This window comes from Dreissena polymorpha, chromosome 13, assembly GCF_020536995.1.
Source record: "Dreissena polymorpha isolate Duluth1 chromosome 13, UMN_Dpol_1.0, whole genome shotgun sequence".
In the NCBI taxonomy this organism is placed as follows: Eukaryota; Metazoa; Mollusca; class Bivalvia; order Myida; family Dreissenidae; genus Dreissena; species Dreissena polymorpha.
The window spans coordinates 54886938-55031116 of record NC_068367.1 but is presented as its reverse complement, the minus strand read 5'-3'; the positions used below and the strand labels follow the sequence as shown (position 1 = coordinate 55031116).

Genomic DNA, 144179 nt, shown 5'->3' with positions numbered 1-144179 from the left:
TATTTAAGCTTATTTTGAGACTGTATACATTCAAACCAATTCAGTATGTTCAGAAACTGATATAATACAAAAATAACGCACAATGAAAACAGGCTTTTCCAGTGTTGTATTGCCTTCGTTGTTTCACAGGGTCAATCCATTATAATTGATTAACAAAACGATACAACGAGAATAAAAATAAACCTGTTCCAAAAATATGCAAATGCAAAAAGGGTCTTAATTCGCCTTCAATAAACTGCCATAAAATAAATGGATAGTGTCACGTTCGTCTTTGACTGTTAGATTGGACCACGGGCAAAGTCTATTTGAAAAGCTAATCATTTACAAACTGCCTATCCGATCAGATCAACGTTATGTTCCATTAGACTTCAATAACGGACATCAAATGTAACATTTCAAACACTTACGAGACATTTTAAACACCATAAAGACCATCGCGTGACCTTGACCATGAAGCGCGTGTCATAGTTGTTGGTTATCACGATGTTCAGTAACACACTGGCAATAATAATAAGGAAACGTGTACGTATAATATTTATAAAATAACAAAGAACTTATTTCTGCCACATAAATAACACACATTTTTTTACCATGGCGTTTTCTAAATTATGCTGAATGTTTTATTTATGGTTCGAGTAAGTTCTGGAAGTTAAACAATAGCAAGTCAATTTTACCATATTGTATTTTACTTCGATCAAGAAACATGATTACACGCGGTATAAACAAATAATGAGTGTAAGATTTAATGTACAAATAACATGTTATATGTAAGATAATATAAATAAAATACATAAAAGCATGCATTTAAAATGTTTATAAAAATATATATAATAGAAAATAATTGCCGGTAGTTTATTTTGTACAAATCATAAAGTTAGTTGTGAATTAAATGTGCATTATTTGTATAAATATCAACTATTTAGAGGCGGGTCATATATGTTTGTAGAACAGAACAGATCAATACTTTATTTCTTCCAGGTATACAAATGTACAGCATGGGCAACAAATAATATAAATAAAATAAATAGTAGTTGTGAATTACATAAGCATCATTTGTAGAACAGAACAGAACAATTCTTTATTTCTCCAAGGTATGCATAATTAAAACATGGGGAACATATAATCTACATATATCAAAATACATATAATAATAGTATTGATACTACTACTACTTGTACTACTAGTTCTACTACTAGTTCTACTACAACTACTACTACAACTACTACTACTACTACTACTACTTCTACTACTACTACTACTACTACTACTACTACTACTACTACTACTACTACTACTACTACTACTACTACTACTACTACTACTACTACTACTACTACTCTTATTACTACTACTACTACTACTACTACTACAACTACTGCTACTACTACTACTTCTACTACTTCTACTACTACTACTAATAATAATAATAATATTAATAATAATAATAATTATAATATAATAATTAATCATATAGAGCTGTACGTAAGGTAAATAAAACTAATGTTTATGCTAGTTGTAACAATCATCAGCATCGTCGTCGTTTAAATCATAATCACAATCTTTACGGTGATAAGCATTCTAATAAATCATAACAATAAGAATCTTATGCATCATCGTCATCATGGTCGTAATCATAATCATATAATATAACATATGTTTTGTTATTGATAGGTATGCTTGCTGTTTACTTATGACTAAACAATTAACGTGAATATGTTAATTCAATGTCATTTCGTGCCTGATTATGCAGTGTATATCATATTAATTAATATCAATAATTAAGACACGGATCATATATGTTTATAACACATAATTTCACGATTAATAAGTTTCTTAACTGTCCACTAATTACTCAAAAAGTAATCGTAAATATATCAATGATGTGTCATTTCGTGCTTGATTAACCAAATTAATTTGAACAGTGTGAACCGTTACAAACAAATGTATTTGAGTTAATCAAACTAAATGATTTATGTCATGTTTCTGTTTATAAAAAAGCCTTCTCGGTAAGGATCTATAGCTGTTGTAGAATTCACAAGAAGACTAATAACGATTCTCGTATTATTGAAAGTTGTTTGCTTAAAGTTAATAGGTATCATGGCTGAACAATGCAATCCAAAAATGATCGCTTGCATCCAAACGTCTGCGCTTAACGACGCTGAGAGAAAGTTCAGAAAAGCATGCGTTCAGATGACCTTGCTCAACAAAAAGCTTAACGACGTTCAGAAGCGGTACCATAACGCATGCGCCGAGAATCTGCGCAGCTTCCGGTACAACTTACGACTGAAGATGTCGTGCGTCGAGAGCGTCCGAGACACGTACTACGACTACGCTTATGCGCAGGCGGAAGTGGTGGCGGATCTCCGTAGGCAGCTGTACGGGGAAGTGGTCAACATCGTAACTGACGATGATGACGAAATAGATGACGTAATTGACGTATATGACGAAAATACCGGCGCAAACAACGTTGAAACAGACCCGATCACGTCGTGAAAAAGCACGCAACGTTGCAGACGACGTCTCATCAAGAATTGATTTTTGGTGGGATTTTATGTGCCATAGACGACTCCAATGCGAGTTCATTTAACGGCGTTTGGACCGTTTACTCGGAATATGCATATGGACATTCAGGTTGTCATCCGGTTGATCCATAATGAGCCGGTCATAGTGTATTAAGTATAAGTAACCTCATACACTTCACTTATGACCAAGTAGACTTCTTATCTCAGTATGTTCAGAATCTGATATAATAAATATTAAAACACATTGAAAGCAGGCTGTTTCAGTTTTTTTATTGCCTTCGTTGTTTTACAATGTCAATCCATTATTATTGATTATAAAATAAAAATTAACCTGTTAAAAAAATATGCTAATGCAAAAGGGGTCTTAAGTCGCCTTCAATAAACTGCCATAAAATAAATGGATATTGTCACGTTCGTCTTTGACAGTTGGGTAGGACCACAGGCAAAGTCTTTTTGAAAAGCTAGTCATTTACAAACTGCCCACCTGATGAGATCAACTTTATGTTCCATTAGACTTTAATAACGCACATCAAATGTAACATTTCAAACACTTACGATACATTTTTAAACACCATACTCCAAAAAGACGGCTATATCAACCATCGTGATGCTTTTGACCTTCCAGTGGTGCACTTAAGGTTGCGTGACTGACTCGTGTCTTTTGTTTATTGCCTTAATATGATCAAGATATAAAGTACGATTCACGGACATCATTCAAGGACACAGAATATATACGATTGACACAAATAATATAGACTAATTTATTCAACTTTTAATTATGATTAACTTTCGTTGCAGTTACCGGCTTTGCTACAAGGTCTTAATGGTCAAAATTCGAGCTACATTTCTTGAAAAGCCTTCAAAAGGTTAAGAGAATATGGAGTGGAAATTGAAGTCTTTATTGACACCAACAAATTCATTTCTTATGCAACAATTTCATTAAACAATTAAAACACTATGGTGCGGAAACGAACATGGGTGCTCATACATTTGACTCTAAGCTGTGACTTTAAATTTGAGCAGGCGTATCTGATCCATGCCTCGTTCAGATTGTCGCAATGGCCTTAACACGCGAGCCCAGTTTTGTGCCAACTCTTTAAAAGCTATTGTAAATTATGAGTGGGCACGAATATGTAACAGACATACGAGCGGGCGGAGTGTAATACACGTTTTGTTAAAAATCAGGTCGCGTTTGTATATGACAAGCTATTTTAAATGTGTTTTTATTTGAACGCGATAGCGTACAAATAATGTAGCGAGTTTTGCAAGTCAGTCTGCCTTAGCTACGCTGGGCGGAGCGTGGTTGTATAAATCGATATTGGCCAATGAGAGCGCACGCTTTGCACGAGCGACAGCACTCGTACGCCTGCACTAGCTACAGTACAATTATGCAGACGACGAATGAGTGGGACTAGTGGTTTAATGGTGGAACGCTGGCTCAGAGATAGGAAGGTCCCTGGTTCGAATCTCTCCCTGCCTCTGTGATTTTTCTGAACAATATATGTATCCACTTTTGCTCCTCTCTATTGGACATTGTGCATTGTATGCAAAATACAGTTAAATACATGTAATGTATTCGACTCGTAAAGAATTTTAACAAATTAAAGTTGAATTCATTACATACCACTATTTTTTTTTGTCGAATTCTCGAATTTGCATTAATAAATTTGTAATTCGAAACACGCTTCTGAATTTTTATGTTAACGCGACATAAACAAATTCTAGCTTCAAATAAAAAGTACTTCGTGTATTTCTGCTGTTTCTTTGTCTCAGTAAAAAGCGCGCGAAAACTATGCAGACATGTTCAACGTCACATGAAAAGTGTGGGTGTATTTATTGAACAGCAAGTCAGGCGACATACGTGTGTTCAGTTGGAAAACCGCGTCTCGATTGGACATTATTTCATCACATCTTTTAATAGTAACATATGCCAAAATTCATTTCCTACTTAAGAAAAAAGGCGGATGTTAATGTTTATGAAATTCTTGAGTTTACTATTAAAAATGGCATATACGGGATAATCTGGCAATAAAAAGCGACGGGAAAAGAAGAAAGTATGCAGTAATTGATACGAGTTGGGCTGATATGGATGCATTGGGAAATAAACATATAATGAGTGTAAGGCACTTTAATGTACAATATACCTGTTTATATGTGAAATAAAATATTATAAGCATGCATTTAAAATTATGTATATAATGTATATAATAAAACTATATAATAGAAAATTATTGCTGGCAGTTCATGGTGTAACAATTATTTAGTTAGTTGTGAATTAAATGTGCATCATTTGTATAAATATTAACAATTAAGAGGCGGGTCATATATGTTTGTAGAACAGAACTGAACAATACTTTATTTCTCCTAGTATACATAGATACAACATGTAGAACATATGATATACATATGACAAAATACATATAATGTTTCCGGTTCAAGCGTGGTACATTTTGGTGTCTAGGGGGAGGTCAAACAAGCAGTGTGAATCGATTAACAGCTTTAATAGTTATATTGATATTTATAGGGTTTAATTCGCAATACTGTAAAGATATGTGTTTTGTTCTGAGAAAAAGGGGCATAATGCATGTGCGGAAAGTGTCGTCCCAGATTAGCCTGTGCAGTCCGCACAGGCTAATAAGGGACGACACTTTCCGCTTAAACTAGATTTTTGGTAAAAAGGGACTTCCTTTAAACGAAAAAATACCATTAAAGCGGAAAGTGTCGTCCCTGATTAGCCTGTGCGGACTGCACAGGCTAATCCGGGACGACACTTTACGCACATGCAGTTTGCCCAATTTTCACAGAACAAGACACATATAAATAACTAGGTTTACAAACAGAACGTAATAAATAATAAGTAACAATCATCATCATGGTGATCGTTGTTTTAATCATAATCACACTCTTTATAAGCATTCTCATAATTCATACACATAAGGGTCATATACATCATGATATGTAAACGGACGACCTAAATCCCAGTGATCGGGGGGTAATTGTCAAAGTCGATTGAATTTTAGTGAGTAATCAGACTATAAAAGCATGACTTTACCTTTTACTTTGATCATAATCATAGAAAATAACATCTATTTTGATTGATAGGTATCCTTACTGTTTACTAATGACTAAACAATTTACGTGAATATGTTAATTCTATGTCATTCCGTGCCTGATTATGCAGTGTATATCATATTAATTAATATCAATAATTAAGACACGGATCATATTTGTTTATAACACATTAATTGTTGATTAATAAGTATCTTAACTGTTCACTAATTACTCAAAAAGTAATCGTAAATATATCAATGATGTGTCATTTCGTGCTTGATTAACCAGTTAATTCGAACAGTGTGAACCGTTACAAACAAATGTATTTGAGTTAATCAAACTAAATGATTTATGTCATGTTCCTGTTTATAAAAAAGCCTTCTCGGTAAGGATCTATAGCTGTTGTAGAATTCACAAGAAGACTAATAACGATTCTCGTATTATTGAAAGTTGTTTGCTTAAAGTTTATAGTTATCATGGCTGAAAAATACAATAAAAAAATGATCGCTTGCATCCAAACGTCTGCGCTGAACGACGCTGAGAGGAAGTTCAGAAAAGCATGCGTTCAGATCACCTTGCTCAACAAAAAGCTTAACGACGTTCAGAAGCGGTACCATAACGCATGCGCCGAGAATCTGCGCAGTTTCCGGTACAACTTACGACTGAAGATGTCGTGCGTCGAGAGCGTCCGAGACACGTACTACGACTACGCTTATGCGCAGGCGGAAGTGGTGGCGGATCTCCGTAGGAAGCTGTACGGGGAAGTGGTCAACATCGTAACTGACGATGATGACGAAATAGATGACGTAATTGATGCAATCGATGACGTATATGACGAAAATACCGGCGCAAACAACGTTGAAACAGACCCGATCACGTCGTGAAAAAGTACGCAACGTTGCAGACGACGTCTCATCAAGAAGTGATTTACATGCGCATCGGCGTAGGGCCGTTTTGGTGGGATTTTATGTGCCATAGACGACTCCTATGCGAGCTCATTTAACGGCGTTTGGACCGTTTACTCGGAATATGCATATGGACATTCAGGTTGTCATCCGGTTGCATTCAGGTTGTCATCCGGTTGATCCATAATGAGCCAGTCATAGTGTATTAAGTATAAGTGACCTCATACACTATGCTTGTGACTAAATACTTGTATATTACGTGCATTTCTTTGTAGACTTTGCTTATATTAGTTTGTTCAGATTCTGATATTATAAAAAAATAAAACACATTGAAAACAGGCTTTTTCAGTTTGTTGTTACCTTCGTTTTTTACAGTGTCAATCCATTATGATAGATTAACAAAACGATACAACGAGAATAAAAAAACCTGTTCCAAAATATGCCAATGCAAAAAGGATCTTAAGTCGCCTTCAATAAACTGCCATAAAATAAATGGATATTGTCACGTTCGTCTTTCATAGTTGGGTTTAGTTTAATCCTATTTATTTAAGCTCGATTGCATAGAAAGCCCAAGGCTTATTTGAAACGCTCTAGAGTCCGTTTCCTGGGACTTAAGCCAGTACTTGGTGTCTATGGGGGAAATCTAAAGAACGCTCACACAGTGGGGATCGAACCCGTGACCTCCCGATCGATAGGGGTACACCATATCCACTACAACACTGCGACTTAAAGTTGGGTTGGACCACAGGCAAAGTCTATTTGAAAAGCTAGTCATTTACAAACTGCCTACGATTTCAAACACTTACGAGACATTTTTAAACACCATAGTCCAAAAGACGGCTATATAAACCATCGTGATGCTTTTGACCTTCCAGTTATGTCTTTTGCACATTGCCTTACTATGATTAAGGGTTATAGTAAGATTGACGAACATCATTTAAGGAAAAAGGAGATATACGATTGGCACAAACAATATAGACTAATTCATTCAACCTTTAATTATGATTTACCTTCGTTGCAGTTACTGACTTTGGTACAAGGTCTCAGTGGGCAAAATTCGATCAACATTTATTGAAAAGCCTTCAAAAGGTAAAGAGAATAAGGGGTGGAAATTGAAGTCTGTTATTGACATTTTCATTATTTTATGAAACAATGTCATAAAATAATTCAAACACTATGGATCGGAAGCGAACATGGGTGCTCATACATTTGACTCTAAGGTGTGACTTTAAATTTGAGCAGGCGTATCTGATCCATGCCTCGTTCCGATTGTCGCAATGGCCTTAACATGCGAGCCCAGTTTTGTGCAAACTCTTCAAAGGCTATTGTAAATTATGAGTTGGCACGAATATGTAACAGACATACGAGCGGGCGGAGTGTAATACAAGTTCTGTTAAAAATCAGGTCAAATCAGGTCACTTTTGTACATGACAAGCTATTTTAAGTGTGTTTTTTTCATAATGATGTGCGAAATAAGTTTCTTAAAGGTACTATAAATACTAGTACCTCTAGATGCCTATGTCTATTCACGTTCACAGAATCAAATAAACTTAACAAGAATAACTTGCGGTTCATAATGAATCCATGGCCATTAAAACCATCGCATAGTAAAAAAGCTATTCGTCTTTTGCCTCGCGGGCTACGTAACGCAACGTGACCTTAACGCACCTCAACGTGGCTAGTTATCGTTATGCATATCGACGTTGCATGTGACCTTAACCCTTTCAGTGCTGAAACCGAATTTTGAAGGCCTTTACAAACAGTTTGGATCCAGATGAGACGCCACAGAACGAACAAATTTCCCAGCATGCAAAGGGTTAATTGCAACTTGATTTGATAGGTTACCGTAGCACATGCACATATCAACAGATCGGGCGCATATTCCAATTCTAGGTCCAATTAATGCTTTATCAATCTATTGAATTCATTCCTGTGCGTGTTATCAGTAGTTAAGTGAAATAACATTGGCTTCATTCTGATAAAAAAAATTAGCGCAAGTAAAGAATCTCAAAGCTCAAACCTAATTACTGGTATTCGGCTTAAAACTCCGTCAAATTAACTGAAGATAAGTAGTTTATCTACTAGTATTTGCTTTTAGCGAAACATAAAAATAAACCCGAAACATCTATGTGGGTTGATTAACGACGTATATCGACATTGGGCGCTTTTAAAGCAACTGCCATGGTGACGGCAACGAAATTAAAATGTTTTATAAAAGAACTGAGTGATCGAGCTTAATAAGCTTTCAAACATGTTTATTTCTTTTTGTAAACAAATGTTCGAAATTGAACATAACGAAAATAAATAAAATATATATACAATGTGGGCTAAAATACAAAAAAAAGAGAAATAAATGTATAATTGACTATTCCAAACAGGCTTTATATGAGTCGCGTTCTGAGAAAACTGGGCATAATGCATGTGCGTAAAGTATCGTCCCATATTAGCCTGTGCAGTCCGCACAGGCTAATCAGGGACGACACTTTCCGCCTAAACTTGATTTTCGGTAAGGAGGGACTTCCTTGAAACTAAAAATACCATAAAAGCTGAAAGTGTCGTCCCTGATTACACATGCATTGACCCAGATTTCTCAGAACGCGGCTTATATAACGAGTACTGACATCAGTTTGGTTCCTGGCGCACACTGTCGGTGAACGGAATAAGTAGCAAAAAGGTGAACGGAATAAGTAGCAAAAAAAATCAATCCTCGAACTGCACAGCCAAGGGAACGTCAGCTTATAAGCACAATGGCATCACAATCCTAGTTTGCACGAAATCACAACTTTGACATCGCATTAGAAGCTTCAGAAACTGTAAACGGCAACGACGATCGCCATTGATGCTGGTAATTCATGTGTCCGAAACGCGTTTCAAGTTACATATCTCGACCCTGGTAGCATGCAACATCTCTTACCAAACTGTTTGACTTGTCGAAAGCCTTGTTTGTGGTCTACACAATGCATGAAGAGAATGTTTTCAAGAACGCTACCGCGGTTCTCAATTCGTCGGTAACCAGCATCACTTGAATCAACGCCGAGCTCTCAGTACATCGCGCCAGGAATAAAAAATGATAATTTCTGCGGTATCCATGTCGTCTTTGTCGGTCTCGCCATACAGCTGCCCTCGAAGATCTATGTGTGTTCCCTTACGTCTGGCGTTTAGCATGATTCTTTGAACATATCATATGTCAGTATACCGAAAACTTTCGAACCTTTCCAACGCACGATTAAAGAATGATCATTTCTTCGGTATCATCGTCGTCGTCGGTGATAATGTCGACGCTCTCGCCGTACAGCTGCCGCCGAAGCTCCGCGACGATTTCGGCCTGCGCATAGGCGTAGTCGTAGTACATGTTGCGGACGCCCTCGATGCACGCGAGCTTTAGGCGCAGGTTGTACCGGAAGCCGCGAAGATTCTCATCCCGAGCGTGGTGGTAGCGCTGCTGGACGTCTTCGAGTTGTTTGTTAAGCAGGTGAATCTGATCGCACGCTTTTCGGAACTTCCGTTCCGTCTCTTGTAAAGCGGAAGTCTGGATGCTGCAGAGAAACTCGCTCTTAATACTCATATTGATTGTTAGTCTAATCTAACAGGTCTGTCTTTGATGTTATATTATTCACTTCGACTTCGGAGGGAGAGAGTTGGAATGATGCACGGATCCGGCGATGCTCTATTTTTGTACCCTGACGTCTGGCGTTTCACATGATTCTGTGAACATATCATATGCCAGTATACAGAAAATGTTCACACCTTTCCGCCATCAGCCGTGTTTGACACTTAAGTTTGTACAACGTGTTAAAGGCCTATTGACATCCATTGTTTCCGTAATTACTCTTTCAATCAGAACAATTAGCTCAAATCTGTCGCGTTCCTTTGCAAGGTCTGATGTGTGAAAATTGCCCATTTGACTGACGGTGTTCTTTGATCGTCAAAAACATGTTGCATTATTATTTTTTAATGAATGGTTTTATCTTGTTATTGATTTATGCTTCGACGCCCAAGGATTAATATTTGAAATTCCGAAGTCATACAGCTCTTACAAAGATTTTATGACAAATATTTGCATGTCAAAATTAAAAACATTACATAAAGAAGTGAAACTCTAGCTGCTGGAGCAGTATTGCATTCTCATTATGTAACATGTGTTGGTCCTTTATTTAAGGCAAGTGACCAAATTGCCAAAACAATACGAAACAGCACAATACGAAACAATATACACACAAAGAAGAACAAAGCTGGGGTCACCGCCTTGGAACGGTCAATGCAAAGCACTTGGGGTGGGTGGGGGTGGGGAGGAGGTTAAACCGGGTTTAGAGCGCTCAACCTCACACTTGGCCCCGCAATATTCATGATACACATAAGTGTAAATAAAATTTAACCCAATAGTATTGCAACTCAAATTAAACAGTAATTAAATGGAATTAATAAAAACTCACTCAATTTAATTACCATTTAATTACTCAAATTAGAATTGTAGGAAGGAGACCAGAGCAGCAGAGATACAACTTTTTGAGGAACGATTAAATGAAATTACGAACAAGTGTCAACTACATCTCTTCTTTTTACAAAAAGATTTAAGAATAAATCATCATAATAGTTTATATTTTAGATCATCATCGTGCAAATACAATAAGAAGCAGCAATAGTACATGTAAAAGATCCATTTGAAACATTTCACATTTTTGAAATAAACATATTTCGAGACAGGGCACATGTTTTCAAACGTGTCTAATCATTAAGTAATAAACAACTTACAAACAAACACTTACGATACATTCATACATAGTGATATTTGTAGTAGTAGTTATGTACTTTTCTTTTTGCGGCCGATCTATATTAGATTTTTTTAGACATAATGTTGTCTTAATATGTTTTGTAACCCATACAATGCTGCAAAGTATTGCTATACATTAAGATTTACATTTCAGTAATTTTCCGTGCCAATTTAAAAATAACATAATTGGGCTAAACAGTGACATGTATTTTTTTTCAAAACACGACTTGACACGTAAATGATTGTAGTTTTACTTAAGCTATGGGATTTATAATATTGCTTTCATTTTGATATTGTATTTACTGTACATTCACTCTTATACTTTCTTGTTTTGACTTGTGCTAGATTAATTAATGTTGCAAAGGCTGACAATTGTGTTTTTGATCGTTGATCAAAACATTTAGCTTGGAAGTATAATACACTGCAATTAAATGTTAATCAAAAGAATCGTTTTGTATATGGCATACAATCTCTTAGCAGAACAATTAGCTTTGATTGTCGCATTAAGCAGATTAGAACACATTGCTGACTGATTGAAACTCAATTGTTGACCGATTAGACTTTTTGCAAACATTTTAACCTGCCATAACAGGTATTTTGTAAAGTGTGAAAAACTTTCTAATATCAGAATTCGCGAATTTTCATGACGGAACACGACAGGTGACACTTATCACCCCTATGCGTGGCAGCAAATAAAGTCCCTGTATTGTGTATTTAAACGTACACAATTTTATTTTAGAATCAAAGTTTGAAATCTAGCTAGCCTAGAACATCTGCATTCAATGTTAAACTTTTTTTTGCTGAAAAGCCTTCACTAACCATTACCGCGAAGCGTCAGAACGTATTAAGGCAACCAGTCTCATCAACGGATTTCAAGGTCACGGCACATATTGGACCTGGGCGCTTTGATGAAGGACGAATAATCAAAGAGCTGAGATCGCAATGTCGGTTTCTCAAGACAACGCGAAATTGAGCGTCATGGAGCTTGTTACCGCGCAAACTGAACTCCAGGCGGTAGAGCGGAAGTTACAGAAGTCGTGCATTCAGATCAACCTCCTATACAAGCAGCTCGAGTTCATCAAGGCGCGATTCCAGAAGGCCACATGCGACAGGTTTAACCGCTTCCGGTACACACTCCGCCTGAAGCTCGCGGTCGTGGAGGGCGTCCGGAACATGTACTTTGAGTACGCGCATGCTCAAGCCGAACACGTGGCTCTGCTTCGTCAGCGACTTTACGGAGAGGTTTTGAATATCGGGACGGAAAATTGAAGGCAATTACGTAATCGAATGACTTTTACACGTCATATCCGAACAAATAGAAGCAGACGACCGGTCACTAAGATGTCGTCTGCATGCAGAAAGAATGCCGCGTGATCCTTTTTAGAGTCATTGATGAAGACGAGCTACTGTGCGGCGAGCGGCAGAATGGCCTTGCTTCGCGCAAGCAAAACTAACATATTATTCGTATTCGAAAAATTGTCATTTTGTCGTTTGTACATCGTATTAAATTAATGGCAATACAAATGTGATTAACAGTGATCTGTTTTCTGTTCATTCTGTTTCCATACTTACACAACATGACGTCATTGTAGCGATGCTTTCGCAGAGGAGTATTTCTTGCAAAAATGATATTCTGTCAAAAAATACGCTCCGAAAAAACTCTACCGACGTATCAGACCGTTTACTAGAGATTTCAAGTGTATATGTTGTATATAACTATAATTACTCTCCAAATCATGTTTCAATAGTTTTGTAATTATTGAGCAAAATCATGACACGCACTTACTTGCACAAATATGACGTGACACGATATAGGATTTTAGTGTTACTTAAGCCAGTTAAGGTCTGGGATTCATACGTATTGGCAATTGCTTTAATATTGATATTGTATTAACTGTATATACATACACCCTCTTGAATTGACCTCAGCCATATAAATTGATGTTGTTAAAGCCGACAATATTATTTTTGATCGTTTTTCAATTACTTATTACGAATTTCTTTGGTGAAAATTGGATGAAGTCATAAGGCATGTATTTATTCTATTTGACCGTTAACCTTGAAGTATGAAATTGGTCTGCAACGAGTTTCGTGGACGAGTTTAATAAAATATGGTATGAAATGACAACGAGTAACAGATCTATTTTATCACATGCTTTTAAATGAGCAAATTAAATAAATATTTACGCAAACATAATGATATATCCCGAATGTTGTTTACATTTCGTGATGTCATTTGACGTTGCAACGTCATTTCAGCAAAATAACAAAAGGCGATTGGTCAATCGAACGAAAACTAGGCCAATGAAAACGCTTAAAAAGTATATTACACATGTGTAAGATAAAAAATATTCGTAATGGTTATATTTCATGGGAAACAGGTTATGGCACGTGATAAAATGATATATCCTTTAGAGCTGTAAGCAATGTAAATAATACTGATGTTTATAATAGTAGTAACAATCATCACCATCATAGTCATCGTGGCAGTTTTAATCATAATCAAAATCTTTATAGTGATAAGCATTCTCATTATTCATACACATAAGAATCCTATGCATCATCGTCATCATGATCGTAATCATAATCAAAGAAAATAACATCTTTTTTTATTGATAGTTAATCTTCCTGTTCACTTATGACAAAGCAATTAACGTGAATATTTTAATTCTATGCAATTTCGTGCTTGATTATGCAGAGTATATCATATTCATTAATATCAACAATTAAGACACGGATCATATATGTTTATAACACGTAATTTGTTGATTAATAAGTATCTAAACTGTTCACTAATTACTCAAAAAGTAATCGTGAATATATCAATGATGTGTCATTTCGTGCTTGATTAACCAATTAAATCGATCCGTTACAAACAAATGTATGTGAGTTAATCAAACTCAATGATTTATGTCATGTTCCTGTATATAAAAAAGCCTTCTCGGTAAGGATCTATATCGGTTGTAGAATTCACAAGAAGACTTGAATCGATTCCCGAATAATTAAAAGTTGTTTGCTTAAATTGAATTGTTATCATGGCTGAAAAAAGCAACCCAAAAAAGATCGCTTGCATCCAAACGTCTGCGCTTAACGACGCTGAGAGGAAGTTCAGAAAAGCATGCGTTCAGATCACCTTGCTCAACAAAAAGCTTAACGACGTTCAAAAGTGGTACCATAACGCATGCGCCGAGAATCTACGCAGCTTCTGGAACAACTTGGAAAATGTCGTGCTTCGAGAGCGTTCGAGACACGTACTACGACTACGCTTATGCGCAGGCGGAAGTGGTGGCGGATCTCCGTAGGCAGCTGTACGGGGAAGTGGTCAACATCGTAACTGACGATGATGACGAAATAGATGACGTAATCGATGACGTTTATGACGAAAATATCGGCACAAACAACGTTTAAACGGACCCGATCTCGTCGTGAAAAAGAATGCAACGTTGCAAAGACGACGGCTGCTCAAGAAGTGATTTACATGCGCAACGGCGTAAGGCCGTTTTTGGTGGGATTTTATGCGCCATAGACAAAGCGTATGCGACCTCGGAATATGCATATGGACATTCAGTTTTTCATCCGGTTGATCCATAAGGGAGCAGCCATAGTGCATTAAGTATAAGTAACCTCATACACTTTGCTTATGACTAAATACTTGTATATCACGTGTATTTCTGTGTAGACCTTGCTTATCTCAGTATGTTCAGAAACGGACATAATAAAAAATAAAACACATTGAAAACAGGCTTTTTCAATTTTGTATTGCCTTCGTTGTTTTACAGGGTCAATCCATTATGATTGATTAACAAAACGAAACAACGAGAATAAAAATAAACCTGTTCCAAAAATATGCTTATGCAAAAGGGTCTTCAGTCGCCTTCAATAAACTGCCAAAATATAAATGGATATTGTCACGTTCGTCTTTGACAGTTGGGTTGGACAACAGGCAACGTCTATTTGAAAAGCTAGTAAAATGCTAACTGCCTACCTGATCAGATCAACTTTGTGTTCATTTAGACTTCAATAACGGACATCAAATGTAATATCAACCATCGTGCTGCTTTTGACCTTCCAGTAGTGCACTTAAGGTTGTCTGACTGTCTCGTGCCTTTTGAACATTGGTTCAAAGGTTAAGATATAAAGAAAGATTCACGAAATTCCATCAAGGTCACATCAGATACACGATTGGCACAAACTTTATAGACTTATTCATTCAACCTTTAATTTTGATATAATTTCGTTGTAGTTACTGGCTTTGATTGCCATAGTCACAGTCATTTAACATGGCTTTAATTATTGTACTTGTTTTATTCCTATTTTAGTTAAGCAATGACCATGTTTTACTTTACTGCATATTGATCTTAAATCATTGTATTTTTGAATAATATGTAATTTCTTTAAAGTAGTTGGAAAAAAGTATAACTGACACATATGGGATGCAACATTAAATGTGATACTCATAAACATGTCATATATATAATGTGATCTCATTAAGCATTCCTAACTGAACTAGTATTTGTGTGCTTATATGGTAAATACCATTGATACAAGTAACATGACTTTCTGTGACAGGCTGCCAATATTCAGGGATTCACAATGGAAATAAGTGAAATTATTTTTACTTTTTTGTGTTATCCATGGTAATGGTTAGCATTTCATGGTAATATTTATTTATTTGAACTTATATTTGTTATATTATGCCGTGTATTACTTAGCTAGTCATTCATCAGTATTTGTTAGTATGTATCTATTTGTTTGTATCTTACCATGATTTGTGTATCAGTGGCAGAATAAAACTACTAACTACTACTACTACATGATACAATGTCTCAATGGGCAAAATTCGAGCTACATGTCTTGAAAAGCCTTCAAAAGTTAAAGAGAATATGGAGTGGAAATTAAAGTCTGTTATTGACATATTCATTTCTTTTGAAACAATTTCATAAAATATTTAAAACACTTCAGAGCGGAAACGAACAGGGGTGCTCATACATTTGACTCTTAGGTGTGACTAAACTTGAGCAGGCGTATCTGATCCATGTCTCGTTCAGATTGTCGCAATGACCTTAACACGCGAGCCTAGTTTTGTGCAAACTCTTCAAAGTCTGTTGTAAATTATGAGTGGGCACGAATATGTAACAGACATACGAGCGGGCGGAGTGTAATACAAGCTTTGTTAAAAATCAGGTCACTTTTGTATATGACAAGCTATTGTAAGTTATTTTCATAATGATGTGGGAAATAAGTTTCTTAGAGGTACTATAAATACTAGTACCTCTAGATGCCTATGTGTATTCGAGTTTTCATATTCAAATAAACTTAACAAGAATAACTTGCGGTTTATAATGAATCCATGGCCATTAAAACCCCAGCATAGCAAGAACAACTATTAGTCTTCGGCCTCGCGTGCTACGTAACGCAACGTGACCTTGACGCACCTCAACGTGGCTAGCAATCGCTACGCATATCGACGTTGCATGTGACCCTAACCCTTTCAGTGATGGAACCGAATTGTGAAGGCCTTTCCAAACAGTTTGGATCCTGATGAGACGCCACAGAACGTGGCGTCTCATCAGGATCCAAACTGTTTGCTATTCTGATAGTATTCTTTGAAAAAATCGCAGAAAATGCTAATTTTAGAAATTCAGCAGACGACATTTTAGCAGACGACAAATTTCTCAGCATGCAAAGGGTTAATTGCAACTCGATTTGATAGGTTACCGTGGCACATGCATATATCAACAGACTGGGCGCATATTCTATTTCAAGGTCAAATTATACAAGTACCTAAACCTTATAATTACATTTACATACTTGTCAAGTTTTAAAAGTTACATGCTTCATCAATGTTTTATCAATCTGTTTAATTAATTCCTGTGCTTGTTTATCAGTAGTTAAGTGAAATTACATTGGCTTCATTCTGATAAAAATTATTAGCGCAAGTAAAGAATCTCAAAGCTCAAACCTAATTACTGGTATTTGGCTTAAAACTCCGTCAAATTAACTGAAGATAAGTTGTTTATCTACTAGTATTTGCTTTCAGCGAAACTTAAAAATAAACACGAAACATCTAATATATGTGGATTGATTTACGACGTTTATTGACATTGGACGCTTTTAAATGCAACCGCCATGATGACGACAACGATGTTGAAATTAAAATGTTTTATAAAAGAACTGAGGGATCGAGCTTTATAAGCTTTCAAACATGTTTATTTCTTTTTGTAAACAAATGTTCGGAATTGAACATAACGAGAATAAATAAAACATATATACAATTTAGGTTCAATTACATTTTTTTTTTAGAGAAATACATGCATAATTGACTATAACAAACAGGATTAGTCCGCACAGGCCAATCAGGGACGACACTTTCCGCTTTTATGCCATGTTTCGCTTAAATGAAGTCTCTTCTTGGCAAAAATCCAACGTAGGCGGAAAGTGTCGTTCCTGATTGTCCGCACAGGCTAATCTGGGACGACACTTTACGCACATGCATTATAGTTTCCTTAGAACGGAACTCATATAACGAGTACTGGCATCAATATGGTTCCTGAAGCATCTGTCGGTGAACGGAATAAGTAGCAAATAATAAAATAATTAAAATCAATTCTCGAACTGCACCTCAAATGGAACGTCGGCTTATAAGCACAATGTCACCACAATCCTATTTTGCACGAAATCACAACTTTGACATCGAATTAGAAACTTCAGAAACTGTAAACGGCAACGACGATCGCCATTGATGCTGGTAATACATTTGTCCGAAACGCGTTTCAAGTATCAGAGCTCGACCCTGGTAGCATGCAACATCTCTAACCAAACTGTTTGACTTGTCGAAAGCCTTGTTTGTGGTCTACACAATAAATGTAGAGATTGTTTTTAAGAACGCTAGGTACCACGGTTCTCAATTCGTCGGTAACCAGCATCACTTGTATGGACGCCGAGGTCTCGGTACATCGCGCCACGATAAAACATTAAAACGATGATAATTTCTTCGGTTTCCATGTCGTCAATGTCGGTCTCGCCATACAGCTGCCGTCGAAGCTCTATGTTTGTTCCCTTACGTCTGGCGTTTAGCATGATTTTTTGAACATGTCATCATGTCAGTATACCGAAAACTTTCGAACCTTTCCACGCACGATTAAAGAATGATCATTTCTTCGGTATCATCGTTGTCAGTAATAATGTCGACGCTCTCGCCGTACAGCTGCCGCCGAAGCTCCGCGACGATTTCGGCCTGCGCATAGGCGTAGTCGTAGTACATGTTGCGGACGCCCTCAATGCACGCTAGCTTGAGGCGCAGGTTGTACCGGAAGTTGCGAAGATTCTCCTTCCGAGCGTGGTGATAGCGCTGCTGGACGTCTTCGAGTTGTTTGTTGAGCAGGTGAATCTGATCGCACGCTTTTCGGAACTTCCGCTCCGTCTCTTGTAAAGCGGAAGTCTGGATGCTGCAGAGAAACTCGCTCTTAATACTCATATTGGTTGTTAGTCCAATCTAGCAGGTCTGTCTTTGATGTTATATTATTCACTTCGACTTCGGAGGGAGAGATTAGGAATGATGCACGGATCCGGCGATGCTCTATTTTTGTACCCTGATGTCGGTCGTTTCACATGATTCTTTGAACATATCATATGTCATTATACAGAAAACTTTCACACCTTTCAACCGCCATCAGCCTTGTTTGACACTTAAGTTTGTACAACGAGTTAAAGGTCAATTGACATCCATTGTTTCCGTAATAACTCTTTCTATCACAACAATTAGCTCAAATCTGTCGCGTTCCTTTGCAAGGTCTGATGTGTGGCAAGGTGTATAATGTATGAAAATCGCCAATTTGACTGACGGTGTTCTTTGATCGTCAAAAACACGTTGCATTGTTATTTTTTAATGAATGGTTTTATCTTGTTATTAATTTATGCCTTGACGCCCATGGCTCAATCTTTCAAATTCCGTAAGTAATACAGCTAACAAAAATTTTATGAAAATATTTGCATGTCAGAATTAAAAACATTCAAACAGCGCAATACGAAACAACATACGCGGTACACAATTAGAAGAATAAAGCTGGGGTCACCGCCTTGGAACGGTCAATGCAAAGCACTGGGGGATGGGGGGTTAAACAGCAATATTCGTGATACATATACGTGTAAATAAAATTTAGCCTAATAACATAGCAGCTCTAATTAAACAATATTAAAAGGGAATTAAAACGCATTCAATTTAATTAAAAATTAATTACTCAATGGTAGAAAGATGACCAGAGCATCAGATATACACATTTTTGAGGAACGATGAAATGAAATTTCGAACGAGTGTCAACTACATCCCTTCTTTTAACGAAAAGATTTCAGAATATAGCATCATAAGATTTCAGATCATCGTGCAAAATGAGGAAGAATAAGCAACAGCAGGTGTTAAAGATCTATTTGAAACATTGAACATTTTCGAAATAAACATGTTTCGAGAAAGGGCACATGTTTTCAAGCGTGTCTAATCATTAAGTAAAGGACCATTTACAAACACATAAGATACATTCATACGTAGTGATATTCAAAGTAGTAATTATGTACTTTTATTTTTGCGGCCGATCTACTGTATTGTAAATTTGTTTAGTCATAATTTTATCATAATATATTTTTTCAACCCATAACATGCTGCAAAGTATTGCAATACATAACAATTACATTTAAGGAATTTTCTGTTCCAACTTAAAAAGAACATAATTGAGCTGAACAGGGACATGTATTTTTTTTAAATGACTTGCCACGTAAATGATCGCAGTTTACTTTAGATATGGGATTTATAACTATTGCTTTAATTGTGATATTGTATTTACTGTACATTCACTCTTATACTTTCTTGTTTTGACTTGTGCTAGATTAATTAATGTTGCAAAGGCTGACAATTGTGTTTTTGATCGTTTATCAAAACATTTAGCTTGGAAGTATAATACGCTGCAATTAAACGTTAATCAAAAGAATCGTTTTGTTTGTGGCATACAATCTCTTAGCACAACAATTAGCTTTGATTGTCGCATTAAAAAGATTAGATCACATTGCTGACTGATTGTAACTCAATTGTTGACCGATTAGACTTTGTGCAAACATTTTAACCTGCCATAACAGGTATTTTGTAAAGTGTGAAAAACTGTCTAATATCAGAATTCGCGAATTTTCATGACGGAACACGACAGGTGACACTAATCACCCCTATGCTCGGCAGCAAATAAAGTCCCTGTATTGTGTATTTAAACGTACACAATTTTATTTTAGAATCAAAGTTTGAAATCTAGCTTGCCTAGAACATCTGCATTTAATGTTGTACCTTTTTTTGCTGAAAAGCCTTCACTTACCATTACCGCGAAGCGTCAGAACGTATTAAGGCAACCAGTCTCATCAACGGATTTCAAGGTCACGGTACATATTGGACCTGGGCGCTTTGATCAAGGACGAATAATCAATGAGCTGAGATCGCAATGTCGGTTTCTCAAGACAACGCCAAATTAAGCGCCATGGAGCGTGTGACCGCGCAAACTGAACTCCAGGCGGTAGAGCGGAAGTTACAGAAGTCGTGCGTTCAGATCAACCTCCTAAACAAGCAGCTCGAGTTCATCAAGGCGCGATACCAGAAGGCCACATGCGACAGGTTTAACCGCTTCCGGTACACACTCCGCCTGAAGCTCGCGGTCGTGGAGGGCGTCCGGAACATGTACTTTGAGTACGCGCATGCGCAAGCCGAACACGTGGCTCTGCTTCGTCAGCGACTTTACGGAGAGGTTTTGATTATCGGGACGGAAAATTGAAGGCAATTACGTAATCGAATGACTTTTACTCGTCATATCCGCACAAATAGAAGCAGACGACCGGTCACTAAGATGTCGTCTGCATGCAGAAAGAACGCCGCGTGATCCTTTTTAGAGTCATTGATGAAGACGAGCTACTGTGCGGCGAGCGGCAGAATGGCCTTGCTTCGCGCAAGCAAAACTAACATATTATTCGTATTCGAAAAATTTTCATATTGTCGTTTGTACATCGTATTAAATTAATGGCAATACACATGTTATTTACAGAGATCTGTTTCCTGTTCATTCTGTTTCCCTACTTACACAACATGACGTCATTGTAGCGATGCTTTCGCAGAAGAGTATTTCTTGCAAAAATGATATTCTATCAAAAAATACGCTCCGAAAAAGTTCTACCGACGTATCAGACCGTTTATTAGAGATTTCAAGTGTATATGTTGTATATAACTATAATTACTCTCCAAATCATGTTTCAATAGTTTTTTAATTATTGAGCAAAATCATGTCACGCACTTACTTGCACAAATATGACGTGACACGATATAGGATTTTAGTTTTACTTAAGCCAGTTTAGGTCTGGGATTCATACGTATTGGCAATTGCTTTAATATTGTGTATTAACTGTATATACATACACCCTCTTGTTTTGGCCTGATCCATATAAATTGATGTTGTTAAAGCCGACAATATTATTTTTGATCGTTTTTCAAAACATTTACCTTGGACGTATAATACGATGTAATCAAACATTAATCTGAAGAATCATTGCGTACATGGAATAATCTATAAGCATCAAAATTAAGTCTGATAGTCGCATTCAGAAGATTATATCAAATTGCTGACTGATTGTAAGTCAATTGATGACCGATTAGACTTCGTGCCAAATATGTTAACGTGCCATAACAGGCATGTCGCAATGTGTGAACAGCTTTTTAATATCTAATTTCGCGAGTTTTAATGACGGAACACGACAGATGACGCTAATCACCTCTATGCGTGGCAGCAAATACAATTCCCGTATTGTGCATTTTAACGTACACATTTTTTTCATAATCAAAGTCTGTCATCTAGCTTGCCTTTAACATTTGCAATTAAAGTCGAAATAAAAATTTGCTGTTCATCATACATTAACCCTCAGCGTATAAGGTCAGAACGTATTAAGGCACCAGTCTCATCAACGGACTTCAAGGTCTCGGCACATATTGGACAAAGGCGCTTTGATCAAGGACGAATTATCAAGAAGCTGTGATCGCCATGTCTGTTTTTCACGGCATTTAGTACGAGACAGCGCAGACAAAACTCCAGGAAAGAGAGCGGAAGTTGCAGAAGTCGGGCGTTCAGATCAACCTCCTAAACAATCAGATCGAGTTCATCAAGGCGCGATTCCGGATGGCCACATGCGACAGGTTTAACCGCTTCCGGTTCACACTCCACCTGAAGCTCGCAGTCGTGGAGGGCGTTTGGAAAATGTTCTTCGAGTACGCGCAAGCGACTTTACGGAGAGGTTGTGAATATCGGGCGATAAATTGAAGGCAATGCCGTAATCGAATGGCTTTTAAACGTTATATCCGCAATAATAGAAGGAGACGACCAGTCATTAAAATGTCATATGCATGCTGACAGAAGTCTGCGTGATACTTACAGAGTCATCGATGTAGACGAGCTACTTTGCTGCGAGCTGCAGGATGGCCTTGTTTCGCGCAAGCAAAGCCAACATATAAGTCTTATTCGAAAAATTGGCAATAACTAATATAATATAATATAATATATAATATAATATAATATAATATAATATAATATAATATAATATAATCTAATATAATATAATATAATATAATATAAGATAATATAATTAATATAATATAATATGAATATAATATAATATAATATAATATAATATAATAATATAATATAATATAATATAATATAATATAATATAATTTCTGTTCATTCTTTTCTCGTACTTACACAACAGCATGGCATAGTAGCGATGCGTTCGCAGAAGAGGATTTCGTGCGAAAATGATTTATTGTAAACAAAAACGCTCCAAAAAGTTCTACCGACGTATCAGACCGTTTATTAGAGATTTCAAGTGTATATGTTGTATATAATTATAATTACTCTCCTTATTATGTTTCAATAGTTTTTTATTATTATGGAGAAAACCCATGACATGCATTTCCTTGTCAAAATATAACGCGATACGATATAGGATGTTGTTTTACTTAAGGTCTAGGACTGATACATATTGCTTTAATAGTGCTATTGTATTTACTGTATGTACACTCTTATTCATTCGTGTTTTGGCTTGAGCTAGATAAATTGATGTTTTAAAGGCCAACAATTGTCTTTTTTTCTAAACATTTAGCTTGGAAGTAGAATATGCTGCAATCAAACGTGAATAAAAAAAAAATCGTTTCGTAAATCGCACAATCTATAAGCACCAATAATTAACTCTGATAGTCGCATTCAGAAGATTAGAACACATAGCTGACTGAGTGAACCTCAATTGATGACCGAATAGACTTCGTGCCAAACATTTTAACGTGCCAAAACATGCTTATCGCAATGTATGAACCACTTTGTTATGTTTGATTTCGCGATTTTTTTTTGACGAAACACGATAGGTGACCTAGCAAATACAAATGCCCGTCTGGTGTCTTTTAAACGTACCAAGTTTCATTTGATAAGCAGAGTTTGCCGTCTACATTGACAAGAACATCTGTATTTAATATTAAAACTAATTTGCTATAAAACATTCAATAGACCTCATCGTGCAACCTCAGCACGTATTAAGGCGCCAGTTTTACCAAAGGATTTCAAAGTCACGGTATCAATCGGATCAAGGCACTTTGATCAAGGGGTCACCATGTCGGTTTCTTAAGACAACAGCAAACTGGGCGGCATTTAGTACGATACAGCGTAGACTAAACTCCAGGAAAGAGAGCGGAAGCTGCAGAAGTCGGGCGTTCAGATCAACCTCCTAAACAAGCAGCTTGAGAACATCAAGGCGCGGTACCAGAAGGCCACATGCGAAAGGTTTAACCGCTTTCGGTACACCATCCGCCTCATGCTAGCCGTCGTGGAGAGCGTCCGGAACATGTTCTTCGAGTACGCGCATGCGCAAGCCGAACAGGTGGCTCTGCTGCGTCAGCGACTCTGCGGTGAGGTGGTGACTATAGGGACAGAAAATTGAAGGCATGACGTAATCGATTGACCTTAAGACGTGTACGCGTCTCATCCGCACCAATAAGATCCAAACGACCGATCACCGAGGTGTCGTCTGCAGGGCTGACAGAAGGCCGCGCGATCCTTCTAGAGACAATGATGAAGACGAGCCACCGTCTGCGAGCTGCAGAATGGCATTGTTTTGCGCAAGCAAAGCTTTCATTTTTCGAGACATTCTCAAAGCTAACATGTTATTCGACAAATTGTTAATTGTTTCATTTTTATTTCGTATAAAATGGCTGGCAATAAACATGTTGATATTAAAGATCTGTTTGCTGCTTCATTCTTGTTTCGCATCTTGTTTCGCACTGACATAACTAGACGAATATGTTTCGCACTGACATAACTAGACGAATATGAATATCCACGGCATTTGTATTGTGAAAACAAATTTTAATACTTAGAAAAATGTACTGTACAAAACACACGCAGATTTCTAACGGCAAAAATATACTTTGTATATATTTATTTACAAGTGTATATCCGGCTTAGAACTAGACATAATAACCATATTATGTTTCTTTTGTTTCGTAATTTTATATACACAGATTAAAAAAAACATAAATATATTTCAAACACTGATTAAAATGTTTGGGAGCGATGACTTGGCCTGCGTATTTGATATCGACTAATTATTTCGAAACGAATTTGGCATCAGGCATAAAACATACCAAGTATTACACGATTTGTGAGTGCCTCTAACTGCATTAGTAAGATCTGTAGCTTGGGACTGAGTTAGGCACATTTTTACAAAAAAGGAACAGACTCAGAAAAAGATTGTATGCATTCCAATTAAACAAGCAAAATTACGCTCGAGACTAAGAAAATCTTAAAATACCGTTTCGTTTATGGATAATCATTGGTTTCTTTCCAGCTTAAGTTGTGTTATTACACATACATTAGAGAGCTAATTCAATCTATTCTTATATAATTGTTTGTTCATTTTATTTAAGAACCAGAAACTCTGATATATAAAGACAAAAATTGGATTTCAACATAGATTTCCAATTGTTGTTATTTTGAAACAATGTTGCAGTCGTTTTGAAAATCGACACGATCTACAGGGGCGGTTCCAGGAATTCTGGTTAGGGGGGGGGGGGGGGGGGGGGGGCGGGATATTGAAAGATTTGCTGGGGGTCCAGGGGGCCGCTAGGACCCCTGGTGGGTGCAGGGCAAAGCCCTGCTAGGGGGTCCAGGAGGGCGAAGTCCCCCGTAAGCTCCACGATTTTAGTGATTTTGAAGGCTTTGACAACCACTTATAAAGCATGTCACGCCTTATATTCTTTCATCAAAGTACCTTCTTATAATGCTAAAAAAAGTGCATAGTTTATCGTTTACGGGGTCCAGGGGGGGGGGGGGGCAAAGCCCCCCGGAAGCTTCACGATTTTAATGATTTTGAAGGCTTTGACAACCACCTTTTGAGCATGTCACGCCTTATATAATTTCATCAAAGTACCTTTTTATAATGCCAAAAAAGTGCACAGTGTATAGTTTTGGGGGTCCAGGGGGGCAAGGCTCCAGGAAGCTCCACGATTTTAGTGATTTTAAGATCTAGTTAAGTGTGAAACATCAAATGTATTGACTTTACTTTGGCGATTTTAGGGGGCCGCGTCCGCCCCCCCCCCACCTGGATCCGCCTATGATCTGTGCGTATTTACGTCAAATGTTATATTTCTGTGACACCTGGTCACATGCACCACACACATCCGCAACATATGGAGATCCATTCAAGAATTTTCCAAACATACGTGCGCAGATAGAAGATTTATACTTGCTATTATAATTAAATTCCAATAATGAAAGCTTCTTTTAACAAAACGGTTTATAGACAACAGCAAACTCTAAATTACTACATCTTAATACCAAAAACAAATATCAACTTTCATCGACGCAGCTGGGTACCATTCGATATGCTAATACTTTCATATGAGCCTCGTAATGGGAATACCGGGCTTAATGCATTTGTGTAAAGTGTCGTCCCAATTAGCCTGTGAAGTCTGCACAGACTAATAATTGACGACAATGGGGTTTCGTTAAGATAAGACTTCATATAAACGAAAAATAAAAAAAGTCGACAATGTCGTAACTAATGAGCCTGTGCGAACTGCACAGGCTTACTTAAGACGAGACTTAACGCACATGCAGTTTTCGCAGAATGCGAAACATATTATGACATAAAATTCTTAATCTTTATTGAAAAGACTTGCGGATTGAACGTTAAGATCGAACTCGTCAAATTATGAATAATGCATGTACGGAATTACTTTAAAGTCAATTTCGATGTGAGCCGAGACAAAAATACATATCTCTATGGAATCTCTTCATATTTTAATCCGGCTGATTGCTATTTATATTAAAATGCGCTATATTATTTCATTGAATCATGGCATTAAAATACATTGTACAATTTAAGCACCGCTTGACTTTGGTGATGATTGTTGCTCAATTGATGACAGATTAATGTATGATACAAACACGTTAACATGTCGTAAATGGAAATCAAGAGAGTGCGAAAAACATGAACAATCTTGTCAAAGTTGTCCTGTCCTAACCTGATAGCTGACAGCCATCACCATCTTAGACGCCTAAAACAAATTTAATCCCTTCGTCTAGTATTTAAACTTATGCTAGAACGGAGCATTATTTAATTGGAAAGTTATTTGATTGCCTGACTAGAAGTAGACGGGACTGCGCTATTTCATTGATTCTCAAATTACCGGGAACAATCGCAACTTCAGTTGCAGTCGAGAAAACTTGTTCATAACAAAAGTACGTTGATTTTAAGACTTCAAGTGTCGACATATCGACATAGAAGAGACGGCTTTATTTAATTGATACCCAATATACCGGGTACCATCGCAACGATAGTCCCATTCGGAAAAAATAAAAATCCATAACAATAGTACGCTGAGGGTTTTGAGCGCTTCTTCCACGCCATCGAAAGACGACCATGGACACCAAGACGTCACTAGCACCATCAGACGACATTAAACTGGCGCCCACTTCCTACAAAGAAACGCTGGAGACACTTCAGGAGAGCGAGCGAAAGTTCCGTAAAGCGTGCACACAGATCCAAATCTTAAACAACCAACTAGAGGACATCAAAACGCGCTACAAGAAGGCCAAGACTGACGGCTTCCATCGCTTTCGGTACAACCTCCGTCTCAAGCTCGCAGTCGTGGAGGGCGTCCGGAACATGTACTACGAGTACGCGCATGCGAAAGCCGAACAGGTGGCGCTACTGCGTCACCGCCTCTACGGAGAGATTGTCATAGTCGACTCCGGAAACTGATGTTGGAAACTTCGGCCATAGACGATGGACTATGACGTGTATGTGACATCGCTGGTTTCGGCGGCGTTATCGACAGAATCCGTGCTACATATGTCCAGTGTGACCGATGGTAGGCGTCTTTTTTTCATCAACGCGGTCGACGGAACACTTCCGAATGAATCCTCTTGACGTTCATTCCAATTGTTGCATTTTTTCATGATGTTATTCGGTATACTGAACGATGCACGCAAGTGTTTTAACGTGTTATAGTCATGTTTGTGATTCTTGGTTAACCCGATTAATTATTTTAAGTGCTTTTTCAGTTGGGCACAGTTTTTGATCACGTTCGTGAATTTGTGTTTTACTGTTTATATTTGTTATTTGTCGATTTGGAGGTTTATCATTTATATATGTATATACATGAACGGTTATGCACGGTTATAAAAAGATGTAAATAAAAATACCAAAATGTGATTGTCTTCGTCTGTTATAGTAGTTTTGAACGCTGAGTATGCAATTATGATGTCGTCGTCGTAAACTAGTTCTTATTTCTTGATTCAAATTCCATTAAAATAACTAGCAGTAATTCTAGTAATGATTGACGTACAACTGACCGATTAGAAACGCACTTTCAATGTTTTTTTAGCAATTTTATTTGTATCACTTCATCAAACAGAGTAGGATAAGGTTGACAGACCATTACCAGTATCAAAATAGAAAATGGTTTTAAACTACAAAATAAATATTTTAGAGCCACGGTCGGTGAAAAGGGGGTTTAATGAGTGCGTGTGCAATCGACACTTTCCACCTAAACTTGATTTTTGCTAAGAGTAGACTTTCTGCAAACGAAAAATATCATAAAAGCGGAAAGTGTCGTCCCTGATTAGACTGTGTGGACTGCAAGGCTAATCTGGGACAACACTTTACGCACATGCATTAAACCCCTCGGCTCATTTAATATGAAATTACAAAATAATAAATACTAACAGCGCTCAATCCTATTGATATAGTTATATACTAGAACACTATACTTTTGTACACTATACTTGTACTTATTTGTACTAACGCCTGAACTATCAATGGAACACGTAAGTAATATAAATGCTTAAACATATACCGACTGGCTTGTGTCACATATTTTCCAAAATATGATTTCGGGTATAAATATTTGGTATCTATTGCAGACTTTAAGAGTATGCCATTATTAAATAATATTATCTACATAGCAAGCATCAGCATGGTAATGTTCAGCGATTATGTTTAACCAATTTATGCCTAGTGGACTCTCCCATCCTTCTTAATTGGATCAATTTATTTCCAAAATTAGGGACGTCTAGTATATTTATTTCTATATTTAGAATATTTCTTACAGAAATTCCTTTGAGCAAACAGCGCAGACCCTGATGTGACGCCGCATCATGCGGCGTCTCATCTGGGTCTACGCTGTTTGCTAAGGCCGTTTTTCTAGATGTTAGGCATAAATGGTTTAATGTTCATGTAAAATGAAATAATGCAGTTGTTCCAATGTTATTATAAATAAATAGGCGGTTAATGGTAAGGTATGTAAATTAGGGTTTCATGTCAGAGTTGTTTCCCATTAATAACAATGACTGTTTACGCGTACGTTTAGCCGATTGCTTTTATTGTGTATAATCTATAAATAAACAAAGACAAAGATTCAATTGGAATAACATTTTGTCTTTCAACATTATGTTTTGATTTCTGATACGATACGTACATGTATTTGTATTGTAATAACATTTAAATAGATTAACTTGCATACCATTTATTTCTTAAAGGAACAAGAGCTGTCTCCATAGGATTACATATGCCCCCGATACACGCTTTGATGGAAGTTATGAGCATTTTTCGATACCTTAACGCAGATTTTGAAACTTAAACGTGGTCCCTAAGTTCTAGGTCAAAGGGATCAACATTTGTGTGCGTATGGAGGGCCTTGTCCATATGCACATGCATACCAAATATGAAGGTTACATCGTAAGCGACATTGAAGTTATGAGAATTTTTTCGAAACCTAAACACAAAGTGTGACGGACAGACGGACAGACGGAAGGACAGACGGACAGTGCGATCACTTTATGCCCTCCTTCGTGGGCATAAAAATTCATTCAGAAATGTACTTAAAAGAGTTACCTATATATCTGTTAACAAACTCATGTAAATTGCATAATACCGTGTTACTAAACACATAATATACTTCACACATAAATTCACATCTGTGAATTCGCAAAGATACAGATAAGCTTTCAGCTCAATGACGCTTTGTACAAAGGAAGACATGTTATATGATTGACTAATGAAATAAGCGTGTTAGTTAAAATTGCGCTTATTTTGTACATAATAGTAAATATTTTACTCGTTTTAATAATAATATAAAAATAGCACGAGGGACTTCGCTGCCAATGTAGTGCTTTCCAAGCATTATTGGATTCTTTGTATAGAGACGTCAAAATGGCAATATGACGTCATACTGCACATATTCTTGTTTGACGACGCTCTTAGGCATGTAATATCATCTCATAACACACGCAAAATGTAGTTTTGAACACCACAAAGCGTTTTTTTTTGTTCGGTTCTACAAAACTGGAATCTATTATCTACAGACGTGTTGTTCGAATCGCAATAACGTACATATTACAATTTATCTCCAATATTTTAGCCAAAGTGGATGTGGTTCGTAAGCACAGTGGGTCTTCATTGCGCATACACTTTGGCTTGTTTGGAAAAAAATGTGGCCCGTGAACGCGTTGTTTTTGTTTTCGTTATTTTGACGGTTTGCGACTGTCGTAGTTTCAATATCCGGGTTCTGCAAATGACGCATTTCAAGGGCAAACATCGCTGTGAAACTGCCACCTGAAAATCAGAACAGAAAGTGATAAGATGCCATTAAATATTTTTGTAAGTTGTCGTAATATCAATATCCGGTTGTTGCAGACGTCTTACCCCGACGAGCTAACAATATGCGACAATTCTTCTGCTTTGCTTTTTTGAAAGCCAATATTGCGCAGACGGAACTCATTAAGGCTGACATGTTTGCCCATAAACCATGTTTTGCACCGATCTTTTATGTCATCCGAGGTACAAATAAGTGACAGCCATTTTTATTTCTCTTATTTTTACCACATAGGGTCATTTGTTTGGCTTACAATCCATGACCTTCACCCATTTATGCCTAGTGGACTCTCCCATCCTTCTAAATTGGATCAATTTATTTCCAAAATGAGGAATGTGTAGTATATATTTATTTCTATATTTAAAATATTTCATACAGAAATTCCTTTAAGCAAACAACGAAGGCCCTGATGAGACGCCGCATCATGCGGCGTCTCATCTGGGTCTACGCTGTTTGCCAAGGCCTTTTTTCTAGACGATAGGCATAAATTGATTAATGCTTTTGAAGGTCATTTTTACTTCAATTATGAATATAAACTACTGATAGAAAATATAGTTTGACATTTTTAACGAGAAAATATGCTGTAAATTAATTCGCCTATGTATGGTTTATGTACATTTTTGAAAAGTTAGTTTATTGACTTTAACAAAAGCAATTACAATATTAAACAGACGGCAGACGAATATCAGCCACCTCTCCCCGAGGCTAAGAGGTATGAGAGCAATCACTCAGACAGAAAGGAAAACCAAGGTTGAGAGTCGCTTTAAAGGGACCTTTTTACAGGAAAACCAAGGTTGAGAGACGCTTTAAAGGGACCTTTTTACAGGAAAACCAAGGTTGAGAGACGCTTTAAAGGGACCTTTTTACAGGAAAACCAAGGTTGAGAGACGCTTTAAAGGGACCTTTTTACAGGAAAACCAAGGTTGAGAGACGCTTTAAAGGGACCTTTTTACAGGAAAACCAAGGTTGAGAGTCGCTTTAAAGGGACCTTTTTACAGGAAAACCAAGGTTGAGAGACGCTTTAAAGGGACCTTTTTACAGGAAAACCAAGGTTGAGAGACGCTTTAAAGGGACCTTTTTACAGGAAAACCAAGGTTGAGAGACGCTTTAAAGGGACCTTTTTACAGGAAAACCAAGGTTGAGAGACGCTTTAAAGGGACCTTTTTACAGGAAAACCAAGGTTGAGAGACGCTTTAAATGGACCTTTTTACAGGAAAACCAAGGTTGAGAGACGCTTTAAAGGGACCTTTTTACAGGAAAACCAAGGTTGAGAGACGCTTTAAAGGGACCTTTTTACAGGAAAACCAAGGTTGAGAGACGCTTTAAAGGGACCTTTTCACAGATTTTGGCATGTATTGAAGTTTGTGATAGTTTGTCATTAAATGCTTTATATTGATAAATGTAAACATTGGATCTAAAAAGCTTCAGTAAAAAAACAAGACTAAAATTAAAGAAAGAAAATAAGTAACCCTCAACTGGACTCGAACCACTGACCTCTGGAGTAAAAGTCTATCGCTTAGACCACTCGGCAATCCATGCTGATGCATGGAAAAATGTATTTTATACTTTATATAAGCAATCTTTGTAGTGTCACAACATATAACAACAAAACAACTCACCAAATTATTCAATCGTTTCGCGTTGCAACGCTTTAGAATTGTCAGGTTTTTAAATCGTCAAAAGATGCATATTATGAATATTGTAAAGTATGGTTAATATTCAGAATTACTGCTTACTAATAAATATCATAACTGCAACGAAAATTTGCGAATCTGAAACATTTTTTTAATTTGGTCAGTTTAGCAAAACTTGAACAGGCCCCTCTAAAGCCTTGGTCGGGAAGTCTCCTCCGACTAGGAAAGGTAAGAGAAATCAACCACTGCTGAAGCCGTATGCACTGGACCAAAGTTCGCACAACGACAGTGTACCGATTTCCACTGTTATGCTAGTGATCAGCAAGAATAACAACAACAAGAAGAAGATACTGAGACATTGCACTTACTTGAATAGTTTTTATGAAACATTTCCTACATATCACTTTATGGTTGCAAGGAAACGTCTGCACAGTCGCTTTGGTGTTCTTGCAAATAACGCACTGAAAAAAAAAAAACAAATAAATACAGAATCGTGAACAGCTAAACGACGTTTTTATGAGGAAAAATCCATTTAGACAAAGAATTTGTCGGAAAATTAAGTGTGTAAACAATGCAGTTAGTCTCGCGAGGATTCTCTATGCTCAAGGCATGTCTAGTAATGTTTCTGGAAAGATTGTAATTGCATTACACACTCAATTGCTACGAAGCAATTAAGCCCCATAATATTTTACCTGTATACGAAACTTACTCACTTTACTTAAATATCTGGTCATTGAGCAAATGTTTGTTTCTGTTTAAAACAAACCTATGTATGAACATAATCTCCCGATATTCGATCGTCCTGGTGTTGTACCCATTCCATAATGTGATCTCTCTTGATTTAAGTATATATTACATTTGTAATGTACCATTATCTTTTAAATATAATATGCATTCGGATATATGATCTTAAAACTATTCCCACCAAAAAGCTTTTGAAGAAATTGAAGGTTAACTGATCTCCATTACTTGTATATGACTAAAAAGTTATCAAAAAAAAACAAAAAACCACCTCATCGTCTTCCTCCTGGACTGTGGACGGGGAGAGCACTCTTTCGGAAGGAGGCGGTAACCCATAGTCACCATCTTTATCGTCTATCTTCGCTAGTAACCTGTCCTGAAACGTTATAGGAGACATTAATACGGCTGTAAAGAAGCTGCCTGAAAAAAGTGGTGTGTGCTCTAGTTCGCTAAACCCATTTTATTTCTTCTAAGAACTGTACCATACATTATTAATTTTTACAAGCATCTTGCAACTGATATTTATCATTTTATTTTTTGATTAACGTGAGTTGAACTTTGTAATTTAAGTGAATGGGAACCTAAAAAGAGTCAAATTGATAGTGCTTAAATAACAATTTAGTTTTAAGGATTTACATTATAACTACGGCGGTTTTAACGAATACCATGATGACATAAACGATATATCAGAGCAAGACATCGGACATACTGAATGTGGCTTCATTGTATCAAGTTGGCTAAAACAAGGATTTTCGGAGTATAACAATAAAAAAACGTAACATTCAGAAAAAAAACAAGTTGAAATCGTAAATTGCATGCTAAAATGTCCGGATTGAAACGTGTAAGTAACATAAATACTTAAAATCAACGAAAAGTTCTTGCAATATTTCGTCAAATAAAATTAACCCATTCAAAAATAATGTTCCTTATGGCAATAGCGAAACTTTAAACGTTCGATGTGGTATGGTAACATAGATTAAACGAGTTACAGAAAGTTTTTTTTGTGGCAAAATGTATTACATTTTAATTTCCCGCATCGATTTCTATTAATATGACAAACGAACACTAACTTGGTACATTAACATGTCTTGAATAAATAATATAAATATGAGAATTTTGGTATCTTGTTTAATCTGTTACATCTAGCGTTTAAATTTTGGCTATTGCTTAAGGAACATAGTTTTTTAATGTGTTAACTTTTTTTTGGAAATATTTTACGAAATACTCGTTGAATTTGAGGTTTCATGGGCGTTCAAACAAAATGAAATTAATGCCAGTCATAAAATGTTAAACGTTCCAGATGCAGAAAGAAGCGTTTCCATTGATTTCTTAATTAAGACTTGTTTTGAGAAAACGCGGCTTCATGTATCTGCATAAAGTGTCGTCCGAGATTAGCCTATGCAATCCGCACAGGCTAATCAGGGGCGACACTTTCCGCTTTTATGACATTTTTCGTTTGAATGAAGTCTCTTCTTAGCAAAAATCCAATTTAGTCGAAAGTGTCGTCCCTTAATAGCCTGTGCAGACTACACAGGCAAATCTGGGATGACACTTAACGCACATGCATTAAGCCCAGTTTTCTCAGAACGCGACTCAGTTGATCTTAATGAAGCATTGCGGAGACGGAAATAAAAAAATGCAGGACCAATAAAACAAATACAGGCGCCATTTTATAGAACGATAATTCAAACGCCGTTTGATGGAAGGACAACATCGGGGCTGATTAATTGCTTGAATGTATTTGCCCAGCAAACAGGCGACGTATACTGCTCGCCAATAATTTGATTAATTCGACGCTTTGGACGTTGTTTAACAGCCAGACAGGCCTGGTTTCGTAGGTCAGTGTTTGGTTAAGGATTTTTTGTGGGCCATCATTAATCAACGTCAGCGAATTCTGGAACAGATCTTCAGATTTTACATTTACAGGCTTGAGGCAATGACAGTCACTTGAGTATCATTTATTGCAGAGTGTCCTTAAATTCCTTAATTGAACTTCACAGCATATTAACTGAATTATATTACTTTAAATTGTTAACTTTGATTTCAATGTGTATGAGGCTTTAGGTTATAAAATTAATAATACTATCTGGCTTAACTATTTTTTTTAACGAAATTATTAGAGACATTTCTTCGCGAACATACTGTTCTCTACATTGCTTTAGAAACATGGTTAAAGCGTCATGCGACGTGAGATCTTCCGACGTCAACAAGGTTACTTCGATTTTAGAAAGATGGTTAAAGTGTCATACGACGTGAGATCTTCCGACGTAAACAAGGTTACTTCGATTTTAGAAAGAATTTAAGATGGTTAAAGCGTCATGCGACGTGAGATCTTCCGACGTCAACAAGGTTACTTCGATTTTAGAAAGATGGTTAAAAGCGTCATGCGACGTGAGATCTTTCGACGTCAACAAGATGACTTCTATTTCCAGAACATATTGTAGTGACGTCAAATTTATTGTTCGTGTTATACTAATTGACTTGCTCGTTGATGTTTGTATCAACAACATGTAAACTGTGTCATGTTTGGCGTTCTTAAAATATGGCGCGGAGTTGCTATCTGAAATAATTAATAAATGCAATTGATCTAATTGTTGTAATAGTCTCACAGTCGTTCAGTTTTTAATAGTTTTTATATTTATATAAACAACATTTAGATTTGCAATACATACATATCATAGTTAATATAACTAACAATGGAACAATGAAATTTCATCAAAGATTTAATCAATTTTATAAATTAAATGTTTTTTTGCCTATATGTTTGCTATATACTTTGTAACACATGTTCATCTGAAACAAACACAGATGCAATTAAAGCATACATACTATGAAAACGTTCAACAGGTCTTTGAATCGCGAAAGGTTTTGTTAATAAAACCGATGGCCTTCACCGATAACTTGCTGGTTATAAAACATTCAAAGGTTCTCTAACGAAACGGCTTTCATCACGAAACAAAGTCGTAAATTTAAGTATAGCATCCTCCCTCGTGCCATGAACATGTAAATAGTAAGTGTAAACATTGCGTCATTAGACCTTTGGTATATTGGACACTCTTTTTCTCTGAAATATAAACAATAATCTGAATTGAACTAATAATTTAGTTATCTTCGATCGATTATCAGTTTATACACGCCGTCTTACGGTTACTTATGTAATAATTTTGTAGCGTAAACGATTCCGAAAGAATGCTCCCACTACAAAGGCAGGCAATAAAATATTATGCAAAATTTACTAATTATATTAAGTTCAAGCGTACGTTTTCCCCCATTTATGTGTTTAGGCCATGTAAATGTAACGACTGAAACAAATACATAGAAGAACATTCAGGAAAACAAAAGGTACGATGATGTTTAAAATACAAGAAGCTACAGTATATACAGTTGTATGTATTCGGTATCAAAATATTAAAGAACAATGTATATAAAAGCACCAAGAACGTGCTACAAATTAATAAAACACATTTGCTTGTCATGATTTCTGCGGTTACTAGGATAACATATTTACTCAGTACGAAACGTAGTTTTAATATTCAACTAACCAATTAGTACTAGATTAACAAGTCACATGGTTTGTATTGTGTATTAACTGCTAAATACAATTACATAAACCGGAACACTTTTTGTATTTACACTTGTATGCTTGACGTTGTTTTATTAACTTGATTGCTAAAATGCTGTTGTTGTTGATGTTGCTGTTTTTTATTGCGCAAATGAGCCAAATTTTATTTTTCAAAATTAGTTTTTTATATTTAAGAAGCAAAAATGTAATTTATTAGAGCTAAATTTATTATTAAGAGATTATTTACATATATTTTTGACCAGTTTTTTGCCAGTATATAATGATTAAGTATCTTCATAAATCAAAGAAAAATATTATGGACAATTGTTTTTGGGCCATCGGTCAATTAATATTCGTTTAAGAACCTCATTACAGTATTGTGCCTTGCTGGCGCAACTTTGTCAGCACACTTCTTTTTTTAACAATTTTATGTTTCAATTAAATATTTAAAAAAACACACACTTATCATAAAGGCAAAAATAATTGCTTGACCATTTCCCACAGCGTTACAATCACGACCATCATAAAAGGTTAAAACGGTAGTTTCAAAATTAAACATTAGATTATCACTAGATGTTATATTGATATTTCATCGGCGGTAATTCCCTTTAGCAACCTGCCAGGTGCGTATTTATGGCACCACCTTTTGCGGCATGCATATCGTTAAAGTAATGTATTGTATAACTATTGCTATACTTACGATGCAAACACAAATGTACATATGAGATAATCTTCAGTTTGCATTGGCCAAACATAGTTTCTTCGACTGCAAACGAACATACGAGGGTTTTATATGGTTGCTGAAAACCATACAGTAAATATATTTGCTAATCAAATCTAACAAATACAGTAAAAATCATATAAAAATAATTTCCAAATCGTTGCTATTACGATCCACATCAAACGGAAAAACAGTAACCACATCAACATATAATTACATATTGGGTTAAATTTATATTAAATGCGGTAAAATTAATCAAATATTGCGTCTAAAACGGCCCTCCTGCGGGTGAAAATCGGATTTTTTTAGCAATTACACATTTTTATTTATCTGAAACATGATTGCTTTTGTTGCATGACCGAGACGATCGGAGAGATTTCAAATGAATTATATGTCAACAGCGCCCACCATAAAAGATATTTATGAAATCATGATCATCTGATGTCCCTGCATTGTATTCCTATACATTTTGATTTCGCAAACGTTTTTTTATTGTGTTTGCTTTGAACTATGGCATTGTTGTTAAATAAACAGTTAGGATTTGGTCTTACATCAGGAACACGTATACTGAATAACTTCATAAACGATCGGCACAATAATTTACTGCATGCCTATGATATTCCGTATCAAAACCCACGAAACAACCCATACGGTAATGGAACATCTATGCTCAATGTATTAACAGACCGTCCCATGGGGGCTGGGGATCAATTTGCAAGTCTTGAAATATTGCTTGACGGAACTGGATTAATTTGCTCGCGGTCGTCCCACGGGACACTGTGTCATTTAGGTAAATGGGTAAATGTGTAAAAGGCAAAGATTTATGGTATTACTGGAAAGACATAGGCTAAATGTTCTTGCCAAAGGCAATTCATGTGGCTGTTGTTGAGGCGGTAAAGGAAGGCGGTAGTTCGTAAGTTGTCATGAAAACGCAGTGGGATCCATGTCACATCAATTATTACAAAGTTCAGCTAAAATCTAAACAAAAGGTTGTCCAAATGAAAACTGTATCGTTTTGTTCATTGCTGTGAAGAATGGAATGTTCTGTAGTTCACATTAATTTTGCCACGTCCTCAAATATAAGCCGTGTTGAATGGCACAATTAATATTTCTCTATCCGACAATGGCTCGTGAGTTTCATTATTCCCGGACTTACAGGGATGAATACTTGCCGATACCAACGGTGTATGATACTTGTGGCGTTCATGAAAAAGAAGACATTTTCCCTGTCCCTGATGATGCAATTTTGAGAACACGTGATGATGTGCGGTCAAATAAAAATATTCTAATTGCGACATCAATTTTCAACAGGGACGAAAAGTACACAATTTTCTTTCAACACTTAAAAAGTAACCTCGCTATGGGAAAACGGGGTTTAATGCATGTGCGTGGGGTGTCGTCCCAGATAATATGCAGTCCGCATAGGCTAAAAAGGAACGACACTTCCCGTTTTTATTGCACTTTTCGCTTAAAGGAAATCTCTTCTCATCAAAAAGCGGAAAGTGTCGCCGATGATAAGACTGTGCGGACTGCACAGGCTTATAAGGGCGACGCTTTACGCACATGCAAGTTGCAACACAGTTTTTCCAGAGCGAGGCTCATGTTTAACCCTTTGCATGCTGGGAAATTTGTCGTCTGCTAAAATGTTGTCTGCTGAATTTCTAAAATAAGCATTTTCTTCGAATTTTTTCAAAGAATACTATCAAAATAACAAACAGTTTGGATCCTGATGAGACGCCACGTTCTGTGGCGTCTCATCTGGATCCAAACTGTTTGCAAAGGCCTTCAAAATTCGGTTCCAGCACTGAAAGGGTTAATAGAAAATTGCCTAAAGAAACTTTACATGAAGATGCCACTGCGTTAAAGGGACCGTCAACCACGAATGACGAAAAAATTAAAGTTTTAAAATACCGTATTTTTTACAATTATTAGTTTATATTGATTAAAATATCACTATATTACATTACTTATAGCCATTCATGATTCTTATAAATCAAACACACTCATTCCTGAGAATTCCTGCAAACTTTTCTCAAATATAAAAAATATATATAAAAAAGTACAGAAAAAAATAGATGGCAAAGTTAACAAATACAAACACTTGTTCAGTTTTTAATCCCTGAGTGTACTGAGACTTGTTCAGTGTAGCATTGGTTCAATGTCTTGTTATCTTGGTGGCATTTTACGTACATATAAACGAAGCAACAAATAATATAATGCAAATCCCAGTTGTCGATAAGGCGGATGTGCGTGCGTTTCACCAAAGATCTAATCTAATAATCCCTTCAAGAACGCCGTGGCAATAAGTTGTGACTATGTGAGGATTTGACGCAGAAAAGCAATTAAAAGAGACTCTGCAAGCTAATGGAGACATTGTATTGCCATTAATTTCAATGGACAGTGGCATAATCTCTGCAGCAATTGCAACAGAGAAATGCTTTGTCGAATCGGTTATTTGTCATAAATTAAGTACCGCCTACAAATGCTAGTGCAATTTAATTTGACTTTATATATTCTTAAACTAGTTATGCATGAATGAAATCCTAAACAATATAGTCATAATCTAAACTAGAAATGGCGCTGCAGAGGCCGACGCGTATCCCCACGCCACATGTTTGACCCAGGGGCGCCCCAGGGTTGGTCATACATAGTTGAGATTGACCGTATTGTCATAAGAGAAGTTCAGTATCAATTAGAAGTGAATCGGTGTAGAAATGAAGAAGTTAAATAAAAGGCAATTTTGGGTGGGTGTGGCCTATGTGGGCGGGGCGCCCCAAGGTTGATAATGGGGCTATGCATAGTAGAGATTGACCGTATTGTCATAAGAATAGTTCAGTATCAATTAGAAGTGAATCGGTGTAGAAATGAAGAAATTATAGTAAAAGACAATTTTGTGTGGGTGTGGCCTTTTTAGGCGGGGCGCCCCAGGGTTGGTACTTGGGGGCCATGCATAGTTGAGATTGACCATATTGTCATAAGAGAAGTTCAGTATCAATTAGAAGTGATTCGGTGTAGAAATGAAGAAATTATAGTAAAAGGCGATTTTGGGTGGGTGTGGTCTATGTGGGCGGGGCGCCCCAGGGTTGGTAATCGGGCCATGCATAGTTGAGATTGACCGTATTGTCATAAGAGAGGTTCAGTATCAATTTGAAGTAAATCGGTGCAGAAATGAAGAAGTTAATGTAAAATAACATTTAAAAAATGAGTGAAAATCTCTGACCCGGCCCCGCCCCAACCCCCATAACTTTTGACCCAGGGGTCAGATCAAAATTCCAAATAGTGCAGGGTCGCACATATGCTCATAGCTGTCATGTGTGTAAGTTTCAAGGTTCTGGTGCTTATAGTGTAGGGGAGATAGTGGCCAGGACGGACAGACAGACGGACGGACGGCGGAGATAACCACAATAACCCCACGCTTTTCAAAAAGCGTGGGGATAATGATTTCCAACCCTTTCCCAAAACCGTTGCATTACCATCGACATGGTACAACGATAACTGCAACAACGTTAAATAAAAGATTGTGTCAGCGTCGTCATAAATGCCATATAATAAATCACACTTTGCATCTAAATGCGCCTCCTATGGAAATCTTAGAATATCAGGTAAATATTTAAATGGCAAGGATTAATGGCGTCCATAGAGCTGCACACATAAAAAATTCTCTCGAAAAGTAATTTGTGGCGATAAGTAGTTGACGCAGTAAGTATTTCTGATTCGAGTGAGCGGCTGTGAAGCCGATAGTTGCTCTCCTGTTTTATATTTATGTAATGATAGGCATTGTGAGTGTATAACCGAAATGATGACAGTCGGATTAAAATCTTATCCACAGACATGTTTGAATGCATTTTTTGGCAATAAAGGACCATATGTTATAATATGGTTTCTCTCATGACTGTGTAAGTGTGTGTATATTTGTAGAAATTTATATTTAAGCACATTGGCGCTCTGCGATCTCTTAAAGGCGTGTAAAGAAAAGAAAGAAAACATTCCATGAGTCTGAAATTATTAAATGTTGTGAAAATGTATTGGTAAGTGAACCAAAAATGTCTATTCGCTGTTGTGCGACGCAGCAAATTCATCAACAGGGAGCGAAACTACTAGAGCTGTAACAATTCACCAATCATTCGATTCGATTCGATTTCGATACCTATTGGTCCGATTCGATTATTTTCGATTCGATTAAAAAAAACTAGTTGCTGTTTATTTTGCAAACTAGTTCATGTTTGGTTTGTCTAGAGCATGACTGAATATGTTTGGTATTTGTTATAAACTTATTATGTTGTACATTTGAAGTGTTTAATTTTTTAAAATAAAATTTAAAAACGCAACAGTGTTTTATAAGTATCAAATTTATTGAACAAAACGTCCTGTTGAGTTATTCTTAAATAACATAAAGTACACAATGTATCACACGTGTTTAACAGAAAAAACAATAAAAACATGCAAGCATATAAACAACTTCCAGTTTACTTCTTAACAGAATGCACACAGTTTAGTAAACAAACCATATGGGTAACTTACGTCAACAAAACACGTTTTGCAAGTTGCCTTTGCTTCAGAACCTTTGCGAAACCCGAAATGTTCCAATACTTTGGATTATAATTTTGACGGTGCGTCTTTCGGCGTGGTTGGAGAAGCCATTATACCGGCTGATGTAATGCTCAGCATGTTATTCATTCATTCATCGGATGCCATATTGGCTAGTGAACAATCACAAGACGTATTACAAATGACAAGAACGTTTAGACGACAGATTTGAAAAGTAAGGTTTACAAGAGCTTGTCACAGTGGTGCAAAATCCCCGCCGATATGTGTTTGCTTGTATGACAACATTTGTTTTAGAGAGTAGAATAAAATTTGTAAACACAAATAAAGGGAGATAATTCATTATGTTCCGGACAAAAATTTACTTTGAAATTAAATAAAGGGAGATAATTCAAACACTAAGGTAAATAGAGTTATGGTTGTTAGTCACTGCACTTCTCCTACTTGCCATCTGTTTATATTTCAAGTTTAAAGTAAATCCCTTCAATAGATTAAGAGTTATGCTCCGGACAAAAATTTACTTTAAAATTATATAAAAGGGGAGATAATTCAAAAACTAAGGTAGATAGAGTTATGGTTTTTAGTCACTGCACTTCTCCTAGATGCCATCTGTTAATATTTTAAGTTTAAAATAAATCCCTTCAGTAGATTTAGAGTTATGCTCCGGACAAAAATTTACTTTAAAGTTATATAAAGGGGGAGATAATTCAAAAACTAAGGTAGATAGAGTTTTGGTTCTTAGTCACTGCACTTTTCCTAGTTGTCATCAGGCTATGCACTTTTCCTACTTGCCATCTGTTTATATTTCAAGTTTCAAGTAAATCCCTTCAGTAGATTGAGAGTTATGCTCCGGACAAAAATTTACTTTAAAATTATATAAAAGGGGAGATAATTCAAAAACTAAGGTAGATAGAGTTATGGTTCTTAGTCACTGCACTTCTCCTAGTTGCCATCTGTTTATATTTCAAGTAAATCCCTTTAGTATATTTAGAGTTATGCTCCGGACAAAAATTTACTTTAAAGTTATATAAAAGGGGAGATAATTCAAAAACTAAGGTAGATAGAGTTATGGTTCTTGGTCACTGCACTTCTCCTAGTTGCCATCTGTTTATATTCTAAGTTTAAAGTTAATCCATTGAATAGATTTGGAGTTATGCTCCGGACAACGTTTCGGCCGGCCGGACGGACGGACAGATGGACAGACGGACAGACGTACAGGACCAATTACTATATCCCCTCCGAATTTTTTTTCGGCCGGGATAAAAAAAATGCGGATCAATCGACATTGCATTGAATCGAATCGAAATTGGCCGTATTGGTATCGGTACCGGGTACCATCGCAACGATAGTCCCATTCGGAAAAAATAAAAATCCATAACAATAGTACGCTGAGGGTTTCGAGCGCTTCTTCCACGCCATCGAGAGACGACCATGGACACCATGACGTCACTAGCACCATCAGACGACATTAAACTGGCGCCCACTTCCTACAAAGAAACGCTGGAGACACTTCAGGAGAGCGAGCGAAAGTTTCGTAAAGCGTGCACACAGATCCAAATCTTAAACAACCAACTAGAGGACATCAAAACGCGCTACAAGAAGGCCAAGACTGACGGCTTCCATCGCTTCCGGTACAACCTCCGTCTCAAGCTCGCAGTCGTGGAGGGCGTCCGGAACATGTACTACGAGTACGCGCATGCGAAAGCCGAACAGGTGGCGCTACTGCGTCACCGCCTCTACGGAGAGATTGTCATAGTCGACTCCGGAAACTGATGTTGGAAACTTCGGCCATAGACGATGGACTATGACGTGTATGTGACATCGCTGGTTTCGGCGGCGTTATCGACATAATCCGTGCTACATATGTCCAGGGTGGTCGATGGTAGGCGTCTTTTTTTCATTAACGCGGTCGACGGAACACTTCCGAATGAATCCTCTTAACGTTCATTCCAATTGATGCATTTTTTCATGATGTAATTCGGTATACTGAACGATGCACACAAGTGTTTTAACGTGTTATAGTCATGTTTGTGATTCTTGGTTAACCCGATTAATTATTTAAAGTGCTTTTTCAGTTGGGCACAGTTTTTGATCACGTTCGTGAATTTGTCTTTTACTGTTAATATTTGTTATTTGTCGATTTGAAGGTTTATCATTTATATATTTATATACATGAACGGTTATGCACGGTTATAAAAAGATGTAAATAAAATTCCAAAATGTGATTGTTTTCGTCTGTTGTAGTAGTTTTGAACGCTGAAGTATGCAATTATGATGGAGTCGTCGTAAACTATTTCTTATTTCTTGATTCAAATTCCATTAAAATAACTAGCAGCAATTCTAGTAATGATTGACGTACAACTGACCGATTACAAACGCACTTTAAATTTTGTTTAGCAATTTTATTTGTATCACTTTATCAAACAGAGTAGGTTGACAGACCATTACCAGTATCAAAATAGAAAATGGTTTTAATCTACAAAATTATTATTTTGGAGCCACGGTCTGTGAAAAGTGGGTTTAATGAATGCGTGTGCAATCCGTACAGGCTAATCAGGGACGACACTTTCTACCTAAACTTGATTTTTGCTAAGAGTAGACTTTCTGCAAACGAAAAATATCATAAAGGCGGAAAGTGTCGTCCCTGATTAGCCTGTGTGGACTGCAAGACTAATCTGGGGCGACACCTTACGCACATGCATTAAACCCCTTTTCACAGAGCACGACTCAATTAATTTGAAACTACAAAATAATTAACCCATTTATGCCTAGCGTCTAGATAAAAAGGCCTTGGCAAACAGCCTAGACCCAGATGAGACGCCGCATGATGCGGCGTCTCATCAGGGTCTGCGCTGTTTGCTTACAGGAATTTCTGTAAGAAATTTTCTAAATATAGAAATAAATATACTAGACATCCCTGATTTTGGAAATACATTGATCCAATTTAGAAGGATGGGAGAGTCCACTAGGCATAAATGGGTTAATACTAATAGCGCTCAATCCGATTGATATTGTTATATACTAAAACACTATACTTGTATACACTATACTTGTACCTACTTGTACTAACGCCTGAACTATCAATGGAACACGTAAGTACATGTAATATAAATGCTTAAACATATACCGACTGGCTTGTGTCACATATTTTCCCGAAAATGATTTCGGGTATAAATATTTTTTATTTATTGCAGTCTTAAGATTATGCCATTATAAATTAAAAATTATCTACAGACCAAGCATCAGCATGGTCAAGTCCAGCGATTGTGTTTAACCAATTTATGCCTAGTGGTGGACTCTCCCATCCTTCTAAATTGGATCAATTTATTTCTAAAATTAGGGATGTCTAGTATATTTATTTCTATATTTAGAATAGTTCTTTCAGAAATTCCTGTAAGCAAAAAGAGCAGACCCTGATGAGACGCCGCATCATTCGGCGTTTCATAAGGGTCTACGCTGTTTGCCAAGGTCCTTTTTTCTAGACGCTATGCATAAATGGGTTAATGTAAATGTACAATAAAATAATCCAGTTGTTTCTATGTAATTATAATTAAATAGGCGGTTAATGGTAAGGTATGTAAATTTCAACATGAATTTCGGTTTCATGTCAGAGTTGTTTCCCATTAATAAAAATGACTGTTTACACGTACGTTTAGCCAATTGCTTTTATTGAGTATAATCTAGATATAAACAAAAACGATGATACAACTGGAATAACCTTTTGTCTTTCAACATTAAGTTTTGATTTCTGCGACAATCCGTACATGTATTTGTATTGTAATAACATTTAAATAGATTAACTTGCATACCATTAATTTCTTAAAGGAACAATAGCTGTCTCCATAGGATGACATATGCCCCCGATAAATGTTTTGATAGAAGTTATGAGCATTTTTCGAAACCTAAACGCAGATTTCAAAACCTAAACGCGGTCCCTAAGTTCAAGGTCAAGGTCAAATGGGTCAACATTTGTTTGCGTATGGAAAGGCCTTGTTCATATACACATGCATACCAAATATGAAGGTTACATCTCAAGCGACATTTAAGTTATGAGCATTTTTTTCGAAACCTAAATGCAAAGTGTGACGGACAGACGGACGGACGGACGGACAGACGGACAGTGCGATCACTATTTGCCCTCCTTCGGGGGCATAAAAATGTATTAAACGGACGTTCATACAGAAATGTACTTGAAAGAGTTACCTATATATCTGTTAACAAACTCATGTAAATTGCATAATACCGTGTTACTAAACACATAATATACTTCACACATAAATTCACATCTGCGAATTCGCAAAGATACAGATAAGCTTTTAGCTCAATGACGCTTTGTACAAAGGAAGACATTTTATATGATTGACTTATGAAAATAAGCGTGTTTGTCAAAATTGCGCTCATTTGTTTAACATAATTGTCCACGAATTACTCGTTTTAATAATAACATAAAAATAGCACGAGGGACTTCGCTGCCAATGTAGTACTTTCCAAGCAATATTGGACATTCTGTATAGAGACGTCAAAATGGCAATATGACGTCATACTGCACATAACCTTGTTTGACGACGCTATAAGGCATGTAATAGCATCTCATAACACACGCAAAATGTAGTTTTGAACACCATAAAGCCTTTTTATTGATTTGGTTCTACACAACTGGAATCTATTATCTACAGACGTGTTGTTCAAATCGCAATTACGTGCATGTTACAATTTATCTCCAATATTTTAGCCAAAGTGTATGTGGTTCCTAAGTACATTGGGTCTTCATTTCGCATACACTTTTGCTTGTTTGGAAAAAAATGAGGCCCGTGAACGCGTTGTTTTTGTTGGCGTTATTTTGACGCTTTGCGACTGTCGTAGTTTCAATATCCGGGTTCTGCAAATGACGCATTTCAAGGGCAAACATCGCTGTGAAACTGCCACCTGAAAATCAGAACAGAAAGTGGTAAGATGCCATTAAATATGTTTGTAAGTTGTCGTAATATTAATATCCGGTTGCTTCAGACGATGTACCCCGACGAGCGAACAGAATGCGACAATTCTTCTGCTTTGCTTTTCTGAAAGCCAATATTGCGCAGACGGAACTCATTAAGGCTGACATGTTTGCCCATAAACCAGGTTTTGCACTGATCTTTTATGTCATCCGAGGTACAAATAAGTGACAGCCATTTTTATTTCTCTTATTTTTACCACATAGGATCATTTGTTTGGCTTACAATCCATGATCTGAACCCATTTATTCCTAGTGGACTATCACATCCTTCTAAATTGGATCAATTTATTTCCAAAATGAGGGATGTCTAGTATATATTTATTTCTATATTTAGAATATTTCTTCAGAAATTCCTTTAAGCAAACAGCGCAGACCCTGATGAGACGCCGCATCATGTGGCGTTTCATCTGGGTCTACGCTGTTTGCCAAGGCCCTTTTTTTCTAGACGCTAGGCATAAATGGGTTAACTAACTTGGTTCATGAACATGTCTTGAATATATAATATAAAAAAAAGAATCTTGTATCTTGTTTAATCTGTTACATCTAGCGTTTAAATGTTGGCTATATTTTAAAGTATGGTTAATGTTCAGTATTACTGCTTCCTCATAAATATCATAACTACAAAAATTTGCGAATCTTAAACAATGTTGTTTAATTTGGTCAATTTACCAAAATGTGAAAAGGCCCCTTTAAAGCCTTGGTCGGGAAGTCTCCTCCGACATCGAAAGGTTAAAGAAATAAACCACTGCTGAAGACGGATGCACCGGGTCAAAGTTCGCATTACGACTGTGAACCGATTTCCACTGTAATGCTAGTGATCAGCAAGAAGAAGAAGAAAAAGATGATGATGAAGAAGAAGAAGAAGAAGAAGAAGAAGAAGAAGAAGAAGAAGAAGAAGAAGAAGAAGAAGAAGAAGACGAAGAAGAAGAAGAAGAAGACGACGAAGAAGAAGATACTGAGACATTGCACTTACTTGAATAGTTTTTATGAAACATTTCCTACATATCACTTTATGGTTGCATGGAAAGGTCTGCACGGTCGCTTTGGTGTTCATGCAAATTACGCACTGAAAAAAAAACACAAATAAATACAGAATCGTGAAAAGCTAAACGAAGATTTTATGAGGGAAAATCCATTTAGACAAAGATTTTGTCGGCAAATTAAGTATGTAAACAATGCAGTTAGTCTCGCGAGAATTCCCTATGCTCAAGGCATGTCTAGTAATGTTTCTGGAAAAATTGTAATTGCATTACCCACTCGATTGCTACGAAGCAATTAAGTCCCATACTGTTTTTCCTGTATACGAGACTTACTCACTTAACTTAAATATCAGGTCATTGAGCGAATGTTTGTTTCTGTATAAAACAAACCTGTGCATGAACATAACCTCCGATATTCGATCGTCCTGGTGTTGCACCCATTTCATCATGTGATTTTCTTGATTTAAGTAAATTTTACATTTTTAATGTGCCATTATCTTTTAAATATCAGTCAGACTATACCTGTACATTTGGATATATGAACTTAAAACTATTTCCACCCCAAAAAGCTTTTGAAGAACTTGAAGGTTATGTTAACTGATCTCCATTACTAGTATATGACTAAAAAGTTATAAAAACAAAACAAACAAACAATAAACCACCTCATCGTCTTCCTCCTGGACTGTGGACGGGGAGAGCACTCTTTCGGAAGGAGGCGGTAACCCATAGTCACCATCTTTATCGTCTATCTTCGCTAGTAACCTGTCCTGAAATGTTATAGGTAGACATTAATACGGTTGTCAAGAAGCTACCTGAAAAAGTGTTGTGTGCACTAGTTCGCTAAATCCATTTTATTTCTTCTAAGAACTATACCATACATTGTTAATTTTTACAAACATCTTGCAACTGATATTTATTATTTCATTTTTTGATTTACGTGAGTTGAATGTTGTAATTACAGGGAATGGGAACCTAAAAAGAGTCAAATTGATAGCGCTTAAATAACAATAAAGTTTTAAGATTTACATTATAACTACGGCGGTTTTTTCTGCGAATACCATGACATAAACGATATATCAGAGCAAGACATTGGACATACTGAATATGGATTCATTGTATCAAGTGGGCTAAAACAAGGATTTTCGGTGAATACCAAGGAACAAAACGTTACATTCAGGAACAAAAAAACAAGTTGAAATCGTAAACTGCATGGTAAAATGTCCGGATTGCAACGTGTAAGTAACATCAATACTTAAAATAAACGAATAGTTCTTGCAATATTTCGTCAAATAAAGTTTACCCATAAAAAATAATGTTCCTTATGGCAAAAGCTAAAATTTAAACGCTCGATGTGGTATCGTGACATAGATTTAACGACATGCAAAAAGTGTTTTTATTTTTTTTGTGGCAAAATGTATTCCATGTTAATTTCCCGCAACGATGTCTATTCATACGACACACAAACACTAACTCGGTACATGAACAAATCTGAAATATATAATATAAAAAAGAGAATGTTGTGTCTTGTTTAATCTGTTACATCTAGCGTTTAAATTTTGGCTATTGCTCTAAGGAACGTTGATTTTTATGTGTTAACTTTTTTTTCGAAATATTGTACGAAATATTCGTTGATTTTGATGATTTATGGGTTTTTAAACAAAGTGAAATTAATGCCAGTCATAAAATGCTTAACGTGACAGATGCAAAAAGAAGCGTTTCTCTTGGTTTTTAAATTGAGACGCTTTCGGAGAAAACTGGGCTTAATGCATGTGCGTAGTGTCATCCCAGATTAACCCTTGCAGTCCGCACAGGCTAATCAGGGACGAAACTTTCCGCTTTTATGGTATTTTTCGTTTAAAGGAAGTCTCTTCTACACGAAAATCCAGTGAAGGCGGAAAGTGTAGTCCCTGATTAGCCTGTGCGGACTACACAGGCTAATCTGGGATGACACTTAACGCACATGCATTAAGCCCAGTTTTCTCAGAACGCGACTCAGTTGATCTTAATGACGCATTACGGAGACGGAAATAAAAAAATGCAAGACAAATAAAACAAATACAGGCGCCATTTTATAGAACGATAATTCAAACGCCGTTTGATGGAAGGACAACATCGGGGCTGATTAATTACTTGTACGTATTTGCCCAGCAAACAGGCGACGTATACTGCTCGCGAATAATTTGATTAATTCGACGCTTTGGACGTTGTTTAACAGCCAGACAGGCCTGGTTTCGTAGGTCAGTGTTTGGTTAAGGATTTTTTTGTGGGCCATCATTAATCAACGTCAGCGAATTTTGGAACAGATCTTCAGATCTTACATTTACATGCTTGAGGCAATGACAGTCACTTGAGTATCGTTTATTGCAGAGTGTCCTTTAATTCCTTAATTGAACTTCACAGTATATTAAATGAATTATATTGCTTTAAATTATTAACTTTGATTTCACTGTGTATGAGGCTTTAGGTTATAAAATTAATAATGATATCTGGCTTAACTATTTTTTCAACGAAATTATTAGAGACATTTCTTCTCGAACATTCTGTTCTCTACATTGCTTTAGAAACATGGTTAAAGCGTCATGCGACGTGAGATCTTCCGACGTCAACAAGGTGACTTCGATTTTAGAAAGATTGTTAAAGTGTCAAGCGACGTGAGCTCTTCCGACGTAAACAAGGTGACTTCGATTTTAGAAAGATGGTTTTAAAAAGCGTCATGCGACGTGAGATCTTCCGACATTAACAAGGTGACTTCGATTTCCAGACCATGTTGTTGTCACGTCAGATTGATTGTTCGTGTTATACAAATGGCCTTGCTCTTTGATGTTTGTATCAACAACACGTAACATTTGTTATATTTCGCGTTCTAAAAATATGGCGCGGAGTTGCTATCTGAAATAATTAATAAATGCAATTGATCTAATTGTTGTTATAGTCTCATAGTCGTTTAGTTTTTAATAGTTTTTATATTTGCATGAACAACATTTAGATGTGTCATACATATCATAGTTAATATAACTAACAATGGAATAATGAAGTTTCAGCAAAGATTTTATAAATTAAATGTGTTTTTTTTTGCATATGTTTTCTATATAAGTTGTAACACACGTTCTTCTGAAACAAACACAGATAGAATTACAGCATAAATACAATAATTACGTTCAACAGGTCTTTGAATCGCGAAAGGTTTTGTTAATAAAACCGATGGCCTTCACCGATAACTTTCTTGCTGGTTATAAAACATTCAAAGGTTCTTTAACGAAACAGCTTTCATCACGAAACAAAGTCGTAAATTTATGTAGAGCACCCTCCCGCGTGCCATGAACATGTAAATAGTAAATGTAAACATTGAGTCATTAGATCTAAGGTATATTGGACACTCTTTTTCTCTGAAATATAAACAATAATCTGAATTGAACTAATAATTTAGTTATCTTCGATCGATTATCAGTTTATGCACACCGTCTTACGGTTACTTATGTAATAATTTTGTAGCGTAAACGATTCCGAAAGAATGCTCCCACTACAAAGGCAGGCAATAAAATATTATGCAAAATTTACTAATTATATTAAGTTCAAGCGTACGTTTTCCCCCATTTATGTGTTTAGGCCATGTAAATGTAACGACTGAAACAAATACATAGAAGAACATTCAGGAAAACAAAAGGTACGATGATGTTTAAAATACAAGAAGCTACAGTATATACAGTTGTATGTATTCGGTATCAAAATAAAGTATAGTGTATATAACAGAATCAAGAGCTTGCTATAAATTATAAAAACACATTTGTTTAATATAATTCATGCGGTTACTAGGATTGCATATTTACTCAGTGCTAAATGTAGTTTAAATATTCAACTTTACAATTTGTATAGAGTTAATTAGTCAAGCGGTTTTTATTGTGTATTAACTGTTTAGTACAGTTACATGAACCAGAACTATTTTTGCGTTTACACTTGTTAGCTATAATTTGTTTTTTATAAGCGTGATAACCGAAATGTATGTTGAAATGCTGCTGTAGTTGTTGTTGATGTTGCTGTTTTGTATTGCGCAAATGAGCCACATTATTTGTGTCTTGTTCTGAGAAAATTGGGCTTAATGCATGTGCGTGAAGTGTCGTCCCAGATTAGCCTGTGCAGTCCACACAGGCTAATCAGGGACGACACTTTCCGCTTTTATGTTATTTTTAGTTTCAAGGAAGTCCCTCCTTGCCGAAAATGAAGTTTAGGCGGAAAGTGGCGTCCCTGATTAGCCTGTGCGGACTGCAAAGGCTAATCTGGGACGACACTTTACGCACATGCATTAAGCCCAATTTTCTCAGAACAAGACACATTTTTTTGTTAAAATTAACTTTTTTATATTTAAGAAACAAAAAAGTAATTTATAAGAGCTAACATTATTATTTAGAGATAAATTTAATATATTTTTGACAAGTTTTTGCCAGTATATAATGATTAAAGTAACATTACTACTCAAAATCAACGAATATTTCGCACAATATTTCGTAAAATAAACTTAACCAAATAAAATTCAGTGTTCCTAATGGCAATTGCCGAAATTTCAACGCCAGATGTGGTCTGGTAGAATAGATGTATGTAGATACAAAATGCTCGTTGTTTTTGCCATTTTAATTTCCCGTAACGATATCTATTCATACGACACATGAACACTAACATGGTGTTCGTGTGTCGTATGAATAGATATATGCGCGGGAAATTAAAATGGAATTAGTTGTGGTCACAAATAAATAAAAACGAGCATTTTGTATCTACAAAAATCTATGTCATCATACCACATCTAGCGTTGAAACTGTTGCTATTGCTATAAGGAACACTGATTACTTAGATGTTAACTTTAATTAACGAAATACTTAACGAAATTTTCGTTGATTTTGAGCGTTATAGAGACTTAAAGTATATTTATAAATCAAAGGAAAATATTATTGCCAATTGTTCAGTTGTTGGGCCATCGGTCAATTGATATACGTTAATAAGAACCTCATTACAGTCTTGTGTCCGTTGCTGGTGCAATTGTATGCACATTTTTGTTTTTAACAAATACTTAAAATTTGTATGTACATACAATACTAAAAAAACACTTATCATAAAAGCAAAATTGATTGTCAACCATTTCCAAAAGCGATGCAATCAAAACCAGTGAAAGTGCTCATTGAAATATGTATTATTATCAAATTTTACATCCAAATGGTGCGTTTCCAGTGGGGGGATATCAAAATTGTTTCTCAATTAAACATTAGATTATCACTAGATGTTATATTGATATTACAGAGGCGGTAATTCTAGCGTCCCACTAGTTGCGTATTTATGGCACCATCATTATCGGCATGCATACCTTAATAGCAATGTATTGTATAACTATTGTTGTACCAATTGTGCTAACACAAATGTACATATGAGATACTCTTGAGTTTGTATTAGCCAAACATAGTGTCTTCGACTGCAAACGAGGGTTTCATTTCGTTCTTGAAAACAATACAGTAAATATATTTGCTAATCAAATCTAACAAATACAGTAAAAATCAAATAAAATATATTTCCAAATCGTTGCTTTTACTTTTTCTACATCAAACGGAGAAACAGTAACCACATCAACGTATAATAACATAATGGGTTAAAGTTATATTAAATGCGGTATAATCAATCAAATATTGCCTCTAAAACGGCCCTTCTGTGGGTGAAAATATACATTTTTTAGCAATTACACATTTTATTTATCTTAAACATAATTGCTTTTGTCGCATGGCAGAGATGATCGGAGAGATTACAAATGAATTATATATCTGAAGCGCCCACCATACAGATATTTATGAAATCATGATCATCGACATTTACTGATGTCCCCGCATTGTATTCCTATATCTTTTGATTTCGCAAATGTTGTTTTATTGTGTTTGAATTAAACTATGGCATTTCTTTAAATAAACAGTCAGGATTTGGTCTTATAACATGAACACGTTACAGTAATCGCAATAGTACGTTTGAAAAGGACTAACAAAGGCCGTATTTTTCTTTTCAATTATTTGTTGCTTTTAAAATGTATTTTATTAATTGGATTTAATTCAGAAACCTTTATTTGTGCATTTTATTAACTTGAGCTCGGTCACATTGAATCACGTGACTAGGTAACTTTTTTGTGAGCACCCACCTTCAAGGAGGCGCTTAAACATAGGTTGCCGTGGCGTAGAGGATATTGTGTTCACCAAGCGATTGAAGTTCATGGATTTGATCACCACTGTGAGAGCGTTCTTTCTCCCCAAAAGACACCAAGTACTGGTTCTTCCCAGGAAACATACTCGAGAGCAATTTAATTAGCCTAAGGCTTTCGATGCAATCGAGCAAAACTAAAGGCGGTGATAATTTTCAGGCACCGTTTGCTTGTGTTTCATTTCTGGGACTAGTCGCTTTTCTCATTAACTGGATAAGAATGTACTCATTCTTGTGTACTCGCCATATTCCCGAGTGGTTTCTGAGAAGCGAGTGGTTTCAATACTAATTTTGAACTCATGAATTTCTTTCATCTAGGGTGTCACGCATTACGAGTCAGTAATAAATATCATTCTAACTCCAGATATATTTTTTCTATTTTCTTCATATCTTCATACATAGTGTAATGATGGCAATGCGGGCTTGGGGCGTTTAATAATACCTTCGAAGTGGTTTTCCTTTCATCAATCGTTAAACTGGTAAACATTCAATATATACAAACGGCCGTTGTCATCACTCTACCATGGAGAACAGGATCATCGAAATACAGCTCGAGAGACATGAAATTAATTAATTAATTTATATTTATTTATATATCTGAATATATATATTTTTAAATATCAAATCCTATATAAGGTTACTCAATGCGATACGAACATTTTGAATCTATAGACCACATTAACACACGATCAATAAGAAAACAGATGGCTTATATTTCAGATCCTTTCACAAAATTAGGAAAGAAAAATTCAGTTTCTATGTACTCAATACTTATAAACTCACAATTCATACAGAGTTACAAACCAACAAGTATATTACATCACATGTGCTTTATGTGTGGCTATGATATTAATTAATAAATTTAAAAAAACAACAACATTATTTTGAATTAAAAATATTTAAATATATATTTGATAGTGATTTTTTTTCGGAGAAGTTGGATTTTCGTTATAATTTGATTGAAAAATTCATTCAAAATGATGTTTTTACTAATTTATATCATCGCCACACGCCAACCACCTGTATATTATACCAAACCATACCACAAATGTGATTACACACGAACAAATGAGAATTTAAATTATATTTTGCCAAAAATAATGGTATTCTGAATAACTTCATAAACGAAACCTTACATCGGCACAATCATTTACGGCATGCCTATGATATTCCGTATCAAAACCCACGAAACAACCTATACGGTAATGGGACTTCTATGCTCAATGTATTTACAGACCGTCCCAAGGGGGCGGGGGATCAATTTGCAAGTCTTGAAATATTGCTTGACGGAACTGGATTAATTTGCTCGCGGCCGTCCCAGGGGACGCTGTGTCATTTAGGTAAATGGGTAAATGTGTAAAAGGCAAAGATTTATGGCATTACTGGAAACAAATAGGCTAAATGTTCTTGCCAAAGGCAATCTATGTGGCCTAGAGAACAATCTCTTGTTGAGGCGGTTAAGGAAGGCGGTAGTTCGTTAGTGGTCATGAAAACGCAGTGGGGTCCATGTCACAACAATTGTAAGTTCAACTAAAATCTAAACAAAAGGTTTTCCAAATTAAAAATGTACTATTTTGTTAATTGGTGTGAAGCACATGACTTTTGACACGTCCTCAAATATAAGACGTGCTGAATGACACAATTAATATTTCTCTCTCCGACAATGTCTCGTGAGTTTCATTATTCCCGGACTTACAGAGATGCATCCTTGACGATACCAATGGTTTATGATACTTGACATAAACGCAATTATGCAATTTTGAGAACATGCGCTGATGTGCGGTCAAATAAAAAGAATCTATTTGCGACATAAATCCTCAACAGGGAAGAAAAGTACACGTTTTTTTCAACACTTAAAAAATAGCCAAGCTCTGGGAAAACGGTGTTTAATGCATGTTAAATCTTGAATGCATGTTTAATGTTTAATGCATGTTTAATATTTAATGCATGTTTAATGTTTTTTTTTTTTTAATGTTTAATGCATATTTAATGTTTATGGCATGTTTAATGTTTAATGCATGTTTAATGTTAAATGCATGTTTAATGTTTAATGCATGTTTAATGTTTAATGCATGTGCGTGGGGTGTCATTCCAGATAAGACTTAGGCTAGGCATACTATTATTAGGCTAAACAGGTACGACACTTCCCATTTTATTGTATTTTTGTTGTATATTTTGTATCAATTGTATATTTTATTTTGTACTTAAAGACATATCTTCTAAGGGACATCAAAAAGCGGAACGTGTCGCCCATGATAAGACGGTGCGGACTGAGCAGGCTAATAAGGGACGACACTTTACGCACATTCATTAACCCTTTCAGTGCGGGAACCGAATTTTGAAGGCCTTTGCAAACAGTTTGGATCCTGATGAGACGCCACGTTCTGTGATCCAAACTGTTTGCTATTTTGATAATATTATTTGAAAAAAAATCGAAGAAAATGCTAATTTTAGAAATTCAGCAGACAACATTTTAGCAGACGACAAATTTCCCAGCATGCAAAGGGTTAAAACAGTTTTCCCAGAGCGAGGCTAATATTTAATAGAACATTGCCTAAAGAAACTTTCCATGAAGATGCCACTGCGTTAATTAAAATTGCAAATCAAATGGCATTCCAAGAGCGATTCATGCTACTTATAAATCAAGCACACTCATTCCCGAGAATTCCTGCAAAATTTTCCCAAATAAAAAATATAAAAAGGTACAGAAAAAATAGATGGCAAAGTTAACAAATACAAACACTTGTTCAGTTTTGAATCCCTGAGTGAACTGAGACTTGTTCAGTGTAGCAATGATTCAATGTCTTATTATCCTTGTGGCATGTAACGTACATATAAACGAAGCAACAAATAATATAATGCAAATCCCAGATACTTTGCACGCACATCCGCCTTATCACCCAAGTGTCTCATAATCCCTTCAAGAACGCCGTGGCAATAAGTTGTGACTCTGTGAGGATTTGACGCAGAAAAGCAATTGAAAGAGACTCTGCAAGCTAATGCAGACATTGTATTGCCATTTATATAAATGGACAGTGGCATTATCTCTGCAGCGATTTCAACAGAGGAATGCTTTTTCGAATTGTTTAGCAGTTGGTTATTTGTCATAAATTAAGTACCGCCTACAAATGCTAGTGCACTTTAATTTGACTTTGTTTATACTAAAACTATTAATGCATGAATGAAATCCTAAACAATACAGTCATAATCTAAATGATTCACAAAACCGTTGCATTCATTACCGTCATCGACATGGTAAAGCGATAACTGATGAGTGAAACAACGTTAAATAAAATATTGTGTTAGCGTCGTGGTAAATGCCATACAATAAATCACTCTTTGCATCTAAATGCTCCTTCTTTGGGAAACTTATGTCATTTAGATCAATATTTAAATGGCAAGGATTAATGGCGTCCATAGACCTGCACATATAAAACGTTCTCTCGAAAAGTAATTTGTGGCGATAAGTTGTTGAAGCAGTAAGTATTTCTGATTCGAGTGAGCGTCTCTGAAGCCGATAATTGCTCTCCTGTGTTATATTTATGTAATGATAGACATTGTGAGTGTATAACCGAAAGGATGACAGTCGGTTTAAAATCTTATCCTTAAACATGTTTGAATGCATTGTTTGGCAATAAAGGACCATATGTTATAATATGGTTTCTCACATAATTGTGCAACTGTGTGTATATTTGTAGAAATTTATATTTAAGGACATTGGCGGTCTGCGATCTCCTAAAGGCGTGTAAAGAAAAGAAATAACACATTCCATGAGTCTGAAATTATCAAATGTTGTGAAAATGTATTGGTAAGTGAGCCAAAAATGTCTAGTCGCTATTAAGCGACGCAGCAAATTCATTGACATCAACAGGGAGCGAAAATGCATGTGTTTTTCTCCTGTCACATTCGCCATAGACATCCGATCTGTACATGGTAACATTGAAAAAGAGATCAGCTTGAAGAATCGGGCTGGTTATAACGTTTGGATACTGACGCTTTCCCTTAATTGCACTCAACATGGAAATCCCGCTGGGGTCATAAAGGTTAGATAACATTAACAAACCTAGCAAGTTTGAAATTAGTGTGTTGTTCTTAGAAAAATGGGCTTAGTGAATGTGCGTAAAGTTTCGTCCCAGGTTAGCATATGCAGTCCGCACAGGATAATCAGGGACGACACTTTCCGCTTTTATGGTTTTTTTCGTTTAAAGTCCCTTAAATCTTGTTTAGGCGGAAATTGTCGTCCATGATTAACCTGTGTGGACTGCACAGGCTAATCTGGGACGACACTTTACGCACAAATATTAAGCCAAGTTTTCTCAGAACGCGGCTCAAATTTATGTCACGTCGAGTTTGGTTGTCCCGGGTAATGACGTTGTGCAAAATTTTATTTTCAGCTCGTTGTCATGGACTGACGAACAAATTACTTGGCAAAAATATTATGATGGATGTTTGTTCCCTTGAGGGATATCAATTATTGAAAGAGAAACGTGTTGTTTGTGAATTAAGGGAAGTTGGAAACTCGGTAAACTACTTTTATTCTCGATATGACCTCACGACAACATTGAGCGAGCTTAACGAACTGCTTTTAGCCAGCGTGTGACCACAATACGAAGTCAGCGAAACAGCAATGCACTTTTAGCCTGTGTGTGATCAAATGGCAAGGTTGAGAAACAAGCAAATTTCTGTAATTTTGATTGAGATCAAACGGCAACAATCAGCACAATATTAACACATTTATGCCTAGCGTTTAGAAAAAATGCCTTGGTAAACAGCGAAGACCCAGATGAGACGCCGCATGATGCGGCGTCTCATCTGGCTCTGCGCTGTTTGCTTTAAGGAATTTCTGTATGAAATATTCTAAATATAGACATAAATATACTAGACATCCCTAATTTTGGAAATAAATTGATCCAATTTAGAAGGATGGGAGAGTCCACTAGGCATAAATGGGTTAAACTACTTATAGCGTGCGTGTGATCAGACGACTACGACGATCCCCTGCCAGCAAACTACTATTAGCACGTGTGTGACCGTAGGGCAACATTGAGGAAAACATCAAGTTACTTTCACTATACGGCAAAATTGAGCGAAACAGATAAGTTCTTGTAGCTAAGACTTTATGTGACCAAATGACAACGCTGAGAGAACATCAAAGCGCTGAAGGCACTGAAGTTCTTCGCTATTGCATAATCTTAGACGCAATTCAGTTTTCAAAATTAGGTTATAGCTTTTTATATCGCAAGTTTAAAATGAACACAACCCATTCAAATTTATAAAGAAAGTGTCTTAAAGCACAGGTCGAGATGTGTGTGCACTGTTTGTCCTCATATTTATGTTATAGGGATAACTTAGACAAAATAACAACAATATGTCTCTTTTTTCGAAATTGGTTGCTGCACTGGCAACCATCTTTAGAATTTTGGTTGCCTTGCTAAAAATAACAAGCCTAGAATCATGTACATGTTGTGTTATGTGTATCTAATACTTTATTTATTTTCTTTTAATTATTGAGCAACAATTTTGCGACATGACAAACTTTTAATGCATCATGTCTTGTTGTGAGCCGGAATAGAATCATTTCCTATGCCTAATTGATCCACAGTCGCCAATTTGTATTCTATGTTTAATTGGATTGAGTTGCCCAGCTTTTTAACCCAACTGTAACCAACTTTTGAAATTGAGTTTCCTGGGCTTAAATCTACTGGCCCCAGGCTAACAGACAACCACTAAACCTGTAAGTTATTCATGATGTAAGATCTGACAGTGTAGTGTACTCATTCAATTTGCAAGTCTGAAGACATTGAATGGACCTTTTCACGTTTTGGTAAATTAAAAAAATATAACGATTTATTAATTTAGAGAGTTCTGTTGTTGTCGTTATATTTTTTCATACTACGATGATTGCTTATACATATAAAGTATAAAAATACATCCCTCATTGTATGAGCAAGGATGGCCGAGTGGTCTTAACGATAGACTTTAATTTATTCCAGGGATCAGTGGTTCGAGCCCAGTTGAGGGTAACTTTTGTTTCTTTAATTTTATTCTTGTTTTTTTTAATGGAGCTTTTAAGATCCAATGTTTACATTTATCAATATTAAGCATTTAATGACAAACTGTGAAAAGGTCCCTTTTAGATGTTTACTAAAAATGCCACAAGGTAAAAATTTAGAACTCATTGGTTGTTTATTTGATTTAAAAGTAATTTTGTTTATTGGCCTTGTCAGCGAAGTTACTTTGAAGTTATTATCACTTTTATCTTCTTTTTCAAATCATTTATAAAAAAGATAATGTAATCTTCATTTTCGGAAAACAGGGCTTAATGCAGATGCATTTATTGTCATCCCAGTAACAGAGACTCTTTAAACGAAAAACACCATAAAATCAGAAAGTGTCGTCCTTGATTAGATTGTGCGCATTGCACAGGCTAATCAGTGTGCACATGCTAATCTTATTTGACATGCATTAAGCCCCGTTTTCCCTGAAAACAGCCAATATGTACAGATTTCAATTATAAACTGGCCAATGTCGTCGCACAAGCTGTTAAACACTAGACTGGCCAATGTCGTCGCACAGGCTGTTAAACACTATTGATTACATACACACACACGCTGTCTGCAGTGTACCAGTGGTGAGTGGTGAAGTATAAACAGGCAGATGCGGTGGTTATCGTTCCTAGCGTTGTTAAGAGCAGACTGACTTGCAAAACTCCCTCTACATTAGTTGCCCGCTAGCGCGAACAACTAAAAACCGTACGTTCCAATGTCCCTCAAACGGGCAATCACTAGCTGTAAATCATCTGGTAATTTTAATGAATGAATGATTGAATGAATGAATGAATAGATGGATGGATGGATGGGAGGGTGGGTGGGTGGGTGTGTTGGACGGATGGACGGACGGAATGAACGGACGGACGGACGGACGGACTGACAGACAGACAGACAGACAGACAGACGGACGGACGGACGGACGGACGGACGGACGGACGGACGGACGGACGGACAGACGGACAGACAGACAGACAGACAGACAGACAGACAGACAGACAGACAGACAGACAGACAGACAGACAGACAGACAGACAGACAGACAGACAGACAGACAGACAGACAGACAGACAGACAGATATAGATTTACATGTATTCAATGTGAATATACCTGAATAGTATCACACTTTTTGACAAAGAAACGCGTTAAATAGAGCATGTTTTACAATGAGTTATTTATCTTAAATATATTTATTACCATGCATGAACATGCACAATATAATTCGCAAGTATAAGCAAAGATTAGGAGAGCTGTTATGCGTACAACACCACATTCGTAAACTACCTTTGTTTTGTTACGTTTTTTAAACGTAATAAACCATAATTAAAACGATAGCAGAAAATACAGCATAATGATTATAATGTAACGTATACGTTATCTAACTACAAGTTCATGCAGATCAGGCTTTTTGTTTACAAATATGGCATATAAAGTAAAGGGTTAAAATATTGCTGTAACAAGACAAACGAAAATCCGAATGACGTTGAAATCAACCGGTTTCAAACCTAAGATCCCCGCGTAAGTCGCACTGCTAGTCGTGTTTAAAAAACAACAACGAATACAACAGTAATTACTCTTCGAATTTCTAACCCTTAAAAACGCTTACTTTGTTTATTCGATAATGGTAAATAAATTAAAAAAAACGTCAGTTATATCTTTAAAAATGTATTATACGTGATATTATATACGACAACCCTTTGGCAACAGAGCAGTTTCTCTCAACAGTGTTAAAGATTCAAAACCGCGTACATAACATACGTTTCATTAAAATGTTTGGTTGATCACCTTTAGTTTAGTTAAAGGTTCGAACCAAATGTCGGTATATCAGCACAAAACTAATGATCGTTTGTGTCACATGTGGTTAGCGTGTGGCTATGATATTGATTAGTGAAATTAACATTTTGAACGATAAATAATCATATTATAACGAAAAATCAACTTTTCTGAAAAAAATTATTTCAGTATCAAATATATATATAACAAGGTATCCATCTCAAAATCACCCGAAAACGGGGTGCATCGCTTTGAACAGCCATAACTTCATCAATTGTGCAGCGATTTTCACGATCTCGGTCTTATTCAACGCAGAACTGAATTTCCTTTCTAGAAATGTACATGTCTTGCAATATTTTTACAAATGCTGGGTCAACTTTTAAGAAATAACACGATACACAACTCGCGTGACCTAATTAACATCGATCAGACAGGATAAATGAATGAAATCTTCACGGAGTAAAGGGCGTTTTCCCTGCAAAGTTCACGGACCTAGATAACATAATTCAATAAAACGTATGAAAAAACATTCTAACCGTGCTTGACGTTGCATTATGCATCAAAACTAACTGTCCACCACCGTTTGAAACCTTTGTTTACATACATTTCAACTAACCGACATTTTAAACACACGAGTGATTTCATTGGTCCAATGCGAAGGTGTGTCTTTACAACTGAACATTTCATTCATTAATTCTGTCTAATCAATAAAGTAGATTTCGCGAGTTGTGTTTCGTGTTATTTCTTAAAATTTGACCCGGCATTTGTAGTAATATAACAAGATATATACATTTCTAGAAAGGAAATTCATTTCTGCGTTGAATAAGACCAAGATCGTGAAAATCGCTGCACCCTATGATGAAGTTATGGCTGTTCAAAGCGATGCAGCCGTTTTCGGGGGATTTTGAGTTGGATACCTTGTTATATATATATTTGATAGTGATTTTTTTTTCCAGAAAGGTTGATTGTGCGTTATAATATGATTATTTATCATTCTAAATGATGTTTTCACTAATTAATATCATAGCCACACGCTAATCACATGTGGTTTGTGTCTGAAAACTACACAATGTTTGTCTTTCTTTAATTCGCCCTTGTGAGTAAAATGTTGTTGTTTTCTGAATACGTGTTTACAATTTGCAAGTGATGGATTGTCTATGACACCTTTAATCTGACATGGTACTTCAAAGCAAATATCTATCAAACAATCTTAATCTCGTATTGAATACAATTTTCAAACTGTATGAAGGCTACAAGATACTACATTGCCATTGGTGAAGTACAAAACCTCAATTGCACACGCTTCTATTATGTTCACACTGTATATACACTCCTCATTAAAGGGGCCTTTTCACAGATTTTGTCTTTTTTTGAAGTTTGTCATTAAATGCTTTATATTGATAAATGTAAACATTGGATTTAAAAAGCTCCAGTAAAAAATCAAGAATAAAATTTAAAAAGAAAAGAAAAAAAGGTAACCCTGGGCAGGACTCGAACCACTGACGCCCTGGAATCCTAGAGTAAAATGGTTACGCATTTTACCACTCGCCCATCCTTCCTTGTTCCACGCCAGATATATTTTATACTTCATGTAAGCGATCCTCGTAGTTTCACAAAATATAACGACAACAACAGAACTCTCCAAATTATTCAATCGTTTCGCGTTGCAACGCTTTATAATTCAAAAGATGCATATAAAGGCTATTTAAGAGCATGGTAAATGTTCAGTATTACGGTTTTCTCACAAATATCATAACTACAACGAAAATTTGCGAATATGAAACAACTTTTTTCAATTTTGTCAATTTACCAAAACGTGAAAAGGCCCCTTTAAGTACATAATAAACACCAAAGTTAGCTTGGTCTAGCAAATGATAGCTTTGCCGAGGATTCAGTGTACAGAGTAACAGCTTTAACGATATAAAACACAATGCAATTAATTATGCTGTAAAATAAACGATATCATTTTACCGTTTTCTGTTTGACAGTTTGCGCGTGAACGTGTGATACCAAAAGAATGGAGTCTCTTTTAGATGGAGTTTAAATGATATTCAGGTATGTACAAATAAAACAGGTGTAAAATTAATCATACATCGATTTAAATAATATGGAGGATACGATCGGTTTAACAACACCGTATACTAAGTGTATTTATTATTTTAAAGGGGCCTTTTCACAGATTTTGGCATTTTTTAACTTATTCATTAAATGCTTTATATTGATAAATGTAAACATTGGATCGTAAAAGCTCCAGTAAAAAATCAAGAATAAAATTAAAAAAAGGAAAAGAACATTGCCCGGAGAAGGTTTCGAACCAGTGACCCCTGGAGTCCTGCCAGAGTCCTGAAGTAAAAACGCTTAAGCCTACTGAGCTATTCCGCCGAGTATACATACTTGACGTATTTTATACCTTATATAAGCAATCTTCGTAGTTTCACAAAATTTAACGACAAAAACAGAACTCTCCAAATTATTCAATCGTTTCGCGTTGCAACGCTTTATAATTTTTAGGTTTTAAAATCGTCAAAAGATGCATATAATGGCTATATTAGACCATGGTAAATGTTCAGTATTACTGTTTCCTCACAAATATCATAACTAAAACGAAAATGTGCGAATCTGAAACAACTTTTTTCAATTTTGTCAATTTACCAAAGCGTGAAAAGATCCCTTTAATACCTAAGACAAAACATATGTTTGCAAAATCAGTAGTGTCAGTGTACACAAGATTAAATTAACACAAACGCGTCCGCTTACAATACAAATCAATAATTTATACATTGTATTCACGTGTTAATAATTGTTCACTCGACATCTGCAGATATGCCATTTGAAAGACGATCTTAACACATTTATGCCTAGTGGACTCTCCCATCCTTCTATATTGGATCAATTTATTTCCAAAATGAGGGATGTCTAGTATATATTTGCCAGGGCCTTTTTTCTAGACGCTAGGCATAAATGGGTTAATTGAATAGGTATGTTTTTATCATATGATATCTAAATATAAAACGATGTTTTAATAACAAATCTTTGTTTTTGCGTTGGTAATTAAATCTTAAATGAATTAATAATAATTTAATATACAGCTTAGATTTGAACATAGTTTGTACATCTTTTTCATTTGGTGAAAGTATGAGAAATTCTTATTAAAAAAAAACACTATTTTGTTGTTATCGTTGAACAGTTTTTCAGATAAATCAAGATGGTATTTACATACACACATTTTCGTTGGCATCTAAGCGGATTAAAAGTACATTGGAATTATTGATATTATATACTCGAAAAAACAGTATGTAACAGATTAATTTAAGTACATGTACATGACATTTTGTTGGAAGCGTATTTTTATGAAAAACTTAAGCAAATATGATGTTTGTCTGATATGTAAATATATCGACAAACGTCTTTCAATGAAAGAAAAAAACAACAACATAAATGAATACTTATAAAACTATTATTATATTTTACTAAATCAAAACGTAAATAGATCTTTGATTATTTATTTAGAAACTTACAAAAAGGGTCAATATTCTAGGAAAACATATTAATTATTTCATTCGATAAAGTTAATAAGAAAATAAGTCGAACAATCCTTCATTATGGAAGTTGTCAACTTTTGTTTATAGCACACCATAAAAGATCCTCGTTTGTATATTGAAGTCGTTCATGCACATCCGATTTACAAGTACATAAAAGCTTAACAAAACACTCAGGCGAGAATGTGTATCTATCAAAAACCTCTAAAATCAAAGCGCTGAAGGCACTGAAGTTCTTCGCTATTGCATATATCTTAGACGCAACTCAGTTTTCAAAATTATGTTATAGCTTTTTATATCGCAAGTTTTACATGAACACAACCAATTCAAATTTATGAAGAGTGTATCTTAAAGCACAGGTCGAGATGTGTGTGCACTGATAATCCTCATATTTATGTTATAAAGATAACTTAGACAAAATAACAACAATATGTCTCTTTTTTTCGCAATTGGTTGCTGCAATGGCAACCATCTTTAGAATTTTGGTTGCCTTGCTAAAGAATAACAAGCCTAGAATCATGAACATGTTGAGTTATGTGTATCTAATGCTTTATTTATTTTCTTATTATTTTATTATTGAGCAACAATTTTGCCGACATGACAGACTTTTAATGCATCATGTATTGTTGTGAGCCGGAATTGAATCATTTTCTAGGCCTAATTCATCCACAGTCGCCAATTTGTATTCTATGCTTAATTTGATTGAGTTGTTTCAAGCTTTGAAAAAGCTAGTTACCCTGCTTTTTGGCCCAACTGTAACCAACTTTTGAAATTGAGCTTCTTAGGCTGAAATCTCCTGGCACCAGGCTAACAGGCAACCTCTAAACCTGTAAGTTATTCATGATGTAAGATCTTACAGTATATTGAACTCATTAAATTTGCAAGTCTGAAGACATTAAAGGGACCTTCACGTTTTGGTAAATTGACAAAATTAAACGATTTAATAATTTGGAGAGTTCTGTTGTTGTAATATTTTTTCATACTACGAGGATTGCTTATATAAAGTATAAAATACATCTCTCATTGTATGAGCACGGATGGCCAAGTGGTCTAAACGATAGACTTTTATTCCAGGGGTCAGTGGTTCGAGCCTAGTTGAGGGTACCTTTTTTATTTCTTTAATTTTATTCTTGTTTGTTTTTTCAATGGAGCTTTTAAGACTCATTGTTTACATTTATCAATATTAAGCATTTAATGACGAACTGTGAAAAGGTCCCTTTTAGATGTTTACTAAAAATGCCACAAGGTAAAAATTTAGAACTCATTGGTTGTTTATTTAATATTAAAGTTATTTTGTTAATTGGCCTTGTCAGCGAAGTTACTTTGAAGTTATTATCACTTTATCTTTTTTTTGAAATCATTTCTCTGAAAGCAGCCAATATTTACAGATAATAATGACAAACTAGCCAATGTCGTCACGAAGAATTATTTCCCTTTCTCATTTTTTTCTTTATAGAATTCATTAATGTTTGTCCACTTTATTTACTGGTTGGCTCTTGCTCAGACTTGTTCAGTTGAATGATCTAAAATTGTGGATGATCGTAAAGAAACTAGTTTTGGTAGAAATATAGCTTTTGTCCGTTTTTTTTCCACTATGTAATATATAGTCGCAACATGTTTTGTTCTTTTCAACTTAATTTTAACGGCTATGCGAAACTTTCATAGTATTATGACCATCATGTGTAGATGATCACTAAAAAGGAATTTCGGTATATTTCCCTTTCTGTATATTTTTAAATAAAGGGTGTGTTTTGATAAAATAAATACCACTTGTTCATACATTATCTGAATAAAATATAAATCGTTAAGAATGTTAATATTTAAACAACATAATGCACATTGCACACGTGCACCGAAGTAATTCTCAGAGTGGGCGAGACTTAACAAAGAAGAGACAAATATGAAGGATTATATCAAATGTGGGAGGCTTGAAAATGTAATAAATAGGCAGAGTTGACAAGTGTTGCCGGATTTGGGGTATGATAAGAGTTAAAACTATCGGGTCAGAGTATCTAATGTGATTGTGCTCTAACGGCATAATAAAAGAAGAGTTTTTCCCACGTCATGTTGGAGACCTGTGTACATTCCCTCAACCGGACTTTGTGCCACACCGTCTAAATTCTATTATCGCACGTGGCATGGAAAAAGGGGGGCGATACAACGCGTTAAAAGAATTATTTCGGTGGGTTGTTAGGTTCCCATTTCTTGAAAATAACTCTATATGAAACCCAATGAGATATTATGTAACCACCGTATTTGCTGCGTTTCAAAAAAATAGCTATGTTGTGTATTCCTAATTTGTTCGTGACATTTTACGTCTGACATTTAAGCTATCTAATTGTCACTAAAACCTTTGTTCTTAGTATGGAATGTTTAACTATACTTCTATGTACTGTGGATAATTTTGTTTTCTACTCTAACTGCAACGATAGTATTGTTAAATACAATAGTATTAACCGATATCGACTTTAAAACAATTTCAATGGAAGTAAATTGCAGCTTTCAATGCCATATAGAAATAGAACATATGGCTCTGAATCAGAAGACCCTATGATCAGTGATGATTTTTTCTCCTTAAAAACCAATCATAGCTTTCATCAGAATGTTATGAGATTGTTTTAATTAAATGTTACTTTATGCAGCATCTTATATGAACATCAAATTAAACCTACAGGTATGTGTACAATCTTACAATATCGCCATGGGTTGTACGGAAATGTTATATCTTTCAGACTAGGTAAAATTCAGCAATGCTAATTGAATGCTTTTTGTTGCAAAAAATTGAATATTTGTATTTAGGTTTTTATATTCCTTGTGTGTTACTTTATCGTGACTATATCGTGTAAATTGTATTTCCATTTTTATAAGATGTTTATCGAAAGTCGCTTTTAAAAATGTAATGAAAAAAAAACAAAGTTTGTCTTAACGCCGTAAACGTATCGAGTTGATATTGAAAAGCTTTAAAGTGCATGTTCATAGATAGGATACCGCAAACATTCGCTTTGATTTAAACTACCTCAAATCTTGGTTAGTAAATGTTTGTGGCTTTTTGTTTTGTGTATTATTCATATGACTGAGGGCGTGTGTGCATGTTTATCTATTATATGTATCATGTATGAATGAACTAGAAGGATTTTATTTACGTAGTAGTTGTATATTTTATTAAAGTAACGCATAGTACATAGACAATCATTCGTATTTACAGCAATAATACGATCAAACTTATTATAAACACATATATTTACTAAACATTTTACTACACAGCCATATAAATGGCTTACGAGTCACTTAGTTTACATGTTATGGTAGTAGTCATAAAATCACATAAATAAAGTGCTGGGGTGGTATTCAAGAAACATTTTAAGTCATTTCTTACTAATTTCCCTTAAGGTCAAAATTACAATTTTTTTGTATTTCTTTACTAGATAAGGAATCACATGTTTGTTTTGGTATTCCCAAAATAACATTGATACAATGATGTTATTTTGATGTAATTCTTGATGCCAAACTATCGCAATAGGAAATGAAACACTTAAGAAAATTTCCCAATTTAAGACTTAGAATAAAATTTAACTTAAAATGCTTCTGGAATACGACCCCAGAAAAGATCGCGATAATAAAAAGCGTGAAATTGTTTAAAGTATGAACATGAATAGTTTAGATCAATAACTTCTGTTAATTATTAACAAGTGGACTTACAAGCATAGTATTGCAAGTTCATTTACAAATAAGTAATTCTATTTACATAGGTAGTATAATTTACAGATATTACTTAGTATTTAATGTAGGTGGCGGATATACGTAGGTGGCGAGGCGTGGGTTGTGATTCACATGATCCTTTTCAGTGTTATATCCACAATTGCAACATGCTAGGTAGTGCAAAATAACTTCCTTAAAGTTTGCACCCATAATGAGGAGACCCAATCCTGTATTAAGTCACACATATTGTTATGGGAAACTGGGTAGGGTTACTGATTCCTGGTGAAGAAGTATGAACTGGATTTCTGTTCTTCGCGGTAAGTCTCGATCATTGTGGAGTCACTGTTCAGGGGGGTTGTCATACTTATAATTTTAAACTGATATGCTTAAGCTATGTAAATATGGTCTTTGTTAATAGTATCTTTTAGTTTTAATGTAAGCGTGGGTAACCATTGCTAATGAGTTAATGTCCGACCTGGTAAGAGATGATAATTGATATCTTCAACAATTTTATACACGTTAGTGCCTCTTTTCGCAGTGTCATTATTTTACGTCAATTTATCTGATGTCAGTGTCTAATAATGGATTAGCAATGGCAACCTAACTTTTAACAACTTTTTAACGTAAATATGTATATAGAGAACAAGTATGTGGAAAATACGCAATATTTACACTTCATAGTCTCTTATAATTCTTATATAGAATGGCCATTTTCATGTTTTTATGTGTGTTTTAATGCTATGTAATAATGATGAACATGCAATGGATGAGACTTAAATAAAACATTGAATTGAATTGAATTATACACGTAATTCTCGTCGATTGGCGGTAGGATATTGTTTCAAAACAGTACTTTTACGTCCGGTTAATTAAATGCTTTTTATTATAATGTCGCTTTCGCTAAAACATTCACGCCTACATTCACTTATTGCCATATGTGTTGTCCAAAACTGCAAACCGTTAATAATTCCCTTCGGTAGACACTTTACGTTTTTGAATAGACTTGTCTCAAAAGTTATATGGAGGCATCAATACGTACATTCGGGTTTTTTCATAAATCGTCGAATGCATTATAAGATTAAACCCAATCTATGCTTAAAATATTATATAAAATATATAAATACTTCACAGCAAACAGTGTATTGCTTAGTCATTTTCAATATTATTTCAAGACACATTCATTGGTGGTTTTAAAGTTTCTGAATTTTTATGGAAACTGTATAATTTCCGTACATTCACATTAAGGACGTGGCTTTAAATATACTTTGTATTTTGCTTTCACTATATCCTAACGTATACATTTCTTCAGATGCCATCGGGTCGTTTGCTGATGTAATTTATATGAGACAATTTTCACCTCACCAATGGCAACAGACGACAAAGCAAGTGTGCCATTGCTACAAAGAAAAGATTTCCGAAAGAGCGAAAATTCAAGTAAACAACACGAATACGGGTCATTTGAAGACTTTGTTGGTGCAAATAAAGCATGGTGCAAGCTTGGAAAAGTTGGTAGCGTTAAGGACATAATTGAACACTGGGGCTTAGACGAGACCAGACTTTTAATTTCGTATACAGGAAGTGGTTTCGACGATGTGGATGATTACAATCGTACCGTGAAACCGGCTTTGGTTAAAATCATTAGATCTTCAGCAGCATGGGTTCTCACAAACGCTACTGGATTAGCATCAGACTTATTACACGCTTCGGTCCATGACATTGAAGCAGCTTCGGATTATTCGCCTATTGCAATAGGAATCTTTTCTTTGTCACAGAAAGAAGCGATAGAGACGAACTGTAAGCTTAAAAGCTGCTGTGACAATCACCAATCGTATGCATATTTGTCGCACTTCATATTTTACGACGATGAAACAGACTCTGGCAAAATACATGTTGAGATCGCCGAACAAATAAGTAAGAACTTCAAGGCGCCTGTAGTGGCACTCGTCAATGTAACGATTAAAAATCACGTTAAATTCATTCGAATGTCAATTGACAGCAAGCATCCGGTAATGACCATCACTCGGAATAAAGATCCATATGAGGCGAAATTCCATTTTGAAACAAACGCAGACTTAATTGGAAACGAGACCCTCAAAACAACACAAGAACCAGAGCAGCTGTATGATGCAATAATTAAAGCAATTTTAAGAGGAAAAGATGAACATGTTGATTATCTTAAAATTGCCGTTGTACTAAATGCCTCCGAATCAACAGTTTCTTCAATGATTTCAAGCAGCTCAAAATGGAAGTCCGAGGAAGAGATAAGTTATAGACAGAAGATGTTGTCATCCGCATTGGCATTTGATTATGGCGAAACCGCGTTGATTCTTTTGAGATCGCTCAACGAAATTGATTTAAGAGCTTTAGAATTTGGGCAAAAGTCCATCAAATCGATGTCTCGTGTTGAAAAGTACATACAGGCCACAGTCGGTGTCAATATGAAACTACCCAAAGGAAAATCAGATGCTAACGATTGTGCTTTCGTGTGGGTGTTTATTTGGGCGATATGCAACGAAAAGTTTAATGTGGCGAACGCTCTGTGGACTGTAGTTGATTCGAAAATGGCAGCGGCTTTGTTAGCTTCCCGATGCCTTTCTTCGATGCGAAAGAAAAACGTAGACGGAAATCAACGAGACAAATTGAATCAAAATTGGTCGCTGTACACAGAAAAAACAAACGAAGTCTTGGACAACTGTTACAGCGCAAAGAGAAACCAAACTAAAGTAATGCTCGTCAAATCCAGGGAAACATTTGGGGATTTGTCTGCATTGATAATCGGAAAAACAAACAAGAAGTTTATTGAACATAGATCATGTCAAGCAAAAATAAATGACATATGGATGGGATCGTTGAAATCCGACCAAAACGCAAACCAGAGTTGGAAGATCGCAATATGCCTTGCACTTCCGATACTATCTTCCATTCTTCTTCAGTTCAAAAAAGACCAAGATCAAAACAAGTGCTGCTTCGTGCTCCCCACTTTCACACTCGGTGGTAAAATGTGTCTATTCATGAACAGTCCGATCGTCAAGTTTATGTATCGCACCGTATTCTATGTGGTTTTTCTTATGTTTCTATCGCACGAAATCATGTTCAAAGTCTACGAATACCCAACCGTAATTGAGTACATACTAATGGCGTGGGTCTTAGCGTTTCTTACTGAAGAAATTAAGCAGTTTATTGAAGAAGACTCCTATTTCCGAGACGCATGGAACTGGTTGGATCTGACTGCAATAGCCTTATTTTTGAGCGGCATATGCCTTCGATTTTTAACATGCTGTCTTGACGTTGGAAGGGTGTTGCTGGCAATGTCATTCATGTTCTTTTCTCTGAGACTTTTGCATGCTTTCTCGTCGCTGAAAGTTATCGGGCCCCTTTTGGTTATGATTGGAAGGATGCTCAAAGACTTGGTGAAGTTCTTACTGATACTGGCCGTGGTTTATATTTCATTTGCCGTCACGATACAAGCGATCCTGTACCCTATGTCTTCATTTGACTTTCAAACTATGCACGGCGTATTAAAGCGGCCATACTGGAATATTTTTGGAGACTTAGAAGACACGCTAAACGAATTCAAAGGTATTCAATGTTTTAACTTCTATTTCATATATTATTTTATTTTGCACTTGTCTTTTTCAAAAACATATTGAATACGTACTTGAATACACATTTAAACTGTACATATGTAAAGAGTTTAATTCAACTAACGTTTCCCTAAAAGAAAGGAATAAGCTAAGCCAGAGGTATACACGTATTAAATATCTCCCTCGGAAAACGCTATGATTAATTCGTTTGAAAAAGAGGTAAATTTGTAAAAAAAAAATTTTTTCTTAAAATGTATTACTCTTTCGCGTCTTTAGTAGCGCTATATAACTTTTATTTCAGGAGAAAATTGCGACGAAAAATCTACGAACAATAGCAGTGATTCGAAGCTACAAAGGTGTCCTACCACTCTTGGAACCTACATAGCACCCGCAATGTTTGCCATATATATGATGATTGTCCAGATCCTATTGCTGAATCTCCTAATAGCCATGTTCAGCTATTCCTTTACGAAGATCCACAACGACACGGATAGGCACTGGTGCTACCTGAGGTTTAGATTGATACACGCGTATTACCACTTGCATAGCCTACCACCTCCGTTCTCCGTGTTTTACAACGTCTACGCCATTGTGAAGCTTGTGTTCCGGCGTTGCAAACCCGATGCCTCAATCGGAACGAATGCTTTCTGCATGAAGCTGAACAAAAGCGAAAACGAAAAGTTACAACGATGGGAGACCATTCATTCTTACGAAGAAACACCGTGGAATCCCAAAACTGAGTTACACGAAGAACCAACAGTTCCAAGCACAGGATCGAAAACTAATCCATTTGATACCGGTGGTAGGAAATTGTTTTCTAAACACTTCAAAAGCAAAATTCTGCGTAATCAAATTGCAAGTCTTTACGCGATTCATGATGATGAAGTGTGACGATTAATTGGAAAACTGAATATATAAACACTTGGTAATTGACACACAAAGATATGTTTAGTTTAAACATATATATTTAAGCTTGATTGCATCGAAAGCCTTAGGCTTATTTGTAACGCTATCGAGTCCGTTTCCTGGGACTTGAACCAGTACTTGATGTCTGAAGAATGCTCACACATTGGTGATCGAATCATGGACCTCCCGGTCGCTTTGCGGACACCATATCTACTACGCCAGCACAAGGATATGTTTATTCAGCTTGGCTTAGAAAGCTTAACAAATGAGCGTTTTGAGTGCACATTTACACATTTGATAGAAGTATTCGGTGAGTAAATGTATGTATAAGGAACTATTTAGTATTATTGCATAAACTATATCTATAATGCCTTCTGGCGGGGTGCAGAAAGTTGGCAAAAGGAGGGCTTGAACGGGAGAAATAGTGTATTAACAAGGCGAATCACGTGCCGTTCAAGCCCTGTTTTTCATATCCATAAACTGGTCCATGCGCAGTTACTTCCCTTAGTGGATTCAATGAATTCATTATAAACTTTGTTTATAACTCCAGCCTTCGACGACTTTCCAAGCATAAATGATGAACTGAATAAGCACCAGTTTCCTCATGCATGCAGGGATAAATGCAATAAATATTTCAATCCACTTTTCAAATATCATCTGCACTCTCTTGACAACAGCTTTATTTTATTGGCAACGTCAATAAAGTTAAGGTTATTTACTCAACACTTTCAAAAGACTATTCTGTAAATGTAAGTGTTTATGTACTTCAACGTTCCTGCTGTATGCTTGAAATACTTCAGTGACAATATGTTGGCAGAAGTAATTTTAATAAAATTTAGTTGGAACGAAATAAGATAGACCTGTACGAAAGAAACATCTATTCGTGAAAACAATGACTTATTCTGACGATATATTTATCCGTCACGACCAGTAAATTCCAAAATAATTCCTCATTTCTTACATTGCGCGGCTGCATTTCAAATTTGCATTAATCCACTGTTTAAACACATTTTAAATCCAAAACTGCCTTAGTATCCGAAGGTAAAGCCTCGTCATTTCTGATGATGACCCAGTGAGGCATATGTAAAACACAACCTTGAACCGTATGAAATAATCGAATTATTTTGTCGATGTCGAATGAACAAAACATATTGTTTTCTCAGTTTTTTTTTTAAATTTATTTTGGTATGTGTGATTTGTTTATGCAATAATAGCGAAAATACACATTTTCTCGGACATGATCATCTGCGGGCGCTCTCAAAATCCGTTCCTGCCCGAGTGCGTAGTTTTTTCGAGCGCCCGCAGATGATCATGCCCTCGAAAACGTGTATTATCCTATAAACATGTACTCGAGTGGATGCATCATATAAAATACTTGCATCATAAATATAGAGTTGCAGACATTAAAATGGTTGTTTCACCCATTTTTATAAACAGACTGCAACATTTATATATAAAATACTTGCCTTCTATTTGTATGAATTAGTTTTTAATGTAAAAAAACTCTCACATTTCCATACAGTACATGGTAAGATACTTACAGTCTTTAGAAATTGGGCTCATGATTTTTTTACTACTAGGGGTAAGGAGCCTGGTACTTTATATTTAAGCGAATTAAGTTGCTTTAAGGGAAATCGAGTTTGTTTGGCCAAAAAAGGAAACTAGAATTTTATAGGTAAATATGTATGCGGAAGAAGACACAGACAAAGAACTAAACTAGAAACATGTTTTATTGCTTATGATATTTATTACAATGTTTGCAATCTTTAATAGGACATATTCCTCTGCTTTGCATCCTTTAAATCCAAGAAAGAGATGATACAAAACACACATTTTCCAAGCATCAAATATACTCTAAACGAGAATTAATCATGTGTTCATTTCATGCTTTTCATCATAGTCACGGGTCAAAAGTTAATTTTATTTTATTGTTTTTTTTAAATGTTAATTTATAGTGTTGGAATTAGCCACGGAGGGGGGGGAGGGGGGAATTTATTTACTTCGTTAGCTGCCGCGTGTTATATAAAGTTAAACACCCTTGTTTTTAAATTAGCAATCGTTTACATCTGAATTAGTGAGCCTTCATGAAATAAGGCATTCGTCATTCAAGAAACCAAATGTCGAGTTTTGGTCTCACACATGTGCCGCATGGATTTCGAACGAGGCATTATACACTTGAATACAAAAACATGAATAAGAACGTTTGTAAAGCAAATTGAGAAATCTAAAACAATCGTTAACACAATAACTTAAGTTTTCTTACGCATATTTACTTATGAATGGACTCACCGCATGCAATTTTGTTGGAAAAACGTAGGATAATGATGTATTTCGAAATTCAAAGAAAGTACGAAATGCTTTATAGACGGTCTCATATCTACCGTTTTAGCTAAACATAGTAAAATCTTAATGAAAAGCATTAATGTACACCACTCCACTCATATATGAAACGCCAGTGTTTATAAATAATTTGACTTGGAGGGAAATGTCTTCTTTAAAAAATGTGTCTACGCAATAAAATAATTTCAACCGACCGAGGATAATTTACTTTTAAAGCTTAATAATACAATTTAACAAGACATTTAAATGTTGATGATAATTGTTTATTATTATTTTTACCTATATTGGGACTTTAAGGTTTTGGTTGTCGGATTAAAACGTTTGTATTTGTATTCAAATAAAAGTATGTTATTTATTTTTATATATTTGCGATAAGTATGTAACTGTATTAGTATACACCAATGATGTACATTATATTCGTTAATTTACATTTTACCATAGCAATTAAATGTATACCGTTAAGCTCTTTGTGTATTTATACATTTTTTATCATAATATATTATCCACTGTCATTAATTTCATTCTAGTGTACATTTTGTCATGTAATTTTTTAATTATTTTTATAACATGTTTTGTTTATAATGAAACAAGAGCTTGTCGCAGAGGAAACGCATAATGTTTTATTACGTAGCAATTTTAAATACCATATACACACATTGTTCAGTTGCCTAATGTACTTATAATTAGCAATATAGTTGCCTTTTGTACATATAAGTAGCAATATAGTTGCCTAATGTACATATAAGTAGCAATATAGTTAATATAGTTGCCTTTTGTACATATAAGTAGCAATATAGTTGCCTAATGTACATATAAGTAGCAATATAGTTGCCTAATGTACATATAAGAAACAATATAGTTGCCTAATGTACATATAAGTAGCAATATAGTTGCCTTATGTACTTATAAGTAGCAATATAGTTGCCTAATTTACATATTAGTAGCAATATAGTTGCCTAATGTACATATAAGTAGCAATATAGTTGCCTAATGTACATATAAGTAGCAATATAGTTAATATAGTTGCCTTTTGTACATATAAGTAGCAATATAGTTGCCTAATGTACATATAAGTAGCAATATAGTTGCCTAATGTACATATAAGAAACAATATAGTTGCCTAATGTACATATAAGTAGCAATATAGTTGCCTAATGTACATATAAGTAGCAATTTTGTTGCCTAATGTACATATAAGTAGCAATATAGTTGCCTAATGTACATATAAGTAGCAATATAGTTGCCTAATGTACATATAAGTAGCAATATAGTTGCCTAATGTACTTATAAGTAGCAATATAATTGCCTAATGTACTTATAAGTAGCAATATAGTTGCCTAATGTACATATAAGTAGCAATATAGTTGCCTAATGTACATATAAGAAGCAATATAGTTTCCTAATGTACATATATGTAGCAATATAGTTACCTAAGATACATATCAGTACCAATATAGTTGCCTAATGTACATATAAGTAGCAATATAATTGCCTAATGTACTTATAATTAGCAATATAGTTGCCTAATGTACATATAAGTAGCAATATAGTTGCCTAATGTACATATAAGTAGCAATATAGTTGCCTAATGTACATATAAGTAGCAATATAGTTCCCTTATGTACATATAAGTAGCAATATAGTTGCCTAATGTACATATACGTAGCAATATAGTTGCCGAATGTACATATAAGTAGCAATATAGTTGCCTAATGTACATACCCGTTGCAATTAAGTTGTCTAATTTGAAATGAACGTGGCGTCTGATCTTGATCCAAACTGTTTGCTATTGTGATAGTGGTCTTTGAAAAAAAAGTGAAGAAAATGATGATTTTAGAAATTCAGCAGACACCAATTTAGCAGACGACAAATATCCTATCATGCAAAGGGTTGAACACAGCAAGCACTTAACAGATTTCGAGGAAACACATGTGGTTGGTATGATTTCTGACAGTATTAGGATTACATATATATTCAGTACTAAACGTAGTTTCAATATACAATTTAAAAAACATTACACCAGCACTGTTTATGTATCACATATCATAGGCTAGAACATTTTAGTAAGCTTAATTTTTGAAAAAAAATGTTGTTGTAGATGTAGCTATTTTTATACGAAACCCGTTATTTGTCTGTCCATTGTTTATAAAATTAATAAAATTAATGGTACAAACAAACATTAATTTATAAAGCAAGCTTTATTTTCTATCAGGGATTGCTAGTCCTTGATGCTTAAGTACAGTTATAAATCAAAGTAAAATATGATTGCCAATTGTTCAGTCTTTTTTTACAATAGGCAAATTGATATGATACAAAGAATTTCATACAAATACTGTGTCATTTGCTGGTGTTACTGGATGTTTACTTTGTTTGTAATTTAAACGCTATAAGTTTTATGCGTGAACAAAATGGTAAAACTCCAAGCATTATCAAAGCAAAAATGTTTGCCAACCATTTCGCAGTGAGTTGCAATAACGCTCATCATCAAAGGTTAAAACGCTAACTAAGACAATGTTTAAGTTATCATTGCCATACATATTCTTATCAAATTTTTCATCACAATGATGCTTCTTCACTGGAGGATATACAGATCGTTATCCAATTAAACATAACATTATAACAAAATGTCATATTGATATTGCCTTAGCGTTAATTCTCTATAGCGTTCCGCCACGAGCGTATTTATGGAACCGCCATTATCAGCATTTGTATATTGATATCAACGTATTGTATAACTATTGCTTTACTTATTGTTCCAATATAAATGTACATTTGAGCTACTCTTGTGTTTGTATCGGCCAAACGTAGTTTTATGACTTCAAGCGAACATAAATCAAACAGTGAAACATTAAACACAGCAGCGTGTTATTACAAATTGGTAAACTTTAAAATAAATGCGATATTATCAATCAGTTATGCATTTAAAATGGGCCTCCTGTGGAAGAAAATCGAAATTGTTTCGCAATAATACATTAAATTATCTTGAATGCCATCGTTTTGTCTCATGATTAGGACAATACACAAGAGTTCTCTGCAGCTTCCATTAACTTAGAAATTTATGGAACCCCGATCATCGGCATTCACAACAGTACTGCCAATGCATTGTCTTCTTAAGAATTTCGGTTTCACAATTAATTATTGACTTATGGTATACTTGTGTATATTTATATACGTATAGGAATAATGCATCTCCAGAAGCGTTATCAGATAACTTGGCATCTCAAGCGCCGTATATATTTGACGAGCATGGCGAGCTTGTTCGTCTACTTATTAAGATTACACAATTGTCGCGTAAGTTAACATTGTCGTACGATTTTTTATGAAACGGCCCCCTGGTGTTTATGTTAGACCACAAACCATACACTACAGGGGAATATAAACAACATGATGTGGTGTTCAAAACGTAAGAAGTGCGTTTTGTTAGAATCAACAGTGTCAATATATTTCACTAAATTGAATTATAGTTCGTCCATCAATCACGTACAAAACTCACCAACGCCGAATATCGTATTTTGTGGCAAAATGTGGGTCATGGCCAAGTAAGAACAAAGTGGAATGTTTTTTATAACACTTTGTTGATGACAACTATGCATTCAGTGGCCCCTTTTTTACCACAGTAGATTGGATTAAAAACCCTTTGTCGAAGACAACTATACACTCTAATAAAACAAATATTACGTTGTGGATTGATACAAAACAATATTTTTTATTTATATATAGTATATATAAATCATATGACCCATGGGTCGCGGACAGTTTTGACCTTAAAGGCATTATTGGAAGAAATTGTAGTCAAAACCTTAACGTTATCCACCAAATTTGAAATATCTGGCACTGAAGATTTTTTTTAATTGATGATACCATATAAGTCTTTATTGAACTCCTGACGCCGGAACGTATTACGATTATACACAAGCGCCATAATTTGAGAAAGTTTTGGAAAGGATTATTAACAAATTTGCAAATCAAATATAACATCTCCGCACCTCAACAATTTTGTTTGTAAATATATATTTAGAATAATGATAATATATATGCCTTATGCAAAACTTATATCATTTTTATGAAGGATGTGCACATTCATAATGCCATGTTTTAAGGACAATTATCAAGACCCGCACACTTAAATACGTCGACGTTGAAAAGTGAGGTAGAACGATTTCGGACATGTGTATGTCATCGGACAGACAAACGGACAGACATCTCATGACGATTCCAGTGTATTGCAGTTTCTTCCTAACGGGGTTTACTAACAGGGATTAAATGAGTCGCGTTCTGAGAAAACTGGGCATAATGCATGTGCGTAAAGTGTCATTCCAGATTAGCCTGTGCAGTCCGCACAGGCTAATCAGGGAAGAAATGTTTCGCTTTTATGACATTTTTCGTTAAAATGAAGTCGCCTCTTAGCAAAAATCTAGATAAGGCGGAGAGTGTCGTCCCTGATAAACCTGTGCGGACTGCACAGGCTAATCTGGGACAACACTTTACGCACATGCATTAAGCCCAGTTTTCTCAGACCGCGGCTCACATAATGATCATTAACGCCAAAAAAAATACTCTATTTCAATAACAAGGTTAGTATATCACAATAACCAATCCATTACCTATGATTTAAAAGAATATCTTTTATAATAAAGAACATCGTTTTGTACTGCGGCATCTCCACAAACGAGTCAAGATTTATCAATAATTACTTCTGAGTTTACCAAAAGTACAAATGCTGTATTCCTTCGTTTGTAGTTACGTAGTTTCTGCGGTAACATAGCAACCGTCTAAAGTACGTTCTGATGGAATCCTAAGAATATATATATTAAAAAAAAAATACATGGCGGAAATTAAGGAATGATTAATCCCGGTGACATTACGTGGGCAGTATATATACTACATCTATAGCAATTCTTATAGATTAGAAAAGAGATAAATAAACTGAACAATACTTATGAGTAAAAAACCCGCACTCAAATATAAAGATTTATTTCTTAGGTCCTAGGAAATAAAGGTCACAGTACATCAAAGTAGCGAAGCATGATAACAAAGATTACTGAATGCCCGTTACAGAAACAAGGTCGCGGTTTATACTGCGCTATGCAGTGTGGGTCTTTTTTTAATCTCATTCAGGATGTATGACTTATAACATAAACACGTTCAAGTTAACCCGCATCAGTACGTTGGAGAAATATTAATTAACACATTTTTTTCTTTTTTAAAGTATATGTTACATGTTAAAAGTGTTGTATTAATTTTATTTAATAAAAATTCTACGTGTTTTTTTTTTCATTTTCCATTTATCGGTGGTTGAAAGGGTACAGAGTAATGTCAGACGGACGGCCTAGGTTCACACAATGTCAAATGTATTTTAACTTTCGGACGCCCCTTCAGATTTTGATGAACTTAAGAAATTGCGACATGCATTTATTAAATAACATAACCTTGGAGAAACGAATGATCTCTATTGCAGCTGATCGACGTTGACCTTTGATGATTTTTAAACATCCGAATATACCTATATATTCTTACTTAAAAGGTACTCAATGCGATAAGAACATGTTTAATATATAGACCACTTTAACACACGTTCAATCAGTAAACATATGTAATAGAACAATTATGAACCTTTCATGGAAAAAGGAAATATGATTTCAGGCATTATTTACGGTTATTTTATAAATAATTAAAAGAAAATCACAAAGTTCATATAAACCAACAAGTATATGATACAAATATATTCCGTAAATTTCATTACCCACGAAAACAATGACGTAATAGAATGGTATGGTCAAAACATGGCATTCTGAATTACTTCATAAACGATAACCAACTGCGGTCACAGTTCACGTCATATGTCACTAATTGCTTGCCTGTGGTACTCCGGTTCAAAATCCACGAAACAACCAAAAGCTGTTTCGCGGTTATGAAACTTGTATGCTCATGGTATTAAGAGAACGTCCCAAGGGGGCGTGGGATCAATTGGCACGCCTCGAAATGTTGCTTTTCGGAAGTGGATTAATGTGTTAGCGGCGGTCCCATTACGCATTGTTTCATTTAGGTAAATGGCAAAACGGCAAAGATTTATGCTACTCATGGTACTACAAAAATAAAATGTTCTATCAAAAGCAATACATGTGGATAAAAGAACAATCGGTTTTTGAGGCAGAAAAGAATAAGAGACAGCAGCTAGTAGGATGGTTGTTCGTCAACTTTCATGAAAAAGCAGAGGGGTCAATACCACAATTAAAAGTTAAAGTAAAGTCCAAAATATGTTTTTGTCCAAATGAAAACTATATCATTTTGTTTATCGATGTGTAGGATAAAGTGTTATGTATTTTACAGGACAATTGTCACTTAAATCGAAAACGTATTGAATACACAATTATTTATTTTTTTCGACAACGTCTCTCGAGTTTCATTATTCCCTCAGTTGAAGAGCTGAAACCTTTACGATACTAGCGGTTAACGGTCCTTGTGGCGTTTATTGAAAAGAAGACTCTGTGTCCTCAATAATGAAAGTTTGTGATGATATGTGATAAAATAAAATGATTCTATTCGCGACATCAATCCTCAAGAGGGACGGGCAGTTCATACTTAAAAAAGAAATGTGCCCGAAGAAACGGGTCATGGCGACGAAGCTTTGTTTATTAACAACGTCAATCATATCGCCCCCTTGGTACAAAAAGATACCATGTGACATTGAAATTAATAGTCACATGGTACCTATTTGCACCAATGATGTGATGTGGTATTTAAATGCGCTTCATGCTTCTTTAATGCATTTAAAAACCCTCATTAAGGTGGAGCAAAATGTTAAAATTCCTCCCCACAACAAGTAAATAAATGAATAAATAAAGGAACAAAAAAATGGTTGTAACGTTAACAAAAAAAACAAACAATTGTTTAGTTTTCAATCCCTTAGTGTCTTGAGATTTTCAGTGTTGCAGTTTTTTAGTGTCTTGCATTCTGTGGAAGTTTAAGAACAAACAAAAGAAGCAACTACCAATCGTATGGCAATCCATGTTGCCGATAGGGAGGATGGGCGTGATTGTCATTATATGTTCTCAAAATTACCACACGAACACCATGGCACAAAGTTGTGCTAATGTGAGACTGTGGGAAGATTTGATACAGCAAAATGACACGGAATAGACACTGCAAAATATGTGTTGTCGCTAATGGCACGTATGGCACTAGTATGCATAGTTCCGCTCACTGACCCGTCCTTAGTGATTATTGCTACGCTTCACACGCTACATCCAGAATGGCGTCCGCTGATGCTGAAGCATCTGATACGCTTGTTATTATTTCTGACAATATTTCAGTTAAATTCCTACCAAATTATGATAAACTAGCAGATAGAATTTTAAATAGAGATCTTAATTATTACACTCAAGGATACCTTCATAATATAAAGCTTTTTAATGAAGAAAACCGTGTGCGTGTCGTCGCTGACTGCTCGAGATCAATGCGGAAAAATGAAAAACCACATCGTTTAAACATCGATTTGTCTGATGAAAAGATTACAGAATCACACTGCAGTTGTAAAGTCGGGTGAGTTATTATACATGATTATTCAAATATTTAAAAAGTATTAATTGTTGTTGGTAACATCTATTTAATCGTAAGTTTTTTGTAAATTGCACAATGCAGAATATTTACATAATTTCAGACTGACTGGGCACTGCTGACACATCATAGGGTTGCTAAAACACTACAGGGATTTAAACTGCATAACATTTCCGCAGTTCCTAGCTTACTTAGCTGTACGAGTGTTCCACAACAATGGCATGTCCCAAGAGGAAAAAAGATAAAGCCCGTTACAAATTTAAATGTACTTGCCGACAATTCGCAAAATGATTCCAATGAGACAAAGATATATCCCCGAAAATATATTTTAAGATATTGATTCGAATTAAAAAAAAACACAAATCGCAGATTTGAATATTCCAACGGACTGGGTGAGATCAACAATAATCACAGATTATCAATATACATCACAATTAAAGTGATATTATGGGCATTTTTACTTTTGAATTTAGCTGAAAAGAATTAACAGGTCAAAATAGTTCGTTAATATGTGGTAACTTACCAATTATCTACAACTCATCTTGCTACCAGTTGTTTATAAAAAGAATATATTATATTCGATATTTTACATGACTCACCAAGTCCTCTAAGCCGAAATGATCAGTAAAACAAATTTGTGTCTTTGTGTCGTATGAACTAATCGACATGAAAACTACACTTAGACTCACAACGTATCATTTCAGTTGTCAAAACAAAATTACGGTTGCTATTCAAATGCATTAGTTTTCAATTTCCGGGATATTGTTTTAGTATATTGATGCTGTATTAACAAAACAAGTGTGTATGAAGTAAAAACACCAAAAATAAACAAGGGTTGCGATAGACACCTATAAACATAGCATATACTGTTACATGCCCATAATATCACTTTAATCGGTTGAGATCAACATTTATCACAGATGAGCAATAATGAACACACTTATTCGTATGAGATCAATCATTATCATGATCAATTTAAAACATAATAATAAATATAACACCAATAATCATATTAAAAACAGGAATACCAAACAAAACACCACAAGATAAACGATTAGAAACATAATGTTTTGGATGCAAACTCACACGTAATACTATATCTTATTGTTTTCAAGTCTGTATTATCACTAATAAAGAAAATACTCGCGGTACATTTGTTAGAAATATTCAAAAAAAGGATTAAAGGGGCCTTTTCACAGATTTTGACATGTTTTGAAGTTTGTCATTAAATGTTTTATATTGATAAATGTAAACATTAAATTTTAAAAGCTCCAGTAAAAAATCAAAAATTACATTTAAAAAAGGAACACAAAAGTAGCCCTCAACAGGACTCGAACCAGTGACCCCCAGAATCCTGATGTAAAAAGGCATTAGCCAACTGAGCTATCCTGCCAAGCATACATACTATGCGTATTTTATACATTATATAAGCAATCTTCGTAGTTTAAAATTTAAACGACAACAACAGAACTCTCCAAATTATTCAATCGGTTCGCGTTGCAACGCTTTATAATTTTTAGTATTTTAAATCGTCAAAAGATGCATATAATGGCTATACTAGACCATGGCAAATGTTCAGTAATACCGTTTTCTCACAAATATCATTACTAAACCGAACATTTGCAAATCTGAAACAACTTTTTTCAATTTTGTAAATTAACCAAACCGTGAAAAGATCCCTTTAAATATAATTATTGGTGATACCATCGTCATATAACAGATAACTAGGCAAGGTGATTTTCAGATCTGTGTTTTGATAGACTACTGCGGTGTCTGTACATTTTGAAATTATTTGATTAATACTTTCGTTAGCAACACTTTTCACATTATGATTTAACGAATGGCGTGTGAAGCGTAGCAACAAGCTGTCTGGCAGCGAATACAGTACCGCTATTTGATTGGTTGAAAATACGACTGTAGGAACTATGCATTAAGAGCGGTGGATTGACAGAAATATCACTGAAGCGATAAAAACAGAGCTGTGGTGTGCAGAATTGTTGGGCAGTCGGTCGTTTGTCATACATTAAGTACCACCTACAAATGCCGATGCATCAGTTTCACTTTGTTTATCCTCATCTATATTATTCACTTATGAAATCCTAAACCAGTCAGTCATAATAAACGTACAAATGATTTCAAACCATTTCTAAAATCCGTTGCAATCATGGCAACCGTCGAAATTGAAAACAGATACCCGAAACAACGTTAAATAAATAAATCAAACTTTACAACTAAATGCGCCTCCCAGGGGAAGCTAAGGTCATTTAAGTTAATAGTTAAATGGTAATGATTTATGACTTCCATAGAGCTCCTCATTCAAAATCTACAAAAGCAATTTGTGGCGATGAATGGGCGTGCAGTAATTGACGTAGTAAGTATTTCTGATTCGATTGAGTGGCAATTAATCCGATAGTTAATCATTGTTTTCATGTTTATTACATGATAGAAGACGTGGGTCGGAGTTTTTTTTTTACAGAAAAAGAACTTATCACAGTATGTTTACAATCGTTTTCTATGGATTTTTTTTTCAATTACACCGTTTGGTAATGAAGGACAACACATTACTATAAGGTTTTTATTTCTGCTGTTGGAAGGCGGCGTGAAAAAAAAGAAAACATTTTATATGTCTGAAATTATTAAGTTATTAAAGGTTGTAAAAATAAACAATGTATAAATTGCTATTTGTTGACATGGACAGGAACTTAAAAAAAATTCGCCTTGTGTCCATCAACTTCGCCACAGACATATAATCTTTACAAGATAGCATTTTAAAAAGAAAGCTGCTTGAATAATCAAGCTGCGGTGACTACAATTAGTTAATAATACTTTCCGTGGATTGCATTCAGCATTCAGTAATGGCAAAACAATTGTGTATGAAATACCAGTATTACACAGTTTTTCTTTTTAATTATATGCGCAAGTTTTTAATTCCACCCCGTAGTGTATATTGGTACAATTTAGTTTCGGACAAACAAGAGATTATTTTACAGCCTTTCGTTTTTGAAATTATGTTACGTCGAGTTGGTTTTCCACGGTAATGAAGGTGTGCTTAATATGATTTTCTGCCCATAGTCATGAACTGGCGTACGAATTAGTTGGCAAACATGGTAATGGATGTTTGTTTCCTAGAGAGATATAAACAAATGAAAGGGAAATTCATACTTGTTATATGTGACACAGGGTAAAGTCATCAAAATAATGTTAACCTAAATTCGACCCCACAACAACGTTGAGCGAACGCAACAAACAACTGCCTTCCTGCGTGTGACCACAATACAAAGTTCAGCCAAACTGTAATCTACTTTTAAACTGTGTGGTAACGTTAAGCGAACCTGCAAACGTCTTCAAATCTGAGTGGGATCACACGATAACCAAGAGCAAAACAGAAAACGTTTTTAAGCCTGAGTGGGATTACACTGTATATGTCTTATAGCGATATTTTTAGAGAAGACATTATAAATCAGGCTCAATTCTGTAGTTTAATCTTCATTGAAAAGATACTCATGACATTTGGTACAAGAAATTCAAATGATTTTCACAGAATTTTTTTAACGGCCATTTACCACATACATATATCAACATATTACATATGCATCCATTACAAATGTTATTTATATATGTAACAGCATACGTTAAAAGCAACTTATTATTTTCCGTAGTTAACAATTCAATAAGTTTGTGCATGTCAGTTGCATTTTAATTAACGATAAATTTTAAACGAGCCAATGCGTTCCAATTAAATAAACAGAAGATCAATTCTAAACCTGTCAAGAATTTTGCTTAAGGCATATGGAGAAAAGCTGCTCGGAAGTAAAAGAGCCGCAAATGACGACGACTAATCGTTTTACGTGTATATATAAAAAAACGCAACAAATAATCTTATGCAAATCTCAGTTGCATATATGCGTGAATTACACTCTTATTTTCTAGATTACCCTTCAGGAACACCAATGGAATATATTTGCATTTAGTTAACCCTTTCAGTGCTGGAACCGAATTTTGAAGGCCTTTGCAGTTTGGATCCAGATGAGACGCCACAGAACGTGGCGTCTCATCAGGATCAAAACTGTTTGCTGTTCTGATATTATTCTTTAAAAAAATCGAAGAAAATGCTAATTATAGAAATTCAGCAGACGACATTATAGCAGACGACATATTTCCCAGCATGCAAAGGGCTAAGATTGTTAGGAGAAGTACACCACGGAAACGGGGAGCAATTCGCAAACTTAAATGACAGTTACTGCATTAATCGAGGTATAACATAGCAACGGGAATAAACTTATTGAAGTGTTTGTTAGTAGGTCATTTGAAATAAATTAAGTACCACCTACAAGTGCTGGTACAACGCAATTTCACTTTGCTTATAATCAACTATTTTATGCACAAATAAAATCCTAAACCATACACCAATATATTCATAATCATAGAAAAATAATTGCCAAGCATATCTCTTTGGCGTTGCAACCACTGCCATCGAAATTGTAAAATTGTAACTCAGAAAACATTTAATTACACATTGTGTTAGCGTTCTGATAAATGCGATATCGTCAATCAAATCTTTCATCTTAATGTGCCGCCCCTTAGGCGAAAATCAGAATTATTTCGCAATTAAACATTACATCATTACTGACTGTCATTACTTTTGTGGCATAACAGAGTTTGATCTGAGAGGTCATCCAATATTTATGGAAAAACGAAATCCTCGGCAATACCAGCAAAGCATCGTATTCCTTTAAATATTGCTTTTACAAAAGTTAAAATGTTGCATTCTTGGAAATAAGAAATATATGGAGCGCTTTTTTGTGTTATCCTTACAGTAAATATATGTTTCAACAAAATGAATGACAGGAATTGGTAATAATGAATTCTCAAAATCTCAATGCCACAAACCATGTACATAACATATAACTAAACATTCCCTATAATTTTAATAGGATACGTTTTTATATAAATAACGATATTTATAATTGCAGACCCCGCACAAAATACCTAGATGTGTCAACAGACATAGCATATTTTCAGAATTTATGAACTACAACAAAGTCGCATATGCCCCGATGAATGGAAGTACATAATCGGATAAAGATTACTACACCGACGGACGCGTTCAAGAAATAGCGCAAGAGAAAATTGCACACAGGCAAATCTTAACAGTATTTTAGTTTTTCTGAACCAAGTTGTTGCTTTTTACAATATATTTTTTATTGGATTCAGTCTGCAAAATTATCTTTAACTTTTTATTGCAGTTTGGCAACCAATTTTAGGTTCAATTCACGTGACTATGTACATCCACGTGTTGGCGCTTTATTCATTGAAACAGAACAGACACTTTTGATGCTGTGGGAGAGGCTTTTTTTCGCGCGTTTTCTTGGTTTCCTCTTAGTCTGGATCGGGAACCACTCAGTTATATTCGCCGTATTGATGTGTGGTTTCCGTGAGGCGAGTCGTTTGCATACCAGGTTTGGATCATACATTTCTTTAACCTACCGTGTCGCTCATTACAAGTTAGTAATAAATGGGCTTCGAGTTCCATACATGTACCCCATCATTTCTATCTTCATTAACACATGGGCTATTAACATATCAATACAGAATATTTATTAAATTTAAGCATTACCAGCGTATCGTGATAAAAATATAAAAATAAAAGATATATGATATGAGAAATTTAAGATTGCAACAAGCAGAGAAGACTAGTATGAATAAATTTAAAAATAAAAAATATATTCTTTTTTTGATTTTTTTTTCATAAGAAATAGAGTGTTAACTGCAATATGAAGCGGACTGCACAGGCTAATATGGGACGACACATCACGCACAAGCCTTACTGGTAAGATTAGTTTTCTTAGAACTCTGCTCAATTGTTCTCAGTAAAAGAAAAGTTTGAGGATACAGGAATAATTGATAAGTAAATGATCGGAGCGAGGAGTCTGGCCGTGTCATTGTTTTCGTATTTCTGACGGAGGATCATGTTCACAGCAATTTTAAAACACATAAATAGCATGTAATCCAAATTACAATTATTTAGAGCTTGAAGAGATGAATAAATAGACGTTTAATAATTAATCCGACCTTACATTTGCTGAATTTTTATCCACATTGACGATTTGCGCTTATCTGAGTGTCTGAATACGTTTGTTTCAAATTATGAAATGATGCAAATATGCGAAGATATGTGATTCACACAGGGACACTGATATTCGTAGTAGTGCATCATTTAAATGTTAACGGAGGGAATACATAGACATGTGCCATGTACATTAACATTGGATCCTTCTGAGCTTACATGCTTATTTAAAATAATTCGAAAACACACGTGGATGACGTTGTGTTTATTAATAATTTTCGGTACTTTCAACGGATTAAAAAATATGTTCAAATACTTTTTCATGAATACTGTGGAATATTTATGTTTAAGTCTTAAGTTAAACATAGTGGATCTGAATCACATAGACGGCGACATGAAAGTACTATAATACATTTATCCATCTACTAACATACTCAACGTTATGTTGTATAAAAAAAATAAGTGTCACAGTGTTTTTAGGTGCACTATTTCATGTAAGAACAGTACATATCTTTTCACCAAAACAATAAAATATATGAGCTATTCGGACTTCTGCTTTATGAAACATATATTATTACTTACATTCAATCTTTTAGAACATTGTAGTACACTTTCTAGCGCGGGAAAAAGAAAAAAACTATTTTGTTGTGTATATATGTCCCATTCGCTGCGGTCGAATGGGTTCGAGAAGAATTTAAATTAAATCGTGGTGATTGATTTGTTCCATAAGCGTATCTTCTTTGGCTGAACAATTATGTTATGTGTAGATTTAATGTTTTTTCCTGCTGACTTGTACATATGAATAGGCAATCCACAAAAAATGGATGTCTATATGGATGTTCGTTCCCAAGAGAGATAAAAACAATTGGCATGATGTTACGCGTGGAGCAGAATAAGGCGGCAGACAAATGAAGCAAAACACAAATTGGCTTCTTTTACCCTAAATCAATTTTGAGCGAACTCATAGCAGATTATTCAACGCTTTGCGCGAAATGTAAAGCATATTACAAGTGTTTACGATCAACGACCTTTGCAGAAGATAAATCTCTTTTGAAAATAACCAAAAGGGGCAACAATTGAAATACGAAAATTTTAACCATATAATCGCCTCAAAGCTTTCGCAACAACCTATGTAAACGTAAGCTCTTCCTGTTCAATTCTAAACCTAAAAATACCAAAAGCCGGTTTATCAGAAGCGAAGCATTCGTCTGCCTCTCGAAGGCAGCATACATACCAATAGTTCTTATGTAGTAACTTCAAAATTTATGTGCATATGTTAGGCCATATTGCATATGTAAAGTTTGTAAACGTCTTGGTTTATTTGCAACACATATGTTAATGCAGTGAATAAGTTAAAAAACACCCTTACAAATAGTATCAGGAGTGAAAACATTTTTTACTATACAGTTGCGAGTCTTTTTAAGGCAAGAGACAAACTGCGTATACAATAAAACAATATTTCAAACGCAATATTTACATAAAATAATTCTATGTTGGTTCATAATCAACTTGAAACAAAAGTTAAACATGCTTTTTGGATAACCCGAGCGTACCCCGCAGAAAATTCAGCAACAGTTGTTTATCAAAAATTCGTATGCACATCATTTTGTGGTGTTATTTATTTCAGCGTTTTATTTTACATACCTCTTGTTTCCGAACATATCAAGACTGACTAGACCGTTACCGACGCTCTTACATGGTTAACTTGCAAGCGAATTAAAAAGCATTGATTAATAGAACGAACGGGGGCTTTTAATGCAAACGAAAAATATCGTGCTGTTTCGCTTTATACAGTCTTTATTTGGCATATCACTAGTAGATAAAACAACCCTTAACAATCTTAAGTTTGGAAACAGTCATTAATACGCTCAAGGTGGGGATGCAAATTTAAGAACATAAACAGTAGAAAAACAAAATCAGGCTACTACGAGAAGATTTTGAAATCATAAAACGAAAGTAAGTACACATGGTGTTTACGGGTATTTCCCATGATGTTCACATGCTTATGCTGTATCGGCTCACGTGTAAGTATTTACTTGGTTATTTCGTCCGATGCAAAACCGTATTTGTTATTATTTACATTGTACAATTAAAAGAAATACAAGTCAATGCCTTTGTAGTAACCCCTTTTAAAAAAACAAACATATATCGTATTCTTTTTAACATACTTTACCAGACCTTTTTGGTCAAGTCCATCTTATTTCCTGTAGTTCGGCTTACACTGGGAATGTTCGCAAACTAGTTTTTGTTTATCAATTTATGGTAGTACATAACCGGAATTTTTCGTTACTTATTTATCTTTCCCCCATTTAAGCGAACTTTCCATTTACGTACTTTCGTTTTTGACTTATATTGAATGTTAGTATTTTCAGTTGTAAACTTATCATTCCTGATCTTGTTAATTGAAAATTAATATTACAAAACTATGCTTCGATCTCAAAAGGTAAGTGCACCTTTTATTGACAAAAATTCATATTTCATCGGTCTCGACCTCCACATCGGTCCCTGAGTCTAATGAGTCCACTTAAAATAACTATCGAAAAGTCATGGAGCTTGTTTTTCAATTTTTTTAAGTATTAACGTTTGTGTTGTTTATTACCGATTATAACGATGATCATTCGTATCAGTGTACGCTTGAAAGTGTGTCTTGTTTACTTTAGCCGAGTGTTATAATAATTTAAATCACGTACCGCACATTTGTGATCGTTTATAGTTAATAAATATGTTAGACAAATATGTTATAAATCGCTTTATGTTATCCATAAACTATTAATAGTCTTATGCACACACCTAAGCATCAAACCAGAAAGGCCGACCCGATGAGAAAAAATGTACAAGACATACCACGGGGCGCTATATCTAACCAATCATTTGGAAAACTATTACCAATCTATACATATGTTGTGTTTGTTTGTCCGAAAATACAGTAAAACTTCAGCTTGTAGCAGAGTGTTACCATTCACAGAGCGTTACCATTCCAAATTCAGAAGGGTAATATTCGCTTTCAATTATCAATAACGTAAAAGTTGACCAACAATTGAAATGTTTTTTATAAAACTATTCCATTTCTTATAATCCATCGTTTAGTGAATACAAAAATCCATTTAATTTATTTGTGCAATTTTCCAATTAAAGCAATAGGTAACTGCAAATGTGTAGTAATTATCAAAAATCTTTTTAAACAAAATCATGAACAATGCATTATATCACGTCATGAACATATTGATATGCCCAAACAGAAATATCATTACATACAACGAATGCGATTATACCATTTTTTCGAGCAAATATCATTAGTTAATGACATTACTATTTAAACTAGTAAACACATGCTATCTCTGACATATCAAACAAGTTATGTACACTTGGGTAAAACTATTTCAATAATTCCGTAATCATCGTTTAAAGAGCATCAGAAAACAATCAATGCTCATTCATGATAGCCAATCTTCTATTATCTTTATTCAGTTTATATTTATTCTTGTATTTTAGGGTCCACAAGTCAATCAACTGATCATTTCCAGTTATTGTGGACGAAGCATGACTTATTTGTCGTGCAACGATGGTAAAATATTGATATATGACAAAATGAACGATTTGTAAATACTATTCACAGTAACATTAATAATTCTCAACAAAATAAGGTTTAGCTTGTCATGGTGTACAACTCTAAGTCGTTGTAAGTTTAATCTGGATTCGATATAAAACAACATTCAATATTTGTATAAGCAAATATGTCCTAGTCCATTTCGTTTGGAATTATATTTACAACCTTTTACGATTTAAAGTTTACTTTCATTTTGATAACGACACTTAAAATTGTGAGTCTATTTTACAAAAATCTTGTACACTGTTGATTTTTGTCTTTAAATTCTCTATGTAATCAGTGCAATTTAGTCTATTTGCAGAACTTTAAGGATGACAAAAAACAAGATCAATGGCCAGTCGTATGTCATAACCAAACATCATGTTGTACATGTGTGACCAGAAGCTGAGCGAACTGATTACCTGAATGCTAACAATAAGAAAGGTACACATTTATCAAAGTCGTAATGAAATTGTGTAATGAAATTGTGACATAAATGCAATTAACATGTACAAAATCGGTCTAATCGTCCGTTCAGTTTCATTTGATTATGGTCGATATTGTGTAGGTATGGTTTTCGAAGTTGCAGCATAGTGACGCATTTTTTAAAACAGTTTTGACTCGAACTGAACACATCGGTCAGTATGCAATAATAAAGGCATACCAAACGTGTTCAAAACATTTTATATCAAATTATTTGCTACAGTTACATTTTCTATACTTTCTATGTGTAGAAAAACATTTTTTCCATTTTGTAAATAGGTAAAACAACAGCCATCAACTATCTATTTCCATTCTTCGAAAGTGCAAATTTATCGATACAGTAGAATGCAGTACTTTCCATCTAGCACTCTTCTTTCATTTTAATGCAAGTACCTGCTTTACACCAAATGTGAACATCATTTCTCAGACCTATCCAGAACAAATATTTTCCAAATATTTTGTAGTGTTATTTACACATATATGTCCTGCCGTAAAACTATCATGTAACTTATACACAACGTATTTATTCATACTATATGGAACAACTATTTTAATTTCAAACATGTTTCTACCATCATATTCCCATTTGCTATACAACACATCATCTGTCACAATGAATCCCAACTATATCAAGGTATTTAGCATCGCACTATTTGTAACACACATCGTTCTTATGTGGTTAACTACGACTCTAATCAATGCATCATTACATCGAGATTCGAATTATCCTTCTGCAACGGGAGGCGGAAAACTACAACGGGCGAGGCATGGTCAGGGGTGATAACCCCAAAAAAGGGTTAGGGTAAGGGTTATGGTTAGGGGTCGGATTAGGGTTAGGGTTGGGTTTAGGCTAACCCAAACCCTAACCTGACCCATAACACTAACCCAAACCCAAACCCCAACCCTCTAACCCCCCTTGCGCAATACCATACCATGCCTCGCCCGTTGTAGTTTTCCGCCTCCCTTCTGCAACTTGGGTTAATTCTTGCAAATGTTTGTGTCTCCATCGACTGCACTTGATTTATAAATAATATTAGGCACAGTTCAACTACCACTATTTATACCTACAGTTGCAATATTTTCATGACGCTCAACGACAACCTTTACTTTTCCTTCTACAAATTTTATTTTCTTGCAATCTTCGTAATGAATACAATATTTTTTATTTACAAGCAATTTATCTGATTATTCATGCATTATAAATCTTAAACCCGCGTGTACACTGGTTTGAGGGATACTACTTTCTTGTGTATTCTAGTTTTCAAACTCTGTTCTATTCCGCTTATTTGAAACATTTGAGTAATGTTATGGCGGGAGTGGTGACAATTAAGACAGAGAAATGTTTTTCTTGTAAATTTGAAGCGCTTGACATCTTGCCGAATCTGAATCGTTTAAGATATTAATGTATCCATAATAAGTTGGATTATTTCGTTTGTGATCTTTGGCTGTTCAATTAAATCCAAGCGTCACTTTAACAGTTTATATTTGTTAATGTTAAACCTTGTCTGTCAGAATAATAACGAAAATATATCCCTGTTACTATCTTATAAAATAACCTTGTTACAGGAGGTGCCAGGCACAGAGAGCGACATTGAGAGTGCTAGCTACCACATAAGTAAATTGATATTAAATTGTTTCTTTGTTTTAGGAAAATCAAAACTTCTGAGATTGTGTGTATGATTCCATACAATTATTCCATGATCATTTTGAACATCTTTGATTTTCATATGTCATCTTAATGAGAAAACTAGGTCACTGAGAATACTATTTCAATAGTGTAACATAAATTGTATGTGTATGTTTTTATTCAAATGTAAATGGACTTCAGGGCGAAATGGAATTTATAATTTATTAAATATGTTTTTTGTTGTTATATAAGGACGGAAACCGAAGGACTGACCGTAATATGGACTTGAATTATGAAGTTTATTTTATTTTAATACTCTATTTTAATTAGAATGACTTAATATTCGGAATCTATCCCCAAGTGTTCCACGAATGTCAATTTTAACACAATCTATACCTAAGACAGATGACTGCAGTAAGTTTGCGTCTTTGAAGATGGCTCGAAACAAGCGAGGCAAACAGAAACAAACAACACCAACGGAGAGCAATACGTTGAAAACATCCCAAGATTGGGAAAGTAATTCGACAGATGATAAAGAATTCTCTGAGACACTTTCAAGAGTTCTTGATTATGTTGGCGTCAACGCAGATTTAATACAGTTTAGAAGGAAAATAATGTTATCGTATGAACGTGAATTTACATTGATATACAACGCATTTGGAAGTAACAGACGCGGCTACATATTTGGAAGTCAAATCGAGGGCACTACAACAATTGGAATGATGTCGGACCGAGACCAATTACAGCGTTTTGATTTGTTTCGTTTGTTTCTTGATTCCGAAAATCCACACATTCTGCCGCATGATCATCAAGTCGTGATAAAGGTGAGCACACACGTTTGTGCTTCGCAGTACTGTGTTTTAACAATGATTGAACCATCAACACAAGCAAGGCGTTTTCAACCATTGGATCCTTATAGAGATCCTTTTGATATCGTTAATTTTTTTAAGTGGGATTGGACAACAACTGACGGCATGATTCATCATAAAGGTATATCCGTTATTCAAAACCAACTGCCGTTAATACGTATGCTTACGGAAAGACACGGACCTGCACAAAATATATGGAATATAGACAATATTTACGCGTGTTACTGTAAAAGTCTTCCAAAGCAGTGCAAGTTCATTTTCGAAAGGCCTCGCCCCGGTCATTGGCCTTCGGGAAAGACTTTGAAAAAAGCAAAGAAATACGGCATCTTCATAGTTCCACAGGGACCCCCTAAACATACGAACATTTGTACGTACGATTATTTTGACTATCAATGGCGAATTTCAACAAATCTTACAGAGCGGCTATTAATGTTCAGTTTAGACACAGTACATCTGAAAGCATATGTTCTGATAAAGATGTTAAGAACGGAGTTGTTTATGCCAGAATATCAAAATAGGCTAAGTACATTTCATTTGAAAACTGCCTTATTCTTTGCGGTTGAGAACACCCGGCCTGATGTGTGGAGAGAGGACAATCTTATCAATTGTGTCAAGTACATACTTGTAACTTTTAGGCGCTTCTTGAAACGCCGAAATTGTCCACACTTTACGATTGCGAATGTGAACCTTTTTGATGGCAAAATGGAACGACACGAGTTTCAGAAATTGGTGAATAAACTTACATTTGTTATGAATTCGATTCGGACAAAAATCGAACAGTTACAAATGGACAACATTGGAACGATGCTTAATGAGCGCAGTACCACAAACAGTGGACAAAATATATATTGTACGAATAATTCGGCACTATTCAATTATGTGTGTAATATATTTCAGGGAGGGCCGCATACTATTGATGGATTTGAATTTTCAGGCTTATCCGTCAGTAATAGGATAGCTGTGTTTGAACAGGAATTTATGCGCTTTGAAATGTATTATCGTACCCCGTTGAACAAATACAGAACATATGACTATGGATTGCATAGCTTCATATCAGGTCTAGCTAGTTTTGGTGCTTCGGCGTATTTAGAACAGAAGACTAAAGGGCGTGAATACAATCACGATGGCATCAATAAAGCTAGACAAATGTTTATTCAGTCTCTACAGTCTGATATCATTGGTTACTACATGCGATACGCTTCTTTCCTGTTCTGCAATGGGGATTATGATGAAGCATGTACATATTTTGACCTGATAGAAACGAAGATAGAAGAAGATAAAAAAACTAATCTTATTTACCTCTTATGCCATTCGCCCTCTGAGGCATTAACATTGCAGATAGCAAAGCAGTCGTATTTGAAGTCTGTTAAACAAAGATTTTCTGTCTTTGTGACATTTAGACAAACAGAGGCTATGTGTGTTCCTGAATTCTTAAGGTGTGAAATGTACCGATGGCGTTTCGGCACAAACACGTCATCTGATTTTCGGATACCATTTTATAGCAATGAAGACTGCATTTGTGCGCTAATCGAACCCTATCTCTACTATATACAGTATCTTACATACAGGGAACTCCATCAAGAACGTAAACGGTCGGACGCTTTGGAGAAAATATTGAAATTCACTACAAACATTAAATTCAGAAGAGTCGTCTCATCTAATGGCGATATGTTTCAATCATTCGACCACTTTGATACCTCTTTGAACATATTAGGACACTGCTTTGAACTGGAGCAGAATTTTGTATTGGCGTGGATAACTTATATACTTTCTTTACGAATGCTACCTCAGAGAAATGCAGCTGTCCTGCATATAATTCGACTCCTTTGGCAAGTCTATCAACTTCTGCGGACTTAGGAACTACAGTCTCGAAATGACAATATGACGGTGCTATCTATTTATTGTGTTATGTTACTCAAACAAGAGTTAAAACTGAAAGTCATTAATACCCAGACATACCCCTGTAATACGGATTAGTACTACAATAAGTGATGTGTGTATCATATTTGTTGTTAAAATAGTATTAGTCATAGTGACAGTTGTATTATTCTCTTCCGACTTTCTTTAACGATGTGTAATAAACAATTGCCATTGCACATAAACATGAAGATTCATATCATTCAATTCCAGCCTTTGGTCACCTCCTAACAAAGGTAAAGCATTGTGATTTTGAGTGATGGAGAGAGTTGCATATGCTATTTAAGAGGCCACATACATGTAATTTTGATTAACTACACTGGCTAAAATTAATGGCTATTATTAAAATACTACGGCCAATATTAGTAGTAGTATTATAAGTAGTATCATTGTTATTATTATTGTTATCATTCTATGTTATTTACTGTCTAAAATGTTAAAGTATAACACATGCTATTCTGTTTTAAATTTACGAGGTTAATACATTGTTACCAAAAAGGACAGGCCATGCGTTTGTTCTTTATCAAGAAAAAATGCATGTATATGCATAACGATAATCAATAGTATTTACCGTACACTAATCTCGTAATTAAAATAACAAGTTACGCATTCGATGTTTTGATCAGTATTCACACTGTGAGTACACTGCTCAAGGGATTTGATTCCATATGTTTCCCTTGATACAATGCACCACCTCCCGGATGACCCCCCCCCCCCCCACGATTGAATCATTTTGCATGGTATTTATTGATTTATTAAATTATAATAAATACAATTACATTTGTTAAGCGGTCACAGTAGGAACAGGTTCATCAACAGTTAACCAACCAATTACATTTTATTAACACAAGTCGGCACAAGTATGCTAAGACGGTTAATATTGATAAAATAAAAACTGTGAAAAAACCCAAAGGAGTACAAAAATAGTAAAGCAATTATCAACAAATCAAGAAATTATATTTAAAGTACATATACACGAAGGAACATATAATCTAATGCAAATCTTATGCATATCACAGCTGCCGAAGGGGCGTATATGCGGGATTTTCAGTAGCTTGCCTCAATATCACGTCAAGATCACCATGGAAACAAAGTTGTTCCTAGAGCATACATTGAGGTGATATGACACCGGAAAGGGAATAGACTCCGCAAACTCAGTTGTCACTTATGACATGTATTGACATTGGTATACACTTATTTCATGGATGCGCGGTGAACAGTCAAAACTGTTCACCAAGGTATCAGGGATGACTTTGGTAATGTTGCCCGAGGCCGATAGGCCGAGGGCAACAGTTCCAAATGTCAGCCCTGATACCGAGGGACAACAGTTTTGACTGTTTACCAAGCATCCATGAAATAAGTGTTTTATAACCTGATCAAATTTCCAACATAGAAATGACAGCAAACTAAATTTTTTATTTACACACAACAGTAATCGTTAAAATAAATAATTTTGACTGTTTAACTGTAAAATGACGTCATTTTTTCGACGAAATGACGTCATTATTCCAGCGGGCATCAATTCAAACTGTTGACCGGTCAACAGTTCGATATTCACCGGTAACAGTTTAAAACATTGCAAATTTCTTTTTCGACGAGGAAATAGCAAAAAAAAATAAATTATAATTTATATAAGACATCAGGTAATAATATTAATTGTCTTGGTAAGAGTTATATAAATGCCGTAAATGCTGTTTTACACGGAAACATAAAATACGTGAGTAGGACCTGTTTTTTTTTTAAATTAAATTACAAATAAGTTCCAAAGATATACATACCGATATTAGACGTTTGCAAATATTCATTTGACAATTTGTTTTTATTCAGTTTTTCATTGATCATAGAGACAGAAAAGCCATGCTTTCACATCGGTTTAAACCCATGAGGCGTTTTTTGAACATTTAGGTCGGGTGACCTCTGTTTCGTGCTGTTTCTTTATTGTTTCGGTCATCTGATAATAACAAAGTGTCACTTGGAGTTGCATACAGCTTAAGGTCCTGCTAAGTCTGATGTATCATTAGCTCAAGTTAGAATGTGCGACACTTGCGAGCTCATCTTCCCAGTGCGAAAAACGCAATATTTAAGTCACACTTATTTAAAAACATAACGACAAATCGATTCATTAGTATAGATCAATCAACTCTGGCGCAATAAGCATACTCATCAACACAGAATGTCGATTGCAGTGTAAAATCAACATCAGTGATTGACCTCTGTTGTCATTAAAAGCCAAGGTGGTATGACTATGGCAGTTTCTGCTGAGTATCCTCTTGGATCAGTTGGACAAGGTGCACCAGGCTTCGTCTCAGTAAATTGATGTATCACACACAGCACTTGTTCAGCATTAATTGAAATTTATTTTATTTAGAGGTAGAAATTTTTTCAATAAATCAACTTCTTGTTACGCGTCCTTTTTATACTGTGCTTGGATACGGCCTACTATGTGGCAAATACAAATCGTTATTAATGTACGTACAAAGATTAAGTACGTTATTTATAACATTTCTTCATGGCCTTCATAAGAATCAGAAACCAACTTGGGATGATGATGATGAAATATCTGCGTCGGAGACGGGTGTAAACAGGACACAAAGTAAATATTCCAACAGATGCAGTGACTTTTTACACCCGAAAACGTCTCATTTATATCACAAACTAACTTACCAATCATTGATTGGACAAAGATGATGCACTTTTGTTTTACAATTTCATAACCGACTTTGGCACAGCATCGTGAGCACAATATTAAATTGACGTCCGTAGCAGGCATGATTTTGCGGATGCAATTAAGCGAAGCGATGGTAATTTTATTGGAAATGCTAGTTTCACTTCTTTATATTGTCTGCAAAAGATTAATTGTAATTGAGAAAGGTCAAATAACAGACATTCAAGAAACTTTAAATCGCAAAGCAAAACATGTTGCCACCCTTCAAGTACCTGTGCATTAACTACTCTGTATAAAACACGCATGCATGCAATATTCTATGGTTAAAAGTAAATTTTCAAAAATAAAATAGAAATATATATCAGTGATTTGAACCACCACTTGCCACGTCTCCCAATAATGAACCTTTTTAACTTCGTGCTTTGGATCATCATCAATATATAGGCGTGTGTTTATTTACACATATTACAATCACTAAATTAATGTTTACGTTTTTGATGCAATATATGTACATATGTCATACCGCAAACAAATTATGGGACGCACGAATTAAAAATCGACCATTATAAATTATCAAAGTTATTTAAAATATACCGTTGATGTTGTATTAATACTTATCATCACAATTAGAACACACTTTATATACATCAAATAAACACTAAACGCGTTTTGTGCTTTTCTCTTAATGTATTGTATTTTCAACCTCAATAGTCTGGCAGTATACATGGCATAACGACAACAATACGACCGTCTTAAACTTTGTTATGATATGCATGTTTTGTTAACTTATAATACCTTTCACTTTGAAGAACTTTTGACCATCTAAATATGGTCGATTTGATGACATGGTTTCTCAAGTTGGTGATGAGAACATTGTTTTATCAGAGACATGACTTTGCTACTATGCCCCAATTATTTACTAAGCAAAGTCATACATTTGCCTGACGAGAACAACTGTTTTAATTCAATCATATTTTTGCAAAAGTCCAGCTACAAAATCTGAGATCATACGGGTTATCCGAGCAGAAGTAACATAACGTACACGAATAAAAATGCAATTGTTTTGTTCTGAATCTACATGTTATTTTACATTGTTTTCAATTAAAAGTTCTCTTTCTCGCTTTAAAAAAATTAAAATACATTTTCTGACAAAGAAATATGCATGCATTTTTGTTTCTTCATTTTTCTGTATGAATAAAACACAAATAAAGTGTAATATAAAAATAAACCCACGCATACATAATTGATTGATGTTTCCCAATAAGGTATAGTTGACCACCCAAATAGCTGTCCATTATTTTGGAGAAAAATATTTTTACAGAACAAAGAACACGTACTTTTCACCTTGCTCGAGTACTGTTTCCAATATCAGTACAGACTATTGTTTCCAAATTGACCATCAAAATACAGCAAAGCTATTGATGCAAAAAGCAAACAGTAAACATGATGAAATAAAATTCTGCCGTAAAAATAACAAACTTTGTGTGACATTCTTAACCGAAAAACGCATTAACTAAAAACCCGCGAATATTTATTATTACAAAAACAAGTTCCGATTCATTTTTTTTTTGGAGGGGGGGGGGGGGGAAATTTAATTGAATACGTTATTGTCATTACCGACATAAACGCTGTTTATTCATTTTTGCGGCAGTTGGTCATCGTGAGTTACTATTTCATAGAACTTCTAGCATGCTTCGACATTACTTTTGTAAATAAAAAATGCAAAATATCAATAACAGTAGATTGTTATAGCGTTTAAAATTCAGCTAAATTGGATGATACAGCACATACGCAATTGTATTTCGTGTACAAGATTGGTTTTCTTAAATGGCGTTACAGTTTCTTTGTACGAATACTTTTAATATTTGTCTTCATTGTATTTACTTCTTCCCTTTCTATAATTTTGAAATTCGATATAACCATGTTCCTACAATTATACAAAACTTTGTATAATCGATGTTCAATTCAATCTTCAAACTGTAACATGCACTCATATGTGTGTAGATTCCTTAGAAATTGTATTGCAAACGAAGGTTAACTGAACTTAAGACCTAAAACAAATGGAAACATTACGGCAGAGACGTACACGATACTAAATATACGAGCAAACTTTTGCATTAGTAATTTATCATTTGCTTACATTGAATAAAACGATATTTACTATTAATGTATTATTTTTTAATCATATTTTTACATTTCCATCACTTTGATGTTGTTGTTTTGCAAAACGAAGAAACACATAAATATGGATTTTTTAGTTGATTAGATTAACGTGTTTATGGTTTCTCAAACAACATTCTCAGCGCTTGATTTGTGTTTCCAAATAAACCATTTAACGCGAAAGAACAACGATGATCTATTCAAATTCGCCGATCTGAAACAATCCGCCAAATTGCGTGCGATTATATTTCTCAAATGCTGTACTGTTTGGCATATTCTCGCCGTTATATGAATAAAAAACGTCTTTCTTTTTAAATTGCACTCCTTTTTTTCTATCTCGTGGACACGAGTTAGTAAGTCGTGGCCACGAGATAGAAAAAAAGGAGTGCAATTTAAAAAGAAATAAGCTATGTCGTGGCCAAGAGATAGAAAACAAGAGGAGTGCAAAACTAAATAAAAGAGGAGTGCAATTAAAGAAAGAGCGGTGCAGCAAATAAAGGAATGGTGCTTTAAACAAAAGAGGAGAGAATTTTAGATCCCGACTTAGCTAACTCGTGGCCACGAGTTAGTCAGCCAATCAAATTGTTCCACATGGCAGTTCATGGTGATCTCTATACAAAGGGAAGTAATCATCACAGTAAAACCCCGCTCGGTCAGGTATATATATATATACACGTACAGAATATTTGCACATGCTACGCAAACTTTGATTGGCTGACTAACTCGTGGCCACGAGATAGCTAAAATTCTCTCCTCTTTTGTTTAATGCACCCTTTTTATTTACTGCACCGCTCTTTTTTTAATTGCATTCCTCTTTTATTTAGTTTTGCACTCCTCTTTTTTGTATATCGTGGCCTCGACTTAGTAACTCGAGGACACGACATAGCTAATTCGTGACCACGAGATAGTAAGTCGTGGCCACGAGATAAAAAAAAGAGGAGTGCAATTTAAAAAAAGAGGAGTGAATGTCACTCTATGCCACCGTAGTTTGGCTATGACAAAAACATACTTTACATGTCTAACGTTTATTTGGAGAATACTACAATATTTGGTAGTTCAGTGGTAAAAGGCTTTGTTTTACTTCAACGGAGACGATGTTTTGGAACATTTTTCTTTAAGGATAATGGCATTAATATACACATTTAGTTGCCTATATATCACTCGAAATACACATACAACACCATATTATTAAACAAACAAATTGTTCGGTATCTCCAACGATGTTCCAATGTTAGGCCACTATTTGGGATAATCGTATTGGAAATTTGATGAACCAATTGTCAATTTTCGGTTTTGTACAATGTGTTTAAATTTGGTTTGATACTATCGTTTATCACATGCTCTCAATACACACGAGGATGAAAATAGATACGATATAGTTATAGTCCCTTCTATAGGAATCGTTGTGCGACTCTGTGAATTATTAAAACAATTTAACTTGTTTTTTTTTAAATTATAATCGATCGAACTTACTAATTAACTACAGCGCTTGCTCTCGTGTTACCTATAACTGTTTTGAATATATACTTTGGTGTATTAAAACTATAAAGCCGCAAAAATTGCTTCTTGGATGCAAATTCAAAAGACAACTGCAAAATAATTTATTGAAATATCGCTTGGCATTGAATTGTGCAACATATTTAACAAGAAACCTGAGCGTTTGCGGAACAAGTCTTGCATGGATATTGATTTAGCTGCAGTTACCTTGCTTGTGAATAGCGTCTCATGTTACGCGTATGGTTAATGTATGATGAATGTTAGCACGTATTATCCAACGTTTTCATAGGAGTCGCTCGTTATAACGAAATATATAACTAAATTAGTGTTATAATATATTTGTTTTGCATTTAAAATTTTGGGTTATTCAAAAATGTGTCTATGTCTAAGGGGAATGCTATGGTAACAAATATAAGACGTATATTTCATAGCTTTGCGCCGAAAAAATATGTCTTATTCTTACTGTAAATGTGTCTCATTAAAAACATGAAAACATATGGTGTTATGCTTTCCCCATGTTAATTATGTAATTCACATGTATCATTTGCAGCAAACCGCATACGTTTTTTGCAAAATTGTTTTTTTTTATAAAGTTGTTCGTAATTCAATACAAGTGTTAATTTTCAGTGAGCAGGTAAATCATAAAAAATGATAAACTTTAAACCAGTCAATAATAGTAGGCTGAACAAGTAAATAAACAGTACATGAACTATAAACATGTCGAGCATTTCGTTAAAGGTATATGGGGAAGAGTTGTTTGCAAGAGAAAAAGCCTGTTATAGCGAAGACACTTCTTCTTGAAATCGTACAGCATTTAACGTATACATGTATATTAAAGAAGTAACAACTAGTCTTATGCAAATCCATGTTGCCGACAGGATGGATGTACGCGATATTCACTCTATTTTCTCAAAGCCCTTTAGCAACGTAATGACAATATAATTGTATTGAGTTAAGATTATAAGGCGATTTAAAAAAACGGAAACGGAAAAAACTCTGCAAACTCAGATGTCACTACTTGAAGGTACATCACTGGAATAAATCACCGCAGACATATGACGACGCGATTGAACTTGTCGAATTATTTGGCAGTTTGTCATATGCTATAAATCAATTGCAACCTTCAAGTGCTGTTGCAATTGAACTTAATTTTGTTTATACTAAACTATTTAATGGACATATGAAATCATAAACTATATAGTCATATTCAAAGGCAAAATGATTAACAACCTTTGCCCAGTAGAGTTGCATTTACTGCAATCTAACGGTTCAAATGGTAACTGAAGAAACATTTAATTACACTTTGTGTTAGCGTTTTGATAAATGCGATATCGTCAATCAAATTTTGCATCTAAATGTGCCGCCTGTGGGCGAAAATCGGAATTATTTCGCAATTAAACATTAGATTATCACTGGCTGTCATTACTTTTGTAGCAAAACAGAGTTTGATCTGAGAGATTACAGAGGCGTTTTTTATCCGTTGCGTCCTGCAACATGAATATTTTTAGAACAACGACCATCGGTTGGTAATTCTACCAACGCATTGTATAGCTTCAATTATTGCATTTTCAAACAATTTATAATAATAATAATAATAATCTCTTTATTTTCCGAAGGTAACTCATTAAGACAACACATTGATATAAAGTCATGCAAACAGTTTAACAATGGCAATCTTATTTTCAATGAGGCCTTCAAACAACCATGGTATGTATAATGCAGTTTTCAATATTTTATTATTGCTTTCGTAGTTAGCTGATGTTGTTTCTATGCTTACATAGGTAATATATAAAGTGTCTTTGGGTGCAATCCACACAATACATATATTTCAACAAAACGAATGAGCAGTTTTGCGTATAAATAAATTCCCAAAGACTCGATGAAAAAACTAGTTACATATACAATAACTCATTAATTATAACTTATTTCACAGGATAGATTTTGATAAAAAAGATTATATTTATTATTGCAATCCGCACACAATGTCAAGATGTATCAATAAACATGAACTATGTCATAATAAATAACCGACAAGGGCCCTTATGCCACACTTCATGCAAGTCTAAGGAGGATTTATTTGAAAGTAATACATAACGTAAACTATATCACCCTCTATCCCCGAAAGCACGGCACGCAATATGGGCCTTTTTAACGCATTCTAGATTAAGGACTTCCTACAAGACGCGTTCAAGAAAAACCACCATAGAACATTAAAGGCAGCGCCATCTAAATATTATCTTAATTTCGTTTAGATTAATAGTTGCTTATAATACAATATTATATGGAATAAATTAAGAAAGTATCTATTTAATTTGTAGTAAAGCAACCAATGGGGTGTCGCATTTCGTCGCTTCGTTAGTTACTCCACTTGTTGACGCTTTATTCATTGAGTTGATAACTAACGGACGCCTTTGCTGTTTAAACAGAGTCTATTTCGCGTGTGTCCTTGTTTGTGTCCGGCAAAGATTACTATTCCTTTATACTCGCCTTATACCTGCGGGGTTTCCGTGAGAAAAGCCGTTTGCATGCCAAGTTAAGACGGCATCATACATTTATTTAACCTACCACGTTGCTCATTACGAGTAAGTAATAACTTTCCATCGATTTCCAAATTTTTTTCCGAATAATATTTATTAGTATTATTGTAAGTATTATTGTTTTAACCGACTGCTTCGTAATTGATTAAGAAAGTAAACACAGCAATATATCAGGCAATCATTCAAATGAATTTGTATATGACATTCTATATTACATGTGCAATGTTTTTATGCGTCTTATTTTATTTGCAATATATCACCTATCGTTGTGACCAAGCAATGTCTAGCCATGGCAGTATAAGCCAGTAATATAATGAATTATAATGACAGTTTTAATTTGAACTTTAACGTACACGTTAATTGTTTTAAATCTGTGGGCGCATTGCGAAAATGTAAAAATATGAAACATTGAATACTAATATGCAGTTACTAGTTTTTTTACAGCATGAACATGCATTGCAAAGGCCGTTTCTTCAAAATTTCAAACGACTTTAGTTATTTAAGGCGTTTTCATGAAGAAGTTATTATTAAAAATGCAATGTTAAAATCATCAAGCTGGAAAATCATGTAATAATAACGATCATATTTGGATGGTCCACAGTTCTTCATAATGAAGGTTTTGTAACGCTAATAGAACACATATTTCATAACTAAATTTCAGACGTCATACTGTTTCTTTCATGCAATGAATACTGCAAGAGACTTATTATTGGAAATAAAATTAGCAAAAAGCACAACGCTTTCAATGCATATTTGATTTATATTGTAATCAGTTTGATCTAACCATGCTAATAAGAAGTAATGCATCATAGACGGAATGTTCGAAATAACTTTGTATTTTTTCTAATGGTTGTAAAATGTTCTTACCGGTATATGCTTATATGCTTAAATATTGGTGTTCATCCTTAGCATGAAGGTAAACAAAAAGGTTTATCATTGGCAGATGTGACAAGTCACGCTTCTGCTCACTGGAATTTTATTAGTTTTTTTAATGTATTATTTTTAACATAGAATAGTACATACATCCATGTTTTATACAGAGCAGTTCATGGACATGAACTTAAAAGATGTATATAAATATAGTTGCACACATACAGTGGAATACTTATTTGTTTATCATTGCAAATCCTTTAGCGAAAGCTTCATTATGTTGTTGTTATTTTTACCGCACATTTTAATGGATTATGCTTGTACTAATTAGAGCCCAAATTACTTACACCTTACCTGGCCTTTCTCAATTACTGTTACTTTCTGCGATTGGCGTTTCAATTAGCAATTACATCGCCTACTGCGGACGTCAAATGAATATTGTGCTCGTGATTGTGTGTCCAGTTAATGGAATTGTAAAACAAATGTGACATCTTTACCAAACCCAATAAGTGATTGGAAAGTTTGTTTGCGCTACAAATGAGACGGGTTCGCATGTAATTAGGCAATCTTAAAATTGTTCACAGTTGTTTGAATATTTGTTTTGTATCCTCTTAACACCAGTTTCAATCTCTGTCATTGTAGTTTCATCACTAGTTTGTTTCCGATTGTTAGAACGTCCATGAACTATTGTTAGAAAGAACCTATCTTTGAAAGTGTATTAATTATTATTATAATGATTTTTATTGCCAGAGATTAGTCTGTAACCTAGCATAGCATGGACAAAATTAAACAAGAAGTCAATAAAATAAATTTTCTCTTTCCTCTTAATGAAATTCAAACGTGGAACACGTGCTGTATGTAACATCAATTTACTAAGACATAGCCACTGGTGCCTTATCTATCTAATCCAAGAGAATATACGCCGCATTAACTGTCCGATATAGACCACCACAGCGTGGCTTTTAATCACACCAGCGGCAAAGTTCAATAACATATGTTTATTTTACAGTGCAATCAACATTCTGTGGCGATGAGCATGTTTATGGACGATCTATAATTAAGAATCGATTTTCCGTCATGTTTGTGACCTTTATATCGTGTTTTTTGCTTTCGGAGGGTTGGTGAGCTTGCAGTTGCCGCACACTTTTAGTTTATCTGATATTGCATGTAAAAGTACGTCATCAGCAGGACACAAACGCTCCAAGTGAACCTTTGTTATGAAAAGATGACCGCAACATCTTACAACATGAAACGGTTATAAAACAAGCGCATGTTAAATCTCTTTTAAACAAAGGTCGCATATCCCAAGTGTTCATAAAAGGCGTCCGAGGTTTAAACCGATTTATTGGCCTGGTTTTTCCATCTCCGTGATAAGCGAATTCACTGCATAAAACGATGAGTTCAAATTAATATTTGCAGAAGATAAGTATTGGATTCAACGTCCGGGAAAATATTTAAATGTTAATTTCAGCCTTTGCAAGTATTTTCGAATGAAAACTGACAATTACAATCGCCTCATAATTAAGTTGAAGTGAACCAATGATCTATTTGCTAATTTTATTTTCATTCGTGACACGTTTGCCTGAAACATTATGTTAAGCTCGAAATATACTATGATTTTGGTCGACAAGATTTGGTCATGTCAAACTTCTCAAATTACTTATCTCATATATAAAGTGGTTTTTACTACAAATTAAACATTTTTCGTTTTACATTTTCAGTTTTCGTAACAACACTAAAATGTGATTGTGTGTATTGTAGCCTTCTGGCAATCGGTAAATGTGACGTTTTCTGAACACAGCTTGAAAGCATTTAATTTTTATTTCATTTAAACTTTGAACATAGCAAGGTTCTTAACATATATTTTACGTTTCCGTATTAAAATCATATCAGGGATTTACAATACTCTTACCAATATAAAGAAGTGAAACTCCAGCTGCTGGAGCAAGACAATAAATACCAATTGCAATACCTGTCATTAGCGACAACTGAGTGTGCGGATTCTATTCCGTTTCGGCGTCAAATCACCTCAATGTCTTCTCAAGGCACAACTTGGTAACCATGGTGATATTGCAGTGATTTTGAGACAAAATACGCACATCCGCCATGTCGGCAACTTGGATTTGCATAAGATCATGTGTTGCTTCGTTTATATGAACATGAAATATCAGCAAGACTGCAAACAAATGTGTCACGTAATTAGAGTTAGAACTTTCTAAGTTCTGGACAGCTGATTCCAATCCGCCTAAAATATAGTTGTGCCTTACACAGACAAGTTTTTTTATCCGATCAGAAATTTATAAACTGGATCTGCATAAACATGTTTTCTTCCTTTTTTATGGTTCACAGAACTTGTTCTAGCTCATGCATTTTTAAATGAAAATACTTTTATCTGGAAGCAAAATATGCATGCATGTTTGTTTTTAATTGTTTGTTTATGAATTGAACACTCATCATGTGTAATATAACACGTTATCCCATGCATCCATAAGTGATTGATGTTTGCCCATTATCAAAGTTGACCACTTCAATAGCGGCCCATGCTATTGGAAACCACCGTTTCAGAAAGCGCACAAAACAAATATTTGTCAGAAACAAAGCACATTTACTTTTCAAATACCCTCGTATTGTTCCCAATATTGAGGCCGATTATTGTTTCAAACTCGATTGTCTACAGCGCAGCCACTGATGTAAAAAAAAAACAAACAATTAAAATGATAATACAAATGTTCTGCCGTTAAAGTAACACACATTGCGTAACCTTTCTGAACCAAAACAAAAGCACACCAATAACTTAAAAAAAACGCGAACATGTATCAAACGATTCGGCCGAAATACAAAAATATATTTTTTCTGATAAATATTTATTTTAAGTGTAATTGTTTTTACCGACTGCATCGTAATTGCTTTAGGAAGTACACACAGCAATATATCAGACACGTATGTTCATGGCGTTCTCACACTCACCCAATTGTGATCAATTAACAGTGCCAATCTGGTACAATCCGCTTAAGATTTCCTAAGTGCCTTATCAAATATATTCCTGTTTGGCCTGTTTTCAAAGTAAAATAAAATAAGATGTGTCGGTTTTGTCACGAGTCGACCAACAATTATTTTCCCAGAAAGGGTTATCTTATTTATTGTTATGTTGATAAAAAGGCATCGTGTCTGTGCTTATTTACAGAAACATACTTACAGCTCATGACGTATATTTGGAGAATACAACATAATGTGGTAGTTCAGAGGTAACTTGTTCTGTTTTACTCAAACGGAGACAATGTTTTGGAACTTCATACTTAGTATAATGTCATTCGTGTACAGATGTATTTTGCCAATATATCACTTGAGATATGCAACAACTTATACGTAAAAAAAACATGTTCGGTATCTCCAAAATATTCATTTATCTGCGACATAATGTACTTGTATGACTGTTCCTACAGTATGTTAATTATGCGATGTTCAAAATATATTTTTTATGTATTTGAAATTGGGCAAAAATCACAAATATGTTTATTTACATGGTATACATGCGATGACATTTAATCTATGACTGCAGAAGTTTTTTGACATAAGGGCCGACAACATATTCTCCTTAAGTGCAGCTTATACATGTAGCATGATGAAAATAGACGAACTAAGTCGAAGGGGAATGCTATGGTTACGAATATAAGACGTATATTGTATAGCTTTGTGCCAAAACATGTGTTTTATACTTACTGTAAATGTGTCTCATTAAAAACATTAAAAAACATACAGTGTTATGCTTTTCATATGTTAATTACGTAATTTACAGGTATCATTTGCAGCAAACCGCATACGTTTTTAGCATAATTGTATTTTTAGTTGTTCATTATTCGATACATGTGCGCATATTAAGTGAGAAGGTACATCTTCATAAACGATTAACTTGAAACCAGCCAATAACAGGAGGCTCTCAAGTAAAATAAACCTAAGATAAATATGTGGAGCATTTCGTTTAAGGTATATGGAGAAAATCTGTTTGGAAGATAGAAAGCCTGTTATTGCGATTACACTTCATCTTGAAATCGTGCAGCATTTAACGCATATATTAAAGAAGTAACAACTAGTCTTATGCAAATCCTTGTTTCCGACAGGGCGGATGTACGCGATGTTTACTCTATGTTATTAAATCTTCAGAAACGTCATGGTAAATAATTGTTTTGTGTTTAGACTATAAGACGATTTAACCCTTTCAGTGCGGGAACCGAATTTTGAAGGCCTTTGCAAACAGTTTGGATCCAGATGAGACGCCACAGAACGTGGCGTCTCATCAAGATCCAAACTGTTTGCTATTCTGATAGTATTCTTTGAAAAAAAATCGAAGAAAATGCTATTTTTAGAAATTCAGCAGACGACATTTTAGCAGAAGACAAATTACCCAGCATGCAAAGGGTTAAAGAACGGAAACGGAGAACACTCTGCAAACTCAGATGTCACTACTTGAAGGTACTGCACTGGAATAAATCACGGTAGAAAAATGACGACGCGATTTAATTTAGCAGTGTGGCATATGCTATTGATAAAGTACCACCTACAAGTTCTGCTGAAATTGAAATTCACTTTGTTTCTAATCAACTATTGTATGCACGTATGAAATCCTAAAAAAAATAATATCATAATCATAGACCAAATTATTGCCAACCTTTTCCCACTATCGTTGCAATTACTGCCATCGAAAGGTTAAAACGGTAACTGAAACAACATTTAATCCCACTTTCTGTTAGCGTTCTGATTGATGCGATATCGTCAATCAAATTTTGCATCTAAATGTGCCGCCTGTCGGCGAAAATCGGAATTATTTCGCAATTAAATATTAGATTATCACTGGTTGTCATTACTTTTGTCGCATAAGTGAGTCTGATCTGAGAGCGTTTATTCTCCGTAGCGTCATGCCACATGAATTTTTGTAGAGCTACGACCATCGGCTGGTAACTTAAGCAATGCTTCTTATATCTTTAATTATTGCATTTACAAACAAGGTTTCAGTGTTGTATTCTTGCGTTCGTAGTTACCTGAAGTAGTATCTGCGCTTACATAAGAAATATTTAAAGTGCTTTTTTGCAATCCACACAATTAATATATTTCAACAAAACGAATGAAAGGTATTGCGTAATAATAAATTCCCAAAGACTTAATGCCAATAACTATGAACCTAAACAAAAACTCGTCAATCATAAGTGATTTCACAGGGTAGATTTTAATAAAAATGATAATATTTATTATTGCAATCCGCACAAAATGTCAAGATGTATCAATAAAGATTACTTTTTCATAATAAATAACCGACATCAAGGGCCACTATGCCACACTGCATGAAAGTTTGAGGAGGATTAATATGAAAATAATGCAGTACGTAAACTATATCACCGTTTATCCCCGAAAGCACGGCACGCAATATGGGTCTTTTTAACGCATTCTAGATTAAGGACTTCCTACAAGACGCGTTCAAGAAAAACCACCATAGAACATTGTAGACAGCTCAATCTAAACAGTAACTTAATTTCGTATAGATTAATGGTTGCTTGTAAAACTATATTATATGGAATTTAATAAGAAAGTATCTAATTTGTGTGTAGTTAAAGTGATATGATGCGCATCTAACAGTATATGCTACTAGTATGTTAATAGGTGTCTATCGCAACCGTTGTTTATTTTTGGCGTTTTCACTTCATATACACTTATATTTGTTAATGAAGCATGAACATGCTAAAACAATATTCCGGAAAGAGAAAAATAATGCATTTGAATATCAACCGTACTTTCGTTTTGACAACTGACGACAGAAATAATTCGATGTACGAAATGAATCTAAATTTAGTTTTAGTGCAGATTCGTTCATACAACACACGAACTCTAACTCCGATCCTAATGAAAAGACAGTTCCGCTCGGCTTAGAGGACTGACAGTCATGCAAAATATCGAATATAATATATATTTTGTATAAACAACTGGTAGCAAGATAAGATGCAGATAATTGATCAGTTACAACATTTTAAATAACTCTTTTGACCTGTCAATTCTTTTCAGCTCAATTCAAAAGTTAAAAATGCGCATAATATCACCTTAAGCAACCAATGGTGGGTCGCATTTCTTCGCGTACATTTGATAACTCCACTTGTTGACGCTTTGTTCATTAAACTGAATGGACGCCTTGGCTGTTCTTGCTGAGGATATTTCGTGTGTTTCCTTGTTGTTCTCGAAGTCCGGGAAATATTGCCATATGAGTCCTTTATACTTGCCATATTCCTGCTAGTTTATGTGAGACAAGGCGCTTGCATACCAAGTTTAGACTGCATCATATATTTATTGTCCCCTACCGGTTTCACCGGAGGGGACTTATGGTTTTCGCTCTGTCTGTCTGTCAGTCTCTCAGTCTGTCAATCCGTCAGTCAGTCACACTTTTCTGGATCCTGCGATAACTTTAAAAGTTCTTAATATTTTTTCATGAAACTTTAACCATGGATAGATAGCAATATGAGCATTATTCACGTCATTTCATTTTGTTCCTACGTCAAAAATTCTGGTTGCTATGGCAACAAATAGACTTAAAAATACTGTTGAAAATGGTGGTTTTCTGGATCTTGCGATAACTTTAAAAGTTCCTAATGTTTTTTTCATGAAACTTGAAACATGGATTGATGGCAATATGGACATTATATAGACATAACGCTCGTCATTTCATTTTGTTCCTACGTCAAAAATTCTGGTTGCTATGGCAACGAAAATAAATAAATTCCAATGGTGGAATTTCTGACGATGGTGGAGCCGGTAGGGGACTTAATTGCTTTGCATAAGTCTTGTTTTACCTACAACGTTGCTCATTACGAGTCAGTTATAACTGTTAATCGATTTCCATATATCTTCATTTCCACAAACATACATAAATTGACTATGCACAGACAGAACAGAACATAATATTTATTAAACTAAAGCATTATAGGCTAATCGTGTGTAACTATACACGAAAAGATTCACGACATGAGATATGCTAGATTTCAACAAGTATATATTACTACTATGAATATGTTAATACACTTTCATAGTTTCATAGAAGTGGGATTGTTAACTGTAAATGAAAGTATGCAGTTTTTATATTTTAGTCGTTTCAAATATCTTGACATGAATAAGGACAAGATTTGCTTAAGTGTGGATAAAAACGGTAATACTGTATAAGTGCATAATTGTTTTTGAAGGTATGAATGTATAAATGTAACGTTTCAGTAACTGTTATTAAAATATGTTTCTTTCAAAATATAACATAGATAAACGATGTATTAAGAACACGTTTAGTAAGATTACATTATATTTAATATCTTATAAACATTTGCTATTTATTAATATATATAGATATATATATATATATAGATATAGATATATATAGATATAGATAGATATATATATATAGATATAGTATATATATATATATATATATATATATAGATATATTATATATATATATAGATATATATATATATATATATATATATATATATATATATATATATATATATATATATATATATATATATATATATATACATGTATACATGTATTTCAAAAAAATCGTAACAGTGGACACACACACTTTATTTTAAGAATTTAAAACAGATACCCATACGTGAACTTCAGTTGTTTTTGTTTATAAAAAGACTGCAAATATAATAGAACGAATACCACAACAAAAGAGCATGTTGGGAACTAATAATGTTCCTTACTCGTATGTCAGTAATTGATAAAATGGACAATAGGTTGTGTGAACTAACAAAAAATAATAATCAGAAAAATATCGTAACAGTGGACACACACACTTTATTTTAAGAATTTAAAACAGATACCCATACGTGAACTTCAGTTGTTTTTGTTTATAAAAAGACTGCAAATATAATAGAACGAATACCACAACAAAAGAGCATGTTGGGAACTAATAATGTTCCTTACTCGTATGTCAGTAATTGATAAAATGGACAATAGGTTGTGTGAACTAACAAAAAATAATAATCAGAAAAATATCGTTAAAATATTGTCATTAACGCATGAACATTTCATAATCAGCAAACAAAATGCGACTCATTTGTTTATTTTGCCTAATGTAAAAGCATAATAGATTACATTATGAACGGTATCCCACAGCGGTCACATCAAATAGTCGTCAAATATTGTTACTCTGTAATGAAACTTCTGTGCTCATTATTTTAGCAGATCCTCCCTCGGGGGCGGGGGGGGGGGGGACAAATTTGCACGTCGGGAAATATTGCATGACGGAACTGGATTAATTTCGTTCGCTGCGATCCCAAAGGACGCTTCGGCATTTAGGTCATTGGGTAAATGTTTAGGATTTATAGCGTCCATAGAGCTACATAGACATAATGTTCTCAGCAAAATCAATGTGCTACTATAGAGGGACAATCGGTAACTAAATGATCTGATCAAGGAAACTAAGTCGATCGCCGTGTAATTGTTTTCATATTTTTGAAAATGACAGCGAGATTATGTTCATAGCAATTTTAAACCACACTAAATAATATGTTTTCAATTAACAACTATTTAGAGCTTGACAATATAAATGAGATACACATTAAGTAATAACTAGGATCTTGCAATATATGAATATTTAACAACACTGGCGGTTTTCGCTTAGATGGGAGTTTGAATACGTTTTGTTTGAAATTACGAAATTATGTAAATATGCGAAGATATATGATTCCAACGAGAAAAAGAATATTCTTAATTGTGTATCATTGACATGCTTACGGATTGAAAAACTATTAATTTTTCATTCAACATCAATATATACGGATAGGGTCTTTCCAAGCCGACATAGTTAATTTAAAATTTAGCCGAACATGACCAAAAAGTGAAAAGGGAATATATACAATATATTCAAATACTTGTTTATGAATATTGTGGAAGGTTTACGTCTAAAATAATACATAATATGAATCACCTACACATAGACATGTTTTCCATATATTTTATTTTTACATGTTAACCAAATTAAAATACCAACCATTATGTTGTATTAAATATAAGTGTTCGGACTACTTCTATATATGTACGATATACCCGCAGATTTAATTACTCTTTTAGAAAATTGCACTTATTTTTTTAATTCATAAAATGTAACAAATACTTCCATCGTGCTGTGCATGTGTTCCATTTGCTGCGGTCGAAAGGTTCAAGAGGAGTCTAAGTCCTATCTTGGTGATTGATATGTTCGGAAAGCGTATCTTCCATGGCAGCACGATGGGTTTTGTGAAACGTTAATGCTTTTTCCACCGTCTTAAAATGACGTATGTCTGACTAGGCAATATACAACATGTAGATGATTATGGATGTTTGTTCCCAAGAGTGATAAAACAATTGCCAATATGCTACGCGTGTATAAAAATAAGGCGGCAGGCAAATGCAAATGCATCACTTTGCTACAAGCTTGTGTGTAATCCCAAGTCAATTTTGAGCGAATTAATTGTAGTCTAAGTTAAGTCAATGCTACATTTGCGCGAAATATATGACATATGACAAGTGTTATTTTAATCGACAGAGCGTTTTAAGGTTGACGACCTCTTTAAAAGTTATATATCCGTTGGCATCAATAAACAAGGCAAACCAGTAAAAACACGATAACATTATAAGCAGAAGAAAACTGCATGCAGTCATATTCAAAATAAAATGAATCTTCGAGCATTGAATTAAGTATCAGTGAAGTCGAATCAAATCGTTTCGATTTATTTAAGACGGACAGACGATGAGATACCATATGGTTATACCCTTCCCTTGATAACCATGTTTATTTTAAAAGGTTTCGGAACATCTGTTTCACTTTGTGCTCGTCCTGTCCGATTCGAATCTTTTACAACACTCAATTATGGGGTCGTTTATCAAAGGCGACTTATTCGACTGTCACTCAAAGCCTGCATATTTCCCAATCGTTGGAATGCAACCTGATTCCCATAAACATTAGAGATACAGAGAGAAGTTTATTTGTGGAGATATTAAAACATATCCATTAGGCAGTCACAGGAGAAATATATAACAGATACACACATGGTTAACTAATTATTAACACAAGTCGATACTTGTACAATAAAAGGTTCATATAAATAAAATTAAAACTGTAAATAAGCTAATATAAGGATAGGTTCCAAGTAAAAAAACTTTAAAGCGATTACAAAAACATACATAAACTATATGTACGGCGCATAAGCTTTCCAGAACGTAGCAAGCCGCTTCGTACGAGTGCACATATACTTGAAGTCTTGCTGATATTTAATGTACTTATAAACGAAGGAACACATAATCCTATGCAAATCTCGATTGCCGACAGGGCGGATGTACGTGATTTCCAGTATTTGTCTCAGAATATTTTCAAAATCACCATGGTTACAAATTTGTGCACAGATAAGAGATTGAGATGATTTGAAGCCGCAACTGGAAACGAAATAGACTCCGCAAACTCAGCTGGCGCTAATTACAGGTATTGACATTCGTACTGATTGTCTTGGTAAGAGTAATATTTTTAAATATAACACGGAAATATAAAATACGGAATGAGAATCTTAAAATTTTCAAGGTTACATTGCAACAATTAATAAATGTGTCCAAACTGTTTTTAGAAAACGCAACACTTAACCAGAGGGTTATGGTACAAACAACTGCTTCACAATCCGTGTTATTACGAAAATTGAAAGACAAATAATTATAAATCGGTAGTAAACCAAACGAATAAGTCAGTAAACGTATAAAATAAACCATTAAAAACAGCTTTTCGTCCAAACTGACTGTGCCATTCACGATTTTACATAACGCGTTACATGTGTGCAAACTTTTCACGAATGTTAAATAACATTGGAACATTATACGTTCACCTGTATAGTCAGAACAACTAAAAGTGAATGACTTGAATGAAGCTCACTTACCGACCTCTTCAAAAACGCGAGTTTAACATTACGATTATTTAAAAACATGACGACAAATCGATTCTTAATTATAGATCATTCTACTCCTAGGCACTTAACTTGCTCAGCAAAACATAGTGTTGACTGCACTATTAAATCAACCTCTGTTATTGACCTTTTACCACTGGTGTTATTAAAGGCTATAATGTGGTGGTATGAATCGGACAGTTACTGCTGAGGTTTTTCTTGGAATAGTTAGAAAAGGCATCAGTGGCCTCGCTTCAATTAATTGATATGTCACACACAGCGCTCGTTCCACGATAATTTGAATTTATATAATTTAGAAGATCATAATTCACTACCTGGACTGCATGTTTCATGTCTTATGTCCATGCTGTGCTAGGATACGGACTGATCTGCTGCATAGCAAATCGTTATTTATACACGTATGCAGATGATATTTATAACCTCATTTCAAACTTTCCAATCAATGATGGGGCAAAGATGGTACACTTGTTTTACCATTTCATTACCGCAATTTTCAGAGCATCACGAACACACTATGTATCACATATGACATGCGTAGTGGTCATGATTTGGTCGGATGCAATTAAACGAAGCCATGTAATGTTAAATTGAAACGCAATGTGCGCAGAAGGTTAATTGTAATTGAGAAAGGCAAACTAATGTGATCGTAATTTTGGCTCTTATTGGTATTAACAGTATTAATTTAAAAACAAATAATGACCAAACTCACTGTTTTATTCAAGTTTATAAAAAATGCGTTTGTGCAAACATTTCACAAGTGAAAAATAAAATTAGGAAATAAGTGTTATGTTTAACATATTAGAGCATTTGATTCATTGAAGTGATTTTCGCCAACTTAACTTTGAGGCAACGCTAGTTTTCTGTTTTCGTACATTTCATAATGAGAAACCAATCTTGCGGAATACAATATGCCTTTGAATCGGTTTACACCACTAAGGCTTTGCATGACCATTTAGTTCGTGCGACTATAGTTAAAATGAGATTTCAGTGGTGCTTGCTTTTGCAATTTTGTTGTAAGATGTGTGTGGTCATCTGATTATAAGAGAGGCAAACTTTAAGGTGAATAAAGCGTTACCTCCTGCTGATGCTGTTGACGTACTTTTATGTCATTCATCAGCAAACGTATTTAATAACATTAACACAATTGGTGTCACCGCCTTTGAACGGTCAACCCAAAAGCACGATGGGTTTAAACCGGTTTTAACAGGCTCCAAACTTTACATATGGCCACGCAATATTCATTTACAATGACATCTCACAATCTGCGGAGTTATTCATGATCTTGCTCTTTTATACAATTGCTTCACGAAACACAATACCAGGCCGTTAATCAAACGTGGCCGATACAATTAGTCGTGTTCTGCTCAAAGCGGACATTTTGAGTTTAATGAGTATAAGTAAACATAAGTAAATCAGAATTCCACAACTTAAAGCAAGATAATAGGAGTATGATAAGCAGGTTCACACTATAAACTTTAGACAAGCAAATAAGTGTATTTGTTCAATTAGATAAACCGACTATAAGCTATATACCTGTCGAGAACTTTAGACATATGGTGACAATATTTTCGGAAGTTAGAACGCCTTCTCATACGAAGACACTTCTGATTGCATTCTTCGCGACATTGCAAGTACTTAAAAATCAACACATAATCTAGTGCAAATCTCATTTATCAACAGGGCGGATGTGCGTGAATTTCACGCTATTTTATCAAATCCCTTCAGGAACACAATGTCAATCATTAGATATTATGTTGATATTTTGAGAACATTTAAGATCGAAAATGAAAACTCCGCAAAATAGATTGTTTCTATTGGCTCTCGAATTAACAGCGTTGGAAAAAAATGACATAAATCCCAAAAGATATTTCATCGACATATGTGTCGATTTGTTGGGCTGTTGGTCATTTGTCATTAATTAACCCATTTATGCCTAGTGGACACGCCCATCCTTCCAAATTGGATCAATGAATTTCAAAAATAAGGGATTTCTAGTATATGTATTTCTATATTTAGAATATTTCTTACTGAAATTCCTTTAAGCAAACAGCGCAAACCCTGATGAGACTGGGGTCTACGCTGTTTGCAAAAGCCTTTTTTTCTAGACGCAAGGCATAAATGGGTTAAGTACCACCTACACATGCTGGTGCAACTGTAGTGTCTCTTTGGTTACAATCAATTATTTTATGGACGTATGACGTTCTTAAAATACGGTTATAATCGGAGCAAACATGATTGTCAACCAATTCCCTAAAGCGTTGCAATCTCTGCCATTTAAATTGTACAGCTTTCACTGGACACAATTTAATTACGCATTTTGTTAGCGTTCTGATAAATGCGATATCATCAATCACATTTTGCATATCAATGCGCCGCCCGTGGGCGAAAATCTTAATTATTTGCAAATAAATATTACATTATCCCTGGCTGTCATTACTTTCATCGCATAGCCTAGTTGGATCTGAAAGATTACCCCGGCGTTTTTTTCTCCGTAGCACGAAATTTTATAGAACCACGACCATCAGCCTGTAATTCTAGAAAACGCATTTAATTGCTATAACTACTGCATTTACAACAATGTTGTATTCTTGCGTTTGTAGGTTCATGACGCTGCAAAACAAACAAAAATAGTAAGTGATTTTTGGTTCAATCCGCAAAATAAATATATCTCAACAAAACGAATGACAGAAAGTACGTAATAATAAATTCACAAAAACTCGATGCATCAAACAAGGAACATATATAATAACCCATCAATCATTTCGGATTTAACAGGATAAATTTAATAAATAATAACAATATTTATTATTTACCCCCCCCCCCCCTACAAAATACATAGAAAGATCAATAAATTATATCAGAATTAATAACCGAAAATACGGGCTTCTATGCCACATTGTAGCGAAAAAACAGAATCTGGATGAGGATTGATTTGAAAAGAATGGAGTGAGTTAACTAGATCACAGGTTACCCCTGCAAGCACGACACGCAATACGGAATCTTGATTTTGGGCTTAATACACACACGCTTTCAAAAAACACCACACAAGTATCAAAACAATAACTTAGTTAATTGTAAATAAGTAGATGCTTGCAATTCAATTTAACACTTGATGGGAGAGTCCACTAGGCATAAATGGGTTAAAGGCTAATCTTATTCCTATGGGGTTTCTGTGAGGCGAGTCATTTGCATAACAGGTTTGGACTTCATCATACATTTCTTTAACCAGACGAGTCGCTCACGTCGAGTCAGTAATAAATGCCCATTGATTTCCATACATTTATTGAACATGACAGAATACAAACGAATATTTATTAAAATTAAAGTAACATAATTACTACAAATCAAAGAATATTTCGCAAACTATTTCGTAAAATAAAGTTAAGCCATAGAAAATAAGTGATCCTTATAGCAATAGCCAAAATGTCAACGCAAGATGTGGAATGGTAACATATATTTTATCAAAATATAGTACGAAATATTCGTTGACTTTGAGTGTTTATGGTCTTTTAAGCTTGACATGCTTATCGTTATATCAATATATATGAACAGATACGTGCAACGAAAAGTCTTATTTCTAGTCGTAGATTTCTACAATTATACATTACGACTTAGAATATTTGTCTTGTTCTGATAAAACTGGGCATAAAACATGTGCGTAAAGTGTCGTCCCAGATTAGCATGTGCAGTCCGCACAGGCTAATCAGGGACGACTCTTTCCGCCTAAACTTGATTTTCGGTAAGGAGGGACTTCCTTAAAACTAAAAATACCATAAAAGCGGAAAATGTCGTCCCTGATTAGCCTGTGCGGACTGCACAGGCTAATTTGGGACGACACTTAACGCACGTGAATTAAGCCCAGTTTTCTCAGAACAAGACACATATTAATACAACGTCATAAGGATGAGGATGTCAACTGTACGACAAAATATACAGTTACTCACATTTTATCCGTTTCAAATACTTTGACATAAATGAAGATTATATTTGTTTATAGTTTGTGCATTGTGTAATATTTCAGAAAATATCATCACAATATGCTACTTATATGGAAAAATGGAACAATATATATATACATATATATATATATATATATATATATATATATATATATATATATATATATATATATATATATATATATATATATAAGGACAACAGATGTGCATTCATATCGTTAGAAATTCAGTGCCGATTATCACTAACGCCACTTTTCTACAAGGATATGTAAAAGGCATCCCAATACGTATTTTTGCCTTTATGAGAATTATTTTGAAGAAATAAAGCTTCTGTTTATGTAGTGAAATGCGTACATAACGTTTTAAATGTACAAAACACGTCAATACGACAGGGTTAAAAAGTAAACAGGTGTTATAAAAGTACTTGAGAACCTTTGACGCGATAAAGAAAGAATTTCCGTTACTACGTTGACCCTTCTATAATACCAAAAGTAAATATTGCACTGATAAAAACTCGAACCAATTAAATTGACGAGTAAACGATACTATAGCGAATTGTCAATTTTAAAACCAGCGAATGACATGCGATTTATTTGTTTATTTTGCCTAATGTAATGGTATTATAGATGGCATTTTGAAAAACAACCCAAGGCGGTCACATTTCAAATTTCATTCATTTACTGTTTACAGATACTTTCGATCAAAGCCCATGAAACAGCCTCCGAATTATGGTACTCGGTAATGGAACTTCTATGCTTGTTGTTTCAGCCGACCCTCCCTTTGGGGCTGAGGGACCAATTTGCGAGTCAGGAAATATTGTATGACGGACCTTGATTAATTTTGTTCGCAGCGATCCCACAGAGAAGGAATGCTTTGGCATTTATGTCATTTGGGTAAATGGTAAGGATTTATAGCGTCCATAGAGCTACATAGACACATTGTTCTAATATAAAGAAATGTGTGTTGATACAGGGACAGTCGGTAAGTAAAGATCAATTGTCACATTTTTAGGCGCACTTTCTACTTTTTGAACAACATGCATGTTTTAGATATTTTAGATATTCCGACCACTGTCATGTGTGCAATATATATATACATATAATCAATCTTTTAGAACATTTCATTCAATTTTCTAGTGCAGAAGAAATAAGACATAATATTCAATCGTGTAGTGCTAATGTTTCCCATTTGGTGCATTCAAATAAGTTAGAGACTAGTTTAAATTCTATCGTGGTGATTGATGTGTTTAGATAGCGTATATCTCTGGCTGCACAATCGTTTATGAGTAATGTTAATGCTTTTTCCCGCTGTCTTAAAATGACATTGCAAAACACAATATGTAGATGTTTATGGATATTTGTTCCCAAGAGAGATCAAATAATTACCAATGATAGATGTTATGCGTATTTTAGGATAAGGCGGAAGGAAAAGGCAGCAAGTTACCCCACGGTAAAGTTGAGCGAACCCATAGAAGCCACTGTTAACTCAACGCTTAACGTATGACCATAAACATATGTAACACGTGTTATTTAAGAAGACGTACATATTTTACATCAACGACCTTTGCAAAAGGTTAATTTCAAATCAAACAAATCGAAAGGGCCGATCATTTAAACCAAGATAATTTTATAAGCTAAATAAGATGGCATGCATTTATTATCTGCCAAAAATCATTTCATGTAGCATCAGTTTAATCCGGCCACCACTGCTCGAGTTATGTAAGACGGTCGGATTATGAGATACCATATGGTCCCGACTCCATCCCTTTAATAACAACGTCCAGTCTTTAAGTTTTTCGGAATTACTTGTTCAAGTTTGTGCTACTCCTCTCCAATTAAAAACTTCAACAAAACAAAAGTTTGGTGTTAATTAGAGGCTTGTTCGTCTGTTTTTCAAAGCCGACATATTTTCCAATAGTGCTAACGTAGTAACTAAAATAATAAAATTAAAACAAGATGTGTTTGTGAAACACTATGTCCCCATATATTTGACCTTTGACCTTGAAGGATGAGATTGACCTTGACCTTTCACCAATCAAAATGTGCAGCTCCGTGAGATACACATGCATGCCAAATATCAAGTTGCTATCTTCAATATTGCAAAAGTTATGGCAAATGTTAAAGTTTGACCAAACAAACAAAGCAACAAACATCAAACCAACAGACGGGGCAAAAACAATATGTCCCCACTATAGTGGTGGGGGACATTAAAAATATGCGCATACGTCACTCAATATTGCACATGTAAGTATTTTGCTACAAAAATGCAAATGACGTATTAAATACGTTTCCATGAAATAACTCATATATACAAACATACATAAATGCATATATCGATTAATCGAGGTAGATTCTAATACAAATCACGACTATTGATATAGATAGATTGATAGGAACTTGTGGTTCATTAACTAGAGAAGAATAGTCAACAACAAAAACACACACACTTTCAGCTGTACATCCCTGCATAAAGTTAAGCGTTGGAAAGAATATTTCAGACAAAAAAACTATAATTATGTGGTAATTGGACAGTAGTGCACGTGTTGGTTAAAATTGGGAGACTCAAATATGCAATTATTGCTTCATCGCTTAGAACAAGTAGAGAAAACTAAACTAGACGAGATGAAAAATGACAAACGTGATATATTAATAATGATCACGTGGTGCAATTTAATTGAAATTTCATCAGGAAAATGTCAATGTCCAGAAATATAATCGAGACAGAAAAAACCTTTTACCAATACATTCGCAAGTCTTGTTTAAGGCAAACTGTATTTGCAATCCAAATATACTTAGAACATAACAAATGATTACACATGGGGTCATAAGAAACATGCGGGTTACCCGATCCTATTTGCCAAACCCAGCGACAATAGTTAATCAAAAATGTATATGCATAAAATAAGTGCAATTTATTTCATCGTTTTCTTTTACAAATCTATCATTTTCGATCATATCAAAATCTAGAATCTTTTAAAACCGTTTCCGCAACTCAGCCATTGTTGACTTGCAAGTCATTTGAATATGAGAAATCGAACGTGGGCTTTGATTTCAAACTAAACCTATGGTTTTGTGTAACTAAATACAGTGTTTATTTCGGCTTGTCAATTCGGTCTCCGTTCGCTATGTAAAGTTTAAACCAAATTGTAATACCGAAAGCATATCTTGCAAATCTACTCGACGTTGCTAATAATAATGGGCTAAATGAAACTGAATGTGATATTCATATTGCATCACTGTAGAGAAACGACCATTAACAATCTAAAGACGGAATACAACCATTTAATAGCACAAGGTGAGAATAAAAACTCAAGATCATAAAAAATAGAGAAACGTATAAAGCTATTACGATAAGAGGCGTAAACATAAATAAAGCAGTTAAAATAATAAGAACAGGTACACCAACAGGAAAACACAAGTCGATACAAGTAGGTAACCGGGTTATGTTACGAAAATAAAAATAAAACTGTAAATAAGCTAATATAAATGTAGGCTTCAAGACAAAAACTGTGAAGCACCTATTAACACATATAGAAACTATATTTAAGGCGTATGATGAGCAGCTGTCCAGAATTTAGAAAGCTACAAATTACTTGATTAGCTTGCAGTCTTGCAGTCTTGCTGATAGCTCACGTTCATATAAACGAGTGAACAACTAATCGTATGCAAATCCTATGCTTATTCCCAGTTGCCGACAGGACGGATTTGGGTGTTTTTCCTTATTTTGTCTCAAAATAACTTCAATATCACCATGGTTACCCAGGTGTGTCAAAAGGAGTCATTGAGTTGACACCGCAAACGGAAATTGAATATATTCCGTAAACTCAGTTGTCGCTAATGACAGGTATTGACATGGGTATAAATTGTTTTCGTAAGAATAATGTCAATCCCTGCAATGATTTTTAACACGGAGAGTTAAAGTAGTAAACGTTTGTTTTCAATTCTAGAACGCTATAAAAAATGTTTTCAAACTGATTTTAGAAAACCCCACACTTAACCAGAGGGTTATAGTACAAAATACTGCTTCACAATCCGTGTTCTTGCGAATAATTTAATACGAATACACATATTTCACTTAAATTATAAAATTAGTCATTTGAAAAGTTTGACATTACGAAAGCTTTCCGACCAAAATTATTATTTATCATACAAAATTAGTATGTATTATTCAAGCTTATAATACATATTATGTAACGAAAGTGTTCTTACGATTAACGAATGCAAAATAAAATATAGAAATAAGTGTTCAGTTTGAAATAGTATGCCCCGTAATGTTTTGTCGTGATGTAGCCAGCTAAACGATAAGGCAACGCTAATTTTCGGTTTTCGTTCTAATTTTATTTTTATGTGAAACAAATCCGCCATAATATAACCAACGGTTAAGGTTAAGCTATTTTGTTTAAGTTCCACAGACGTTAATTCAGATATTTAACTTCCAAATTATTTTATAAGTAAGTGTCTTCTTATTATTTAATCCCAAAATTATTTAAATTATATATAACAAAGTATTTACATATACTTAAAATGATTTTGGTCTTACAATTTGATGTGATGAGCAAAGTGTTTGCGCTAATTTCTCACGAATCATTCCATTTCTTGCGTGAAAAATTATCAATCATGAAATTGCATACTTCCTTATTTGCGAAACATTCGATATTTAGATAACGCTTGCTTCAAAACATGACTTCAAAACGTTTCCGCACTATAAATCGTTTAACTCAGAGGCCATAAGCATGCTCAGCAACATAAATTGTTGATTGCATTGTAAAATCTACATCTGTTATTGACCTTTGGCTGTGGCTACGTTACAGTTAATTGACATGTCACACACAGCACTTATTATGCATTAATTGGCATTTACCTAAATTGGAGGAAGGGGATAATTCTATACATTGACTTTTTGTTTCACGTTTTTTTCCTAACTTGGCTAAGATAGAGACAAATCTGTTGCCATCAAAATAGTGTTTAATACTCATTCAAATTTGAAGTACGTTTTTATTACAAAACTTCATGGCCGTTCTAGGAATCAGTAACAAACTGATGAAGATGCAATATCAGCGTCGGAGACTAGTTTAAAAGATTCCACAAACAATTTATTCAAACAGATGCTCAGAATTTTGTATTGCCTTATTACATGCGAATTCATCTCATTTCTACTGCAAACAAACTTATCAATTGCTTGTTGGGCATATATGGTTCGCTTGTTTTACAATAACATTACCGTAATTGACTCAGCATCTTGAGCACAATATTCATTTGGCGTCCCCAGTAGGCGTGATTTGGTTGGATGAAATTAAATGAAGCAATGTTATTTTTAGTGGAAACGTCTGCCTGAAGAAGGTTAATGGTTATTGAGATAGGCCAACTAATGTGTACCTAATTTGTGCTATCATAGGTTCTCGCAGTGTCAATTTAAATGCGCTGTAAAAATAACAATAACACAATTACGCTGTTGCAAAGCCAAATATTTTGCCCCATAAAGAAGTTGGAATGATAAACAATTAAATACTCCAGTGTATGATTACAAACATCATTTATTATTCTGTTTATAACATGCATGCTTATAATATTCTATGGTGAAAATAAAATTGAAAAATAATTATTACAAAAATAGTCAATTGATTTGAAACACGACTCGCCACATCTCTCAACTAAATTATTTTGTGTCAGTTGTGTGCTTCGGATAATTAACAATACATATGCATGTTTTATTTGCACACATTTCAACCACTAGAAAAAAAGCTATTTTTTGTGATGTAATGTGTGTACATATGGCATCCCGTAAGTAAATAAAGATAAAGACGAATTAAATCGTTATATACTTACCAATGAAGTTATTACAAATATAAACGCTGCTTAAATCTAAATAAAATACACAATTGAAGCGTTGGTGCCTTAGTATAATTTACTCGCTTAATTGTATTTCAAACCACGAGGCTTTTGCAGTATGCATTGCATGAATAAAACAATATGGCCGTCTATAACTTAGTAACTATATGCATGTTCTGTAAGCCTTACAATACATTAACTTTGAAAAACCGACCATTTAAATAAAATCGTTATGATTTCTCAAGTTTATGATTTGCAAATTGCTTAATCAGAGAAATGGATGTGATACAATGCCCGAATTATTTACCAAACAAATGTATTCATTCGGCGCACATTGACATTTTTTATGCAATCTATACAAGAATACACAGTTTATCCAAGCAAAAATTTACAAACCGGACCCATACAAACTATTGTTTTGTTCTGCATCTACATGTTTACATGGCTGTTTGTAGTTAAACGTTTTAGTCCATGCCCTTTGAAATGTAAAAACCTTTTTTAGCTGCAAAATATTCATGCATATTTATTGCTATATTTATGATTGTTGCTATTATTTTGAAATGGAATGGAATGAACACAAATTATGTGTAATAAAACATATTATTATATACATGCAAAAAGGATTTATGTTTGCCCATAAGCAATAGTTGACCACATCAATAGCTCTCCATTCTATTGGAGACCTCCGTTTCGGTACACGCACAAACACATTTTTGTAAGAACAAATGTGCTTGTATGTTTGTTGCTCTATTATTTCAGAATGACTTGAACATACAAACTGTGTCATAAAAACGTTTATTCCATGAATGCATAAAGGAAATGTGTTGCCCATTTGCAATAGTTGACCTTATAAATAGCTTTCCATTCTACTGGAGACTTCCGCTTCGGTAAGCGGACAAATATTTGTCAAGACAAAATACATTTACCTTTTAAAATACTATATTATTGTTTCAAAATCGACCGTCTAAAATTCAGCACAGCCACTGATGCAAAAAGCCAACAATCAAAATGATAAAACAACTATTCTGCCGTAAAAGTAACCGAACTAAAATCAAAACAAATAAATAAAAAGCCCGAGAATATTTATCGAAATAAAAAGTATGTACATTTTTACAGGTAAATATTTATTTAAAATGTTAGTGTTATTTCGATATGTATAATGTTTATTAAGTTTTGGAATATTTAATCAATCGTGAATTACTAGCATTGATTAGAGTAAACTACAAGCATGCTATATTTTTGCTTTAGAAAATAAAAACAGCAATATATCAATCAAGTGTAGATTGTTATGGCTCTTTCATACTCTAACAAATGTGATCAAACAACACAAATGCACAGGCATAGTGTGTTCAAGATTGGTTTTGTTAAAGGTTGTTGCGCTTTTTTCATATACCTTTAAATCCTTTAGACATTGCCTTGTAAACGAAGTTTAACTGAAATTGAGACCAAAAACAAACAGAAACGGAGAGGAAGAGATATAAACCATACTCAATGTGCAAACAAACTTATGCATTAACAATTTATAATTTGCTTATATTAATTAATAATGTATCATTCAATTAAAAATGTAGTGTTTACATAACATTTTCATCATTTGTTGTTTATTTTTGCACATCACAGACACGATTATAGATTGAATTTTTATATGGATAGGTGAACGCCTTTATGGTATCTCAAAACTATTCTCGCATCTTGATTTGTGTTTTCTAATAAACCATTTAACTTAAAAGAACAAGATGATCTGTTGATATTCGCCAATCTGAAACAATCAGCCTAGTATGCGTGCTTATATTTCTTACATGCTTTACTGTTTTGCATGTGTTCGTCGTTAAATGAATAAAGTTATAGTTATAGTTATTGCTGATAAATAGGCAACGTATACGTGTTTCTTATAGAAACATTATTAACATGGTTGACATATATTTGGAGAGTACTGCAATATATGGTTGTTATGAGGTAATTGTTTTTGTTTTACTTAAACGGAGACGATGTTTTGGAACATTCTTCTTTTAGGATATTGACATTAATGTATACAGGTAGTTTTCCTATATATCATATATAACATATATAACAACTCATTCTTAAACCTTTCGTTTTATACAATCTCTTCCACATATTTACGATGTACATAATGTCGGAAATAACTACGATGTTGTTTTGGCCATTTCTACAGGAATCGTCATGTGACTCTGTAAATTATTAAAGCAACTTAAACGTTTTTGTATTCCCGTAATCGATCGAACATTTGACTTAATGACGTTCTCTCATGTTACTAATCATTGTTTTAAATATATAAATCATATTACACAGCAACAATTGTTTACCGGATTCAAATTTGTAAAGGCGACTGCAGAAGTATCCATTGAAAGATATTCTCGCTATGAATAGTGTATCATATTTAACGAGCCACATGGGAGTTCGCGAAACAAATCATGCATGAACATTGAATTGGCCTCAGTTACCTTGCTTGTTTCGTGAATCTCAGGTTACGCGTATGGTTGTTGTATAGTGGATGTAAACACGTATGATCCAACGTCTTCATATCAAATGCCTGTTATAATCAAATGTGAAATCAAATGTGTAATCATATATACCACAGTCAATCAAAAGTACTAGTTTATCATTACTGCCTGTGAACTTAGTATATTACTTTTTTTCCGAAATCTTATTTTTTCTCTGCCATTACTTTGTTTTGAAATTTCATTTAGTTGAATATTCATATATTTATATTATATTATTGATTTGATTACAATTAATATAATATTATGACACGTGACATATGATACGATGTTCATATATATAAGTCTCAATAAATTGTATGTTCTGTTCTTCTGTTATGTAATCAAATGTATAACTAAACTGAAGTTTTAAGATTTAAAATGTTTACTTAAAATGTAAACTATACCAGTCACTCAGTTGTTTATTTACGCGAATTTTATGCGATTAAATGTGATGAATTACTAGTATAGTATGTTCAATATGCGTTGTTAAAAACATAATTCATTTGTTTTGAAATTTGAGGTTACTAACAAGTCTGCGACTGAAGTATTTGTTGACATGTGGACGGACAAATTATGCGTCTTACAGCAGTTACATTTAGCTTGATGGAAATAGACGAAGTATTTCTAAGCGGAATCCTATTGTTGCGAATACCAAAACGCATATTAAAATGCACTGTACAAACATTTGTGCATTATTCTTAGTTTGAACGTGGCTCATTGAGATATATGCTATACTTAAAGTTATTTCGAGTTTTCTGGTATGTAATTTACAGATGCCATATACCGCAAAAAGGTAAGCTACCACCACTATTAATATAGATGTCTTTAGAAGTAGACGGTTTAATTTGTTTAAAACTGTATGTTCAAAACACGGTTGCAGCCTTAATGAAAGGAAACGTTGACATGTCAGGATTACCACCATACAAATTGTTAAATTAATAAATCTGGTATGAATCAAAATATAATATCGTACTTAACGCAAAAAAGCAAAAATAAGTTTTGTCATATAAGTTTATTGAAGATCAACGTACTGAATGGTCTTTAAGAGATAATGAAACAGTGTGGTTATTTCAACCGGCTAAACTTTGTTTCTGATAAGCTTTTCATGTACAATATTTTAATTAAACCCACCAACATAATTGCACTCTGTCCAAACATGCCTAAGTAAGTCGCGGTAACACCGTGAAATGTTTCAGGCATCGTTTGCATACAGTGCATTGAACTGTCCAATTTACTTGAGACAATGTCCTGATTAAAGCCAGATTGAAATCCCAAGTGCGCATCAATAATTAAGAGATCCGCACTTTTACGAACATGATCAGTCGTAATCAGGAGGATAAACACGGCTTCAGGTGAACAGAAATATAAACAAAGCATGGGAAAACAGGTCAATACAAGACAATTGCTATATCAAGCTACCTTTCGAACGGCTATTCACACGACAATGCTCAACGTTTGACATGACCGTTTCACAACAATAATAATGCTGTAAACGTTAAATTCTGCCTTATTGCTAGTCATAACTGTTTGTAAAACGTATAAAAAACAGCAGATCATGTTTAACTGTCATACACATGAAATACGTAATAATTGACCGATGCATGTGTTACTGACAGAATTGTCATCTTCAAAATGCAAGTGTTTGTAACTGGTATTTTGATTAGCTTATCTGGTTTTCTTTAGAGAACAACAATTTAATTGTGTGTGCCTACGCACGAAGCAATGAATATTTAACGAGCGTTTGTGTGAGACATTGAGTTACTTAAGATATTATTATGTAAACAGTTCGTGCTGGTTTTTAAAATACGTGGTATAAATAAATTAATTGTAACATGATTTTATTTTGCAAGCAGGGTAATCTGTGATGTTATGATTGACAGATAACTTGAAACATTGATCCACAATTCAGGATGCTTAATTAAAAACACATTTAATAACTGGTGAAAAAAATTCCAGGTTATATTTGAATTTAATATTTTCAATGACAACATATACAAAAATAAACCATCAAGCTATTGTTCTTAGATAATAATATAATACGACATTGTTGAATTGAAAAAATATAGGAAATTCGGCATAAATATTAAATTATATTTTTTAAGGTAAAAGGATGGTAACCACCTTCCATGCAATACAATAATTTTTTTCAGAAACGTGTTTTGTTGGTGTTATCGTTAACTCTTTCAGTGCTGGAACCGAATTTTGAAGGCCTTTGCAAACAGTTTGGATCCAGACGAGATGCCACAGAACGTGGCGTCTCATCAGGATCCAAACTGTTTGCTATTCTGATAGTATTCTTTGAACAAAAATCGAAGAAAATGCTAATTTTATAAATTCAGCAGACGACATTTTAGCAGACTACAAATTTCCCAGCATGCAAAGGGTTAACGTTTAGTTGTTCAGTTTACCAGTTTTCTCAAAGAAACGAAAAACAAAGCACCGAATGCATGGAATATAATCGTTCCAAGTTTTTTTGTGTGCCTCAGAAATGCAACGAACGAGATGTCATTCAATGATATCTCTCGAGTGTAAACGCCTTCTCCATGGAAATTCGCAACATGCGCAATAAAGATTTTATGTTGAAGTAACATAATGATCGTCTTCGGAAAGTTTCTTCAAATTCCAGAGAATTGTCGGTGTGTTTTTGGTTGCTTTTCTGATGAAGATTTATGTACTTGGCAATTTCAATGCTTTTATGTTGGACATATTATTTTATAAGAATATTCTGATTTTAATTATAGTTGGGGAATAGTTTTCATAGTTGGATCAATGTAACCATATGTATAATCAAGAATATTTATATGATGCTTGTTGATATATTTTTCATAACAATACAACATTAGTCCATTACAATTTACCTTCGCATTGCAGGTTTCGCAAATATTAAATGAGATGGGAAATCGGTAGTTTATGTCATTATAAAACTATATTCTTTATCCAAGATAAAAATAACCTATAATATTTCAATTAAAAAATGAAACAGTCGAGGAACCTTGTTGTTAATGAATAAATGTTCATTTTGTTTTATGAAAATGTTTATCGAAATAAAATCAGGATGTTATGTTTTAATAGTGTGGACTGAAAACACAAATTTAATTCGAAAATTCAACTTTTTACTCACGATTTTGTGATTTAAATGATCCAATTCCCTCTCTGTAACTTTTTTTCTACTAATTTCTTGCTGATGTCTTTTAAATTCATTGTATTTGCAAAACAAATACATTCCAGGCACAGCTAAAGCACTAAGAGATTTGCTTAGTGGCGAACTCGACTCTTGCCCTTCTGGCATCTTCGCAGATGAACGTCGTTTTAAAAACTGCAGCATTTTATCCATTCGCCGCATATAAGCACATGCTTCGCTAGTAACCGTGGAAAACCCCGTATCCCGCGTTAGCCGTTATTAATCACGCATGACGTCACAAAATCTGCGTCACGTGTTCGCTATCCGCGAATAATACCAGTCAATTACCGCACTAAGACTTATACACTATACTCGTGACAAATTACCGGTTATTACACTATCAATGATTCATTCAAGTGATTTCAAACGTGTTAAAAAGTCCTGGGTTCTTGACTCAAGCATATCCTTTTCTAGCAGAGCCTTCGTTTCACAGAGCGCTTGAGAATATCAATAATTGGTCCCCGTCTTACGGCATTCGCCTATTGGTAAATAGTTTTCCCATAAATGCAGGAGATGGGCATGTGCTTGATCAATATGAGTCTGGGATATTGTCAAGAAACGTCGAGGATCTCAGCAAATGATCGCAAATACAACTTTGAAGTTCACGCGATGAGATAACCTTGTACATCAAAGACGTGAACATGGTTACGTTGGATTAAATATTAACGAAGAAAATATCGTATAAAAATTGCATCGAATGAATAAAAAAGCATACGAACCAAGTTTATATTTACTTTGAAGATAACCATACCAGGCCGTTGTTCATCAATGTTTCCTGAAATAGTAAGTTGATGTCTGTTTTAAGAAACATACCACCCATAGGAATTAACTGTATCTTACCAGATAGCCAATATAAAGGTGCCAACTTTATAACGGCCTTAAAGAAAACCATACCAGGAAGATGTACATTCAATGGTTCCTGAAAAAGTAAGTTGATGTCTGTTTTAAGAACAAACCACCCATGCGAATGACCTGTATCTTAACAGTTAATTAATATTAAAGGGCAAAAGGTTACACACATGACTTCCAATTTCAGACAGGAGCATGCGTAGGAGACACACTATAGGGAACAGCCATGTCTTTTTATTAATTTGTTAGTGTTTTATTAGTAATTACCTCGGTATATAGTTATTTGAAGAAACGGTTTCGTTGTCCACACACTCCGAAAACATTCCTGAATACAAATGATTGATTAATTATGGAATGCACGTTCACAATTTAATGCAAAAAACAACAACATGCATTCAACATCAAGAATGTATTACCTACAATTTGCAGCAAATCGGCACCTGCACAATGCAGTTTAAAGCAATTTTCTAACACAACGATTCCTAATGAATGCAATAACTTCTCGTTGAATATCAGAATACATTTATACCGCGCCTTTATGATATTAAAACCATCAATCAGTACTGCGTACACCGCGATAATAATAAGACAAATAAAATATCTTTCTCGATAAAAAAGAAGCTTACCAGTCCATTAACTGTAAGATTGCTGTAACACAAACTTCTCAGTTGTGTACATTAAAGGGGCTTGGTCACGCACAGGTTTCCCCATGTAGAATTTTTTTGAAAACAATATATAGATACATCACATTCAATTATAAGTATTTTGCCTTCTATATTACGTATTTAAGGCTGCTAAAAGTTGCGTATTCAAAATAAAAAATAAAAGTTTGTTTATGTTTCTATAATTGTGCCCATTCATAGTCGACACGACCATGAAAACAGTCATGTTCACATTTAAATTTCCCGGGCACATAGCAAACACTCCCGAGACGAAAAGCGGAGACCCCCAAACCCACCGATGGAATTTCTCGAGCTGCGCGTTTTGTATCGAAAATTCGGAGTTTGTTGCATACATCGAGTGGTATGACTATACAATACTTTTGCCGATATTCAATCCGGAATATTAAATTCATAAGCAACACCGAGCAATATCGTCGACGAAATCATGTAAGAATAGCCGGTGTTCCAGAAGACCAGGACCGTCAATCATCGGTGTCGGTGACAAATAGAATCAACACACTTGTAAATACACATATGGGTATCGCTATTGAGCCCACTGACGTGCATCACATACTTTGACAATTTAAAGCAAATAAAAATCGGACTGTTATCAGGAGATTCGTCGGTGAGAATGGGAGACACTCCTATGCCTGAAGCAGACGAGACCACGTACCTGGGAGTCACCTTTGACAAGAGGCAAACGTGGAAGCCACACCTCATGAAAGCAGAAGGAAAGGCCCGAAGAAAACTTGCAATGATGCGAAAGCTTGCGGGAACTACATGGGGGGCAAATGAGCACATACTCAAGACAGTCTATCAAGGCACAGTGAGACCCACACTAGAGTATAGTTCCCCCACATGGTCTTCCACAGCCAAATCCAATCGCCAGGCTCTGGATAAAATCCAGAACCAAGCTCTGCGCATCATGACAGGAGCAACCAAGTCTACACCAATTGCCTTCATGGAAAAGATAACAGGAATACAACCACTTCAAGAAAGAAGAGATGTCAAAATCCTGCTTCAGACAGAGAAGTATAAATGTCTAACGGATCACCCCATGTCAGCCAGAGTTAAAGGGTACACCAAAAATCGGATCAAGCGTAGCAGCTTTGTACACGAAGCTAAGAAGCTGGACAAGGCCTATGCAACGGATCTGACCATCCCCACCACTCCGCTTGGTCAAGAAGACATCATAGATCCATTACAAAATGACCTGTCAAATGTTGCAGTAAGATCCAGTGTTCCTCACCTACAGCCAGGTAAACAAGAGGATGAGCATATCAGAAAGAGCCTCACACTTGCCATGATCGATGACGAATACCCAAGAGAGGCATGGACTCATGTCTACACAGACGGTTCTGCCACTAGAGCAGTCATAAATGGAGGTGCTGGCATCGTCATTCTGTACCCATCCGGAAAACGAGAAACACATCATGCAGCAACCGGAACACACTGTAGCAACTACAGAGCAGAGACTTTAGCCCTCATGAAGGCAGTGTCAATGATTGAAGACTCGACCGAAGATGTCAACTCGATAGTCTTCTTTACAGATGCCATGTCTGTATTAGAAGCCCTGACCAACAACAAGGTTCCTCAGCTTGCAAATGCCTTACAAAGAATCAGCACCAACCTAAACGTGACCCTCCAGTGGATCCCAGCACACTGTGGAGTGGCCGGAAATGAAGATGCTGACCAACTGGCAAAACAAGGTGCTCAGTTAGATCAGCCACCTGTGCAAGTAAGCTACAAGGAGAAAGTTACCATCATTAAATCACTTACCCGGCCAAGACAAGAGGCAGATGCATATCATCTCCTAAGCAGGGCAGAGCAAGTGATAATGGTCAGACTCCGATCAGGGCACAACCGACTCAATGCACAAATGCATAAAAAATACAGACTGGCCCCGTCACCGACCTGTCCGTGTGGCACAGAAGACCAAACAGCTAAACACATCCTCCAAAGATGTAAACGTCACGACCAGGAGCGAGCTACAAAGTGGCCCCAGGACACAACCCTCCATCAGAAACTTTATGGAGACGTGGATGACCTGAGACGGACCACATCATTTATTGAAGAAACTGGTGTGATCGTGTAGAGCGAACGCCAAGAAGAAGAAGAAGAGGAGATTCGTCTGACGACAAACCATTAAAACATTTTCCGTAAAGCAAAATTATTCAAAGAGTCTGGCATCTTTGCGAACGAGGATCTTAAACAACTAAATGCAGATATCTAGTTTGTAGCAACTGTGTATAGAGAAACTTTTATTTCGATTTCACTTATGTATTAACTATGCTAATGTACGTAAAATATCCCTGCATGGTGTTGGCTCCCAAATGCCTTAATTGACATCTATGTAAGAAAATAAAACTAAATTGAACACAAATAAAACAAACGAGTACGTGAATGGATAAAAAACACTTTCTCTATCAAGTATCATAAATTACCTGGCTATGCCCATGTGTTTTAGATGTTCTTTGAAAACAGCAACGTCCCTTGTAAACCAAAGTGTCACTATTTGTAATGTAATCACGTCTCCAAGTATAATATACATTCTAAGGCAGCTTTTCGGCGGAAGATGTTTTACATACAGAGGTTTGCGCTTTTCATTTTCACTTTATGTTAGATATGACTTTTGCTTATTGGCTCAATGGCATTATAACCCATCGCAATAACTTGCCTTAATTCACCATGTCAAAGCAATAAAACATACAACTTTACTTATTAAACATAAAAAATTTGTATTCAAAATTGTTACAATATATAGAGAACAAAATTAGATTGATTACTCATATTTGTTTCCAGGTTTACCTTAATAATGAGTAAAGTGAGTTGTAATATAAGACAAATATGTTTTTATGAAACTACAAAATTAGTTGACTCTCATTTATTGGTTATATTATGGTCAGAAAAAAACTTACAGACTGTATATATTTTATTCAGTGTTGTTTTAATGGCCTGTTTGTTTATCATTTTATGCTTTGTGTTCTTGAATACCCTTTACTATCCTTTATGCATATGAAATATTTTTGCTTTAATTCTGTTTAATGGATATGCATGAGACATTGGGTATGAAGTCTCAGTGTGAATATGCACATAAGTTTAATGATCTGATGTTCATGTAAACAGTCTGAAGTTCGAGTTCATAGTCTCTATAATGCTTGTAATACGACATAACTGTTGACGCTCTTTTTTTCTTAAACACAAATAAATGTTATCTGCTATCCTCCTATTTATGTCTTTGGTTGTGGATATTTGAATTATACTGTTTTACTCGCCATTTAAGCAGATAAAATGTATACTTATAAGACAATATTTTTACGATTCAACACAATTTTTGTCTAACATAAAAATGGCCCTTCTTACTTACTTTCTGTTTGTGTCTATGCCTTTGCATGCTGTGTTGTGTACTTTAATATGCACGTACACTAGTTAATCTTGTTTTGCAGTTTAGCACTTATTATTTGCACGTAAACTGTACCGCTTAAGCATGTTTTTTTTTCACATATCAGTCATATTCTTTCTGTGTTTGTTAGTTTCATATTCAGATGCGTTTTTTTTCGTGTGCATGTACTCCAACATGTACTTTCAAGTCAAAATTTTTTAAGCTGAAAAGGTCATTTAACGCCGCCTTCCGGTCATATGCCCACTAAAACAAAGATATTCACGTATTTAATAACTCTAATTTTCTGGAAAAAAAGGAGCAAAACATGGTCACGAAAAAAACGAAACACATGTTCAAAATTCGCTCAAGCTATGATGAGGATCAGCATAAAATTTGAAAAATATAGGACAACTTCTGTATTTGATCGTAAGCGTGATTTAGGTTCATGACCATATTTTTGAGGGTAATAAATAAACATAAGAAATACGTGAACGAATAAACAATCGACAGATGAACTTCTTTTGAACCCAATTTCTGATCAATTGTTTCTTATATCAACTGCAGTAAAAGAAATTATTATCAACACAGTTCAACATATCAAGGAGCATGTTATTATCGTCTGAAGATGTCAATTCCGATTCCAGTCAATACAAGGATTGCTTTTGCTCCATTTGATTTTGAACCAGCTTTCTTCAAAAGTGCCATACAGTTTCCCAAGTTATACTCCCGACCCCATCATATAATCAATTTGGTAAATGGCAATCACATTCTGTATATAATGACAATCACATTTCGTACATTATTTAATTCAAAATCTGTTCCTTGTAAGCATAGTACAAAAGGCGAATTCTGTTATTTAAGACAATGTTGTCTTTGCCGTTACTTAGTTCACTTAGTGGGAAATAATCCGATTTATATCATTAATCAAAGCTTCTATCGGCATACCATTGGTTAGAAATAAAGTGGATCATACATGACGAAATTGTCAATATTAACACACGACGTCGTAACGTAAAACTTATATTGTTACGTTTAGATGAATATCTCCGATAACATATTAACCACAAATACTAATTTACTTTTCATTGGACGAAATCATCACCTTTAAATCATGTGTGGCTAAATCCATTTTAAACAAAATCAGAAGCACACATTGTCAATTCACGTCTTATTACATGTTTGAAGAAACACGATGCAAAATATTTCGAAACATTGATATGGGAAATGTTTAAGCTCAGTTTCGATATTTGCACCGTTTTTGTTCGCATATGTTAAGTGGCAATATTATGTCAAACAGTCCGCCTTCATGCTTGCAGCCAGAAAAGGAACCAGTTTAGATTTTTGATTAGGATAAAAACATGACATGCAAAGTCACATTTACATTGATTTCTTTATTTCGGATTCAAGTTTGACTGGAACATTTGCCCATAATATTTTTCTTTTTGTATATGTATTGTGTCCATGATATTCGTTGCTATAAGTATAAAGCTTAACAATAACACATTAACAGGCATCAAAATTTTCGTAGTTTGAATAAAAGGTTTCCTATATTCTCAAATATCAGTCTTAGATAAGCGCTTATTTATTTATTAAGTAAAAAACAAATGATAGATGCATTTAAAGTTTTTTTTTATTAATTAAATACGGTACGTTATGTGGTTCACTGATATTAGTTTCGGTCACGATACATAAATACGAATAAACATCAAATTATTAAATCATGTATAATTTAATCCGCACTCTCTGCCTTTTTTGTTTCAGAGATATGAGTATAAATCAGCTCCTGTTGCTTTCCAGTATTTGTATTTAGTAATTTCTCATACTAATAAAACAATCTCTATAAAAACCTTCCATGTTTGCAATTCAAGCTTTTAAACAATTCGGCCACGTAAAAAACATTTCCATTGTTATATTCATCATTTTATGCGTTCTCTACATTACGTCTGATATGTGGATATGATCATGCGAGAGGCAATTTATACTACAGATTGGATGATTTTCTTAACTGTAAGCGAATGTTATAAAACAAGAGGGCCAAGGTGACCCTTGTTCGCTAACCTTTTTGAACTCAACCAACATATCATTAAGACAAATATTTTACAAAGTTACATGAAGATTGGGCATGAAATGTGACTTCTACAGTGTTTACAAGTTGTTTTCTTTACCTAGTGACCTAGTTTTTGATCCAGCATGACCAAGTTTCGAACTCGATCGAGGTTTCATTGGGACAAATCTTCTGACCAAGTTTCATGAAGATCGGACAAGAAATGTTGCCTGTAGAGTGAATACAAGGTTTCTCTATAGCCAAATAAGGAAAACTGCCCCGCCCACAGGCGGCCATGTTTTTCAACGGACCAGAACCACTTTTGAACTCTACCAACATATCATTAAGACAAACATTTTGAAAAAGTAACATGAAGATTGGGCATGAAATGTGACTTCTACAGTGTTTACAAGGATTTTTTTTGTTACCTAGTGACCTAGTTTTTGACCCAGCATGAGACAGTTTCAAACTTGATTTAGGTATCATTGAGACCAATCTTCTGACCAAGTTTCGTGAAGATCGGACAAGAAATGTTGCCTCTAGAGTGTTTACAAGGTTTCTCTATAGCCAAATAAGGAAAACTGCCCCGCCCACTGGCGGCCATGTTTTTCAACGGACCGGAACCACTTTTGAACTCAACCAACATATCATTAAGACAAACATTTTGACAAAGTTACACGTAGATTGGGCATGAAATGTGACTTCTACAGTGTTCACAAGGTTTTTCTTTTTTTGACCTAGTGATCAAGTTTTTGATCCAGCATACCCAGTTTCGAACTCGATTGAGATATCATTAGGACAAATCTTCTGACCAAGTTTCATGAAGATCAGACAAGAATTGTGGCCTCTAGAGTGTCAACAAACCAAATGTGGACGACGGACGGACGGACATACTACGGACAAAGACCGATCACAAAAGCTCACCTGAGCAATCAGGTGAGCTAAAAAGAAAAGAAATACCCTTATCTACAATACATGTCAAAACTGTTCAGAATAATAATCAGTTATTAAACTGGTGTCCTACATGTTTGCAGAATCTTGTCAATCGACATTAGACGCACACACATGGAATGAATAAAAAGCCCGTTTTCACACACGAGAAATTTAAAAAATGTATGTTCTCTTATTTACACTAAACATTTTTGTTTGTCAACGTTTGTAAACTTAACAAGCACCCATTGACGTTCAGAAAATTTAACAACGATCATATGATAAACATTCGCAATATTGGCCGGCGATTTTTTTTCATGCATCCAGTAGCTGTGGTTGTACAACGTACAAACACAAATGTAAAATGAATGACCAAAAATCGATTCGGTCGCCAAGGAAACAGAGAACGCTAAGTTCTATTATTACGCTTCAATTACTTTTAAAAGTGGTCTTTTTGATTTCCTGCGATATTAGTATATGATCATTATGATTGTCTAATGTTTACAATAGTATTTTATCATACGAATCAATACATAAGATGATAATATAACATCACAGCATAAGTACTACTATAAACCTAGCTGCGTCAATACGTACGATAATTATTATTAGCACTTCAATGTCCATGATGGCATATATATATATATATATATATATATATATATATATATATATATATATATATATATATATATATATATATATATATATATATATATATATTATCAGTAAGTACTTAAGGTAATTTAAACATGGTTTATGTTTGTTATAGTTGACAAGGCGCTTTATTTTCAATACGGTCCCGGCATTAACCGTGTGTTTGCATATCGCAAATGCAAACGCTCTTTGAAAGAGAAAAACAAACAAAAGATCAAGTTAAAGAGCAAATTTCTTCTGCATCCGGTCATGATTTTCATCCTTTTCCGGCAATAATTTCCGAATGTCAGTTCCGTCAAACGACAAACGTCATGTTCCAATAGTTTCATTGGTTTTATATGAACCCCGTTATGTATTATTTATTCAGTTGATTGCGTCACAACTATAACCAAAAAGTACATTATCTATATGTGTACATAACCTGTCGACATTGTCGGTAAGCGTTATTAAAACTTTTTATAGGCAGATTTTTATGCATATTAGTTAAAATATCATTTTAAAATTTTAGTTGACGAAGTTAAGTGTTTCCAGTACAGGTAATAAGCACATGCGATTAGAAAGAACTGTTTTAATGAAACCGGTATCGCTTTAATAACGCTTTGAAATAGTAATTTCCAACAATGCCCAGTGTATTGACTAAAATGTGTGAATTTTGGTAAAAGATATAAAAGATAGATTTAGAAATGACCTAACACTTTAATACATTACAAATATCTCATAATAAAAAATAAAAATCATTAATGACCTTTTAAAGAAACTTCGCTGAACGACGTAAACAAATTTCGAAATAGTTTTTTGAACAAATTTAATAAATACGAGTTCATGTGATTTGGTTATATAAGTTGTTTTTGCTAGTAAAGAAAAACTTTAAAAGTAAAACGTTTTCTCTTGTTTTCATTTAAAATTGAGTTTTTTTTAACAACAAATGTTTACCTCTCTGAACAAGAACAAATATTTCTTTGCAACACACTTTTCTTAAAGGGGCCTTCTCACAGATTTTGGCATTTTTTAACTTATTCATTAAATGCTTTATATTGATAATTGTTAACATTGGATCGTAAAAGCTCCAGTAAAAAATCAAGAATAAAATTAAAAAAAGGAAAAGAACATTGCCCGGAGCAGGTTTCGAACCAGTGACTCCTGGAGTCCTGCCAGAGCCCTGAAGTAAAAACGCTTTAGCCTACTGAGCTATTCCACCGAGTATACATACTTGACGTATTTTATACCTTATATAAGCAATCTTCGTAGTTTCACAAAATTTAACGACAAAAAACAGAACTCTCCAAATTATTCAATCGTTTCGCGTTGCAACGCTTTATAATTTTTATGTTTTAAAATCGTCAAAAGATGCATATAATGGCTATATTAGACCATGGTAAATGTTCAGTATTACTGTTTCCTCACAACTATCATAACTAAAACGAAAATTTGCGAATCTGAAACAACTTTTTTCAATTTTGTCAATTTACCAAAGCGTGAAAAGATCCCTTTAATGCATATCAGTGATTTGGAAAGGACAAAGATCTTTATTGCTAGTTCAGTTTGTTTGGTTAAACCAATGCTCTGGCTCTATTTTGAAATATATATACTAAAATATAAATAATGGTAGATCGCAGTGGTACCTATTGA

At 34.8% G+C, this 144179-nt stretch overlaps 3 protein-coding genes across 9 annotated transcripts; 2 read left to right on the top strand and 1 right to left on the bottom strand.

The window, feature by feature from the left end:
- Window positions 1-30149: 30149 nt before the first annotated feature.
- LOC127856301 (uncharacterized) lies at window positions 30150-134190 on the bottom strand. The gene is made up of 4 exons (XM_052392421.1): window positions 133967-134190; window positions 48307-48411; window positions 47638-47730; window positions 30150-30425 (listed from the first exon to the last, which is right to left on the bottom strand). Exons 1-4 carry the CDS (start codon window positions 134186-134188, stop codon window positions 30267-30269), a joined length of 579 nt encoding a protein of 192 aa, XP_052248381.1. The 5' UTR covers window positions 134189-134190; the 3' UTR covers window positions 30150-30266.
- Window positions 91713-98329, top strand: LOC127856299 (uncharacterized). 7 transcript variants are annotated; one of them, XM_052392416.1, is made up of 6 exons: window positions 91713-91822; window positions 92307-92370; window positions 92872-92944; window positions 93288-93409; window positions 95015-95063; window positions 95481-98329. In XM_052392416.1, exons 4-6 carry the CDS (start codon window positions 93392-93394, stop codon window positions 97799-97801), a joined length of 2388 nt encoding a protein of 795 aa, XP_052248376.1. In that variant the 5' UTR covers window positions 91713-91822; window positions 92307-92370; window positions 92872-92944; window positions 93288-93391; the 3' UTR covers window positions 97802-98329. The 7 variants fall into 7 exon arrangements, with proteins under 7 accessions (XP_052248376.1, XP_052248372.1, XP_052248377.1 ...); XM_052392412.1 differs by having other exon boundaries at window positions 93277-93409; XM_052392417.1 differs by having other exon boundaries at window positions 93277-93409; window positions 95477-98329.
- A 1978-nt stretch (window positions 134191-136168) lies between the features above and the next one.
- Window positions 136169-137632, top strand: LOC127854681 (uncharacterized). Its single transcript, XM_052389742.1, has one exon. It carries the CDS (start codon window positions 136169-136171, stop codon window positions 137630-137632), a length of 1464 nt encoding a protein of 487 aa, XP_052245702.1.
- The last annotated feature ends 6547 nt before the right edge of the window (window positions 137633-144179 follow it).

What these genes read in the sequence shown, in the direction of transcription:
- LOC127856299 (XM_052392416.1), top strand. An exon ending in GAGTGCTAGCTACCACATAA is followed by an intron (nt 95,064 to 95,480) that starts GTAAATTGATAT and finishes TACCTAAGACAG; the next exon opens with ATGACTGCAGTAAGTTTGCG.
- LOC127856301 (XM_052392421.1), bottom strand. Translation starts at nt 134,188, where the DNA reads ATGCGGCGAATGGATAAAATGCTGCAGTTTTTAAAACGACGTTCATCT. An exon ending in TCCAGGAGGAAGACGATGAG is followed by an intron (nt 47,731 to 48,306) that starts GTGGTTTATTGT and finishes TTTTTTTTTCAG; the next exon opens with TGCGTAATTTGCATGAACAC. An exon ending in GTTTCATAAAAACTATTCAA is followed by an intron (nt 30,426 to 47,637) that starts GTAAGTGCAATG and finishes TCTGATTTTCAG; the next exon opens with GTGGCAGTTTCACAGCGATG.
- LOC127854681 (XM_052389742.1), top strand. Translation starts at nt 136,169, where the DNA reads ATGGGAGACACTCCTATGCCTGAAGCAGACGAGACCACGTACCTGGGA.